General features: G+C 46.1%; 1 protein-coding gene and 1 non-coding gene across 2 annotated transcripts; one reads left to right on the top strand and one right to left on the bottom strand.

Moving 5' to 3' along the window:
- Positions 1 to 17,977: 17,977 nt before the first annotated feature.
- Positions 17,978 to 83,317, top strand: LOC134966335 (taste receptor type 1 member 2-like). The gene is made up of 5 exons (XM_063943005.1): positions 17,978 to 18,269; positions 19,624 to 20,376; positions 50,971 to 51,177; positions 53,601 to 53,721; positions 82,243 to 83,317. The coding sequence occupies exons 1-5, from the start codon at positions 18,012 to 18,014 to the stop codon at positions 83,169 to 83,171; spliced, it is 2,268 nt and encodes a 755-aa protein (XP_063799075.1). The 5' UTR covers positions 17,978 to 18,011; the 3' UTR covers positions 83,172 to 83,317.
- A 40,767-nt stretch (positions 83,318 to 124,084) lies between these two features.
- LOC134967984 (U8 small nucleolar RNA) lies at positions 124,085 to 124,218 on the bottom strand. The gene has a single exon (XR_010189292.1). It is a non-coding gene; the product is annotated as a U8 small nucleolar RNA (small nucleolar RNA).
- Between the last annotated feature and the right edge of the window lie 19,961 nt (positions 124,219 to 144,179).

Below are 144,179 nucleotides of genomic sequence, written 5' to 3' on the forward strand. Positions count from 1 at the left end.
TTGTGTTTTTTTCAGAAATCATCCAGATCCAAACCCAAAACCAAAACCCAAAAGGGAGGTTTTGGCAAAACCAATCCAGATCCAAAACACGAGCGAGGATCCAGATCCAAAATCAAAACACGAAAAGTTCCCGCCGCACATCTCTACTTAAAAGGTACTATGGGTGTCATTCCGACCCGTACGCATGCAGCGGTTTGTTGCCGCGGTGCGAACGGGTCCAGAATGCACATGCGCGGCAGTTGCACTGCGCATGCACGACATTGCCCGGTGACAGGGGTCGCCGGGTTACATTGCGTCCTACGAAGAAAGCGGTCGCAGAGCCGACCGCAAGAAGATGACAGAAAGAAGGCGTTCCTGGTTGGATCCGGACCGTTGGCTGCCGTTTTCGGGGAGTGGTAAGGAAAATGCAGGCGTGTCCAGGAGAACGGAGGGCGGATGTCTGATGTCAAAGCCGGCCCCAGCATCGCAGAGATCATCGCACAGGGTAAGTATGTCCAGGGCTAGTCATGTTTTGCTTGAAATTTTTTTAGCTTACCAGGGCTGCACAAGCGTTCGCAGCCCTACTAAGCTAAAATACACTCCCCCATAGGCGTGTACTAGTTGATCGCAGCAGCAGCAAAAAGTTGCTGGCTGCGATATACTCGGAATGACCACCTATAACTCTTACATACTAGTATTAACCTGATCCCCCCATATGTGGAGTTGCAGCCCATGTCAGTCACTGCTGATTACACCATTGAATTTCTGTGAAATGCACTAACCTCTCATGTAAAGAGAGTAAGATCTTTCTTTACAGGGACTGGCTTGTGAACCACACCCAACTGGACCTTTTGTAGCCTTAATTGAAAGCAGCCATGATAGCAATAGGCAAAATTTTAAAACAAAACAGATAAGATGTATGCTCGTACTCGGTTTTCCCTATATTGTTCATGCAGTGCCGTTTCTAGCGGCGGGGGCGAGCCGTGCAACCGCACGGGGCGCCCGCCGCGGCACTTTGTGTGTCCCTATCTCCTCTCCTCCCTCTTCCCAAGCGCTCCTGCTCGGGGGGCGGAGTTTCACGGAATGATGCGTTTGCGTCGTGACATCACGACGCAAACGCATCATACCGCAAAGCCCCGCCCCCCGAGCAGGAGCGCTCGGGGAAAGGGAGGAGAGAAGATAAGCCTGGAAGGAGGAGGCGGCCGGCGTGAGGGATGTGAGTCGGCGGGACCCGAAGAGCGGGAAGATGTAAGTATTATTTCTCTCTCCCCCTTCCTTCCCCCCCACTTGACACCTGCCTGCCGCACTGTGTAAAATGGGGGCACCTGCCTGCGTACTGTGTAAAATGGGGATATCTGCCTGCCGCACTGTGTAAATTGGGGGCACCTGCCTGCGTACTGTGTAAAATGGGGATATCTGCCTGCCGTACTGTGTATAATGGGGATACCTGCCTGCCGCACTGTGTAAAATGGGGGCACGTGCCTGCCGCGCTGTGTAAAATGGGGATACCTGCCTGCCGCACTGTGTAAAATGGGGACACCTGCCTGCCGCGCTGTGTAAAATGGGGGCACCTGCCTGCGTACTGTGTAAAATGGGGATATCTGCCTGCCGCACTGTGTAAAATGGGGGCACCTGCCTGCGTACTGTGTAAAATGGGGATATCTGCCTGCTGTACTGTGTAAAATGGGGACACCTGCCTGCCGCACTGTGTAAAATGGGGATATCTGCCTGCGTACTGTGTAAAATGGGGATATCTGCCTGCCGTACTGTGTAAAATGGGGGCACGTGCCTGCCGCGCTGTGTAAAATGGGGATACCTGCCTGCCGCACTGTGTAAAATGGGGATACCTGCCTGCCGCACTTTGTAAAATGGGTGCACCTGCCTGCGTACTGTGTAAAATGGGGATATCTGCCTGCCGCACTGTGTAAAATGGGGATACCTGCCTGCCGCACTGTGTAAAATGGGGATATCTGCCTGCCGCACTTTGTAAAATGGGTACACCTGCCTGCCGTGTTGTGTAAAATGGGGGCACGTGCCTGCCGCGCTGTGTAAAATGGGGATATCTGCCTGCCGTACTGTGTAAAATGGGGATACCTGCCTGCCGCACTTTGTAAAATGGGGGCACCTGCCTGCGTACTTTGTAAAATGGGGACACCTGCCTGCCGCGCTGTGTAAAATGGGGACACCTGCCTGCCGCGCTGTGTAAAATGGGGACACCTACCTGCCGCGCTGTGTAATATGGGGACACTTGCCTGCTGTAATGTGTAAAATGGGGACTTTTTTTATTATTACCCCCCCCCATCAGATGAGGCCACGCCCACTTTAATGAGACCACGCCCATTTTAATCAGGCCACACACCCTTGTCGGGAGCTTTTTCTTTTTATAGCTATATGGGGGGGGGGGGGGGACGCAATTTTTTTTATAGCAATGGGGGGGGGGGGGGCGCATTTTGAAATCTCGCACTGGGAGCCAAATTGTCTAGAAACGGTCCTGTGTACATGGTACCAGCTGTGTGGCAGTATTAATGCAAGAAAGAGCTTGTAACTTAACTTTGCACCTTGGTATAACCATGTAGCACTGCTGATGGGGGAGATTTAAAAGATGCACAGAGATTTAGATTTGGGAGGGGGATGTGTCCAAACTCAAATCTAAATCACTCTGCAAGACATTTTCTATAAACTACAGTATAGAGCAGAATGATCATGCAAAGTCCTACCTTTTACTCTGCTACAGTAGCTTAAAGCACATCCTGGCCTGATTCAGATGTAGTTGTTGTTGCGATTGCTGTTGCAATTTTTTGCCGTTCTGAATTGCGGGTATATGATAATATGCCCTGAAGCTTCCCTGAGCATGGGGACGCTCAATGCTGCCTCTTCATATTCGTCCAGCGGCGTACAATTGCTGATACATGGGCATCTGCTTATTAGTGATGTGCACCGTAAATTTTTCGGGTTTTGTGTTTTGGTTTTGGGTTCGGTTCCGCGGCCGTGTTTTGGGTTCGAACGCGTTTTGGCAAAACCTCACCAAATTTTTTTTTGTCGGATTCGGGTGTTTTTTTCAAAAAACTCTAAAAAACAGCTTAAATCATAGAATTTGGGGGTCATTTTGATCCCATAGTATTATTAACCTCAATAACCATAATTTCCACTCATTTCCAGTCTATTCTGAACACCTCACACCTCACAATATTATTTTTAGTCCTACAATTTGCACCGAGGTCGCTGGATGGCTAAGCTAAGCGACACAAGTGGCCGACACAAACACCTGGCCCATCTAGGAGTGGCACTGCAGTGTCAGGCAGGGTGGCCCTTCAAAAAAATACTCCCCAAACAGCACATGACGCAAAAAAAAAAGAGGCGCAATGAGGTAGCTGTGTGACTAAGCTCAGCGACCCAAGTGGCCGACACAAACACCTGGCCCATCTAGGAGTGGCACTACAGTGTCAGACAGGATGGCCCTTCAAAAATTACTCCCCAAACAGCACATGATGCAAAGAAAAAAAGAGGCGCAATGAGGTAGCTGTGTGACTAAGCTAAGCGACCCTAGTGGCCGACACAAACACCTGGCCCATCTAGGAGTGGCACTGCAGTGTCACGCAGGATGGCCCTTCAAAAAAATACTCCCCAAACAGCACATGACGCAAAGAAAAAAAGAGGCGCAATGAGGTAGCTGTGTGACTAAGCTAAGCGACCCTAGTGGCCGACACAAACACCTGGCCCATCTAGGAGTGGCACTGCAGTGTCACGCAGGATGGCCCTTCAAAAAAATACTCCCCAAACAGCACATGACGCAAAGAAAAAAAGAGGCGCAATGAGGTAGCTGTGTGACTAAGCTAAGCGACCCTAGTGGCCGACACAAACACCTGGCCCATCTAGGAGTGGCACTGCAGTGTCACGCAGGATGGCCCTTCAAAAAAATACTCCCCAAACAGCACATGACGCAAAGAAAAAAAGAGGTGCAATGAGGTAGCTGTGTGACTAAGCTAAGCGACCCTAGTGGCCGACACAAACACCTGGCCCATCTAGGAGTGGAACTGCAGTGTCACGCAGGATGGCCCTTCCAAAAAATACTCCCCAAACAGCACATGACGCAAAGAAAAAAAGAGGCGCAATGAGGTAGCTGTGTGACTAAGCTAAGCGACCCTAGTGGCCGACACAAACACCTGGCCCATCTAGGAGTGGCACTGCAGTGTCACGCAGGATGGCCCTTCAAAAAAATACTCCCCAAACAGCACATGACGCAAAGAAAAAAAGAGGCGCAATGAGGTAGCTGTGTGACTAAGCTCAGCGACCCAAGTGGCCGACACAAACACCTGGCCCATCTAGGAGTGGCACTGCAGTGTCAGACAGGATGGCCCTTCAAAAAAATACTCCCCGAACAGCACATGACGCAATGAAAAATGAAAGAAAAAAGAGGTGCAAGATGGAATTGTCCTTGGGCCCTCCCACCAACCCTTATGTTGTATAAACAGGACATGCACACTTTAACGAACCCATCATTTCAGCCACAGGGTCTGCCACACGACTGTGACTGAAATGACTGGTTGGTTTGGGCCCCCACCAAAAAAGAAGCAATCAATCTCTCCTTGCACAAACTGGCTCTACAGAGGCAAGATGTCCACCTCATCATCATCGTCCGATTCATCACCCCTTTCACTGTGTATATCCCCCTCCTCACAGATTATTAATTCGTCCCCACTGGAATCCACCATCTCAGGTCCCCGTGTACTTTCTGGAGGCAATTGCTGCTGGTGAATGTCTCCATGGAGGAATTGATTATAATTCATTTTAATGAACATCATCTTCTCCACATTTTCTGGAAGTAACCTCGTACGCCGATTGCTGACAAGGTGAGCGGCGGCACTAAACACTCTTTCGGAGTACACACTGGAGGGAGGGCAACTTAGGTAGAATAAAGCCAGTTTGTGCAAGGGCCTCCAAATTGCCTCTTTTTCCTGCCAGTATACGTACGGACTGTCTGACGTGCCTACTTGGATGCGGTCACTCATATAATCCTCCACCATTTTTTCAATGGTGAGAGAATCATATGCAGTGACAGTAGACGACATGTCAGTAATCGTTGGCAGGTCCTTCAGTCCGGACCAGATGTCATCATCAGCAGTCGCTCCAGACTGCCCTGCATCACCACCAGCAGGTGGGCTCGGAATTCGTAGCCTTTTCCTCGCACCCCCAGTTGCGGGAGAATGTGAAGGAGGAGATGTTGACGGGTCGCGTTCCGCTTGACTTGACAATTTTCTCACCAGCAGGTCTTTGAACCTCTGCAGACTTGTGTCTGCGGCTGGCAGTGTCTGAACTGACTTCACGTGTGGCAAGTTCAAAAGGTTGCAGAACCTTGCACAACGTTGAAATCATTCTCCACTGCGCTTGAGACAGGTGCATTCCACCTCCTTTGCCTATATCGTGGGCAGATGTATAGGCTTGAATGGCCTTTTGCTGCTCCTCCATCCTCTGAAGCATATAGAGGGTTGAATTCCACCTCGTTACCACCTCTTGCTTCAGATGATGGCAGGGCGGGTTCAGGTGTTTTTGGTGGTGCTCCAGTCTTCTGTACGCGGTGCCTGTACGACGAAAGTGGCCCGCAATTCTTCTGGCCACCGGCAGCATCTCTTGCACGCCCCTGTCGTTTTTTAAATAATTCTGCACCACCAAATTCAAGGTATGTGCAAAACATGGGACGTGCTGGAATTTGCCCAGATGTAATGCACGCACAATATTGCTGGCGTTGTCCGATGCCACAAATCCCCAGGAGAGTCCAATTGGGGTAAGCCATTCTGCGATGATCTTCCTCAGTTGCCGTAAGAGGTTTTCAGCTGTGTGCGTATTCTGGAAAGCGGTGATACAAAGCGTAGCCTGCCTAGGAACGAGTTGGCATTTGCGAGATGCTGCTACTGGTGCCGCTGCTGCTGTTCTTGCAGCGGGAGGCAATACATCTACCCAGTGGGCTGTCACAGTCATATAGTCCTGAGTCTGCCCTGCTCCACTTGTCCACATGTCCGTGGTTAAGTGGACATTGGGTACAACTGCATTTTTTAGGACACCGGCGAGTCTTTTTCTGACGTCCGTGTACATTCTCGGTATCGCCTGCCTAGAGAAGTGGAACCTAGATGGTATTTGGTAACGGGGGCACACTACCTCAAGCAATTCTCTAGTTCCCCGTGAACTAACGGTGGATACTGGACGCACGTCTAACACCAACATAGTTGTCAAGGCCTGAGTTATCCGCTTTGCAACAGGATGACTGCTGTGATATTTCATCTTCCTCGCAAAGGACTGTTGGACAGTCAATTGCTTACTGGAAGTAGTACAAGTGGTCTTCCGACTTCCCCTCTGGGATGATGATCGACTCCCAGCAGCAACAACAGCAGCGCCAGCAGCAGTAGGCGTTACACTCAAGGATGCATCGGAGGAATCCCAGGCAGGAGAGGACTCGTCAGACTTGCCAGTGACATGGCCTGCAGGACTATTGGCTTTCCTGGGTAAGGAGGAAATTGACACTGAGGGAGTTGGTGGTGTGGTTTGCGGGAACTTGGTTACAAGAGGAAGGGATTTACTGGTCAGTGGACTGCTTCCACTGTCGCCCAAAGTTTTTGAACTTGTCACTGACTTATTATGAATGCGCTGCAGGTGACGTATAAGGGAGGATGTTCCGAGGTGGTTAACGTCCTTACCCCTACTTATTACAGCTTGACAAAGGCAACACACGGCTTGACACCTGTTGTCCGCATTTCTGTTGAAATAATTCCACACTGAAGAGCTGATTTTTTTGGTATTTTCACCAGGCATGTCAATGGCCATATTCCTCCCACGGACAACAGGTGTCTCCCCGGGTGCCTGACTTAAACAAACCACCTCACCATCAGAATCCTCCTTGTCAATTTCCTCCCCAGCGCCAGCAACACCCATATCCTCATCCTGGTGTACTTCAACACTGACATCTTCAATTTGACTATCAGGAACTGGACTGCGGGTGCTCCTTCCAGCACTTGCAGGGGGCGTGCAAATGGTGGAAGGCGCAAGGTCTTCCCGTCCAGTGTTGGGAAGGTCAGGCATCGCAACCGACACAATTGGACTCTCCTTGGGGATTTGTGATTTCGAAGAACGCACAGTTCTTTGCTGTGCTTTTGCCAGCTTAAGTCTTTTCTTTTTTATAGCGAGAGGATGAGTGCTTCCATCCTCATGTGAAGCTGAACCACTAGCCATGAACATAGGCCAGGGCCTCAGCCGTTCCTTGCCACTCCGTGTCGTAAATGGCATATTGGCAAGTTTACGCTTCTCCTCAGACGCTTTTAATTTTGATTTTTGGGTCATTTTACTGATCTTTTGTGTTTTGGATTTTACATGCTCTGTACTATGACATTGGGCATCAGCCTTGGCAGACGACGTTGATGGCATTTCATCGTCTCGGCCATGACTAGTGGCAGCAGCTTCAGCACGAGGTGGAAGTGGATCTTGATTTTTCCCTATTTTTTTTACCTCCACATTTTTGTTCTCCATATTTTAATGCGCACAACTAAAAGCCACCACAGGTATACAATGTAGATGGATGGATAGTATAGTATTATATTACTTATGGACGACGAGTGCACTGACGACACAGAGGTAGGTACAGCCGTGGCCTACCGTACTGCTATATATATATATATATATATATATATATATAAATATACTGTATAATAATAATAACGGACCTGGTGGACACTGTCAGCAGACTGCTAAACTAGTATGAAGAAAAAAAAAGCCACCATAGGTATACAATGTAGATGGATGGATAGTATAGTATTATATTACTTATGGACGACGAGTGCACTGACGAAACAGAGGTAGGTACAGCCGTGGCCTACCGTACTGCTATATATATATATATATATATATATATAATATACTGTATAATAATAATAACGGACCTGGTGGACACTGTCAGCAGACTGCTAAACTAGTATGAAGAAAAAAAAAACCCACCAAAGGTATACAATGTAGATGGATGGATAGTATAGTATTATATTACTTATGGACGACGAGTGCACTGACGACACAGAGGTAGGTACAGCCGTGGCCTACCGTACTGCTATATATATATATATATATATAATATACTGTATAATAATAATAACGGACCTGGTGGACACTGTCAGCAGACTGCTAAACTAGTATGAAGAAAAAAAAAGCCACCACAGGTATACAATGTAGATGGATGGATACTATAGTATAGTATTATATTACTTATGGACGACGAGTGCACTGACGACACAGAGGTAGGTACAGCCGTGGCCTACCGTACTGCTATATATATATATATATATATATATATATAATATACTGTATAATAATAATAACGGACCTGGTGGACACTGTCAGCAGACTACTAAACTAGTATGAAGAAAAAAAAACCCACCACAGGTATACAATGTACATGGATGGATAGTATAGTATTATATTACTTATGGACGACGAGTGCACTGACGACACAGAGGTAGGTACAGCCGTGGCCTACCGTACTGCTATATATATATATATATATATATATATATATATATATAATATACTGTATAATAATAATAACGGACCTGGTGGACACTGTCAGCAGACTGCTAAACTAGTATGAAGAAAAAATAAACCACCACAGGTATACAATGTAGATGGATGGATAGTATAGTATTATATTACTTATGGACGACGAGTGCACTGATGACACAGAGGTAGGTACAGCCGTGGCCTACCGTACTGCTATATATTTATATAATATACTGTATAATAATAATAACGGACCTGGTGGACACTGTCAGCAGACTGCTAAACTAGTATGAAGAAAAAAAAAAGCCACCACAGGTATACAATGTAGATGGATGGATACTATAGTATAGTATTATATTACTTATGGACGACGAGTGCACTGACGACACAGAGGTAGGTACAGCCGTGGCCTACCGTACTGCTATATATATATATATATATATATATATATATATAATATACTGTATAATAGTAATAATGGACCTGGTGGACACTGTCAGCAGACTGCTAAACTAGTATGAAGAAAAAAAACCCCACCACAGGTATACAATGTAGATGGATGGATAGTATAGTATTATATTACTTACGGACGACGAGTGCACTGACGACACAGAGGTAGGTACAGCCGTGGCCTACCGTACTGCTATATATATATATATATATATATATATATATATATAATATACTGTATAATAATAATAACGGACCTGGTGGACACTGTCAGCAGACTGCTAAACTAGTATGAAGAAAAAAAAAAGCCACCACAGGTATACAATGTAGATGGATGGATACTATAGTATAGTATTATATTACTTATGGACGACGAGTGCACTGACGACACAGAGGTAGGTACAGCCGTGGCCTACCGTACTGCTATATATATATACATATATATAATATACTGTATAATAATAATAACGGACCTGGTGGACACTGTCAGCAGACTGCTAAACTAGTATGAAGAAGAAAAAAAACACCACAGGTATACAATGTAGATGGATGGATAGTATAGTATTATATTACTTATGGACGACGAGTGCACTGACGACACAGAGGTAGGTACAGCCGTGGCCTACCGTACTGCTATATATATATATATATATATATATATATATAATATACTGTATAATAATAATAACGGACCTGGTGGACACTGTCAGCAGACTGCTAAACTAGTATGAAGAAAAAAAAAGCCACCACAGGTATACAATGTAGATGGATGGATACTATAGTATAGTATTATATTACTTATGGACGACGAGTGCACTGACGACACGGAGGTAGGTACAGCCGTGGCCTACCGTACTGCTATATATATATATATATATATATATATATATATATATAATATACTGTATAATAATAATAACGGACCTGGTGGACACTGTCAGCAGACTGCTAAACTAGTATGAAGAAAAAAAAAACACCACAGGTATACAATGTAGATGGATGGATAGTATAGTATTATATTACTTATGGACGACGAGTGCACTGACGACACAGAGGTAGGTACAGCCGTGGCCTACCATACTGCTATATATATATATATATATATATATATATATAATATACTGTATAATAATAATAACGGACCTGGTGGACACTGTCAGCAGACTGCTAAACTAGTATGAAGAAAAAAAACCCCACCACAGGTATACAATGTAGATGGATGGATAATATAGTATTATATTACTTATGGACGACGAGTGCACTGACGACACAGAGGTAGGTACAGCCGTGGCCTACCGTACTGCTATATATATATATATATATATATATATATATATAATATACTGTATAATAATAACAGACCTGGTGGACACTGTCAGCAGACTGCTAAACTAGTATGAAGAAAAAAAAAGCCACCACAGGAGTGTTTTTCAGGCAGACAAACGTATACTGGACTGGTGGTCACTGTCAGCAAAACTGTGCACTGTACTCCTGCTATAACTGCTCCCCAGTCCCCACAATTAGGCAGTGTGAGCAGTGCACTCAGCACAGATATATCATGCAGCAGTGCAGCACACTGAGTGAGCACAGATATGGTGGAGCGTTTTTTTTCAGGCAGAGAAACAACGGATTAAACTCACTGGTGGTATAATCAAAACCCTGCATTGTACTCCCTAACAGCTGCTCCCCGTCCCCAATCCTCCCCACAATTAATTATAAGTCACTCAGTCTTTTCTACTATAACGGAGAGGACGCCAGCCACGTCCTCTCCCTATCAATCTCAATGCACGTGTGAAAATGGCGGCGACGCGCGGCTCCTTATATAGAATCCAAATCTCGTGAGAATCCGACAGCGGGATGATGACGTTCGGGCGCGCTCGGGTTAACCGAGCAAGGCGGGAGGATCCGAGTCGCTCGGACCCGTGAAAAAAAAGGTGAAGTTCGGGCGGGTTCGGATCCCGAGGATCCGAACCCGCTCATCACTACTGCTTATGATATTTTATTAGCGCTGTTTGTTTGTTTTTGTAAAAGTATTTCGTTTGGATTGACTATCCAATTTATTACAGCTGCTTAGAGAGATCACTCTCATTAAGCGCGTGGTAACCCACTTTTTAGGTGAGGTTAGTTCCCATTCTGCTGCCCCCAGGACACTGCATTCTGTGCGATGGCACCACGCATACACCTCTAGGTATGGCCCTGTGTCCTACTAAGTCCTTTATGTTACATGTACCAGAAACAGATGTGTGTGGCATTACAGGGGTATTTTTATGGGATAGCTGTGGTGGCCCAAGGCTTCAGATGTGCTGGGCACAACTCCCAAGGATGTTTCCTGCCCAAAATGTGATGTGACCATGCTCCATGATATCAACACATCACTTCTCGACCATGGTTTTCATTCAAAAATGTTGGAAGATATGCATATTTGGGGAAGGACCTAAGCACTGCTCTTACACACAGTCCTTAATTTATAAAACATCTCTGACGCTAAATGCCTATTTAAAAATGTCTGTCTTCTCATTCTAAAAAATGTCACATGGATCTTCTAAAGTGTTCACAGGTTGACCTTGTTTCTCCTCTGATTAGGTCGCACTTTATAGGTGCCCAAATTGGATGAGGTCTAACCATCTCACCCAACTGTCCAATCACTTCCAGGTGCAATTTTTTGACTACATTTTAGTACATTTTCAGTCAAGATCATGGCTGGGATGTAATGAAGTCAGAGTTCAGTGGCCGTGCGGGATGCCAGCCGAACTTGGACATTTTTTTAAAGGGGCAATCATTTACAGGGCATGATTTAGCCTTGTAAGTGATTGCCTCTTTAAAAAAAAATTCACGTTCGTCCGGCATCCCCTCACGGCCGCTGAACTCAGACTTCATTACATCCCGCCCCATGTTTGGCCAACACAGGCGGCAATATTGTACGAATTGTCTTACATATGCACCTATATCACAGGGTGTAAGCACACACCATTATTCAGTAGCAAGTGGATCCCCTTTTAGTAGCAAAAATTTGAAATCTGGACCTATCCATGATTCAAAATATTGATATTACTGCTATTCATGAAGCAGTGGTGATGCACTAGAGGCCTGCAAGAGAAGTTTGAAACAAAAATATTATATTTGTGGACCGCCGCAGTTATTTGCCAAGCTGCCGGTGGGAGTTTCAATACAAATCCAGGTGGCAGCAACATCTGCATACAAATTGGCAACTGCAAATGTATTTGGGTATATCACTGAAACAGACCATCTGTGCCCATTCTGCAAAAATAACATTTACATGTGTAGGACATTTACCACCTCCATCCCCATAGACAGGGAAGGGTATGTGCGCGACCGGCGGTCAGGAGACCAACGCCTGGATCCCCGCATCAAGATGCCCGGCAGGAGAAGGGGGGGCAAGCTCAATAAGCCCATTGCGGGCTCGGTGGCGAGCTGTGCTTGGCACAGGTTCTATCCCCACTCTATGGGTGTCTTGAACACCCACGAGTGGGAATAGTCCCTGCTAGTTGGCATTCTGACTGTCGGGATTGTAAGTCTGTGGGATGTAGGGGGAGGTATTGCGTCCGCCGGTCACATAACTACATCCCTTCCCAACACATTGTAATAAAAAGACTTCTCCGATTTGACAGACAACAGACTCTTTCTAAATACATTATTGCTGTCTGACCCAATAATTCTTGCAATGCCTCTCAATAGGACATCAGTAATGTTAACAGAACGATAAGAAGTATCTGCGACTTATAAGCTTTACTCTGTCCAGGTGCTTGGCTGCATGCAAATAATATTTGCCATAAACAAAAAGAATTTCCCTAACCAATAACCTGCATGGATTTAAATTCAGTGGAGGTGAAATTAAACATCATGTATGTAACATGCAAACAAGCAGAGGCTTATTCAGGGTACATGACACATCTAATACTTTGGAACATTTTCACGCTACATCATTACTGCTGAGGATAGGTTCCAGGTTAATATAGACAATCAAAGCAGGCTGAAGAGAAAGATGATGAACCAGAACATTATTACTCTGGGAATAGTTCTAACTGTCACCTATGCTGTGTCTGGTTGTGAAGATGAAGCATTTGAATCTGATTTGTATTTCAAAGGAGATTACACCCTTGGGGGACTGTTTAGCCTGCATGACCCCATGGCAGACAAGGTTTCCTATGATACACCTGTTGTAGAGCGCTGTTCCAGGTAAGGCAATGTATCTATTTTGCAGTATGCCTGGATTAATATTGTATTTCTACAGGTTATTTAGATTAGGGTTTCCCAACCTTTGTTATCATTGTGTTCCAGGGGTAAGATTAGGGTTTAGTTCTGATTTGCATGCAAGTGCAAATGGATCCAGCAAAGTTTCAGCAAGCTGTTCATGTGTTGCGGTCTGCATGTGCATCTTAAAATAAAGCAATTCTGAATCCTGTGCATCTGGGTCGCAGTTCACTTGTGGCTGGATGGATACTAATGATTGGTAATGGGGTGTTCAAACGCAGAATAAATATACAGTAGGCATGTTGGATTGTTAAGAGCTGACAAGGGCCTAGGTGCTGGAGGTGTGGCCACTGGCCATGCCCCCTCCTGAAAAAATAAAATAAAAAATACTATGCACGCCTGACTCTGCACATGGAAACAATAGACCCCCTTGGTGGAACTACAAAGGGGAACAATGTATCCAACAGCAGCTGACTCTGCCCCCCCACCCCCCCAACAAGCTTTGGCCCAGGTAATCAGTTCCCACCACCCTCTCAGTCAGCACCCTTATTGTAGGTATGTACACAGAGTGGCAACTTATTGATTTGTGTGTATGCAGAGAATCGTCCAATGGCCCTCATTCCGAGTTGATCGCTCGCTAGCTACTTTTAGCAGCCGTTCAAATTCATAGTTGCCACCCATGGGGGAGTGTATTTTTGCTTTGCAAGTGTGCAGCCGAGCGGTACAAAAACATTTTGTGCAGAACAAGACCAGCCCTGTAGTTACTTATCCTATGCCATGAATCCAGCAACAGAGGCCCCGGAATTGATGTCAGAAACCCGCCTTGCAAAGCTTGGACACGTCTGCGTTTCCCCAACCACTCCTGAAAAACGGTCAGTTGACACCCATGAACGCCCTCTTCCTGTCAATCTCCTTGCGATCGGCTGTGCGAATGGATTCTTCGCTAGAACCATTGCACAGCAATGATGCTCTTTGTACCCATACGATGTGCGTGCGCATTGCGGTGCATACACATGCGCAGTTTTGCCATTTTATTACCTGATCGCTGCGCTGCGAAAATCGGCAGCGAGCGATCAACTCGGAAAACCCCCAATGTTTTTCAGATCTCCTGCACGAAGAATGGGGCAGGTAAAAAGGATGATGAAAGTGATACCGATCTGCCTTCAGAAGTGGAGTGCTGGGGGCAGTGCGGTCACATAGATGCATACCAGCTGATGTTTGCATGGGACTTCAGTCACAGAAAGTGGGCAGAATTGTGGCTGCATTACATGCAATTCAAAATCAGGCCTGAAATTAGGCTTGCCTACCCTCCCGCATTTGGCGGGAGGCTCCCGTTTTTCAATGAGCCTCCCGCTACCCCGCAAACCTCACCAGACCTGCCGGTTTTATGTGTCTCTCCCTCGAAAATCCAGATTGCGCATGCGTGGGTCCTTACTGTACATGTCGGGGGGCGGAGCCTGTACCGGAGACCTAATGATGCCTGGTGTCAAATCCTTAAAGGCCGGCCACTGCTTCACACAAGCTGTGGCCGGCAGCCCGGCACTCAGAGCACATGTGAGCAGCAATGGCAGGATGGGCTCCAGGGCCACCCGCGGGAGGCACACAAGGAGGAAGGCATAGAGTAGAGGCGAATCCCCGGGTGAAAAGTTGCAGCAGTGACTCATCCCCCGGCAGCATCAGGAACTGCTGATGAGTCATGCTGCCTGTCAGAGAGGAGCCGATACTGCAGAGGGAGGAGAGAAAGGAGGCGTTCCAACTATGGTGAGTAACTACTGGGGGCACTAACAGGAAGATTAGGGGAATGGAAGCCCTGTTAGGAACATACAGGTCAGGAGGAGGAGGCTCAGTAGGCATAATAAAGACGAGGGGGGGAGGGAGGGCACTATAGGACAAAAGCAAGCAAGGGGGGAAACTATAGACAAAATACAGCTAAGGGGGTCACTATGGGGAATATGCTGGCAGGGGGGTCTCTATGCTGAGAAGGGGGTCACTATGGGGAATATGCTGGCAGGAGGTCTCTATGCTGAGAAGTGGGTCACTATGGGGAATATGCTGGCAGGGGGTCTCTATGCTGAGAAGGGGGTCACTATGGGGAATATGCTGGCAGGGGGGTCTCTATGCTGAGAAGGGGGTCACTATGGAGAATATGCTGGCAGGGGGGTCTCTATGCTGAGAAGGGGGTCACTATGGGGAATATGCTGGCAGGGGGGTCTCTATGCTGAGAAGGGGGGTCACTATGGGGGATATGCTGGCAGGGGGGTCTGTATGCTGAGAAGGGGGTCACTATGGGGAATATGCTGGCAGGGGGGTCTCTATGCTGAGAAGGGGATCACTATGGGGAATATGCTGACAAGGGGGTCATTATGGGGAATATGCTGACAAGGGGGTCATTATGGGGAATATGCTGACAAGGGGGGCATTATGGGGAATATGCTGGCAGGGTGGGTCTTTGTGCTGACAAAGGGGTCACTATGAGGATATGGAGAATATGTGTTATACAGAAAATGCAAGGGGGACCAGAACACAAGACATCTTTTCAAGGGGCAACATTATTTTATTTGCCCTTGGCGCAATTGACCCGTTACGCTTCTGGGTAGCAGTATAGGAATCTTAGTTTGAATCTTCTCTAAGATGAATCTTGTCATACCACATACTTGTTGTATGACCAGCACAATTAGGGCACTGATATGTGAATGCGGGATTGATACCTTCCGCTTTATATAAATAGCACCTCTGGCGTATTCATGCAGTTAAAATACTCAGATACTTAGGAATTTATCTCTTCTGCAGCCTTATAGCAGACAATACGACGAATATACCTGTATGTGAAAGCAGTGTTGAATATCCTGCTATTCAAAGTTTTGTGACAACTTTATTGCACTGGACATATAGGGGGGATTTCAAATGTTTGAAAAGTGGGTTGGGTGTCTGTTTTTTCCAGGGACGTGCAGTCAGGGGAGGCAGGGGAGGCAGTGCCTCCCCTGTCATAATGATTAAGATAATACAAAGAAGATGCATATGACACATATTCTGTGCCATATGTATCTTCTTAATATTATTCTTAGCGTTGCTGTTTTGTATATGTGTTTGGGAGGCACCGATCGTGGTGCCTCCCGTTGTCACTGGGGAAAGTATGGGGAGCGTGGGGCGGGCACGGGCGGGGACTAGCCATGGGCTGTAAAAGCCCATTGAAAATATATGGGAAAGCGGCACCATTAGTGGTGCCGCTTTCATACAGGGACGTGCTTTCAACCTATGAAAGCACGTCCCTGTCAGTGAGGCCACAGTGATTGGCCAGCGGATCCGTCACTGGATCCGCTGTCAATCACTGTGTGGGCGACGCTGGCGGAGGAGGTGCGGGGGGCTGGATGCGGCGATGGTGCGGGCGGCGGGATGCGGCGGTGGAGCGGGCGGCGGCGGTGCGGGTTGCGGCGGCGGAAATTACCTTTATCCTGCAGAGTTTGGCAGTGGAGCGGTTCCAGTTTCAAAAATGGCGCCTCAGCGTCATTTTTTAAATTCAAGATGGCCGCCGCGAGCCAATCACGGCTCGCCGCGTCATCGCCCTGCCCCCTCCGGCTGACTTATATAAGTCAGTGCGAGGCGGAGGAGAGTCAGTCCGACGGCGGAGGAGGAGCTGTGAAGAGCTCCTGAAGAATGAAGACGCCGGAAGTCCTGGCTGGGCGGCGGCTATGCAAAAGAGCTTAGCAGCCGCCGCCCACCAGGTGAAGACGCTGGAAGCCCTGGGAAGGTGGCGCCCCCCCAGGTGAAGACGCTGGAAGCCCTGGGAAGGCGGCGGCCACGCAAAAGAGCTTAAAGGCCGCCGCCCCCAGGTGAAGACCCAGTTTAATAAAGCTTATTTTCAAGACTGTGTGGTGTTTTTATTTTAATATTTTCTTTACAGGTGGACTACAGGTGCCAGCGGGCACTTTATGTCCAGGCATGCTGGCACTTGTGGTTCTCCAAGTGCCAGCATGCTGGGGCAGGCTTGCTGGGACCTGTAGGCTACCTGTAAAGATCAATATTACTATTCTTTGCAGGTGGACTACAGGTGCCAGCAGGGTTTTTGTGTCCGGGCATGCTGGCACTTGTGGTTCTCCAAGTGCCAGCATGCTGGGGCAGGCTTGCTGGGACCTGTAGGCCTCCTGTAAAGAACAATATTAACACACAATGAACCCCGCACCCACCGCCACCAGGGGTGCGGGGCATAGCACTGGGCTATCAGCCCAGTGCTGGTTATTGCTCGGGAGGGGGGACCCCATTTTTATTTTTTGGGGTTCCCACTTTCCGAGGAATTCCAACCCTGGGCTGACTGGCTGGGGGGCAGATTAATGTCATGGCAGGGGGACCCCACACTGAGTGTCTCCCCTGCTATGGCATTACTCCCCCTGGCTGGTTCTGCCTAGTGCTGGTTTTACTGGTGTGTTGGGGGACCACACTTTTTTTTTTTTTCAGGGGGGGGGGGGGGGCTTGTTAGCTGCCAGTGCCTCCCCAACCAGTGACCTCACCGCACGTCACTGGTTTTTTCCTGTCTATTTGATAGGGGGAAAAAGACACCCAACTGACTTTTCAAACAATTGAATATCCCCCATTATATCATCAGTGTGTTTGTATGTAAAGGTGGAACTAGAGACGCCCTTTGGGTGGAACATGACACGCCCCCTCATTGGCGCATTCTGTGCGGCGTGTTCTGCTGATTCCTACAATCTCCCTGAAACAATTTTTCAAAAGTAGGCAAGTATGCCTAAAATACATCTGTGAGTGTTTCTAATACGAGATTTCACTTTTCTCCTTTCAATAGATTTAAAGTCAATCTTGCAGGATATCGTTGCTTTCAGGTGATGAGATTCGCACTGGATGAGATCAACAATAGTAGCTCACTTCTGCCAAACATTACCTTGGGATACAGTGTTTTTGACACTTGTTACATGTATAACACCATCCAGCCGGCTTTGACATTCATGTCACAGAATTCTGTCATTTATACCGAAAATAGCTATATAAATTACATTCCCAACGTGATCTCTGTGATTGGCCCAGATAACAGTGATGCTGTGGAGACAACCGCGGACTTCTTCAGTCTGATGCTTCTTCCTCAGGTACATCTATTTCATCAATGTCAGTAACAACCCAACCCTTAAAAATTACAAAACAGATTTTGATTCATATGACCAATGGTAAGCTGCTCCACATTCACTATAGAAAAATGGAGACACCTGCTGGCTATAAAGTAGAAAACCATTCTCGGTACATCTTTATCTCTAGAATGATGAATCATATGCGATGGTAGATGCTCTGAGGAAACAGACAGTGCAGATAGAGTCACTGGACAGAATTTAAGTGTAGATCTAAAGAGCACTGGATCATCCAGTGCTCTTTAGATCTACACTTAAATTCAGTCCAGTTCTACAGCTGTAAGCAGGGCGTGATGCAGTGATGGACAGGGAATATCTGGTCACCCCAACTCGTCCTAACCTACTATAGAGACCTCCCCTCTGCATCTCCAGGAGGGCGGATCCCTAACGCCTTGGAAAGTCATGCACTTGCACTGGTGTATGTGGCCACATCAATAACTGCTTGCAGCATATCAAGATCTGGTCATAGTCTAACATAGCACTTTGAGTTGCAGGTATGTAACAGTGACGTGCGGTGGGGTGAGGCAGAGCCTTTCCTGTCATACTAACGTTTGTGCCAGAGTTTTTACTGTATAAAGTATATGAAAAATACAAAGAATATGTTTGAAATATCTTCTTTGCATTATTCTAATCATTTTTATAGCCAAAACTGTGGAGTAAAATGTCTATCTTTTCTGCACATCTCTGATCAAAACTCACCAAATTTCCCAAAGTATATACTGCTGCACCTGTGTATAATGCCCAGATGTACCTTTTGGCTCATATATTGCATGTAAATCTGGCTCTGGTGCTAGCCAGTGCCACCTGAGCCATTTAGCTCACCGCACGTCCCTGGTATCTAAATATGTGAAACTCAAATTAACAAATCACTGTGGCCTGCATTTTATGTGTACTTGTGGGACACAGACATGCCCTGAGATCTAGAGGCCCAGAATGTATACTTTTCTGTGCAATTAACTCATGCTTTTCAAATATTTTATGTGTTATTTGCCTTTAACTCTTGGTATAAGAGAACTAGGGGTTTGCTATTGTAAGATGTGCTTGGTTACCAATATAATTATCGGCACGTACATTCACCTGTGTCTTTACACAAATAGAAAAAAACTTTTTTTTTCCTAAAACAACTTTTATAATTTCCCATCAAAAAGGCATCACCACAAAAATAATATCAGATCATGGACACCAGACTTCCGCCCATCTGGGTTTTGGAGGTCACCAGAGCGTTTAATGTCCATTGGCTGCTGACAATATTTGAAAGGACACAGTACTTTGAGATATTTAAATATAACTTTTTATTTTTATTCTCTTTTATTTTTAGATCAACATATTTGCTACATGTAGAAGGAAGAGCCTGCCTTCCTTTTTCCAGACTGTCCCTAGCAGGATTGTGCAGCAGCAAGCAATTCTAGACATTATCAGCTATTTTAATTGGACTTGGATTGCGGTCCTGGGAAGCTCTGATGAATACGGGATCCAAGGGGTGCACCATTTCCTAAACTTCATAACAGATAAGAATATCTGTGTTGCATATAAGAGCTTCTTACCAAATAAAGCATTGGATACGGACACAGAATGGAAAGACACCATACATCACATTGTTACAAACATAACCCTTACTAATGTCAATGTCATCCTGGTATTTTCTACAGACACTTTCCTTCTTAATTTCTTTAAAGACGCAGTAGATCTGAATCTGCCATCTAAAATCTGGCTTGCCACTGAAACGTGGTCATTGTCTCAGGACATTTACGATTTACCAAATATTGAGCAGTTAGGGGTAGTATTTGGCATTGCTCTACACTATGTGAAGATCCCAAACTTTGATGAATATCTGATGAATGTGTATTATCAAAATAGAAGCAATTCTGGGAAGTCAGGACTAGAAACCAACTGCAACCAGAACTGTGATGACTGTCTTAATTCATCTCTGATCGACTTTCTTGGCTATTCTGAGACAAGAGTCAGTTTCAGCACCTACGCAGCAGTGTACGCTGTGGCACATGCTCTACATAATGTGCTTGGTTGTGATGAAACATTAAATTGCAACAAAACAGACATCTATCCATGGCAAGTAGGTGTTACTTTCTGATATTGTAGTGATAGTTTGTGAATCTTTGCATTGCGCATATGTCATTGTTCGCTATAAAAAACAACAACCCTGATGTTTAATAAGGTGGCACTGTATTATACTTTGTGGGTATATAGCTACATTACTAGGTTTCACCATAAAAAGTCTCAGTTGACATATTAAATGAAACCGAATATAAGCCACAATAATATATGTACTGTAGCATTAGTTTATTAACTGTTACCCAGGCAATGGGCCCAGAGGTGAAGGGGGCCTGGTGATGCTTGTCACCTGCAGCCTAAACAGCTGATCTCTGTTGAGCCCAGTAAAGACCTGTTTTGAAGTTTAAGTTTTGGATCTGAAAGCTAAAACTATTACTTGCACCCATTACAGGAGGTGTCTTGGAGGATAGACTGGAAACACTACCCTCTACCCACCATCACAATGTTGGTATGGGCCTTGAGATGTAATATTATGCTCCTGCTGCACACACTTAAGGGTGAACATGTTGAAAACTTAAAATTACATTTCATCATGAGATTAAAAATTATGTAAAATTAAATACGAGTATTACTAGCTCTTTTAGCCACAAATATTAAGTATCCTCTGAAAGTATGTAGGAGTGACCCTCCATTCCTGCCAGCAGCTAAATTCCCCATAGGTTTATATGGGGGACACGTTGCAGCCAGATTTATCAATATACGCAATGCGAAGAATTCCTGATATTAGCTGCCACCATCTTCAGATGGCAGTAGCCCATTGTAGCCTATGGGCTACAGATCGGGGGTGTAGTTTCGGCAGGGTTCCCCAGCAGGGCCGGATCTAGAACTTGTGGCGCCGTGGGTGAAAAAATAGGGACGTGGTTTCATGGAGAAGGGGCGTCGTCAGTTATGCCCCCTGTAGCTGTGCCCTCAGTAGTTGTGCCCCAAGTACTGTGCCCCCTGTAGCCATGCCCACAATAGTATTGCTCCCAGTACTGTGCCCCCTGTAGAGTTGTGCCCCCTGTAGAGTTGTGCCCCCAGTAGTATTGCCCCCAGTACTGTGCCCCCTGTAGAGTTGTGCCCCCTGTAGAGTTGTGCACTCTAGTTGCGCCGCTTACAAAAAAATAAAAAATTAAAATGAATACTCACAATCCCCGCTCCTGCTTCCCAACCACTGCTGCCCTCCATCTCCGGCTGCTGGCGCCGCTCCTCGGATCTATGGGAGAAACGTCATGACGTCTCTCCCATAGCACCGCATAGACACTAGAGGTCACTTATGACCTCTAGCGTCTATGTACCGCTCCCACAATGCCGTGCGCGATGACTTCATCACGCACAGCACAGCATCTACACAGCAGCGGGCGGCACCAGTAGCGGATCTTGCCACGGCGGCGGCGGCGCCCTCCAGAAGGTGGCGCCCCGGGCAAATATCCTGCTTGCCTGTAGCAAGATCCTCTACTGTTCCCCAAGAACCTACTGCCGAGTGATACATTCACCCGATATGATCACATTTTGCAGTGCGATCCTGGGCGCTAATATCGCTTTCCAGAGATTGACCCCCGCAGCTACCGCCATCTTCAGATGGTGGTAGCCCATTGTAGCTCATGGGCTACTCATCACATTCTTGGCTGGCAGATGGTTCCCCTGGAACCCTCGCATATTTGTAATACAATCCTGGGTGCTAATATCACTCCCAGATTGCAATGCATACGAAATCAATGATAAATGGGACCCTATATTTCTTATTTCTGTCACCTCCCCTCTCATATCTCTCTCATCTCGGTCCCCCTCCTGTCTCTTTCATCTCCATCCCTCTCCCGGCTCTAACTTCTGATGCTGTCCTGTTTCTCTCACCTCTGTCTTTTCTCCACCCGTATCTCTATCCCAACTTGTCCTTTTAACGCCACCTACCTACTTAGGGTCACAAAGAGGGGGGTGAGTCAGTCAGAGGGATAGCTAAGAGGCAAAGGGGCCATTTATCATTGATTGCAATTGCAATGCAAACTGGGTGCGATATTAGCACCCAAGATCACATTGCAGAATGTATATAATATACAGTTTATTTGTTTGCATAGATTACAGTAGGTTTCTTTGAAGTGGAGGCTATGCACAATATTTAGCTAATATTTATACTTTAGCTAATGGAATAAATATAAACAAAATCCGATACATACAGTATCTCATTGCCATATAATGTAATATAGTAGAGTTAATTGTACAATTCTGATTTGGTTCGGTATGTGTGACCGGCAGACAAGATGCTGGCAATCACAATACCAATGCCGGCATCCTGATCTTAAAAATCCCAACAAGGGCAAAGTAAGTATGGTATCCCCTCTCCACTACCCCCTAACCGTCCCTTCCCTCAGCCTGACCCTAACCTCCACCCAGTGGTGCCTAAACGGTTTAAACCTATCCCCCCACCCCTCCCCGCAGCCTAACCCTAACCTCCCCCCCAGTGGTGCCTAAACTTACCACCCCCATCCCCGCAGCCTAACCCTAACCTCCCCTCAGTGGTGCCTAAACCTACCCCCCCCCCCCTCCCCGCAGCCTAACCCTAACCTCCCCTCGGTGCCTAAACCTACCCCCCCCCTCCCCGCAGCCTAACCCTAACCTCCCCTCAGGGGTGCCTAAACCCCCCCCCCCTCCCCGCATCCTAACCCTAACCTCTCTCCAGTGGTGCCTAAACCTACCCCCCCCCTCCCCGCAGCCTAACCCTAATCTCCCCTCAGTGGTGCCTAAACCTACCCCCCCTCCCCGCAGCCTAACCCTAACCTCCCCTCAGTGGTGCCTAAACCTACCCCCCCCTCCCCGCATCCTAACCCTAACCTCCCCTCAGTGGTGCCTAAACCTAACCTCCTCCCTGTGGTGCCTAACCCTAACCCCGCAGCCTAACTCTAACCTCCCCCCAGTGGTGCCTAAACCTTCCACCCCCATCCCCGCAGCCTAACCCTAACCTCCCCCCAGTGGTGCCTAAACCTACCCCCCCACCTCCCCGCAGCCTAACCCCAACCTCCCCTCAGTGGTGCCTAAACCTACCCCCCCACCTCCCCGCAGCCTAACCCCAACCTCCCCTCAGTGGTGCCTAAACCTACCACCCCCATCCCCGCAGCCTAACCCCAACCTCCCCTCAGTGGTGCCTAAACCTACCCCCCCACCTCCCCGCAGCCTAACCCCAACCTCCCCTCAGTGGTGCCTAAACCTACCCCCCCACCTCCCCGCAGCCTAGCCCTAACCTTCCCCCCTTAGTGCCTAAACCTAACCTCCACCCAGTGGTGCCTAAACGGTTTAGACCTAACCCCCCAACTCTCCTCGCAGCCTAACCCTAACCTCCCCCCCAGTGGTGCCTAAACCTACTACCCCCATCCCCGCAGCCTAACCCTAACCTCCGCCCCAGTGGTGCCTAAACCTACAACCCCCATCCCTGCAGCCTAACCCTAGCCTCCCCTTAGTGGTGCCTAAACCTACCCCACTCCCCCTTCCCCATAGCCTAACCCCAACCTTCCCCCCTTAGTGCCTAAACCTAGCCTCCTCCCTGTCGTGCCTAACCCCCCCACCCTGCAGCCTAACCCTAAACCCCCTGCTGACAGGGGTAGTTAGAAGATGAGCCAAAATTATTGGTGTATATGTACAAAAAATAGAATTTCAAATTTGTAATAACTTATATTGTTTTATTATGCTATAAATTGTATTATACAATTAAATGTGGGGGTGGGAGGTGGGTAGGTGTGAATTGATTTGCATGCAGCATCACTTTTATTGGCAAACCTGCCTAGTGCTGCCTCATGTTATGTCTGCAGCGCAGGCATAGCAAGAGAGAACGCTGAACACACAAACTGAAGACTCACTGACTCTGTCTTCCCAGCGCTGCCGCTGCAGCTTTCCTCACATACAGTAAGCTGGTCAATAGGGGTGGATGCAGACGGTGCACCCACAGGACAAATTCGCTGTGGGCAACGCACCATCTTCCCATACCTAGTTACGGCCCTGCATTTAATATACATTGGTGTTAAACACTTTATAATGTGTTTTTTCTCCCAAAAAGGAGGCAGGTTTTAGAATAAGTTTCATCGTGATCGGTTGTCAGGTTGCTGTGGAAAGGGCCCTGTGGGGAGGGATACCCTCCACTGCTTTCAGCAAGTCGGCAGCGACAGGCGTAAGCGACTCAGTAATAGTGGCGTACGTACAGTTGTCAGGGGACTGTGGTCGGGGCTCCATGTGGAGGGCTTCCCTTCACTGCTCTCAGAAAGTTGCCAAGTCAGCAGCAACAGGTGTACGCACCTCAATAGCAACCGATTGGTCATCAGGGGGCTGTGGTGAGGCTCCACGGTAAGGTCTCCCCTGCAGTGCTCTTGGCAACTCGTCAGCAACAGGCATACGTGCCCCGTTAGTGACCAATCAGAACATCGCGGCACATGTTTGCTTTTTACTGTCATAGACTTATTCGTAGGTGAGCATCAATAATTAGTACTTTTTGGACTAACATCTATGAATGTAGGTCAAATAGCTCTAAATTATTTTCTCATACGTCCTAGAGGATGCTGGGGACGCTTCAAGAACCATGGGGTATAGACGGGATCCGCAGGAAACATGGGCACTTTAAAACTTTGAATGGGTGTGAACTGGCTCCTCCCTCTATGCCCCTCCTTCAGACTCCAGTTAGATTCTGTGCCTAGAGAGACTGGTCACACACAGGGGAGCTCTACTGAGTTTCTCGGAAAATACATTATGTTAGGTTTATTATTTTCAGGGAGCACTGCTGGCAACAGGCTCCCTGCATCGTGGGACTGAGGGGAGAGAAGCAGACCTACTTCTGTGAGTTTAAAGGCTCTGCTTCTTAGGCTACTGGACACCATTAGCTCCAGAGGGTCTGATCACTTGGTACGCCTAGCTGCTCGTTCCTGGAGCCGCGCCGTCACCCTCCTCACAGAGCCAGAAGAAAGCCGGGTGAGTAAAAGAAGAACAGAAGACTTCAGTGACGGCAGAAGACTTCAGTGTCTCTGACATAGGCGTGCGCAGCACATTTTATTAGGGGGTGCACTGTTGGAGGGGTGTGTCTAGCACCACCTTTTGGGCGTGTCTAGCACCATCTATTGACGGTCAGCGTAATATAAAATAACCACCCTTGTACCAATCCTAATAAAGCAGTAACATTGTCAGATGTTGTGGTGTGCACCAAACAAACACTCCTGATGGCACTCACTGCAATTACACTGCTCCTCCTCAGCCTGGTCTGGTCCCCCCTCTCTTTCCCCTGCAAGCTGCAGTCACTCACTGACACTGACAGTCACATACTAGTTACTGCTACTGCTGGAAAAACGTGTTACGTGTCAATGCTGCTGCCGACCACCTGCCAGTATTGAATGTGTCCTCCTAAGAGGAATACTGGCTGCATGCTGCTCCTCATCAGTGGCTGGCGTTGGCTAGAATAGAAGGAAAGAGGTGGGCGTGTGATGGGTGGGCGTGTGAGCAGCATGATGTCATCACGTCACATCACGCAGTTTTTGTACATGGAGGTGGAGCCGGGAGTTTGAAAGCCGGTAGCAGTGGCACCCTTGATTAACCCAGGCGTCCAGTCAGTAATGCAGTCCTGACAGGGTGCAACACAGAGGGGACAGTAATCAGCCTGCTCGGCGATCGCTGCATCAGGCATGTGAGATCGGATTGTCGGACATTAGGGGGTGCCTGTGCGCACCAGGCACCCCCCCTGCGCACGCCTATGGTCTCTGAGGTACCTCGCAGCGGTTGCGCTGCACGCCATTGCTCCCACACACAAGCGGCACTACAAGGGTGCAGGGCGCAGGGGGGGGGGGGCGCCCTGGGCAGCAATATACCTCATATATTAGCATGGCAAAGAGGTATACAGTGCATAGGCACTGTATACAGCCCCCCGCCAGTATAAAAATATGAAAAAGTAGCGGGACTGAAGCGCGCCGTTAAGGGGGCGTGGCTTAGCTCTCACAGCTCTATCCAGCGCCATTTTCTCCTCACAGAGACGCTGGCCCTGCCAAAGCACTGATTAACAGCTCACAGTGAAAAACGGGGGGGGGGGGGGGGGGGGCACAGTTGTTTAGTGCAATATATGTTAAAAATAAAGCACTATATATAATGAGCGTGGTGTAAAAGAGCTGGTAAACGTTTTCTGTGTTTTCCCTGTCAGAAAGTACTGGGGTCTATCCCTTATAGTCAGTGTAATGTCGGTGGGTGTTTAGTATACGTGTGTCGGCATGTCTGAGTGCTCTGCCACAAACGGCTATGGGAATCCCTCTGTCGGCACCGCCGACTCCTGATGGTACTTGAGTCATGAAAATAAGTGTCAACATGTCAGTAGTTGTATGCTTTTCCAAAAGAGAAAACTATATGGGAGACACAGGCATGTGTGGGTGACCCTGTCAGCACCAACTAATCTGACTGTGTAAAAATTAACATGATTATGTGATGCATTTCAGAAAACTATACCTGTATATATATATATATATATATATATATATAGTACGGTTGCATTGATCTGTGGCTCGAACACAGACGTAGTAATTTTTGTGGAGGGCGTAATATTAATAATATATATATTTCCCTCAGACCCCTCGGGGTCGCAAAAAATGTATTTTGCCCAGTTACTACTCCCTGTTATCGACACGAATACTATTTCTTATGTCGACCATAATGTTTCCTGATTAGATCCACAACATCGGCATTCAGTACATGTTTCATACACATTAAGAACGTATTAACGTCACTAGGGACCCTGCTGTTCCTGACAAAATATATATATGATATATATATATAGATATAGATATATGTGTGTATATGTGTATTTAAATGTGTATATTTATACAAAAAAATTATAATGAATGCTGAAGTAAACTTTTCCTTCTCATGTGCTGGTCGCTCTGTTGAATAACTCTAGGTCAGCCGGGACAAGATGGTTTCAAATCATCACGAGGAGTCCGAGTGTTTATTCTTTTCCCGCCATAGATAGAATAGTGAGAGTCAACCCCTGTTCTGCACGGGGCCCTGTCACAAAGGATCGTTTACAGGAAGCTAAGTGATATTTTAATTATATGCTTTGATTATACTTGCATTGCATGCCCATGGGGGAGTGCTTGTATTCAGAAATGGTCGGTTACTTTGTCATACGATATAATTACCCTGGGGAGAGATGAGATACTCCTTAAGTTGGGTCATATCTAGAACATTGCAGCATACTACCGTGCGACTACAAGGGATGTGGGACTCTTGGGTGCGCGGGCCACTTCCATGGCGGTCTCGGCTAGGAGGGCGTTGTGGATTCACCAAAGGTATGCTAATGCTGACTCTGAAAAGAAGTGGAGCCTCTTCCCCATGAAAGTGAAGCCTGGTTTGGTGATGGCCTTGTTAATATGCTCTCGGCAGGTTCCACGGGTAAGTATACCTTCTTGCCCTTTGTTCCCTCACAACGGTTGGTGACGCATTGTTGTAGGATGCAGTCATTTCGACCGAATAGATAAGGATTCCCCTTTCTTTGCAGGTAAAGGAAGGTAAAAAAGGTAAGAGGTCAGCTGCCTTTTTCAAGTTCACAGGAGCAGAAATCATCCGTTGTTTTCTGCCGCGCCCACCGCAGGATGTTGGGTCTATCTTGCGGGTGCCCATAACGGTGGGACCACGTCTAAAACTCTTCAGTCAGTCCTGGAAAGGACATGGACCAGTGAGTTAAGGATAGAGTCCCTAGGGGGACATACGGGAGTTTCCAGACGTTTCCCCTCACCGATTTTTTCAAATCGACCTTACGGATCCTCCTCAAGACAAGACAAGAGGTAGTATGTGACGCAATACAAGAGTTGTGTCAGGATCAGGTCATTGTCCTGCTGTTCCGCTCACAAAAAAAAAAAAGGAAAGCTTTGAGAATTCAGAGTCTGGCAGACCTGCAACGGTGTCAATCCATCAATACATTCAGTTGCTGAAAAAGATGGTTGCGGCCTACGAGGCCATTCAGTGGGCAGGTTGCATGCCAGAGTGTTTAGCGGGACCTGTTGGACAAGTGGTCCGGTTCCCACCTGGATAATCATGGTTTCAAGACCAGTATCTCACTCTTGTGGTAGCGGCGCAATTCTCACCGAGGACAAGTGTCATGTTAGGATACTTGTCGCCACATTAACGGTCTAGAGTTAAGGACCGTTTATAACGTTTTTTTACAAACAAAAACCGGAGAAGAAATGGCAGAAGCCAGAAAGATTTTCCGCTGGGCGATGAAAACATTTACGCGCTCTAGCAGCGATGTTCGTTCCAAGAGTGGACAACTGGGAAGCAGACTCTCGGCGGACACGTTCTCCATCCAGGAGGGTGGAGTCTACATCACGCGGTTTTCACAGAAGTGACCAGTCTTTGGAGTATTCCGCAAATAGACAAGATGGCGTCTCACCTCGACAAGAAACTTCAGAGATATTGTTCCAGGTTTAGGGTCCCTCAAGCGATAGCGGTGGACGCCCTAGTGACACCGTGGGTGTTTCGGTCGGTCTATGTGTTCCCTCCAATTCCACTCTTTCCAAAGATGTTAAAGATTATAAGAAGAACAAAGGTTCAGGTGATCCTTATTGTTCCAGACTGGTCAAGGAGGGCTGGTATCCGGATCTTCAGCAATTACTCATAGGAGATCCCTGACCTCTTCCTCTGCGAGAGGATCTATTATAGCAGGGTCCGTGTGTTCCAAGACTTACCGCGGTTTCCATTGATGACTTGGAGATTGAACGTCAGATCCCAGCCCGAAAGGGTATTCCCAGTGAAGTCATCCCTACTCTTCTTCAGGCAGAAAAGAAGTAACGTCAAAACATTACCACCATATTTGGAGGAAATTATGTGTCTTGGTGTGAATCCAAGAAAGTTCCTACGGAAGAATTCCAATTGGGTCGTTTTCTCCATTCTTTTCTTACAAGATTGTGTGGATGCGATCTTAAGTTGGGCTCGATTAAGGTTCAGATTTCAGCCTTATCGTTTTTCTTCCAAAAACAATTGGCCTCCTTTCCAGAATTCCAAACTTTTGTAAAAGGAGTCTTACACATCCATCCTCCCTTTGTGCATCTGTGGCACCATGGGATCTTTAAGTGGTGTTGCAGTTCCTGCAATTTCTTTGGTTGAACCTTTCAGTAAGGTTGAGTTGAAATTCCTCACTTGGAAAGTGGTCATGCGGTTGACCTTGGCATTCGCAAGGCGGGTGTCTGAGTTGGCGGCTTGGTCTCACAAGAGCCCCTATTTAATCTTCCATGAAGATGGAGCGGAGTTGAGAACTCGGCAGCAATTTCTGCCAAAAGTGGTTTCATCGTTTTAACTTGAACCAACCTATTGTGGTGCCGGTGGCTACTGATGCCTGGGCGACATCGAAGTATCTCTATGTGGTCTGAATTTTGAAAATTTATGTTGCCAGATTGGCTCAGATTAGGTAAACGGAGGATCTGTTTATCCTGTATGCTCCTAACAAGATTGTGGTTCCTGCTTCCAAGCAGACTGTTGCACGCTGGATCTGTAATACGATTAAGCTTGCTCTTTTTTTACGGCTGGATTGCCGTTACCGAAATCGGTGAGGCCCATTCTACCAAGAAGGTGGGCTCATCCTGGGTGGCTGCCCGAGGGGTCTCGGTTTTACAGCCTTGCAGAGCAGCTACTTAGTCGGGTTCAAACATTTTTGCAATTATTCTACAAGTCTGGCCGATGAGGACCTCTTGTTTGGGCAATCGGTGCTGCAGAGTCATCCGCACTCTCCCGCCCGTTCTAGAGCTTTGGTATAAACCCCATGGTTCTTGAAGCGTCCCCAGCATCCTCTAGGACGTATGAGAAAATAGGATTTTAATACCTACCGGTAAATCCTTTTCTCTTAGTCCGTAGAGGATGCTGGGCGCCCGTCCCAGTGCGTACTGTATCTGCAGTTATTGGTTATGGTTACACTCATGTTGTGTTTCTTTTCAGTCAGCCTGTTGCTGACGTTGTTCATGCCATGCGGTATGCTATTATTGGTTGTGTTTACACACAGGTTGTATTACGTTTTCTGTCAGCATATTGCTGAATATTTTTCATGCCGTAGGCTGGTGTTCTATTGAATGCCACGTTCTGCTGCATGTTTGAGGTGTGAGCTGGTATGACGCTCACCGCGTTTAAACAATAAATTCTTTAATCGAAATGTCCGTCTCCCTGGGCACAGTTCTGTAACTGGAGTCTGGAGGAGGGACATAGAGGGAGGAGCCAGTTCACACCCATTTAAAGTCTTAAAGTGCCCATGTCTCCTGCAGATCCCGTCTATATCCCATGGTTCTTGAAGCGTCCCCAGCATCCTCTACGGACTAAGAGAAAAGGATTTACCGATAGGTATTAAAATACTATTTTTTTAACCTGTTTGTTTTTGTGGAGATTTCACACTGCCTAGGAGAAAATCTTCACTTGGTTGTGACAGTGCTATGGGTAATGTATTTTGGACTTACTGTAATTGTAAACCTTTTTACCTACTTTCTACTGCAGAGGCTCTCGTGGCTGATGCTATGAAAGAAAAATCGCAAAAATATGTGCAATCAATACCGTTTCACGTATAATACATATGCCCAACACCCTCCACCCCACTCTATATATTAATAAGAACCAAAAACCCTAGGTAAGCGACTTCCACCTCATCAGTGCCGGGTACTGCAGCTAGTATATATATATACGGCTCTGATGGCTGATTCCTGACTATTAGAGGAATGTGTTTATAAGCTGTGTTTATAAGGGGCTGTACATTCCTTGGTGGGCACCACAGCTTGACAGTTTACTGATATTACTGTTTGCTGTGAGTGTCGACACTGTTTTTTATATATATACTTCATATGTATTATTTCCAACGGGTTCGGATTGAAATGCCAGCGTTTGGGATGGGAATACTGTACATATGAAATCCCGGGACACAGGATGCCGAGTGTCAGTATACCGACAGTGGCATTTCGTCATCCAGAATACCGACAGCAAGGCAGCGAGTCTCCTCCCGGGCTCGCTGTGCTTGCCACGTGTAGAACCTGGTGGTGAGCTGAGTGGGAATACCAGGCATCGGTCAGGATTCTGACTGCTGGCATTCCACTGCTGTCAGGATTCCGGCTTCAGTATCCTGAACGCTGGATCCCATCAGCCAGTATATTAACCGCATCCCACAAGGATGACGGTGGTCAGAATACCGACCGCGGCATCCCAATGACCAGAACTCCAAGAGGAGAAGGTAAGTATACTTACTATCCCCCACTGGCCCCCTAACCCACCCTTCTAGCAGACTAAACCTAATCCTCCCATCCCCACAACCTAACCCAAACCTCTCCGGGCCGCAGCCTATACCGTCTCCCTTTGGCTTACCTCTCCGGCAGATGCTAGTTCGGGATCTGGCGTTTGGGATTCTTGCGCCAGTCTGGTGACCCTAATCAGGATATAGGGTAGGGATTCCGGCATCGGTATTCTGACTGCTGGGATCCCATTTCCTACATTAGAATGGTAATAATATCGTAGAAGACCAACACACCACATATTTCATCGTTCTAAATATGTACTTATTTCCACATTGTGTGCATTTGGCTTAAATGTGTTGCATTTGTTGCCTTGGTAAAGGATGTCCTATGTGCCGCATGGAATATGTTCTGCAGCATTTGCATTAACTTTTTCTGATCACAGGCTGCACCGTTTTATTCCCAGAAAAGTTGCAGCTGCATAAAGTATGTAAGTACTGACCTGCCAGCTGGGTAGACCCAGGGAGGAGGGTTGTGGGGGGGGGGGGGGGGTCCACTGCTGTACCATCTTACTACATTCCATCCCAGCTGGGCAGCAGAAGGGTAGTGGAGGGGTTGGGTGGGTGACTGCGACTGCACCATCTTCCCACAGATCTGTCGATGGCCCAACTTGGACCTGCCAGGTGCTAAGCAGCCGCTTGGGTTGCTTTGCACTATTTCATCTACTGCTTGCATTGTCCATCTCTTTTTCCCTGCATATACCGTAGATTGTATGCAAGCATAAACTCCATCACTGTTTGTATAGGGTAGAGGCCTCAGAAATATGGTGTTTATGAATTACACCAAAGGGACATAACTGTGCAAATGTAGAAAGCAAAACATGGCAGCTTGGCAGCCATTTGCACTTGTACAGTATATGTGGAGGATATGAGGAACTCTTGGGTAACCATAATGGACCAAGGACAGTGTCGGACTGGAGCATGAAGGGCCCACCGGGGGAATGCTGTTGTAAGGGCCCATGCTAAAGGATGTGGGCAGGCTCTGGTAGCGGCGTGACCAACCACCACAGAGGTTTGGCTAACCATTACAGAGTACATGTTCTGTGCCCCTTAGAAAATATATAATAAACCATAATCTTGTGAAGTGTAACGTAACATATTCAAGTGCACTAGGATAGAGTTTAGAACCTGATCCCTAGAGGAGGTGGAGGAGGGCCCACAGCCAGTGGGGTCCACCGGGGGTTTCCTCTGTTCCACCTGTGGGCCAGTCCGACCCTGACCAAGGAATAGGTACACTGAAGGTGCCACAGATTGCACAGTGGTGCAGAAACAAGATTTCAGTGTGAGGCTTGCAATAATTATGAGATAAAGCAATATAATGGCCATTTCTACTCTGCAAAGTAATGCGGATTTGTAGTGCAGTTGTGCTGACACAAAACTGGTCTCATATTATTAATAAGATCTGTTTTGTATCCTTAGCCAGCACTTTCAAAAAGAGGCGCATTTCTTGAAAAATATCATAAAAAGCTCCACACACACAAAATTACCACCTGTAATACACTCACCTCCCTTTTTGGGGCAGATGTAGTAATCCTGGAGAAGTGATGAAGCAGTGATTAATGCAAGGTGATAACGCACCAGCCAATTAGCTCCAATATGTAAATTGACAATTAGGAGCTGACTGGGTGGTGCGTTATCACCTTGCACGTATTACTGCTTTATGTCACGAACCTCGGGCAGCGGCGACCGCGCTTGTCCCTGCGGGTGGCCTGGTCTGCCCGGCGCCTCTCTTCCCCTGTCAGTCTCCGGCTTCAGCGGCGGGTCGGCGCTGCTCTCCGGCGGCTTCCCGGAAGCAAGGGCGCCGCCATCACAAGCGAGGGCAAGGAGGCGGAGCAGGTCTGACGTCACCTGCCTGCTCCGCCAATCAGGCTAGGGCGGGGAATTTAAAATCAGATACCAGGCAGAGATCCGATGCCTGAGTATCTTCGTTTCTCCTGTGGAAGCTATGATCCAGAGCTCCCTCGTCCCTGCAAGCATCCTGTGCTTCCAAGCATCCTGTCCCTGCAAGCATCCTGTGCTTCCAAGCATCCTGTGCCTACAAGCAACCTGTGCTTCCAAGCATCCTGTGCCTACAAGCAACCTGTGCTTCCAAGCATCCTGTGCCTACAAGCACCTCCGTGCCTCCAGTTACCTCCGTGCCTCCAAGCACCTCCGTGCCTCCAAGCACCTCCGTGCCTCCAAGCACCTCCGTGCCTCCAAGCACCTCCGTGCCTCCAAGCACCTCGTGCCTCCAAGCACCTCGTGCCTCCAAGCACCTCCGCGCCTCAAAGCACCTCCGTGCCTCCAGTTACCTCCGTGTCTCCAAGCACCTCGTGCCTCCAAGCACCTCCGTGCCTCCAAGCACCTCCGTGTCTCCAAGCACCTCGTGCCTCCAAGCACCTCGTCCCTCCAAACACCTCGGTGTCTCCAAACACCTCCGTGCCTCCAAGCACCTCCGTGCCTCCAAACACCTCCGTGCCTCCAAGGGTCTCCCAGCACTCCCTGTACTCCCAGTACCTCAGTGCCTCCAATACCACAGTGTCTCCAATATCTCAGTACCCCAGCCTTCATTATTTCTACAAGTCTTGTCTTACAGGAGACCTACAAGAATTCCTCTGGGCCTCCCGCCTGCCGTCTTAGTTCTGCATGAGGAAGACCTACATCCGGCCATCTCTACTACGACCCAGTGGCGGTTCCTCTTCCCGGTCATCGGAAGAAGCCCCGAGTCCACAACACTCCCAAACCAGGTCAGTGATAGTATACTCAGGCCTCATGGACTCGGGGGATCGGAACACGGACTCTAGTGCCATCCAGAACCTGGCTTCTCGAGTGCAAAATCAGGAAGCAGCACAAGGTCAGGTGATGCAGTACCTCCAGCAGTTGTCCGGGCGTCTGGATCAGATTCAGGCGTCTCTGGCCTCAGTAATTCCGGCTCCTGTTCCAGCAGTCGCACCAGTTGCCGTTGCCAGCAATGTTCAACCATCGGCCGGTGTCACTCCACGCCTTCAGTTGCCTACTCCGTCCCGCTATAATGGGAATCCCAAAAATTGTCGTGGTTTCTTGAACCAGTGCGAGGTACATTTCGAGCTACTTGCACACAACTTTCCTACAGACCGGTCCAAGGTAGCATATATTATTTCTCTGTTGGAAGGTTCTGCTTTGGATTGGGTGTCTCCATTATGGGAACGATCTGATCCCATGGTTTCCAACTACACCAACTTCATCTCGTCCTTTCGAAGGATTTTCGACGAGCCCGGCAGAATGACCACTGCTTCTTCCGATTTGCTCCGTGTTCGGCAGGGCGCCCGTTCCGTGGGCCAGTACGTGGTTCATTTCCAGACCATTGCTTCCGAACTACGCTGGAATAATGATGCCCTGAGAGCTGCCTTCTGGAACGGTCTTTCCGACCGGCTGAAAGACGAGCTGGTTACTAGAGATCTGCCGGATCCATTAGAAGATTTGATTTCCCTTTGCGTCAAGGTGGATCTTCGGATGCAGGAGCGTGGAAGAGAACGTAACCGTTCGGATCGTTCCAGGTTCCGGAATCCTACTCCTAGGCCGGTGGCCTCACCTAGCTCAGATGAGCCCATGCAAATTAACCGCTCCCGACTGTCTCCGGAAGAACGACAGCGTCGTCGTGAGGGTAAACTCTGCCTTTACTGTGGAGCCGCAGATCATTTTCTTAAATCTTGTAAAGTCCGTCCGGGAAACGGGCAGACCTAGCTTGTTCCGGAGGAGTCAAGCTGGGAGTTACGACAAAAGCTTCTCCAACTTCGGACTGCTTGCTTCCAGTAACTCTAGTCTCCAATTCAGTCTCCAGGTCTTGTGAAGCCCTATTGGATTCCGGAGCTGCAGGGAACTTCGTTTCTTCCTTCTGTGCCCAAAGTTTGGGTTTAAAGTTACGGCCTATCGAGCGGCCAATTTCACTGACGGCTATCAACGGGACTAGAATTTCCAAAGGTCTCATAATGTGGCGCACGGGGCCAGTTAAGCTGCGGGTCGGGGCTCTACATCAGGAAGATTTGGAACTCTTGGTAATCCCAGAAATGCCCCATGATCTGGTTCTTGGAATGCCTTGGCTGAAAAGTCATAACCCCCACATCGATTGGAAGTCGTCACAAATTCTGTCCTGGAGTTCCTTTTGTCACACTAATTGTCTTACTCCTGTTTGTCCGCTCCGTGTTACCTCCAAAACGGATGAAGAGCACATTCCGGAGGCATATCAAGGGTACAAGGACGTATTTTCGGAACAAGCTGCTGACCTGTTACCACCTCACAGGCCTTGGGACTGCCCTATTGACCTTGTCCCAGGGAAGACGCCACCTCGTGGTCGCACATATCCTCTGTCTCTTCCCGAGACTCAAGCCATGTCGGAGTATATTAAGTCCAATATGCTCAAGGGATTCATTCGCCCCTCTTCCTCCCCTGCTGGTGCAGGCTTCTTTTTCGTGAAGAAAAAGGACGGGGGGTTGAGACCATGCATCGACTACCGCGGCCTAAACGACATTACTATTAAGAATAAATACCCCTTGCCACTAATCACAGAGTTATTTGATAGGGTTCGTGGTGCCCGCATTTTTTCAAAACTCGACTTGAGAGGAGCTTATAATCTTATACGCATCCGAGAGGGGGATGAATGGAAGACTGCCTTTAATACCCGAGATGGGCATTACGAATACTTGGTGATGCCGTTTGGTCTTAGTAATGCTCCCGCGGTTTTCCAGGGATTCGTCAACGAAATCTTTCGTGATATGCTGTATCAGAGCGTTGTGGTATATCTGGACGACATACTGATTTTTTCCAAGAATCTTGTCGAACACAGGACTCAAGTCAAAGAGGTGCTACACCGTTTACAAGAGAATCATCTCTACGCCAAGCTTTCCAAATGTACCTTTGAAGTAACATCTATTCCGTTCCTCGGTTATGTCATCTCGGGGACGGAGCTTCGCATGGATCCGGAAAAGTTGTCGGCCATTCGTGATTGGACTCAGCCTCTTTCCCTGAAAGCAATACAAAGGTTCCTGGGCTTTGCGAACTACTACAGGAAATTCATTAAAGGTTTCTCCACCATTGTTGCACCCATTACTGCCCTGACGAGAAAGGGTTCTAATCCTAGTTTGTGGCCTCCGGAAGCCATTGTAGCTTTTTCTCGCTTAAAGTTAGCTTTCACGACGGCTCCAGTTCTCCAACAACCAAATTTCGAGGAACCCTTCTTCTTAGAAGTTGATGCATCTTCAGTCGGGGTGGGGGCTGTCCTCTCCCAGCATTCCTCTGATAAGAAATTACATCCGTGTGGCTTCCACTCTCGTAAATTCTCTCCAGCCGAACGAAATTACTCTATTGGAGACCAGGAACTCTTGGCAATCAAATCTGCCTTGGAAGAATGGAGATATCTTCTAGAAGGGGCTAAACATGTGTTTACCATCTACACGGATCACAAGAATTTACTGTACATCAAATCCGCACAATGTTTGAATCCTCGCCAGGCGAGATGGGCACTTTTCTTTTCCCGATTCTCGTTCATTATCAAGTACCGTGCCGGGACTCTCAATATTAAAGCAGATGCGCTTTCCCGTTCACAGGTTCCCACAGACGAGGATGAACCTCCGGAGCGGGGTTTAATTCTGAATCCAGTTTCTGTCTCTGCTGCTTTAACTACTCCAGCTCCTCCTCCTGGAAGAATGTCCGTACCAGCTAGATTCCGCCCAGGAATACTACGGTGGGTCCATAACTCCAAGTTTTCCGGTCATCCCGGCGCTCAGAAGATGTACAAGTTTCTGCAAAGGTCTTACTGGTGGAACACCATGAGGAAGGATGTACAAGATTGCGTTAATTCGTGTCCCCAATGTACACAACATAAATCTCCTCGTCTGCCTCCTGCAGGGTTACTTCGTCCTCTGCCTATCCCTGTGAGACCCTGGACTCACATTTCCATGGACTTCATCACTGACTTGCCCTGTTCCAAGGGTTGCAACACCGTTTGGGTTATCGTTGACCGTTTTTCGAAGATGGCACACTTTGTGCCCTTGACTGGTCTTCCGACAGCACCGAAACTGGCTCTATTGTTTATCCGAGAACATTTTCGTTTGCATGGGTTGCCACAAGAGATTGTTTCTGACCGTGGAGTACAGTTCACCGCCAGGTTTTGGAAAGCCCTTTGTTCAACTCTACACATTAAACTTAAGTTTTCGTCGGCTTATCATCCCCAAACAAATGGACAAACGGAACGAGTCAATCAAGATCTAGAGACTTTTCTTCGGTTGTATCTCTCTCCTTCACAGGACAACTGGGTGGAGTTGTTGCCTTGGGCGGAGTTTGCCCATAACCATTTGTTTCATTCTTCCACTGGGGAATCACCATTTTTCGTCAACTACGGGTTCCATCCCCGTGTTCCGGAATTTCCAAGCCTTCCGATAATAGAGGTTCCTGCTGTAGCGTCCACTCTACGACACTTTGGACAAATTTGGAGAAAGGTTCATGCTAATCTTAAGCAGGTTTCTGTTCGGTACAAGTTCTTTGCAGATAAGAAACGGCAAGCCGCACCTCAATATAAAGTTGGGGACAGGGTATGGCTGTCCACACGGAATCTCCGGTTGAAGGTGCCCACCATGAAATTCGCTCCAAGGTTCATCGGTCCTTACCCTGTGCTACAAGTCTTAAATCCTGTGGTCTGTAAACTGGGTTTGCCTGCCCATCTTCGCATACCTAACGCCTTCCATGTTTCTCTACTCCGTCCCCTCATACTGAATCGATTCCACTCAGCACTCCCAAGGCCAACGTCCGTAGTGGCAGAAGCTGGAGCGGAGTTTGAAATCAAAGCTATTCTGGACTCTCGTTATCTTCATAAAAAATTACAGTACTTGGTGGACTGGAAGGGTTATGGACCTGAGGAGAGAAGTTGGATTGGGGCTACTGAAGTAACGGCTCCTCGTCTGATTCGGATCTTCCACTCCTGACATCCGACTAAGCCCGGGAAGTGTCCAGGGGCCACTCCTGGAGGAGGGGGTACTGTCACGAACCTCGGGCAGCGGCGACCGCGCTTGTCCCTGCGGGTGGCCTGGTCTGCCCGGCGCCTCTCTTCCCCTGTCAGTCTCCGGCTTCAGCGGCGGGTCGGCGCTGCTCTCCGGCGGCTTCCCGGAAGCAAGGGCGCCGCCATCACAAGCGAGGGCAAGGAGGCGGAGCAGGTCTGACGTCACCTGCCTGCTCCGCCAATCAGGCTAGGGCGGGGAATTTAAAATCAGATACCAGGCAGAGATCCGATGCCTGAGTATCTTCGTTTCTCCTGTGGAAGCTATGATCCAGAGCTCCCTCGTCCCTGCAAGCATCCTGTGCTTCCAAGCATCCTGTCCCTGCAAGCATCCTGTGCTTCCAAGCATCCTGTGCCTACAAGCAACCTGTGCTTCCAAGCATCCTGTGCCTACAAGCAACCTGTGCTTCCAAGCATCCTGTGCCTACAAGCACCTCCGTGCCTCCAGTTACCTCCGTGCCTCCAAGCACCTCCGTGCCTCCAAGCACCTCCGTGCCTCCAAGCACCTCCGTGCCTCCAAGCACCTCCGTGCCTCCAAGCACCTCGTGCCTCCAAGCACCTCCGCGCCTCAAAGCACCTCCGTGCCTCCAGTTACCTCCGTGTCTCCAAGCACCTCGTGCCTCCAAGCACCTCCGTGCCTCCAAGCACCTCCGTGTCTCCAAGCACCTCGTGCCTCCAAGCACCTCGTCCCTCCAAACACCTCGGTGTCTCCAAACACCTCCGTGCCTCCAAGCACCTCCGTGCCTCCAAACACCTCCGTGCCTCCAAGGGTCTCCCAGCACTCCCTGTACTCCCAGTACCTCAGTGCCTCCAATACCACAGTGTCTCCAATATCTCAGTACCCCAGCCTTCATTATTTCTACAAGTCTTGTCTTACAGGAGACCTACAAGAATTCCTCTGGGCCTCCCGCCTGCCGTCTTAGTTCTGCATGAGGAAGACCTACATCCGGCCATCTCTACTATGACCCAGTGGCGGTTCCTCTTCCCGGTCATCGGAAGAAGCCCCGAGTCCACAACACTCCCAAACCAGGTCAGTGATACTTTATCACTGCTTTATCACTTCTCCAGGCTTAATACATCTGCCCCTTTATTACCAGATTGTGTGCCTTGAAAGATTATTCCAGCTCTGTTCACATCAAAATTAAATTCTACTTTGTGGAAGTGGCCGAGGGCCGGCAACAGAAATCTTGGGGACTGGTACACTAATATCTCTGTTTCCCTCCACGCTTGACTCCACAACAAAACACATCCCTCCCCTGCATGTGCCAATAAACGTACTGCCAAATATAAGATACTGTAATACCATACATTGAAAGGACCAGATCTACAAAAAATATATTTTAAAAGTCACATCCACATAAAATACATTGAAAAAAGACGGATCCACATAAAATACAGTAGTGCCCATTATGCATAATCCCCACAGCAGTAGTGTCACTTATATGCATAATGCTCACATAAGTTCCGCCTATACACATAATGCCGATAGTAGCAGTGCCATTTATACACATAATGCCCATAGTAGCAGCGCCGCTTATACACATAATGCCCATAGTAGTAGTGCCACTTATACACATAATGCTGATAGTAGTAGTACCTCTTACACAGAAAGCCCATATTATTAGTGCCGCTTATACACATATTACTGATAGTAGTAGTGCCACTTATACACATAATGCTGATAGTAGTACTGCTGCTTATACACATAATACCAATAGTAGTATTGCCACTTATACACATAATGCCTATAGTAGTAGTGCCCCTTACACATAATGCCCATAGTTGTAGTGCCACTTATACACATAATGCCACAGTAGTAGTGCCCCTTACACATAATGCCCATAATAGTAGTGCCACTTATACACATAATGCCGATAGTAGTATTACCGCTTATACACATAATGCCGATAATAGTAGTGGGTCATTCCATTGTAACAAACATTACATTTTTTCTAAACAGATCATGTGAAATATATTTGATCATGTGTTTTGATTATTTTGTGCAAAGTAAATGTTGTTTGTTTGGTACAGGATATGCTTTCATTTTGATGCAAAGCTTGGCATCTTGTCATTGTTAGATGCTTTGAGAGAGAGAGGATTGAAAAGTGGTAACAAACGTTACATGTCCCTGTTTTCATGGACTGACCTTAGTGCCGCTTATACACATAAAGCTGATAGTAGTAGTGCCGATTATACACATAGGGGAATATTCAATTGTTTGAAAAGTTAGTTGGGTGTCTGTTTTTTCCTATCTAATAGACAGGAAAAAACAGACACCTAGCTGACTTTTGAAACATTTGAATTCCCCCCATAATGTCGATAGTAGTATTGCCACTTATACACATGGGGGCTAATTCAGTAAGGATCGTAAAAAGTACAAATTTGCAAAAACTGCGACCAATCGCAAAATTCAAAAGCACGCCCAAACGCAAAATCTGCAACACTAATTTAATGTTACAAAAAAAAGGTGGACTTGTCACATTTGCTAATTTTATGATTAGATTTAAAAATCTGCATTTTTTTTTGCGAAAAAACTTACACTAAGGGGGTAATTCCAAATTGATCGCAGCAGGAATTTTGTTAGCAGTTGGGCAAAACCATGTGCACTGCAGGGGAGGCACATATAACATTTGCAGAGAGAGTTAGATTTGGGTGGGTTATTTTGTTTCTGTGCAGGGTAAATACTGGCTGCTTTATTTTTACACTGCAAATTAGATTGCAGATTGAACACACCACACCCAAGTCTAACTCTCTCTGCACATGTTAAATCTGCCTCACCTGCAGTGCACATGGTTTTGCCCAACTGCTAACAAAGGCCCTCATTCCGAGTTGTTCGCTCGCAAGCTGCTTTTAGCAGATTTACTCACGCTAAGCCGCCGCCTACTGGGAGTGAATCTTAGCTTCTTAAAATTGCGAACGACATATTCGCAATATTGCGATTACACCTCTCTTAGCAGTTTCTGAGTAGCTCCAGACTTACTCGGCATCTGCGATCAGTTCAGTGCTTGTCGTTCCTGGTTTGACGTCACAAACACACCCAGCGTTCGCCCAGACACTCCTCCGTTTCTCCAGCCACTCCCGCGTTTTTCCCAGAAACGGTAGCGTTTTTACGCACACACCCATAAAACGGCCAGTTTCCGCCCAGTAACACCCACTTCCTGTCAATCACACTACGATCACCAGAACGATGAAAAAGCCGTGAGTAAAATTCCTAACTGCATAGCAAATTTACTTGGCGCAGTCGCACTGCGGACATTGCGCATGCGCACTAAGCGGAAAATCGCTGCGATGCGAAAAAAAATACAGAGCGAACAACTCGGAATGACCCCCATAATTCCTGCTGTGATCAACTTGGAATTGCCCCCTTAGTTGCATTTTTTGCTTAAAGGTTTCTGATGTCACAATTTAACATCAGCCACACATAACATTGAGCCAACCATGCCTGCTGGCAGGATGCGTTGAACAACAAGACAAGCTACTTCCGCTGGTTAATCCACAAACGCAGGCGGAAAAAGGAAAAAATATATTTATTTATTTAATGGTGAAAGTTTACATACATGACATATTAATGTTTCTTTGTTATTATCAACATTCCTTATGTTATTGTTTAATGTGAAAATATAAAAAAAAATCACAATTATTGTGGTGATGTTATTGAACATATGTTTCTTTGTAGAAAGAAAATGCCTGATGGCGCAAGGTGATGTATATATAAAGTCTTTAACTAAAATCCTGTCATCTCATAACCATTTAAGAATGCTAAATGGTTCTGTTTCGTCTGACCCCAGAAGCCTTTCTGCAGTGGCTTCAAAAGAAAACAGATTGCAATGGATTTGTAAGGGGTCGCGCTATAGAACCAATTAAATGTATTCAACACCGGTCTGATTAAAAATGTTTATTATTTCACATAAAACAAAATAAACACAACATTTAGCATGTAGCAAAAAAAATAGGATTTTAATACCTACTGGTAAATCCTTTTCTCTTAGTCCATAGAGGATGCTGGGGATGCTTCAAGAACCATGGGGTATAGACAGGATCCGCAGGAGACATGGGCACTTTAAGACTTTAAATGGGTGTGAACTGGCTCCTCCCTCTATGCCCCTCCTCCAGACTCCAGTTATAGGAACTGTGCCCAGGGAGACGGACATTTCGAGGAAAAGGATTTATTGTTAAACTAAGGGTGAGATACACACCAGCTCACACCACAAACACGCCGTACAACATGGCATTAGCAAAAAGTCCAGTCAACAGCATGAACAAAACCAGCAACAGGCTGACCATAACTGAAACACAACCTTTGTGTAACACAAGCAATAAATATTAAACAAGTACTGCAGATAGTGTCCGCAAAGGGACGGGCGCCCAGCATCCTCTACGGACTAAGAGAAAAGGATTTACCGGTAGGTATTAAAATCCTATTTTCTCATACGTTCTAGAGGATGCTGGGGATGCTTCAAGAACCATGGGGTTTATACCAAAGCTCTAGAACGGGCGGGAGAGTGCGGTTGACTCTGCAGCACCGATTGCCCAAACAAGAGGTCCTCCTCAGCCAGGGTATCAAACTTGTAAAACTTCGCAAAGGTGTTTGATCCCGACCAAGTAGCAGCTCGGCAAAGCTGTAATGCCGAGACCCCTCGGGCAGCCGCCCAGGATGAGCCCACCTTTCTGGTAGTCTGGGCCTTCACCGATTTCGTTAATGGCAATCCTGCCGTAGAATGAGCCTGCTGAATCGTATTACAGATCCAGCGTGCAATAGTCTGCTTGGAAGCAGGAGCCCCAATCTTGTTGGGAGCCCACAGGACAAACAGAGCCTCTGTTTTCCTAATCTGAGCCTTTCTGGCGACATAGATTTTCAAAGCTCTGACCACATCGAGAGACTTCGATTCCGCCAAGGCGTCAGTAGCCACTGGCACCACAATAGGCTGGTTTACATGAAAGGATGAAACCACTTTTGGCAGAAATTGCTGACGAGTTCTCAACTCCTTTCTATCTGCATGGAAGATCAAATAGGGGCTTTTGTGAGACAAAGCCGCCAATTCAGACACCCGCCTTGCGGATGCCAAGGCCAACAGCATGACTACTTTCCAAGTAAGGAATTTCAACTCAACCTTACGCAAAGGTTCAAACCAATGAGATTGCAGGAACTGCAACACCACATTAAGATCCCATGGTGCCACTGGGGGCACAAAGGGAGGTTGGTTGTGCAGCACGCCCTTCACGAAGGTCTGAACTTCTGGAAGGGAGGCCAATTCTTTCTGAAAGAAAATAGATAAGGCCGAAATTTGTACTTTAATGGAGCCTAACTTTAGGCCCGCATCCACACCTGCTTGCAAAAAATGGAGTAAACGCCCCATCTGAAATTCTTCCGTAGGAGCCTTCTTGGATTCACACCAAGACACATATTTTCTCCAAATACGGTGGTAATGCTTCGCCGTTACTTCTTTTCTAGCCTGAAGAAGTGTGGGAATGACTTCACCGGGAATACCCTTTCGGGCTAGGATTTGGCGTTCAACCGCCATGCCGTCAAACTCAGCCACAGTAAGTCTTGATATATGCACGGTCCTTGCTGTAACAGGTCCTCTTGTAGAGGAAGAGGCCAGGGATCTTCTATGAGTAATTATTGAAGATCTGGATACCAAGCCCTCCTTGGCCAGTCCGGAACAATGAGGATCGCCTGAACCTTTGTTCTTCTTATGATCTTTATCACCTTCGGAATGAGCGGAAGTGGAGGGAACACATAGACCCACGGTGTCACAAGGGCGTCCACCGCTATTGCTTTAGGGTCCCTCGACCAGGAACAATATCTCTGAAGTTTCTTGTTGAGGGGAGATGCCATCATGTCTATTTGAGGAATTCCCCAATGACTTGTCACTTCTGCAAATACCTCTTGATGAAGACCCCACTCTCCTGGATGGAGATCGTGTCTGCTGAGGAAGTCTGCTTCCCAGTTGTCCTGGAATGAAGACTGCTGACAGAGCGCTTGCATGTTTCTCCGCCCAGCAAAGAACTTTTGTGGCCTCCGCCATCACCGCTCTGCTCTTTGTTCCACCCTGGCGGTTTATGTATGCCACTGCTGTTATGTTATCTGACTGAATCAAGATGGGCAGACCACGTAGAAGATGTTCCGCTTGCCGAAGGCCGTTGTAAATGACCCTTAATTCCAGAATGTTTATGTGCAGACAAGCTTCCTGGCTTGACTATTTTACCTGGAAATTTTTCCTGGCTTGACTATTTTACCTGGAAAATTGGATCTCGCCTTTATCAGGAGATCATCCAAGTACGGGATAATTGGGATTCCCTGCTTGCGCAGGAGAACCATAATTTCCGCCATAACCTTGGTGAAAATCCTCGGAGCCGTGGACAGGCCAAACGGCAACGTCTGAAATTGGTAATGACAATCCTGAACAGCAAACCTCAGGTAAGCCTGATGTGGAGGATATATGGGAACGTGTAAGTAAGCATCCTTTATGTCGACCGACACCATAAAATCCCCCTCCTCCAGACTGGAGATCACTGCTCGGAGAGATTCCATCGTGAATTTGAATTTTTTTAGATAGAAATTGAGGGATTTTAGGTTCAAAATCGGTCTGACGGAGCCATCCGGCTTCGGGACCACGAACAAGCTTGAATAAAAGCCTTCCCCCTGTTGTGACGGGGGTACCGTGACAATGACATGATTTTGACACAGCTTTAGTATTGCAGCGCATACTACCTTCCTTTTTGGAAGAGAAGCTGGCAAGGCCGATTTGAAAAATCGGTGAGGGGGCACGTCTTGAAACTCCAATTTGTACCCTTGGGCTACTATTTCTAATACCCAAGGATCCAGGGCCGAGCGAACCCAGACCTGACTGAAGAGTTGGAGACGTGCCCCCACCGGTGCGGACTCCCGCAGAGGAGCCCCAGCGTCATGCGGTGGATTTGGTAGAAGCCGGGGAGGACTTCTGCTCTTGGGAACTTGCCACAGCCTGTGACCTTTTCCCCTTTCCTCTTCCTCTCGTAGCAAGGAAGGAAGACCCTCGTCCTTTTTTGTATTTATTGGGCCGAAAGGACTGCATCTGAAAGTGGGGCGTTTTCTTTTGTTGTGCAGGCACATAAGGTAGGAACGATGACTTATCTGCGGTAGCCGTAGATACCAGGTCAGTGAGGCCGTCACCAAACAAGACACTACCGTTAAACGGCAGAGACTCCATAGTCTTCTCAGAGTCAGCATCAGCATTCCATTGATGAATCCTCAATGCCTTCCTAGCCGAGACAGCCATGGCATTGGCCCTTGACCCCAAAAGGCCAATATCCCTCGCAGCTTCCTTTAGATAGGCTGCAGCGTCCCTGATATGACCCAGTGTCAAGAGGACGCTATTCCTGTCCAGGGAATCTATCTCAGATGACAAGTTATCTGCCCACTTTTCAATAGCGCTACTCACCCATGCCCGATGCAACGGCAGGTCTGAGCAGCATACCTGTAGTGACATAAATGGATTTTAGTGTATTTTCCTGCTTATGATCCGCAGGATCCTTTAGGGCTGCCGTGTCAGGAGACGGAAGAGACACCTTTTTGGACAGCCTTGATAGAGCTTTGTGCACCGTGGGGGTCGACTCCCACTTATCCCTGTCCCCAGAGGGGAACGGATATGCCACCGGAATTCTCTTGGGAACTTGTACTTTCTTATCAGGATTTTCCCAAACTTTTTCAAAAAGCGCGTTCAGTTTATGAGAGGGAGGAAATGTTACCTCAGGTTTCTTTCCCTTAAACATGCAGACCCTAGTATCAGGAACAGCAGGGTCTTCCGTAATATGTAATACATCTTTTATCGCCACAATCATGTACTGAATGCTTTTAGCCAGTTTAGGATTCAATCTGGTATCACTATAGTCGACACTGGAATCAGAGTCCGTGTCGGTATCTGTATCCGCTATCTGGGTAAATGAACACTTCTGTGTCCCCAAGGGGGTCTGTACTTGTGATAATGCATCCTCCATGGATTTCCTCCATGTCTGGTTCTGAGACTCAGATTTATTTAATCTCTTATTCAAGTGAGTCACGTTTGCATTCAAAACACTCAATATATTTACCCAATCAGCCGTTGGCGGTGCCGACACGGTCACTCCCACAGTCTTTGTGGTCACCCCTCCAGCTCCTCCTGGGAAGAGCACTCAGCCTCAGACATGTCGACAAACACGTACCGAAACCCACAACCACACTGGGGCTGTAGGGGACAGACCCACAGCAAAGCCTGTTAGAGAAACACAGAAGGAGTTTTGCCAGCTCACAACCCAGTGCCTATCTCGGTACTGAAAGTATTAAACAATGCCTCAGACCTGTTTGCGCTTAAATATATATATATATATATATATATATATAAATCAGCACCAAAATACTGTGTCGTCCCCCCCCCCCCTGTTTTGCACCCTGTTACTTGCACAGCAGTGTAGGAGGTCAGGACCAGCGTCTCTGCAGCTCTGTGAAGAGAAAATGGCGCTGATTAGAGCTGTGAGGGCTAAGCCACGACCCCTCGATGGTGCGCTTCAGCCCCACTATTTTTCAAATTTTTTATACTGGTAGGGGTATGGTTTTTAGTGCCCAGGCACTGTAAGCCTCTTTTGCCAGATTATTATTGAGGATTCCTGCTGCCCAGGGCACCCCCCCTGCGCCCTGCACCCTGTAGTGCCGCTGTGTGTGTGGGAGCATGGCGCGCAGTGCGGCCGCTGTGCGGTACCTCAAAGCCATCACCGAAGTCTTCTGATCTTCTTCTACTCACCCGTCTTCTGACTTCTGGCTCTGCAAGGGGGGTGATGGCGCGGCTCCGGGAACGAGCATCTAGGCGTACCTAGCGATCAGACCCTCTGGAGCTAATGGTGTCCAGTAGCCTAAGAAGCAGAGCCCTGAAACTCACAGACGAAAGCTGTCAGCCGCATTAAGGAAATCGTTCCGGCCCGCAGGTAACAAGCATTACCGTCTGCAAGCTGTGTGTACCTGGGGAGGCTCGGGCTACACAGAATCTCCTCACACCTGCCAACAGGTCCCTGATACGAGCACATATGGGACAGAGTGAGTACAACCATTTGTGGCCGGCCAAAAATTGTTATATATGCGGCTACCAGGATAATATACCAGCGTTATTTAAAACAATTTAGCCGGGCAATCTCAGGTTATATGGGAACCCCAGCTCACCTATAAAATTCATTGGATCAACTTTTGTCAATTGGGACGGTTTTAATAAATATTTATAATTCCAATGCAACTAAGTTAGCTATTGAAACTCAGTTGCAATTAATTGTTTCATTTTTATCAACTTTGTTTCTATATAAACTTGTTATCCATCAGAGGGTGTTTATTCCACACCTGTTTTTTTGCTACATGCTAAATGTTGCGTTTATTTTGTTTTATGTGTAATTAATAAACATTTTTAATCAGACGGGTGTTGAATACATTTAATTGGTTCTATAGCGCAACCCCTTACAAATCCATTGCAATCTGTTTCTTTGTCAAGGGGAAAAAAAATAAAAATCCTTACACATGTATGCGGGTATGATTTTTGAAGATAATAATTGTTTGTTGCTTTAAATCATAAAAAAACTCAGCTTTTAAACAAAAAGCCATTTACCAAACAAAAAATAAATAAATCCTGCTTGTAAATGTTATTGTACATGTTTGTAGGAAAACAAGTGTGTTCTTGACAAACCTGCATTGTTATTAACTTAAATAATTATTAGGTTACTACTAACATATATTTTAGAGTAATAAATGTGTTAAACATACTTGCCTACCTGACCCTCTCCATGAGGGAGAAAATGCTCTGTTCCTGGACTTTCCTGGTAATGTATGATTGCCATCACCTGTGGTGAAACGGGTGGTCTTCAGTATGCCGACTGACGGGATCCCGGCGCACAGTATACCGGTGCCGGAATCCCGACAGCCGGCATACTGACACTTATTCTCCCTTGTGGGGGTCCACGACCCCACTGGAGGGAGAATAAAATAGCGTGGCGAGCGCAGCGAGCCCACAAGGGGCTCATTTGCGCTCGCCACACTGTCGGTAAGCCGGCGGTCGGGCTCCCGGCGCCGGTATGCTGGTCGCCGGGAGCCCGACCGCCGGCATACCATACTGAACCCGGTGAAACACCTTTCTTATCAATTAGCTCACCACAGGTGATGGCAATCATACATTACCAGGAAAGTCCAGGAACAGAGCATTTTCTCCCTCATGGAGAGGGTCAGGTAGGCAAGTATGGTGTTAAATAGTTTAAAGCTCCCTTACATGTTGCTAATTTCAATGCAGCTGAATAAACTGAATTGTGGTCAGCAGCGTTAGCTGCTTCAGTTGGGTGTAATGAAGCAATGATTGCAGTATACATCGAACATTCTAAAACTGAGGTCACCTTGTGCAGATTTTAAGGTTGACCTGTAGTCACTCAGAAACTGCACACCATAAATGTGCGTTCAGTTGCAAAAAATGTGTATGCTCCGTCTATCTAAATTCTGCATATGTCCACAACACGCCCCTGCTCGTAGTTTTTGCGAGTCCAGCCCTTTAGTACGCCCCCTTCATGCTTAGTTTTCATAGTGCATACGCAGTTTTTGCTATGTCTCAGAAATTGTATTTTTTGGTCTCAGAAATTTTATTTTTTGTCTCATATTTTACGTATTTTTGCAATTTTTGCAGTTTTGTGTTCCTTGTTGAATTAGCCCCATAATGCCGATAGTAGAAGTGCCACTTATACACATAATGACCACAGTTCTGCCGCCTATACACATAATGCCCACAGTATTGCTGCTTATACACATAATGGCCATAGTAGTATTGCCACTTACACATATAATGCATACTTGCCTACCTGACCCTCTCCATGAGGGAGAAAATGCTCTGTTCCTGGACTTTCCTGGTAATGTTTGATTGCCATCACCTATGGTGAGCTAGTTAATTGATAAGAAAAGTGTTTCATCACAGGTGATGGCAATCATACATTACCAGGAAAGTCCAGGAACAGAGCATTTTCTCCCTCATGGAGAGGGTCAGGTAGGAAAGTATGACAAATTGCCCACAGTATTTCTGCTTATACACATAATGCCTACAGTATCGCTGCTCATACAGATACTGCCTACAGTATTGCCACTCATACAGATAATGCCCACAGTGGTGCCACTTATACACATTATGCCTACAGTAGTAGTGTCTTTTAGTAGTAGTGTCTATGCCCACACATTAGTAGCCCCCTGTACAAATAACTTTATACAGCCGCCTCCACCTCCATACATAATAAAAAATATACACATATCTGTGTCTTGGAAGCATCCCCTAAGCACAGTACACTTACCCGCTGTGTCTGTCCGCAGGGATCCTTACTCGCGGCACTCAGCAGCTAGACAGTAAGTGCGGGAGCTGGGGGAGGAGGAGCAAGGTCAGAACAGCAGCGCAGCTCTGGCATCTTGAGTGAGCTTCTGCACATGTGCAGAAGCTCTGGTCGTGGCAACTTCAGCTTTATATATATCAGCCTGGCAGTGGGGGCAGGGGAGAACAGCCACTAAGGGGAGCACCGGGCCCGACATGGCATCCCAATCCACCCCTGATTTGAAGTGACTTCCTTTTGGCGCAACAACTAAATAAATAAATTCCTAGTGGCGCCACACTGCTGCTGCTGCCACATCCATGCTGACTGCCCCTCCAAATCTTTGGGCCCCTCACAACATTGGGGCCAGGTACGGGTATCCCCTTAGACCACCTGTCACCAGACCTGAAGCGGCCACAATACATATGTGCCAGTAAACATCTTTGCCCGTGATAAAGATTGCCATGTTGTGGAGTATGCCATGGCATTCGCGCATGTCAGGCAGAGAGACACTGTGGGGATGGGTAGCGGGAGAATATGCTCCCACTACCCGAAGCTATAATGCCTGTTTTGTGTGCAATCGTGGCGCGTGTTCGTATGCACACGCCTGCGATCATTTGCATATGAAAGCAACCATGGCGATGCGCATTCCTGCAATGCATTTGATTTGCAAAAACACCACACCATGGCTGTAAAAATAAGATGTGTGAGGACACATCTGTATGTGCAGTAGCTTGAAAATAACATGCATTGACATGTGTGAGTGGATCATTTAGGGGATCTTGTGTTGAATTACGGGAGTTTGGGAGCACTTTGTAAATAGCTTCTGGTTTTTATGTTTTTTTTTTTTTATCTCTGCCAGAGAAAATGCTGAGTAGATTGTAACTCTATAATACAGAATGCTTTGTATATAGGTGTAGTTTGCCCTTTAGAAGTTATCTCCCAGAAAATCATCCAAGGAAAACTCCTGACTTTTTATTTAAATGTTCTCACAAATATATATTTTTCTTCCATGTTAGATCACAGAAGCTCTCAGGGAAGTGAATTTTTCATTTCTGAACAATAACATAAACTTTGATCAGAATGGCGATTCTCCTGCTAAATATGACATTGTCTACTGGAAATGGTCGGGTGGGACGCCAATTGAGAATGTTGGGTCTTACAATGGATTAGGAAACCTTGACATCAACCCAGGCAAAATTGATTGGAAAACAACAAATAATGTGGTTAGTTATTGTGATTTACATTTAATGTTCAATTATAATATAGATACGGTGATGTAAATTGTTAGATAAAGCACTATGCAATGTAAAACACATACAGTAGGTGATTATATACCTATCCTACTGGCAAATCGAGTTGGGACCTCTTGTCATGAGCCACCACTGTGGTTCATTCCTGCTTATGTTTTTATGTTGTGAGACTGTTGTATTCCGTTAGCATTCCAGGTTTTCTTATGTACTTGTTTGGGGTACTGTTGCGGGCCGCCTTTGGTGAGTCTGTGTAAATGCAGCCTGTCTCCTGCATGTGTGGTCTGTGCAGTCTCACCTGTAAGATAATTAGGCCATTACCTTGTGTCTGGTTTATTGCAGCCTGTCTCCTGTATGGGTGGCCTGTGCATTCTCACCTGTCAGATAATTAGGCCATTACCTTGTGTCAGGCTTCCAGCCATCCTGATTTGGGCTTGATTCCTTTATTACCTAGCCTGACCCTCATCTGAGGCCCATTATAGCTTGAAGATCAAAGTTCCTGTTGGTACCTGTGTCCATTCCCTGTCCTGTGGTGGTTTCTGGTACCTGTGCAGTTGGTGCTATTACATTACTTGTGATACCCAGTCCAGTTAGAATCCTGTGTAGCCTGTCCTGCCAGAATTCTGAGTTTATTACCTGTCACCTGAGGTCCTGATTGTACATGTGAGACCTAGCCTGGAAGTACAGCTCCAGCCTTACCGTGCCTTGTCTTTCTTTGTCCAACCTTGCCTGGAATCCAGGGGTCTCCTGCAGCTAAGTATTCTTGTTATCTGTACCATGCCTTGCTCTGCCAAGCTCCTTTTGGAACTCACTGCTAAATTATTTATTATTCATACCATCCTGTGCATTGTTGCATGTATATACGGTCTTGTTGCTAATAACACCCTGTGCATTGTACATGTATATACAGTCTTGTTGCTAATAACATCCTGTGCATTGTAGTATATATAGTACATATTGATTTTGTTAAGATTATATTCCAACCTGTGCATTGTGGCACTCATGTGCATTTGGTTATTTCTCTCTGTCTGCGTGTAGTGTAGTGGTATCTAGATATCTAGGTCTCTAGATTCAGTGTATGTCTCACCATACTGCAACCAACTCTTGCCCAGCCTCCAATAGCCGCTTTGCCTTTACATAAACCTGGGGGCATCTGAGTACGGGGTGGACCTAATCTGCCCTGGAAAGGCGTCTGCTATAGGCGAAGTCTTTGGCTGCAGGAGGCTAAAAAACTGCTGGGCAAGTGTCATTGCATGAGCGTTACCAACCATCAGATAGCCCATAGCACACTGTAGTCTGCATAACACCTCTAATCAGAATTATTTAGTATATTTTCTACTAAGATTTCTACATTGCTGTGTCACAGCGAATACAGTGAAACAAATTTTAAGCCATCCACCTAACAAACAAGTAAAGCTGTGTGGCCGCGCAGAGCATTTCTGTCTGTGTACCTCTCTAAGGTGCACGATAGCAGACAAGTGGATTTCTACGGGCTTTCCTTGATTTGCACTGCCCCTTTAAGGCCATACTTGCTTGCTTTTCCGGAATGTCTGTGAAACTCATGGATTTTCTTCAGGGAGTTATTCTGAACTCCATGGAGATTAGACCAGCCTACTGGATCCTGACCACTTCCCCAGTGAAGTGAATGGTCTGGGACTAGACCATCAGATCCAATTTTCAGTCCTAGGGTGTATACAATTACCTGAGAAGAAATTTAAATTTTTTGCGATCTTTCCCAATGTTTCACTGATTTTTTTTTTACAGGCTATCCAATTTGGTCGCCTGTAAAAAATAAAATTTTCTCACAAAACACACAGGTTCAGTGAAACCTGTGTGTTTTCCGTAGAAACAGGCCCGTTTTTGGGGCTATTTCCAGGGATTTGTTTTCACCTGCCTGAGGCAGGTGAAACAAAATCCCTAATAAGCCACGGCTCACGCCGGCTTATCGGGCTGATAGGATAGCCCCGGTGAGACAATTAGCCATGGTAATTAACCATGGATAATTGGATCCCCCCTAGGGGGAGATGTATCAAGTTCTGGAGAGAGATAAAGTGCAGAAGTTGGCCAAAGCAACCAATCAACGTCTACCTGTCAGTCAAAGATTGTGCTAGATAAATGATAGAACTTGGTTACTTTTGGCAACTTCTTCATTTTATCTCTCTCCAAGGCTCCCCCTATATCTGATAAAACTGGATCTTATTTTATCTACACAGTACATTTGTTGGTCAATTTAATGGGGTAAAAATAAAGATTGATCATCCAAATCCATCCACACATGGCCTGCTTATTATCAACCCTGACATGTCTAGAGACTGAGAAACAAAAACATAAATAATTAATTTTCCGGGGGCTATGATTCACAGCCTTGTTGTTTTGACTGTCCTTCTTTTGGATATTAGGTTCCTTCATCTGTGTGCTCTGCTGAATGTTTACCAGGGCAAGAAAAGCAGCAAAACGGACAGTACAAATGCTGTTTCATCTGCGTCAATTGTGCTGCAGGGACCTACCTCAACGAGAATGGTTTGTAAATCACGTGCCAACATTTGAATATGAAAATTGGGAAATTTTCGGCCACATCCTAAATGGCTCACACTACGCTCCAACCAGGGCTGTTTCTAGCCAATTTGGCTCCCAGTGCGAGATTTAAAAATGCGCCCCCCCATGACATAAAAAAATGTGGCCCCCCCCCACACACCTAGATAAAAAAAAAATGTGCTCGCGCACGCGGCAAGGGGGCGTGGCCTCATCTAAATGAGTGTGGTCTCATTTAAATGGGCATGGCCTCATCTGAAAAGACTACCTCACAATCCAGTTTTTGACCCTGCTCCAACAGATCACGACCACCACAGGAAAAAAAAAATTCTACCATATTAAGCCCCACACAGTAATGCCCCCTGCTCCATATTATGCCACACACCGCAATGCCCTTGATACATTAAATCCCCACACTACGGCAGGCAAGAGTCCCCATTTCACACATTACGGCAGGTATCCCCATTTTACACATTGAGAGAGAGAGAGAGAGACAAAGAATACTTACAGAGGCGATTACCGCTCTTCGGCCCGCCTCACCAGTCGCTCCTCGCGCCGGCCTTTCCCTCTTCCTAACTTGGATCCCCCTCTGTACTCCGCTCGGGGGGGGGGAGTTTCGTATCGTGACGGGGTTGCAACGTCATTCCGCGAAACTCCGTCCCCCGAGCGGGTTACTTGGGGAGGAATAGGAGGGTGAAACAGGGAGCCACAGTTAGTGCCGCGGCGGGCACCCAATGCGGTTGCACTACTCACCTGCCCAAAGAAATGGCCCTGGCTCCAACCATACTACTCTGACAAATGTGGGACTCCTAAAATGCAAATCCCTGCCATACTTCACTGTCTTTATGTTTTGCTTATTTGTTTACTCTGTAATTGGGCGCTGCGGATCTCATGTGGCGCTATATAAGTAAAAAAAATAAAATTAAATAATTATAATACTTGGACACAGAAATCAGGACTGTTAGTGGGTGTGAATTCATACAACAATAATACAGATATATGAGCTGACAACATACTGTGTATGTCATAGTTGCCTACTTTCTGGGAATGTCCAGAAGACTCACCAGACTCCTAGGGAAGAAAACATTTCTCACTTATAGCAGCTAACCAGCCTACCAAGCCTACAGTGGCTCAGTTCACTTAATGTCAAAGCTGCATAGTTTTTTCTTCGAAACTCAGATTTCTGCATGCCCACATGAAATTAGCTGTCTTTCCTGACAGGTATAAATGTTCATAGACACATAAGGGAGATGTACTAAGCCTTGAAGAGAGATTATGGGGTAGATGTATTAATTATCATTATCGGAGGAGGGAGGTCAGGGCCAGATTAACAATGGGGCGGATGGAGCTCCAGCTCCAGGCCCCAGATAAAAATAGGCCCATCATCATGACAGCATGATTATGATTACCGACCCAGCTGGTCAAATGGTTGCCATAAATGATAAGAATTAACATGATATTTTTAACTCCTCAGAAAGTGATGCTGTTTTTCTACTTTTACGGTTTTTGGGAAACATTAGGGCTTAAAATGTAGGGCGTGTACACGCCCATATATCACTGGCCACACCCACACAACATTAGCCACACCTCCTCAATTTCTCATAATAGGCCCTTGATCATTTTCAGCCCCAGGCCCATGTGGGCCTTAATCCGGCCCTGGGGGAGGTAGTGGTATCAGTGCATGTTATGTGCACTGATACCGCTTCCCCCATGTAGGATAGTGGCGGTGTGTGCCTAGTGACAGGGGCGCTATGCTCTCCTGTCATTATTGGCGCTGCTATCTTTTTGTTAGCACGCCAATATGCAGGGCAATGTAAGAACAGACAGTGGGGGTCATTCTGAGTTGAACGCTCGCTGCTGTTTTTTGCAGCACAGTGATCAGGGCTCTACTGCGCATGTGTTTGCACCACAATGTGCATGCGCGTCATACAGGTACAAAGCGTATCGTTGCTGAGCGATGGATTTAACGAAGAATCCATTCACACGGGTGATCGCAAGGAGATTGACAGGAAGAGGGCGTTTATGGGTGTCAACTGACCGTTTTCTGGGAGTGTTTGGAAAAATGCAGGCGTGTCCAAGCGTTTGCAGGGCGGGTGTCTGACGTCAATTGCACTGAACAAAAAGACTGAAGTGATCACAAGGGCTGAGTAAGTTCAGACCTACTCAGAAACTGCACAAAATATTTTTGCAGAGCTCGGCTGCAAAGGTGTTCGCACACTTGCAAAGCGAAAATACACTCCCCTGTGGGCGGTGACTATGCGTTTGCATGGCCGCTAAAAGTAGCTAGCGAGCAATCAACTCGGAATGAGGGCCAGTGGCACTGACTGTTACGATACCTGCAGCTATCAATTTCGACAGCTGCAGGTGTCGATGCCCTATCTCCACGGCTGTGGCAGTTCCCGGCTCCAGGCTGCATGTGGGATCTCACGTGAGTAGCGAGATCTCACACATGCGCACTGAGGACCTAATTCTGAGTTGATCGCAGCAGCAAATTTGTTAGCAGTTGGGCAAAACCGTGTGCACTGCAGGGGGGACAAATATAACATGTGCAGAGAGAGTTAGATTTGGGTGGGGTGTATTCAAACTGAAATCTAAATTGCAGTGTAAAAATAAAGCAGCCAGTATTTACCCTGCACAGAAACAATATAACCCACCCAAATCTAACTCTCTCTGCACATGTTATATCTGCCCCACCTGTGCAGAGTCCCCTTTTTACACAGTGCCAGATACACAATTGCCCCACAGTGTCAGATCCACAGTGACAAATACAGCGCCCCCACAGTGCCAGATACAATGCCCCACAGTGCCAAATACAATGCCCCAAAGTGCCAGTTACATGCCCCACAGTGCCAGTTACACGCCCCACAGTGCCAGATACATGCCCACAGTGCCAGATACATGCCCCACAGTGCCAGTTACATGCCCTACAGTGCCAGATACATGCCCCACAGTGCCAGTTACATTGCCCCACAGTGCCAGTTACAATGCCCCACAGCGCCAGATACATGCCCCACAGTGCCATACATGCCCCACAGTGCCAGATACATGCCCCACAGTGCCAGATACATGCCCCACAGTGCCAGATACATGCCCCACAGTGCCAGTTACATGCCCCACAGTGCCATACATGCCCTACAGTGTCAGATACATGCCCCACAGTGCCAGTTACATGCCCCACTGTGCCAGTTACATGCCCCACAGTGCCATACATGCCCCACAGTGCCAGAAACATGCCCCACAGTGCCATACATGCCCCACAGTGCCAGATACATGTCCCACAGTACCAGATATAAGACCCCCCATCACATACCGCTTCCTAGCCTCTGCTATGTGAGGGGAGGAGAGCGCAGCTCAGCTCCTCTCCTGACCCTCAACGCTCCAGGTCTCCGGCGGCGGCTATGTGGCACCGGTTCGTTAGCCAATCAGTGCCAGATACATGCCCCACAGTGCCAGTTACATGCCCTACAGTGCCAGATACATGCCCCACAGTGCCAGTTACATTGCCCCACAGTGCCAGTTACAATGCCCCACAGCGCCAGATACATGCCCCACAGTGCCATACATGCCCCACAGTGCCAGATACATGCCCCACAGTGCCAGATACATGCCCCACAGTGCCAGTTACATGCCCCACAGTGCCATACATGCCCCACAGTGTCAGATACATGCCCCACAGTGCCAGTTACATGCCCCACTGTGCCAGTTACATGCCCCACAGTGCCATACATGCCCCACAGTGCCAGATACATGCCCCACAGTGCCATACATGCCCCACAGTGCCAGATACATGTCCCACAGTACCAGATATAAGACCCCCCATCACTCACCGCTTCCTAGCCTCTGCTATGTGAGGGGAGGAGAGCGCAGCTCAGCTCCTCTCCTGACCCTCAACGCTCCAGGTCTCCGGCGGCGGCTATGTGGCACCGGTTCGTTAGCCAATCAGAGCTCGCGGACAGGCAGCCAATCAGGAGCTGGTCCGCAAGCTCTGATTGGCTAACGCGGCCGGAGACTGGACACACGCAGCGCTGCTGGCAGCGCCGTGCGGCAGTGAGGACATTGAGGGGCAGGAAAGATGCTGCGCTCTCCTCCCCTCACATTGCAGCGTGACGGGGGCGAGTGGGGCATGATGCCCTGGCCGCTGGCGGTGCCCCCCTCTGCTGGGCCTGCCAAGGCACCCAGGGCACGTGTCCCACTCACCCTGCCCTAGTTACGCCTCTGCCAGGGGATGGCAAGCAGTGCGGCCCAGGGACTTGGTGGGGTCTGGAACCAGTATATAAAATTTCTCAGATTTGCATGCTAAGCAATTTGGTCTGATCTATTGCCCAGTCTGAATTGTGTGACATTTCATTTTCAGTTAGAGAAGTGTGTAGTGGATGTTATAATGGTAAGGGGGCTGTCACAATCCTGACTCATGGGGGTATATTTACAAAGATTCGTGTTTTTGCCGTTTTTAAGGGTGTTTGAACTCGAATGGTATCGGGTGCATTTTACTGCAACTTTTTGAATCCTGATATGATCATTCACTAAGCTGGCGATTTTTCCAAATTCGTATTTTCGATGTCGATGTGATTCGTAATCAGGCAGTGTTTTACGGGAGTGATGAGGAAAACACTGCCTGACAAAACACAAGGAATCCCGGCTGGATCTGTGAGATCCGTGCAGGGCTTCATTGTGTACCTTAAGAAGGTGTTTAAAGTGTTAAAAATTCAGAAAAAAATTGCGTGGGGTCCCCCTCCTAAGCACAACCAGCCTCGGGCTCTTTGAGCCGGTCCTGGTTGACAAAATATGGAAAAAAAAATGACAGGGATTCCCCCATATTTCATCAACCAGCACCGGGCTCTGCGCCTGGTCCCGGTTCAAAAAATACGTGGGACAAAAAGCGTAAGGGTCCCCCGTATTTCTTAAACCAGCACCGGGCTCCACTAGCCAGGTACATAATGCCACAGCCGGGGGACACTTTTATTGTGGTCCCGGCGGCCCTGGCATTACATACCCAACTAGTCACCCCTGGCAGGGGAACCCTGGAGGAGTGGGAACCCCTTAAATCAAGGGGTCCCCCCCTCCAGTCACCCAAGGGCCAGGGGTGAAGCCCGAGGCTGTCCCCCCCATCCAAGGGCGGCGGATGGGGGGCTGATAGCCAAGTGTAAAAAAATCAGAATATTGTTTTTAGTAGCAGTACTACAAGTCCCAGCAAGCCTCCCCCGCAAGCTGGAACCACAAGTACCAGCATGCGGTGGAAAACCGGGCCCACTGGTACCTGTAGTACTACTAATAAAAAAATACCCAACAAAAAACAGGACACACACACCGTGACAGTATAAGTTTATTACATGCATGCACACCTCCAAACATACATACTTACCGATGTTCACACGAGGCTCGGTCCTCTTCTCCATGTAGAATCCTCGGGGTACCTGTGAAAAAAATTATACTCACATAATCCAGTGTTGCTTGTCTTCTTTGTATAATCCACGTACTTGGCAAAACAAAAAAACGGAAACCCGACCACACACTGAAAGGGGTCCCATGTTTACACATGGGACCCCTTTCCCCGACTGCCAGGACCCCCCCTGACTCCTGTCAAAGAGGGTCCCTTCAGCCAATCAGGGAGCGCCACGTCATGGCACTCTCCTGATTGGATGTGTGCTCCTGTAGTGTCTGTGAGGATGCACACGGCAGAGATACAATGTAGCGCCTATGCGCTCCATTGTATCCAATGGTGGGAACTTTGCGGTCAGCGGAGAGGTTACTTTCGGTCAACCGCTGACCGCAAAGTTCCCACCATTGGATACAATGGAGCGCATAGGCGCTACATTGTATCTCTGCCGTGTGCATCCTCACAGACACTACAGGAGCACACATCCAATCAGGAGAGTGCCACGACGTGGCGCTCCCTGATTGGCTGAAGGGACCCTCTTTGACAGGAGTCAGGGGGGGTCCTGGCAGTCGGGGAAAGGGGTCCCATGTGTAAACATGGGACCCCTTTCAGTGCGTGGTCGGTTTTCCATTTTTTTGTTTTGCCAAGTACGTGGATTATACAAAGAAGACAAGCAACACTGGATTATGTGAGTATAATTTTTTTCACAGGTACCCCGAGGATTCTACATGGAGAAGAGGACCGAGCCTCGTGTGAACATAGGTAAGTATGTATGTTTGGAGGTGTGCATGTATGTAATAAACTTATACTGTCACGGTGTGTGTGTGTCCTGTTTTTTGTTGGGTATTTTTTTAAGTAGTAGTACTACAGGTACCAGCGGGCCCGGTTTTCCACCGCATGCTGGTACTTCTGGTTCTCCAAGTACCAGCTTGCGGGGGAGGCTTGCTGGGACTTGTAGTACTGCTACTAAAAACAATATTCTGATTTTTTACACTTGGCTATCAGCCCCCATCCGCCGCCCTTGGATGGGGGGGACAGCCTCGGGCTTCACCCCTGGCCCTTGGGTGACTGGAGGGGGGGACCCCTTGATTTAATTGGTTTCCACTCCTCCAGGGTACCCCGGCCAGGGGTGACTAGTTGGGTATGTAATGCCAGGGCCGCCGGGACCACAATTAAAGTGTCCCCCGGCTGTGGCATTATGTACCTGGCTAGTGGAGCCCGGTGCTGGTTTAAAAAATACGGGGGACCCCTACGCTTTTTGTCCCCCGTATTTTTTGAACCGGGACCAGGCGCAGAGCCCGGTGCTGGTTGATGAAATATGGGGGAACCCCTGTCATTTTTTTTTCCATATTTTGTCAACCAGGACCGGCTCAAAGAGCCCGAGGCTGGTTATGCTTAGGAGGGGGGACCCCACGCATTTTTTTTTCTGTTTTTACACTAAACACACCCTTTCCCATAGATAACCATGCACAAATCTCACTGATCCGTGCATGGTTATCCAAACTCGACTGGAAAAAGCAGGTCTATTTTTTTGCTGCTTTTTTTAACGATTCGCAAAAAAATAGACCCGCACTTGAGCACTCAGAGACTAACACACAAATATGAATGAATAGTGAATACCCGTATTGTATGAAATAACAGACGCGTTTGACCGATGGTCTATTCATTCGTATTTCAGAACTTTGCCATTAAATCCATTACGAATAGACCAGACACTGCCGAGATTTGTGCTTAGTGAATTCCCGGATTGGGACTTTGAAAAAAAAAAACACAAATCGGACAAACTCGATTTTTTAGTAAATACTGGCCATGGTTTCTGCCTTCACTCCTGCAATTCAGCATACAAGCTACAGTTTGAATTACTCCTAATTAATTCACCTGTGTGTGAATTCCTCTGTGAGAGTATCTGTAGTATTCAGTGATCAGCAGATGTTCTCTCCTGGCTCATTGTGCAGCTTGTCAGTGAAGTCTGTTCATGTTGTCTTGTACAGCACTCTCAGTATCCAGTGTATTATCCTCAGAGAGAGACTCCATAGTGCACTGTTTCCTGGTGTTTGGGCCTAAACCAAGTTCCCTCTTGTGTGAGTTTTGATCTGTTAACCCCAGGAGGGGTGCTAGAAACACCCACCCTAAGAGAGGTGTCTGATTCGTCAATCCGAGGAGGGGTCACCAGAGTTCCAGCCCCAAGTGAAGTATCCAGAGCCATGTTCCCAGGTGATTTTTTTTTTGCTACAGATGCAGTTACGAACTCGTGTTTGACATCTTCCCGGGAGCATTATCATGTTGGCATCCAGCATGATTCAGGTCCAGGATGGGCCATCTAAACACTTGGACTCTATTCCTCCAGTTCAAGACAATCCAGCAATACTCCAGGTGCAACCTGGTCAGTCCATCCTGTTTCCAGCTGGTCCAGTTATACTCCAGGTCAGTCCATCCCAGTACCAGCCAGTCCAGCAATACTCCAGGTCCAGCCTGGTCAGTCTGTCCCAGTTCCGGCCGAATCCAAAACCTCAGGACACAATCCGGTTCCAATTGTAGGTCCTAAAACTCCACTATTCCCAGACTGTTTAAGTTCGTCCAGAATCAATCCAGTCTCGTCCATTTGTCTGGACCAGCCTCCTTCAGTTCCAGCTGATTCAACTGTCTCCATCTGTGGGTCCATGGATTCCTCCAGTACCAGCCAGTTCAAACTCATCTGGACTCAAACCGGTTCTATCCATTGGTCCGAGTAAAGAACTTTTGTCAGTTTGTCCCAGTAAAGGACTTCCACCACCTAGTTCTAAAAATTGACTTCGGTCTGCCTCTGTTTCTTCACCTTCAAGTTCAGAGTCCACAGCCTCTGCAGATTACACTGGTACCTCTACTCATCGATGTCAAGATAACTCTGTTGTAGTGTCAAAAGTCAAGAAAAATACTAAAACTGTTAATCCAAAGTCAGCATATGTACCCAAGTCAAAGGTTGCCTCAATGGCATTGGTTCTATTTGGTCCTACTCTGTCTTCTGAGACTTCAATTGACAACCAGTCTTCAAATCAATTATTTGATACTCCAGCATCTCCTTATTTTGACAGAGATTTATCTCAGCACAGTTCTATAGCTCGCCAGTACCTCACTAATATTGACTCAGAAATTTCAATGAGTATTACTCCTGCTAATGTAGTAAAGTATTTTCTTCCAGCCTTTAAATGTAAAGCCATGGATTAGGCCAACTCTCTTATTGAATCCAAAGATCCAGTATTGAATCACCTTTCTGCTTTCTTTGAAGCGGTTTTACAGGAATTTTCTCCAAAGACTGCATGAGATCATCTGAGTTTTCTTTACAGTCAGCCAAATAGTCGCTCGTTGGGGACTCCCCCACAGTATTACTGCCTGAGCAAAACCAGATCATCAAAGACTTCAAGTGGTTGAAACCACTGACTTGAGGCTTGCTTTTACTTCATTGTCTTCCATCGGAGATTCCAAAAGCTTTAGTCCTCCAATTTCATTTTCTACTCAGTCTTCAGAACATCCATTCGGTGCTCTGTTTTTTGACCCATCGCTTTATGAGCAAGATAATGCCTTGACGAACCAATACATTAGGAACTTTAAGAATGCCAAGAATTGGAAAACATCAGAGACAGCAGACTGTTGATTTAAGAATTGGTTAGATTTCCTTTTATTCCAGTCCATGTTTCTTGCGTTGTTCTAAACTTGATAAAGCACCATACAACACAGATGTAGTTACTCCTAAAGAAGACTGGTATCTTCCATTAGACTTGGACTCAGACTCTTAATTTGATATAGTTTATGATGCTACTCCTCACCTGGGAGGTCCCATGTTTCCTGAAAACGTTCTTCCTTCATATGAAATTCCGCTCTCTCCGATCAAGTCCAGATGTTCCCGTAAGAAGAAAAGGCATTGATGTAGGTAAGTTCTTCTCCAGTTCTTATGTATGAAGTTCTTCAGAGTTCCTCTGAGATTCAAGATGGGTGTCCAGAGTCCACCCCTGAATTTCACTCCTGAAATTCAGTATACAAGCTACAGTTTGCGTTACTCCTAATTAAGTCACCTGTGTGTCAATTTCTCTGTGAGAGTATCTGTAGTATTCAATGATCAGCAGCTGTACTCTCCTGGCTCATTATGCAGCTTGTCAGTGAATTCTGTTCATGCTGTCTTGTACAGCACTCTCAGTATCCAGTATCCTCAGAGAGACTCCATAGTGCACTGTTTCATGATGTTTAGGCTTAAACCAATTTCCCTCCAAGGCCAGACTTGGATGTCGCCATCCTTCCTCTGGTCAGGTGACAAGATTCAGTCCAATCCCAGCCAGGCTCAGTCTCAGCTGACTCCTCCAGCCAATCCACTGACACTCCAGGGTATAAAGCTGGTGAGTTGGAGCTGCAACAGTGTCAGTGCTTTGTTGTCTTTCCAGGTCTACAGTTTTCTCTACTAAGGGAATACTCAGCTGACATCTGCTAAGAAGCTCTGGCATCCCCAGTACATTTGCATCACCTGACCATCCAGCTCTCCTGGCCTGCTGTGCAGCTGAGGCTATCCGGTTGTCCTGGCCTGCTGTGCATCTAAGGCTATCCGGTTCTCCTGACCTTCTGTTTCTGTGCATCCGAGGCTATCCAGCTCTCCTGGTCTGCTCTGCATTCAAAGCCACCTAGCTATCCTGGTCTGCTATTCATCCAATGCTATTGAGATATCCAGGTCTGTTGTTTATCCAAAAGCTACCCAGCTATACTGGTCTGCTAGTCATCTAAGGCTATCCAGATATCCAGGTCTGTTGTGTATCCAAAGCTGTTTAATTAAATCTATCTTGCTGTGCATCAGTGACTGTTTAGTTTGTTATCCTGTGATGTCTCTTGGATCCAGCACCAAGCCATGTGCCAGCTTTTGAACTGTGTCTATGAACTTCTCCTGCCATCTGGGATTAGGCAAGTCTGCCTATCACCTCAAGTCTGAGGTTTCTCCATAGTTAATTCAAGTTAGGAAGTTATTCTTGTTTCATTGTTTCCTGTATGCAGAGAAGTTATATAAAACTGCCTTGCTTAAATCCTAAGTCTTTGTGTCCAATTCCTGGTGCTAACCCTAGTTTGGGTCCAACAAAAACTCAGTCTGAGAGAGGCACTGTAATGTTACAAAATCTGAACGGGAAGTCACTGTAATGTGGCACAATATGAACTGAAGGGCACTGTAATATGTCATAATCTGATTTGCTCATTGTAACGTGGAGGGCACTATAATGTTACATAATAAGAACTATATTAAATGCAAGCACTATAGTGTGGAATAATATGAACTGAGGCACTGTAACATGGCATCATTTGAACTGGAGGGCACTCTAATGTGGCACAGTATGAACAGGGTCACTGTATGTCATATTGTAAATTGGTGATACTGTGTAGCATAATTTGTACTGGCAGACCTACAATGCAACATCATTTAGGGGTCTATTTATTAACATTATTTTTACTAAAATAATGTGAAAAAGGATGTTTTCATACCACATTATTTTAGTATCACCTGAATAAATTAAAGGGCATTTGGAGCAGTTTTCACGAAAAAACTGATCCAAACCCTTTAGTTCACTTTTTTTTTTTTAGTAAGCCACATCGCATTCCCCATACTTATAAGGGGAAATGTGATGTGGCCAAATTGACTAAAATAAAAATGTGAAAAAACACAGCAGTGTGCCCTGTGATAATCTTAACAGCTCAGGCTGGCGAGTTCACAGGGCAGCACTGCGATATGCACCCTTTTGCCCAGCTTTCTCTGCTGACCGGGGACCTGGCAGAGTGATCAGCTATGTGTGTCTGATGGACACACAAGCTGATCACAGTGTAAAAATAAAAAATAAAAAGCAAAAAAAAAAAAAAACCCCCAAAGCATGCTCACCTGTCCGGGGAGCCGGTGTCCGCTGCTTCGGTGAGCTCTGCCGGCCGCCGGGTCCCCCATATGCTGCGCTGTGACCCCGGTGCAGTAAAGTGATGCTGCAAAATGGCAGCGCACTTTACAGCACCGGGGGTCACAGCGCAGGAGAAGGACCCGGCGCCCGGCAGCCTCCTGAAGCAGCGCAGACCGGCTCCCTGGACAGGTGAGTATATTGATCTTCTGGGGGGAATCCAGGTGTGCGGGGGTAGTCACAATGGGGGGTCGACCGGGCAGCGGTGGTAGCGGCGATGTCGGCAGGGGCAGCACATGCGCAGCAGGACATCGGGGTATTTTTTACGAAAAATACCCTGATGATGCTGCGAAGAGGCATCGCAGGGACAGAGCTTGACCCGCAAGCTCTGTTCCGGCATGCGATAATTGATACATCCCTGCGATGTTATCAATTATCGCAGTGCGAGTTGGGGCGATTTTATCACCTGTCATCCGCATCCTGGATGCAGATGGTGATAAATAGGCCCCATAAACTGAGCAACTACAATGGTTCAGAAAATAAACTAGGACACTACTATGGGGCATAATAGTAACTATGGTTCAGAAAATGAACTAGGGATACTATTCAGTAAGGATTGTAAATTCTGCTAAACAGCAGAATTTACAATCCTTTTGCTTGCATGCTGGATGTCACATCCTGGGTCCCTGTGTACTCAGCTGGTGATTCCTGAGATGAGGTTACTGGATCAGAATGCCACAATAAACAAGGAGGATGAATATAGGACTTCCTCATATACCGCTAGAACCAAGTGTTGGCAAGACCTGCCCAGAGGGGCAGAGTCTAACCCACCAGAAGGTTTTCATCACTGACCCCCCCTCCTTTGGAGATTAGGGTTTCACTGCTTTTTACAGGCAGGTACCCTGGACAGGTACCCAGAAATAGCTGAGGAACCCTACAAAGATATAACTAGTGGTAGACTGATAATGAGAGAGTCTTTGATGAAGCTAACTCGCTGAGAAGATCTTGAAGGTAAATTAAATAGAAGTACTCCAATGACTGAATGGAGATTGAAGATACTGCAGACACAGAAGGAACTAGAAGAATAACTCAATATAATCGATAGCACTCAATACTTGAAGAAACAAAAAGTAATACACATGTAGGAATGCTCTGGGAAAGCACGTGCATGCCCTGGAGAAATATGTTTTACAGGCCCCTTCCTGTTCCCAGGAGACCTGCTTTATACCATTAGGTAGTATGCCACTGGAGGAAGGAGCCAGCTGAGGATACTAGCACTCCTAATGGTACACAGTCCGGTCAGCTGGCCAGGTAACATGGCTGCTGGATACAATGCACAGAGAAACCTAAATGCTGTACATAGGATCTTGCCAGCTACTCACACAAAGGAATTCCCACACAGGTGGTTTAATCAGAAGTGAGCAAAACAACACATGCTATAGCTGAAAGTTGAGAACTGCATGGCACTTTGCTGGACTGAGAGGCACTTTGCTGGACTGAGAGGTGGTCAGGTGGTAAGTTCCATAGAACACTTGTACAAGCATGAAATAGTCCAGGATCCTAACACTGGGGGCCGCCCATTGCAGGGCAAGGCCCCCAGTATGCAGCCCAGCGCCCCCACCCACTGTGATGGCGCTGAAATTGTGATCGCACTGCAACTTCAGCATGATCACTGAAATTCAGCATGGCTCCTGCCGACGCAGTCTGGATGCGATGGCAGGAGGCCTGCCACCATCTTTTTGATCAGAGCGGCTGCATGTGATGTCACGTAGCCACCCCAGTCACACCAATGCCATGCCCCCCTGTTCGGAAGCCACCACCCCATTTCCCTGCCGCCTCTGAATGAGCTGGCATTTGTGAGATGCTGGTGCTGCAGTTGGTGCTCCTGAAAGCAATGCATCTACCAAGTGGGCTGTCACAGTCATGCAGTCTTTAGTTTGCCCTGTTCCGCTTGTCCACATATCCGTCGTTAAGTGGACAGTGTGTTGTTTTGGATCTGTATTGGTTTTGCCAAAACCGCCCTTGTGGCTTTTTGTTTTTGTTTTTCTTTTTAATCATAAAAACAGCTAATATTACAGAATGTTGGCCTGTTTTGTTTCTACAGTATTATTAACATCAACATTCATTTCCACTCATTTGCGGTAAATTTTGACCACCTCACAGCTCACAATATTGTTTTCATCCACTTTAGGCCTAAAGTTTGCACCGAGGTAGCTGGATGACTAAGCTAGATGAAGGCAGTGGGGGTCACAAACATGTGGCACTTAAACTTCCAACATGGCACATGTTAGAGTGGCAGTGGCAGACAGGAAGGCAGATTAATAAACTATGCAAAAAAAAATCCAGTCAGCAATGCTTCAAACAGCACATAACATAAAGAAAACAGGTGCAAGATGGAATTGTCCTTGTCCCATCCACCCTCATGTTGTATATATTAAATAGGACATGCAAAGTTTAACAAACCAATAATTTCGGTGACAGGGACTGTCACTTGTGGCTGAAATTATTGGTTTGTTTGGGCCCCCACAAAACAAGCTGGCAAAGTGGTAATGGGCAGTGCACAAACTGGCTCTATATAGGCAAGATGTCATCAGCATCCGATTCCTCATACCCATCAGTGCTATCACTGAACTAATCATCAACCATTCTTTGCATGCTGACCGTATCATATGCAGTCACGGTAGACATGTCACTAAGTGTAGGCAGCTCCTTCAGTCCAGGCCAGATGTCAAAAGTTGTTCCTGACTGATGTGCATCATCACCAGTGGGCCTCTTAGGAATTTTTTTTTTTTCTGGCAGCTGCAGTTTGCTGGAGAAACTTAAAGAGGATACGTTCTGTGTTACATGCCACTTGAGCTGGCAATTTTCTCACAAACAGCTCTTTGCATCTCCTCAGATTTGGGTCCATCGGAAAGAAAGATACAACATTGGACTTAAACCTAGGATCAAGTATGGTCGCCAAAATATAGTGATCTGATTTCAAGAGACTGATGACCCTTGAATCCTGGCGAAACCAATGAAGGGCTTGATCTACAAGTCCTATATGCTTCGTGGAATTGCTTCCTTTTCAGCTCCTCCTTCAATTTGTCCATCTTTTTTTCTAAGAGTCTAATAAAAGGAATGACATGGCAGTGTCTGAACTAACTTCACATGTGACAACTTTGAAGGGTTTGAGAACCTTGCACAGCACGGAAATTATTCTCCACTGAGCTTGACTAAGGTGCATTCCTGCTCCTTTTCCTATGGTATAGGTCTATGTGTTGCTTTGGATGGCTTTTTGCTGCTTCTCCATCTGTTGTAGCATATAGAGGGTTGAATTCCACCTCGTTGCTACCTCCTTGCTTTGGCTGATGGCAGGGCAAATTCAACAGTTCTTGCAAGTGCTGCAATTTTCTACATGCACTTGCAGAATTGCGAAAATGTCCCGAAATTTTCCGGGGCCACGGGCAGCATCCACTGCACACCCCTGTCATTTAAAAAAATAAATACATTTGCACCACCAAGTTGATTGTGTGAGTAAAACATGGGAAGTATTGGAATTTACCCAGATGTAATGCTCTCACAATATTGGTGGCATTTTCAGATATCACAAATCCCGAGGAGAGTCCAAGTGCGGTAAGTGAGTTTCCCCAAGAGGTTGTCAGCTGTATGCCTCTTAATGAAACTGGTAAAACACAGAATAGCCTACCTCTGAATGAGCTGGCATTTGTGAGATGCTGCCGCTGCTGCTGTTGGTGCTGCTGAAGGCAATGTATTTACCCAGTGGGCTGTCACAGTCATGTAGTCTTTAGTTTGTTCTTTTCCGCTTGTCCACATATCTGTGGTTAAGTGGACAGTGGGTACAATGGCATTTCTGAGAACCCTAATAACATATTTTTATGTCCTTGCTTTTCTAGTGAAGTGAAATCTAGATAGGATTTGGTACTGGGGACACAGTACCTCCAATCAGTTGTCTAAATCCCACTGCACTAATGACAGATACGGGACGCACCTCAAATACCAGCATATTTGTTATAGCATCAGTTATCCACTGTGCAACTGGGTGACTGCTGTCATACTGGCTCCTCCTTGCAAAGGATTGTTTGACAGTCAATTGGTTTGTTAAACTACTACTACAAGTAGTCTTCCCGGTCCCGTTCTGGGATGAAGAGCACCTCACAGCAGCAGTAACAGCAGCAGTATGTGTAGTACTCAAGGATCTTTCGGAGGATTCCCGGATAGTGGAGTCAGTCATGCTTATGAAATTGGATGCAGAACTACTTCCGATCATGACTGAGGAAATTGAGGGTGACAAATATCCTTGTGTACTTCTACAGTGACAGCCTCAATTTCAATGTCAGCTTGTCGACTTGTGCTGCTCCTCCCAACACTTGTAGAGGGTGCGCAAATGGTGGAAGGAAAAGTCAGGCTCACACATGACACCCGGGAACACATTTGGACTCTCCTCAGGCATTGGTGGTATTTCTGAGCACAGAGTTGGCTACTGTGCCTTAACAAGTTTATTTTTTTTAACTATTCTACAGGGAGAAGGACTTACATCATCATTATGAGACCCAGAGCCTCCCATCATAAAACAAAGGCCTTTCCTTGCCACATGTGTAGTGAATTGTCATGAGCAGGGGTCCGAGGCTTGGCCATCCGGCTGCTGCCAGTGCCGCACGGCTGTGGAGGGACGCAGCGGGGCTGGCGGCGGTGATGGTGTGGCTTCTGGGGAACAGGAGATGTGGGACCTAGTGGGTAAAAGGGTGTGCTCCCATGTGTCTGCAGCACTTGAAGCCACTATCTGAGAGATCAAGGTTTCCTGTGACCAATGGCTGGGCTCTGTGGAACGCTCAGTCCAATGGGGGGCAGCATCATCTTACAAAAGGGTCAGCCCACTCTTACCTGCTGCCCATGCTTTATGGTGCTGTGCAGAGGCCCTGTGCAGAGGCTTTAGCTCTGAGCTCCCTCAGGAAATTCCCTGCTTTGTAGCATTCTCGCCACCTCCCACCACCCTTCGCCGGCGGCTTCTCGGTTCCATGGCTATAGCTGTCCGTCCTCTCGGCGGCCTCCATGGGTGCCCTGTGACTGTTGAGCGGCCTCTCGGACATCCGCAGTGTTCTTCAGCTCCAGCACTCATTCCTCAGTGTTCTCCAGCCTTGTCGTCCAAGTATACATTCTTTAGTCCACAAGTCTTTACTCTTCAGTGTCTTTCAGCCTCGTCTGCCAGGTATACATTCTTCAGTCCGCAAGTCTTTATTCTTCGGTGTCCTTCAGCCTCGTCTACCAAGTAAAAATTCTTCAATCTGCAAGTTTTCATTCTTCAGTCCTCCTCAGCCTTGCTTTCCAAGTCTTCATTCTTCCCTGACGGTGCTTCAACAGCACGGTTGGATCATAAACCTTCCAAAATCACAATTGGAACCCACAATGAGGTTTTCATTTCTGGGAATGATATTGGACACGGAAGCACAGAAAGTATTTCTACCGGTGGAAAAGGCTCTGGAGATCCAGAAGATGGTCAAACAAGTTTTGAAACCAGCACGCATATCGATTCATCAGTGCATCCGCCTGCTGGGGAAGATGGTAGCGGCCTACGAGGCTCTACAATTTGGCCGATTCCACGCCAGGGTGTTCCAATGGGACCTACTGGACAAGTGGTCAGGATCGTACCTACACATGCGCCGGAGGATAATCCTGTCAACAAAAGCCAGAATTTCACTCTTGTGGTGGCTTCAAAGTTCTCACCTCCTGGAGGGACGCAGGTTCGGGATTCAGACTTGGATCCTGGTAACCACAGATGCAAGCCTCCGAGGTTGGGGAGCAGTCACGCAAGGGGAAAGCTTCCAAGGAAGATGGTCAAGTCAAGAAGTACTCCTTCACATAAACATTCTGGAATTGAGAGCTGTGTACAACAGCCTTCATCAAGCGGCACACCTTCTTCAAGGTCGTCCCATACAGATCCAGTCAGACAATGTAACGGCAGACGCTTACGTAACCTGTCAGGGCGGAACAAAAAGCAGAGCGGCAATGGCAGAGGTGACAAAAAAAAATTCTCCTCTGGGCAGAAAGACATGCAAAAGCTCTGTCCGTAATTTTCATTCCGGGAGTGGACAACTGGGAAGCAGACTTCCTCAGCAGACACGATCTCCATCCAGGAGAATGGGGCCTCCACCCAGAAGTCTTTGCAGAGGTAGCAGGTTGTTGGGGCATTCCTCAAGTAGATATGATGGCATCACGTCTCAACAAGAAGCTTCAGAAATATTGTTCCAGTTCGAGAGACCCACTAGCAATAGCAGTAGATGCACTGGTGACCCAGTGGGTGTCTCAGTCGGTGTATCTGTTCCCTCCACTTCCACTAATACCAAAAGTTCTCAAGATCATCAGAAGAACAAGGGTTCGAGCAATTCTCATTGCTCCGGACTGGCCAAGGAGGGCTTGGTATCCAGATCTTCAGGAGTTACTACTGGAGGATCTTCGGCCTCTACCTCTTCGCGAGGACCTGCTTCAGCAGGGGCCGATGGTTCATCAAGACTTACCGCAGCTACGTTTGACGGCATGGCTGTTGAGCGCCAGATCCTAGCCCATAAGGGTATTCCCAATGAAGTAATTCCCACTCTTATTCTGGCCAGGAAGGAGGTAACGTCTAAACACTACCATCGTATTTGGAGAAAATATGTATCTTGGTGTGAATCCAAGAAGTCTCCTGTAGTGGAGTTTCAATTAGGACGTCTTCTCCTGTTTCTACAGGCGGGTGTGGATGCTGGCTTGAGATTAGGGTCTATCAGGGTCCAAATTTTCGGCCTTGTCCATTTTCTTTCAGAAACAGTTGGCTTCCCTTCCTGAGGTCCAACGTTCGTGAGGGGGGTTCTGCGCATCGAACCTCCCTTTGTGCCTCCTGCGGCGCCATGGGATCTTAATGTGGTGTTGCAGTTCCTTAAATCGGACTGGTTTGAGCCTCTGCAAGAGGTGGAGTTGAAGTTTCTCACTTGGAAAGTCGTCATGCTGGTGGCCTTGGCCTCAGGCAGATGAGTGTCTGAATTAGAGGCTCTGTCACACAAGAGTCCTTATTTGATTTTTCATTAAGATAGATCTGAACTGCGGATGCGTCAGCATTTTCTTCCAAAGGTTGTGTCTTCTTTCCATATTAACCAACCTGTGGTGGTGCCAGTGGCTTCTGACACCTCAGCCGTTTCAAAGTCCTTGGATGTCGTCAGAGCGTTGAGGACTTATGTTGCAAGAACGGCTCGGATAAGGAAAACAGAATCTTTGTTTGTCCTCTATGACCCCAACAAGATTGGGGGTCCTGCTTCTAAGCAGACTATTGCGCGCTGGATCAGAGGTACCATTCAGCACGCTTATTCCACGGCAGGATTGCCATTAATCTAGTTCGGTAAAGGCCCACTCTACAAGGAAAGTGGGTTCTTGGTGGACGTCTGCCCGGGGTGTCTCGGCGTTGCAAATTTGCCGAGCAGCTACTTGCTAAGTTTCACAGGTTTGACACCTTGGCTGCTGACGACCTTCAGTTTGGTCAGTCAGTTCTGCAGGAACATTAGCACTTTCCCGCCTGTACTGGGAGCTTTGGTACATCCCCATGGTACTAAAATGGACCCAGCATCCTCTAGGATGTAAGAGAAAATAGGATTTTAATTACCTACCGATAAATCCTTTTCTCGTAGTTTGTAGAGGATGCTGGGCGCCCGCCCGGTGCTCATTTTTCCTGCAGAATTACGTTTTGTCTTTTACACAGGGTCTCATGTGTTAAGATGTTCACAGCTTTTGCTGTTGCGATATGCATGCACTTTGGCATGGGTTATGTTGAAGGCCATGTTAGGCGGTATGTTTTGTAAGGTGTGAGCTGGTGTGAATCTCGCCACTAGTTTAATGTAAATTCTTCTCTTGAAGTTGTCCGTCTCCTCGGGCACAGTTCCTATACCGAGGTCTGGAGGAGGGCATAGAGGTAGGAGCCAGTTCACACTGTTGAAAAGTCTTAAAGTGCCAAAGGCTCCTGTGGAACCGTCTATACCACATGGCACTAAAATGGACCCCAGCATCCTCTACGGACTACGAGAAAAGGATTTACCGGAAGGTAATTAAAATCCTATGTTTTGCAGGTACCCCTATTGGATTCTACATGGACAAGTGGATGTGACCGGCATGGGATGTAGGTAAGTATGTGTGAGTGTGTAAGTGTGTTTAAATAAATTTTTACTTTCACGGTGTGTGTTGTGTTTTTATTTTTTTGTTGTAGAACTACAGGTTCCAGTGGGCCCGTTATTTTCACGCATGCTGGTACTTGAGGTTCTCCAAGTACCAGCAAGCGGGGGAGGCTTGCTGGGCCTTGTAGTTTCACAACAAAAAACAGTATTCTTTTTTTTACACACTTATGGCTATCAGCCCGGCACCCACTGCCCAGGGGTGCTGGGGACAGCCTCGGGCTTCACCCCTGGCCCTTGGGCACCTGGAGGGGGGGACCCCTTGTTTTAAGGGGTCCCCACTCCTCCAGGGAACCCCGTCCAGGGTGACTAGTTGCGGGGGTAATGCCACGGCTGCAGGGACCTACATAAATGTGTCCCCCGGCTGTGGCATTATGTCCCTGGCTAGTGGAGCCCGGTGCTGGTTTTTAAAAATACGGGGTACCCCTACATCTTTTGTCCCGCGTATTTTTTAAACCAGGACCGGACTAAGAGCCTGGTGCTGGTTGTCTAAATACAGGGAACCCCTGTCCAATTTTTTCCCCAGTATTTAAACAACCAGGACTGGATGAAAGAGCCCGAGGCTGGTTATACTTAGGAGGGGGGACCTCGCTCTTTTTTTTTTTTTTTTTTTTACCCATTCAGACCCTTCTCCATTAAGTTAATGGAAGCCCTGTACAACAAAATAGCATTCATGTCTTCCTCCCACTCCCTTCCCAATCCCAAACACTAATTTTATTTTATTTTTCTATAAAAATGTACAATATATCACAAGTATGATGAGCAGGCAGGCAGCGGGCATTGGCGGCATTGGAATGAGATGCAAATTAGTGGCGGAGGGCTGGGTCAGTTGATGGTAGGCGAATTTGTAAACCATTGGCGGTGGCAGCGGCATCGGCTCAGAGGCAGTAGCGGGCACTGGCTTGGCTGCGGTAGGGGTCATTGGCAGGATTCGCCGGACATTATGGCTGTAGTGCCTCACCAGCCACTGACCTCACCGCACGCCACTGGTGTGTGGGTATATATATATATATATATATATATATATATATATATATATATTTTTTTTTTACAGGTACACTATGGATTCTACTGGAGAAGGGGATGTGAATGGCGACGTGGGATGTACAGTAGGTAAGTGTGTATGTATGTGAGTGTGCAAGTGTGATTTATTAAAGTTATACTGTCACGGTGTGTGTGTATTGTCTTTATTTGAACATTTATTTTGTTGTGGAACTACAGGTACCAGGGGTGAGGTTATATATATACGAAATCTCAACAGCGGCACACAGGACATGATCACAGCGTCATTTAGATGAATATCAACGTTTCAAACCTTTAATGGTTTTTCGTCAGGATACATAATAAAACAATCAGAAGTGACTTACCTAAGTACCCGCCACCATACACGTGAGGGACCCGCTCGCCGGCGCCGCACGCAGCTTCCGGAGTCGGGCGCCCCCCTATGACGTCATCGCACCTCCGTGCGTTTGTTGTCATAGCAACATACACCATTGTGACAATACACTGGAAAAAATATATTATAAACAGACTTTCAACAAGTTGTTCCTTGAAAAGTATCAAACGCCTTAGTCCTAAGTGTCAGTTTGCACTAGGCTGATATAAAAAGATACAATGTTAGTTAATCACTTGACATAAAAGGTTAAGGCGATTGCTCAAACTTATAATACAGCCATAGAGCAGAACATAATCATAATGCAATATATATACCACAATATAGCTGCTGCATTTAGAAGATGACTTAATAAGGATCCATTTATAGGGCTCTCATATTAAAATAAACAATACCTTAATAATTAATTAAAGCAAGATAACGGGAGCATTTTATTTAGGCCCCTTGGCGCTATTACATCTAGTTTATTGATCCAAAAAGATTCTTTCCTAAGGAGTAATTTACCCCGGTCGCCCCCTCTACGTAAGGGCGGGACATGTATATATATATATATATATACACATGTTGATATTGGGATCCCGGCGGTCAGGATGCAAAATACAGACAGCATTATCCTAATGTTTAAACTACTGACACCTGCTAATTTTAAAAGCTAACACTGATCCCAAAACACCCTAACCCTAATACACCTTTCCCGCAGCCTAAACTTACCCCCCTCCACTTACCCCCTGCAGCCTAATCCCAAACCCTCCCTGGTGGTGCGTAACCCTCCCCGCAGCCTAACCCTAACCTTTACTCCCCCACGGCCTAACCCTAACCCACCCTCGCGGCATATCCCTAACCTTCCCTCCCCTGCAACGTAACTCTAACCCTCCCTCCCCCGCAGCCTAACCCAAACCCTCCCTCCCCGCAGTCTAACCCTAACCTTCCCAGGGGTGCCTAACCCTATCCCTCCCTCCTCGCAATGTAACCATAACCCTCCACCTGTAGGGTAACCTAAAGTCACCCATCACCCCCCCAGCTTACCTTTATATAAATAGATATAGATAAAGGAGAAAAAAGGCACTGTACTCATATAAAAATTACACACAGAATGATAACAATGCACATATGCACAGAGCAGTACATACATTCCCATCAATGTAATGAGAGAGAGATCTAAGCCCACGCATTGCCTCACATTTGCCGGGTACCTACCCCCATCTTTCGCTGGCAGTGCTCTCTCTTGGTCTCTGTGTAGCCCCGCCTCTCTCTACATGCAGCGCTGCAGCAGTCCCCAACCATGAGATGTGAGGCAGAGCTGTTGCTGCCTCACGTCTCGTTTCTCCCTGCAGTTCCAGAGAGATCTGTGAAACTGGACAGTTTTAACTATATAAATTATTACGTTAGTACAAAGAAGATGTTTGTTATAGATATCTTCTTTGTATTATTCTAATCATTTTTATAGTTAAAACTCTGGAGTATTGACAGGGTGATGCCTCCCCTGACTGCACGTCCCTGGGTTTTCCAAGTACCAGCATGCGGGAGAGGCTTGCTAGGACTTGTATTTCTACAACAAAAGACAATATTAACTTCTGTTTTTTACACAAAAGCTATAAAGCCGCCACCCACAGCCCAGTGGTGGCGGCCATAGCCCTGGGCTTCAGCTCTGGCCCTTGGGTGCCTACAGGAGGGACCCCTTTATTGGGGGGGTCCCCAGTGCCCCCCGGTGAACCCTGGCCAGGGTTGACTAGTTGTGGGGGGAGATGATGCGGCCGCAGCAACCTGTATTTAAAGTGTCCCCTGGCTGCGGCATTACCTACCTGGCTAGTGGAGCCTGGTGCTGGTTCCAAAAATACAGAGGACCCATACGTCTCCCCCCCCCCCCCCATATTTTTGGAACCAGGACTGGTCCAAGAGCCCGGCGGTGGTTGTTAAAATACTGGGAATGCCTACACATTTTTTGCCCTGTATTTTAGCAACCAGTTCTGGTTCAAAGAGCCCAAGGCTGGTTATGCTTCTGGAGGGGACCTGCACTTTTTCTTCTTTTTTAACTATTTAAACACTTTACAGGCAAGCATGCACGGATCTCACTGATATTGGGTTAATTGAATAAACACTGGAGTAGAGCCACCTGGATGGATGGACAGCGCACCCCTGGACTGATACAGCAGACAGAGCACCCCTGGACTGATACACCAGCCCTACTTCAGCCATACAACACAGTACTGAGATGTACACATCACTCCCATCACTACTATGTCTCCTACTCCTGCTGCACTTTCAATTTGCTTCAGCAACAATTCCTCATCAGACACATTAATATTGACTTTTTTTCATTCCAGTACATGAAGGGACTCTTTGACATGCCTACTTTTACAGTTTCGTGAAAGTAATCCTCCATCAGTCTTTGGATGGTGACTGTAACATATGGAGTTACGATGGGTGGTATTCATGTGACCGCCGGTCAGCTGACCGACAGTCACATGACCTCCTCCGTGAGCCCGACGGCTCACTATCCCGATGGTCGGCATGCCGACCAACAGGGACTATTTCCACTCGTGGGTGTCCACGACACCCATAGAGGTGGAATAGAACCCGTGGCGACCGCAGGTCGCCACCGAGCCCGCAAGGGGCTTGCTGCACTCGCCCCTCCCCGCCGGGATCCCGGCGTCGGTATGCTGCCGGGATCCCGGTGTCGGTAAGGTGACCGCCGGTCACCAGTACTACACCCGTTACGATAGAGGTGTCACTAATACTGGGAAATTCATCTAGACCTGACCAGTTGTCAAAATGTTGTTTGGACTGTCCTGCTCCCCACTAGGTCTTTTGGGAAAATTTAGTTTTTTCCTGGCTATTTTGGAAGAAATTGAAGGAGGAGGTGTCACTTGAGCTGCCAACTTGCTCACCAGGAGCTCTTTACATCTCTTAAGATCTGTGTCAGTTGGAAAGAAAGACACAGCATACGACTTGAACCTAGGATCCAGCACGGTTACCAAAATGTAGTGATCTGATTTCAAGATATTGGTAACCCTTGGATCCAGGCGGAGCGAAAAAAGGACTTGATCTACAAGTATGGCATATTTTGTGGATTCACCTTGTTTTAGCTCCTCCTTCAATTTCTCCAGTTGTTTTTCTAAAAGCCTAATTAGAGGAACCATCTGGCTCAAGCTAGCTGTGTCAGAACTCACTTCACAGATGGCTACTTTGAAGGGTTTGAGCACCTTGCACAAGACAGAAAGTAATTTCCACAGTACTGGGTACATACCACCCCCATCCTCTCCCAAAGTCATGGCTTGTTGTATAGCTACTGTATGAATGGCTTTCTGCTGTTCCTCCATCCGCTGAAGCATATAAAGAGTGGAGTTCCACCTTGTCACCACCTCTTGCTTCAGAGGATGGAAGGGCAGATTAAACTCTTCTTGCAGGTGCTGCATCCTGTTTTGGAATACCGAAAATGCCCCGAAATCTTTCTGGCCACCGACAGCATCTCTTGCATGCCCCTGCCATTTAAAAAAAAAAACTCTGAACCACCAAGTAGCTTGTGTGAGCAAAACAGGGAATGTGTTGGAATTTACCCAGCTGTAATGCTTTCATGATATTTGTTTCATTATCCGAATTTACAAATCCTGAGAAGAGTCTAAGTGGTGTACGCCATGTCGGTATCACATCCCTTAGTTTTTCTAAGAGGTTGTCAGAGGTGTGCCTCTTCGTAAAGCCGGTGATACACAGAGTAGCCTGCCTCTGAATGAGATGGCAATGTTTCCTAGATAGTGTTGCTGCTGCTAAAGGTGATTCAACCACCCAGTAGGCTGTCACAGTCATACAATCTTTAGTTTGCCCACTCTCGCTTGTCCACATATATGTGGTTAAGTGGACACTGGCTACAATGGCATTTTTTAGGCCATGAATGAGGTTTTTCTTAACGTCCTGGTTTATCCAAAGTATGGCTTTTCTGGTAAAATGGAACCGAGATGGAATTTGGTACTGGGGACACGCGGCCTCAATTAACTGCGTAAAACCCACTGAATTGATGGCAGATATTGGATGCAGATCTAATACTATTCAAGCAGTCATGGCGTCAGTGATCCGCTGTGCGACTGGGTGAGAACTGACATACTTGTTTCTCCAAAAATGCTTGGCAAGAACAGTCAATTGTTTTTGGGTAATACTACTAGTACTAGCAATTTTCTTGGTCCACTTCTGGGATGATGAACTACCCCTAGCAGCAGCAGCAGCAGAACCAGCATCAGCAGGCCTTGTGCACAAGGATTCTTCTGTGGAATCCTGGAAAGGCAAGGATTCACCTAGTATTTAACAAATTGGTTTCAGGACCATCTCCGGTCATTACTGAGGATATTGAGGTTCAGGATTTGTTGGTGGTGGAGATCGTAGGTGCTGGGTTCTAGTGGAGAGAAGGGAGACATTTGCTGCCGGACTGCTTGTTGTTATTTTTTAGCACCAGTTTCTGACACCCTACACCTGCCATGAGCCCGCTGCAGATGATGTAATAGGGTGCAGGTTCCTAAATGCTTATCGTCCCTACCTCTACTTATTTTGTTTCCACAAAGGCTACAGATGGCTTAGCAAATGTTGTCAGGATTTGTGTGAAAATAATTCCACACATCATAGATGGATTTGTTGTTCCTATGCCCAGGCATGACAATGGCTGTCTGATCATGGCCAACAGATTCTTCCACTTGTGCCTGACTTATACACACAGCATCCTCATTCTCATCCTCAACATCCTCATTAGTGCCATCATCCCCCTCATCCTTTTGTAACTCCACTGTGGCATCTTCAATACCTAGGTCACCAGCAATACTTATGCTGCTCATCTCCACACATACAGAGGGAGCAGTAACGGAGGAAGGCAGCTTCTCTGAGAGGTTAGGCTCACACATAGGACTTGAGAACGCACTTGGACTCAGGGATTTGTGTAATTTCAGTTTCTGAACGCACAGTTTGTTTTGCTGCCTTAGTGGTTTTCAGTTTTTTTACACCTCTAAAGTATGAGTGACAAGGTCTTTCTTAGTCATGAGAGGCAGAAGATGCCTCACTAACAGTTGCAGAATCACCAGTCATAAATATAGGCCAAGCCTTGAGTCTTTCCTTGCCACTTCGTGATATGAATGGCATTTTGGCAAATTTAAGTTTTTCTGCAGAAACCAACTTTCTTTTTCTTACTGCTTGAGGTCTTTTTTTCTTTATCAGCTGTGTAAACGCTCTATGCCCTTGAGCATCAGGGTTAATACTAGATGACATTAAATTGGCATCATGACTGGTGGCAGCAGCTGGAGCGCTAGTATTTGGTTCTGTAAACTGAATGTTATCCATTTTTCAATTCACAGATCACAATTCACAAATCAAGTGTAAAAAGCAAAGAATGTTTCTAAATTTTTTGGCGACGCAGCTTGTCCCACACTGCGTGGAGGCAGACCGCTTTCACACACGGTACTATACAACTCTGGTGTACTGGGGTGCAGTGCACACAACAGACAATTTTTTTTTTTTGGGGGGGGGACGCAGCTCGTCCCACACTGCATGGAGTCAGACCTCTTTCACGCACGCACTGTGAACACAGAGGGTGGGGCCTGCGTAGTCACTGCAGTACAACTGTGATGGACTTAGGGGACTGGTCACTGGGCACAGTGACAGCACCACAGCCCCTTTCATAGACAGTGACAGCACCAAAAAACCCACTAGATGTGCTGAACATAATGACTGACAGCACCTTAGATGTACACTACTAACTGACAGCCTCTTATGTACACTACTACACTGACTGACACAGCCCCGGGCCTTTATACCACTGACTGACACAGCCCCGGGCCGTTACGTTATACCACTGACTGACACAGCCCCGGGCCTTTATACCACTGACTGACACAGCCCCGGGCCGTTACGTTGTACCACTGACTGACACAGCCCGGGCCGTTATACCACTGACTGACACAGCCCCACAGACAGCCCCTGATGGACACTCTGACAGCCCCACAGCACAGCCCCTGATGGACACTCTGAATGACAGGCCCACAGCACAGCCCCTGATGGACACTCTGAATTACAGGCCCACAGCACAGCCCCTGATGGACACTCTGACAGCCTGCCTTAAAAGGACAAAGACTGACAGCACACAACAGCAGAGCTCCCTGCAGCGTAGAAGCATGTAGGGAAATGGCACCGAGCCGCGGGACACCAAGCCTTTATAGCAGGGGTGGGGAACCTCCGGCCCGCGGCCCGTATACGGCCCACGAAGCCGTTTGGTCCGGCCCACCAGCTTGTGTCAGTGAGACACGCTGCCGCTCAGTCCAGCGGCATCGTGTCTCAGCTGTCAGAACAGGGAGACAGGGAGGAGAGCGCGGCTGTCGAGTGGGAGCGGTGGCGTGTAGTACTGCAATCCAGCCGCCGGTCCGTGAGCCAATCAGAGCTCGCGGACCGGCAGCCAATCAGGAGCCGCGGCTGCCGGTCCGCGAGCTCTGATTGGCTCTCGAACCGGCGGCTGTTTTGAAGTACTACACGCCGCCGCTCCCACCCGACAGCCGCGCTCTCCTCCGTGTCCCACGGTAAGCAGCACGGAGGGGAGAGGGAAGGGGGGAGGGCATCTGTATACCTGGCACTGTGGAGGCATCTGTATACCTGGCACTGTGGGGGGCATCTGTATACCTGGCACTGTGGGGGCATCTGTATACCTGGCACTGTGGGGGCATCTGTATACCTGGCACTGTGAGGGGCATTTGTATACCTGGCACTGTGAGGGTCATTTGTATACCTGGCACTGTGAGGGGCATTTGTATACCTGGCACTGTGGGGGCATCTGTATAACTGGCACTGTGAGGGGCATTTGTATACCTGGCACTGTGGGGGCATCTGTATACCTGGCACTGTGGGGACATCTGTATACCTGGCACTGTGGGGGCATCTGTATACCTGGCATTGTGGGGACATCTGTATACCTGGCACTGTGAGGGGCATTTGTATACCTGGCACTGTGGGGGCATCTGTATACCAGGCACTGTGGGGACATCTGTATACCTGGCACTGTGAGGGGCATTTGTATACCTGGCACTGTGAGGGGCATTTGTATACCTGGCACTGTGAGGGGCATTTGTATACCTGGCACTGTGGGGGCAATTGTGGATCTGGCACCGCACTATTGGGGGCATATGTGTATAACGTCCCATTTTAACTGGCCACACCCATTTTTTGGGCGCGTGCGCGCCTCCGTCGCGCACACACAGTACCTCTAAGGGGCAGACCTGCTGGGGGGCAGGGTCATTTTTTAAGTTGAGAATTTTTGTATGGCCCCCGAAGGATTTTCTAAATATCCAAATGGCCCTCGGTAGAAAAAAGGTTCCCCACCCCTGCTTTATAGACTCAAAGTCTTGCGAGAATCTGATGCGGGATAATGACGTTCAGCCTCTTCCGCGATTCCGAGCCTGGAGGGAACTTTGCAAGCCAGGCTCGCGAACGGCTCGGCGGGCTGTGTTCGGAACGGTTCGGATTCCTGGGAATCTGAACCGCTCATCTCTACTTTAATATGTAACTTACCACAACATTTACGTTTAGAATCTTATTGGTTGCACTGTTCATAATCTGCTTTACATAATGGCATATGTCGGAACAGTAACTGTATAGGAAATCAAATGAACAGCTGTAATGTAAATTCTTCTCTTTTAGGCACCTGTGAGAACTGCAGCACAGAGCAATGGTCCACAGAGGGAAGTACCTCCTGCTTTAATAAAGCCAAACGCTTTTTGACTTGGAAGGATAGTATGACCATACCTTTATTTGTGGTCACAATCTTGGGGATGCTGCTAAACATTGGGGTCATGGTGACTTTTACTGTACACTTATCAAGCCCTGTGGTAAAAGCTGCAGGTGGAAGAATGTGTTTCCTTATGCTGATATCACTGACTGTGGCCTATATCAGCATATTGGCCTACCTGGGAGAACCAAATATAATAAAATGTATAGTAAGGCTTCCTATATACAGTATCGCACTCACAATCTGCTTTGCATATATTTCAATACGTTCCTTTCAGATAGTCTGTATATTTAAGATGTCTTCAAAGCTGCCAGCCACCTACGATTACTGGGTGAAGCAGAATGGGCAGTATATATGTCTAGCAATCATTTCTGGTGTTCAGGTCCTTATCTCTTGTGTCTGGATCATCATTAACCCTCCTACAGCTACCACCAAAGAGCTGAGTTCAGAAGAAGTCCTTATGGAGTGCAGCCAGTTTGGATCAGTCTATAATATCTTACAGTATAGTTACAATGCCCTTCTCAGTCTTCTCTGTTTTACATTTGCATACATGGGCAAAGAGCTGCCCAAAAACTACAGTGAAGCTAAGTGCATCACATTTTCTATGTTGATTTATTTTGCTGTCTGCATCTCCTTCTTTACGGCTCAACTCATTGACATAGGGGAATATGTCACTCCAGTCTATGCAGGTCTGGCTCTGCTCAGCCTTATGGGAGTCACAGCAGGTTATTTCTTCCCAAAATGCTACATCATTTTTTGCCGTCCTCAGTTTAACACCACAAAGCACTTCCAAACAACAATCCAGTCCTACACCAAGAGAGGAAGTGGGAGCACAAGGTAATTCCAAGACAGTCACACTGTGGTGGCTATATTCCATTTCTACACAATTATTTGTTGCCTATGCTTAAAAATGTAGGAATATTGGAATAAAAATGTGGGTATTTTCAGAAGATAAAAAGTTTGTGTAGTTGTGATCTCTGTGATAAATTAGCCGTGGAAGTGAGAATTTCTAATGGTGGGAATCTGTCATAATAAAAGTCATAAAAAAGACCACCAAAATGTATGTACTGAAATCCACAGTTATGGTAATGGTGTTTAGCCAACTGCATATTACAATGAACTTCAGAAATCTCAATATTTGGTCTACTCATGAAAGATACATGAGCTTTACTTCAAGTAGAGCAGGACCAGTTTTAGACCAAGTATAACCCCGGATGAAAAAAGTCCCTTTATTGCCCCCTTAAGAATTTTTAAATCTATACTGTTTTTTGTATGTACAAAATAAAACTACACCTAACCCATGTTGTGGTTTCTCTGCAATGGGGAGCTTCTGAATACATTGATCTTCCCTGTGCAGACAGTGACTTCAGTTGGTATTCACTATTCATGTAGGAGATCACATGGTCTGGAGGATGCCTATCTATGTAGGAATAGAACCAATGTCATCATCATACAACAAATGTTCAGCCAGACTAATGTCCCCTGTGCAGAGCTGGATTAAGGGGGGGGGGGGAGGCCCTGGGGGTAAGTACCCCGGGCCCCCCTGTGTAAAAGGGCCCCAACCACAGACCGGATCCTTCTTACCAATCCGATTTGCGGCGCTGTGCTCTCGGCTACCCACTGCACTGGCGCCGGACGCGGCATAGCTGATGACACCGCAGGGCAGCTGAGCCGTTGTTGTACACTGCTAAGCACCGATGCCGCATAGCTGGTGGTACACGGCGCACACAGGGCAGCTGAGCAATGGCTCAGCTGTCCAATAATGTGTGAAAAAGCAGCCTGCGGCTCAGTCATTGGCTGGGCACACAGGCTGAAGGGAATATGGAGGAAGGATGCTTGAGTGGGGACTCTGGTCTCTGGAGCCAGCGCCCAGCGGAGCTTGCTTGTGTTTGCTGCTTGGACAAGAAACAGCAGTGTTACAACAGCCTGCCAGCCCAGTAAAAAAAGTAAGGCTGTCTGTATTTAAATTTTAAGTTCTGGGTCATCATATGTCATACTCTATCTATCTATCTATCTATCTAATTGCCCCGGTGCCCTTTGATATAGACGGATATGAAGGCAAAAAAGGCAGGCGGTGGCAATCAGAGACTTTTCAAGTGTCTATATATTAAGACATCAAATAGTGCAGCTGACGTTTCAGGGTTCACATGGCACTTTATCAAGGTAATAAAGTGCCATACGAGCCCCAAAATGACAGCTGCACTATTTGATGTTTTAATATATTGACACTTTGAAAAGTCTCCGAGTGCCACCACCTGCCTTTTTTGCCTATGTATATATATATATATATATATATATATATACATACATACATACATATACAGTATAAAGTATATATATATATATATACAGTATATATATATATATCTATATTTATATATATATATATATATATATATATATGTGTGTGTGTGTGTGTGAAGATATGTATGTATATATATATATAATATATATAATATGGTGTGGTCACCATGCCGACGCCGGAAACCCGACCAGTCACAATGCCACCCGACAGAATTCTGACACACAGGGTCTATTCCCACTCTAATCTATTGCCATCCCATTTTACTGCCAGGATCCCGCAGTCAATATGCTGACCACCGGGATACCAAATGACGGCAACGCATTACTAAAATGTGTGTATGTATATATGTGTGTATGTGTATATCTGTGCATATATGTGTAAAAAAAAAAATAATAAAAAAAAAAAAATATATATATATATATATATATATATAAATAAAACACTCACTTCTCCAGCGATGCAGAAAAAGTAGACAAGCCAGCACTCACATGTAGATGAAAGAAAAGCAGGATTTATTCCTTAACCAAACGGCATGGTGAAGTACAGCAAATACAGCAAACACAGCCCGACAGCTGTTTCAATCGACTGGTCTTCCTCAGGGGCTTGTCTACTTTTTCTGCATCGCTGGAGAAGTGAGTGTTTTATATTTCTTGCTGCCTTGCACCACCATTTTTTGCTTTATATACATAGGCTTTGAGTGCTGTCGTGATTTCATATATATATATATATATATATATATATATATATTTATTTGTGTTATGATTTTAATTTTATACCTTAGGGCCCCCCTGTCTTAAGTACCCTGGGCCCCCCAAAGCCTTAATCCAGCTCTGCCCCTCTGTCACCTCTAACCCTTGCAGCCTCCTACAGTACCTTCGGTTTCTCTCCAATCTCTTTCCCCCTGTGTCTCTTCAGCCTCCTGCCACATGTCTCTCCAGACTCCTGTCTTTCCAGCCGTCTGCCTCCTATCACTCAGCCCCTGTGTTTCCAGCCTACTGCCTCCTGTTACTTCAGTCTCCTGTCTTTCCAGCATCTTGCCTTTCCAGCATCCTGCCCTCTGTCGCTCAAGTCTCTGGCTTTTGCAGCCTCCTGCCCATTGTCACTCAAGCCCCCTGTTACTCTAGCCTACTGTGTCACTTTAAGAGACAACCCCCTCCCTGGCCCCCTTCAACATACCTTCTTCTTATTAGCCTGTATGCTCCTCTTGTACTCCTCTTCCTGCTCCTTCCCTTTCAGTGGTGCGGTGAAGAACCACACATGCCCAGAAAGTGCACGTTGGAGGTCGGGCCTCCATGGCGAGCCACTGGGTCCTACTGCCTGGTGGCTGTTGGCTGCCAGTTTACAGATTCAGCACCTCTAACAAATAGCAATGTCAGGGTGACCCAATGTCACAGCGACCCAGGTAAATGCCCTGTCCCTTAAGTTGCCCCTGATATAGAAGTACATTTGACACTTCAGTCTCCCCAAACTAGTTTCCCAAGAGCCCTATATCACTACACTGTGAAGTTTTTAATGTTCAAATGATTGGGTAGTTTACATGTTGGCCTAGGGCCTGCAACGTCACTCATGGCTACCCATGGACATACAGGAGGTTACTGAGATGAAATGCGCGGTGCTGCTAACATTCAGATGCTCTAATTGACTAGTTTGTTGAAGACTCCTTGATATCCTTCTCATTTGTAGATTTAAAGAATGGATGGAATAGTTGTTTTGACCTAACACGTGCCTAAAAATATAATAAATATAATAAAGTGCAAACTGTGCAAATAACAATGTATCAGTCAATGATTAGACATCTTGAGGAGAAGGCATTCAGCTATTCTTAAACTCTTTTGTTATCTATTTAATAGGATTTCCATTAATACATGCACCGCTAGATACTGGAGACATTGTTCTGTGACATTTTAAATTTAGTGGACACTTTTCCTTGCTGACATCACCTCCGTATACTCTGCATGTGACTAATACGAAATGTGCTACAATTGGGGAAACGTTAACATTAAAGGCCTAAATCAGACACAGCGATACTTGCCGGGGTACGCTTACCTGTGCTCCATATTATTATAATAGCTCCAAATAAAAGGGTTATTATTATCCAAATTATTTTTACAGGGTTTGCCCTGTGTAATGTAGGGGTACGCTCGCCTGTGCTGCATATTATTATAATATCTCCAAATAAAAGGGTTATTATTACACAAATAATTTTTACAGGGTTTGCCCTGTGTGGTGTAGGGGTACGCTCGCCTGTGCTGTATATTATTATAATAGCTCCAAATAAAGGGTTATTATTATCCAAATAATTTTTACAGGGTTTGCCCTGTGTGGTGTAGGGGTATGCTAGCCTCTGCTGCATATTATTATAATGCTCCAAAAAAAAGGGTTATAATGATCCCATTTTTTTTACAGGCTTTGCCCTGTGTGGTGCAGGGGTACGCACGCCTGTGCTGCATATTATTTTAATAACTCCAAATAAAAGGGTTATTATGCAAATTATTTTTACAGGCTTTGCCGTATATATGTGTGGTTTGGGGGTACGCTCTCCTTTGCCACCCATATTGTGCGTGTATTACATCTGGGCAAATTCCAGCATGTCCCATGTTTTGCACATACAATTAATTTGGTAATGCAGAATTTTTTGAGAAATGACGGGCATGCAGGAGATGCTGTCGGTGGTCCAAAATATTGCGGGCCCCTTTCGACATTCAGCCACTGTGTGCCACTCCTAGATGGGCCAGATGTTTGTGCCGCACACTTGTGTCGCTTAGCTTAGTCATACAGCTACCTCATTGCAGCTCTTTTTTTTCTTTGCATGATGTGTTGTTTGGAGCCTATTTTTTAAATCTGCCATCCTGTCTGCTACTACAGTGCCACTCCTAGATGGGGCAGGTGTTTGTGCCGCACACTTGTGTCTAGAGATGAGCGGGTTCGGTTCTCCGAGATCCGAACCCCCCCCCCGAACAGCACCCATTTTACACGGTTCCGAGGCAGCCGCGGACCTTCCCGCCTTGTTCGGTTAACCCGAACGCGCCCGAACGTCATCATACCGCTGTCGGATTCTCGCGAGATTCATATTCTATATAAAGAGCCGTGCGTCACCGCCATTTTCACTCGTGCATTGGAGATTGAACGGAGAGGACATGGCTGCATTCTCTCCCTGAAAAGCTCTCTAATTTGTGCTCAGTGTGATGAAAATATCTACGTTCTCTGCCTGAAAACGCTCCATATCTGTGCTCAGTGTGCTGCAAATATCTGTGCTCAGTTTGCTTTATTGTGGGGACTGGGGACCACCAGTATATAATTATACTTATAGTAGTACAGTACAGTAGGCCATTGCTGTATCTTGCAGCTCTGTGTCACTGCAAGTATCCATTCCATATCTGTGCAGCATTTTTGTGAGCAGTATATATATAGTATTACAGTGCAGCATTTTGGTGACCCAAAAGTATATAGTTGTGTACAGTAGGCCATTGCTGTATCTTGCAGCTCTGTGTCACTGCAAGTATCCATTCCATATCTGTGCAGCATTTTTGTGAGCAGTATATATAGTATTACAGTGCAGCATTTTGGTGACCCAACAGTATATAGTTGTGAACAGTAGGCCATTGCTGTATCTTGCAGCTCTGTGTCACTGCAAGTATCCATTCCATATCTGTGCTGCATTTTTGTGAGCAGTATATATAGTATTACAGTGCAGCATTTTGGTGACCCAACAGTATATAGTTGTGAACAGTAGGCCATTGCTGTATCTTGCAGCTCTGTGTCACTGCAAGTATCCATTCCATATCTGTGCTGCATTTTTGAGAGCAGTATATATAGTATTAAAGTGCAGCATTTTGGTGACCCAGCAGTATATAATTGTGTACAGTAGGACATTGTTGTATCTTGCAGCTCTGTGTCACTTCAAGTATCCATTCCATATCTGTGCAGCATTTTTGTGAGCAGTATATATAGTATTACAGTGCAGCATTTTGGTGAACCAACAGTATATAGTTGTGTACAGTAGGCCATTGCTGTATCTTGCAGCTCTGTGTCACTGCAAGAATCCATTCCATATCTGTGCTGCATTTTTGTGAGCAGTATATATAGTATTACAGTGCAGCATTTTAGTGACCCAACAGTATATAGTTGTGTACAGTAGGCCATTGCTGTATCTTGCAGCTCTGTGTCACTGCAAGCATCCATTCCATATCTGTGCAGCATTTTTGTGAGCAGTATATATAGTATTACAGTGCAGCATTTTGTTGACCCAACAGTATATAGTTGTGTACAGTAGGCCATTGCTGTATCTTGCAGCTCTGTGTCACTGCAAGTATCCATTCCATATCTATGCAGCATTTTTGTGAGCAGTATATATAGTATTACAGTGCAGCATTTTGGTGAACCAACAGTATATAGTTGTGTACAGTAGGCCATTGCTGTATCTTGCAGCTCTGTGTCACTGCAAGTATCCATTCCATATCTGTGCTGCATTTTTGTGAGCAGTATATATAGTATTACAGTGCAGCATTTTGGTGACTCAACAGTATATAGTTGTGTACAGTAGGCCATTGCTGTATCTTTGCAGCTCTGTGTCACTGCAAGTATCCATTCCATATCTGTGCTGCATTTTTGTGAGCAGTATATATAGTATTACAGTGCAGCATTTTGGTGACCCAACAGTATATAATTGTGTACAGTAGGACATTGTTGTATCTTGCAGCTCTGTGTCACTGCAAGTATCCATTCCATATCTGTGCTGCATTTTTGTGAGCAGTATATATAGTATTACAGTGCTGCATTTTAGTAACCCAACAGTATATAGTTGTGTACAGTAGGCCATTGCTGTATCTTGCAGCTCTGTGTCACTGCAAGTATCCATTCCATATCTGTGCAGCATTTTTGTGAGCAGTATATATATAGTATTACAGTGCAGCATTTTGGTGACCCAAAAGTATATAGTTGTGTACAGTAGGCCATTGCTATATCTTGCAGCTCTGTGTCACTGCAAGTATCCATTCCATATCTGTGCAGCATTTTTGTGAGCAGTATATATAGTATTACAGTGCAGCATTTTGGTGACCCAACAGTATATAGTTGTGAACCGTAGGCCATTGCTGTATCTTGCAGCTCTGTGTCACTGCAAGTATCCATTCCATATCTGTGCTGCATTTTTGTGAGCAGTATATATAGTATTACAGTGCAGCATTTTGGTGACCCAACAGTATACAGTTGTGTACAGTAGGCCATTGCTGTATCTTGCAGCTCTGTGTCACTGCAAGTATCCATTCCATATCTGTGCTGCATTTTTGTGAGCAGCATATATAGTATTACAGTGCAGCATTTTGGTGACCCAACAGTATATAATTGTGTACAGTAGGACATTGATGTATCTTGCTGCTCTGTGTCACTGCAAGTATCCATTCCATATCTGTGCAGCATTTTTGTGAGCAGTATATATAGTATTACAGTGCAGCATTTTGGTGACCCAACAGTATATAGTTGTGTACAGTAGGCCATTGCTGTATCTTGCAGCTCTGTGTCACAGCAAGTATCCATTCCATATCTGTGCAGCAGGTTTGTGAGCAGTATATATAGTATTACAGTGCAGCATTTTAGTGACCCAACAGTATATAGTTGTGCACAGTAGGCCATTGCTGTATCTTGCAGCTCTGTGTCACTGCAAGTATCCATTCCATATCTGTGCAGCATTTTTGTGAGCAGTATATATAGTATTACAGTGCAGCATATTGGTGACCCAACAGTATATAGTTGTGTACAGTAGGCCATTGCTGTATCTTGCAGCTCTGTGTCACTGCAAGTATCCATTCCATATCTGTGCAGCATTTTTGTGATCAGTATATATAGTATTACAGTGCAGCATTTTGGTGACCCAACAGTATATAGTTGTGTACAGTAGGCCATTGCTGTATCTTGCAGCTCTGTGTCACTGCAAGTATCCATTCCATATCTGTGCTGCATTTTTGTGAGCAGCATATATAGTATTACAGTGCAGCATTTTGGTGACACAACAGTATATAGTTGTGTACAGTAGGCCATTGCTGTATATTGCATCTCTGTGTCACTGCAAGTATCCATTCCATATCTGTGCTGCATTTTTGTGAGCAGTATATATAGTATTAGAGTGCAGCATTTTAGTGACCCAACAGTATATAGTTGTGTACAGTAGGCCATTGCTGTATCTTGCAGCTCTGTGTCACTGCAAGTATCCATTCCATATCTGTGCAGCATTTTTGTGAGCAGTATATATAGTATTACAGTGCAGCATATTGGTGACCCAAAAGTATATAGTTGTGTACAGTAGGCCATTGCTGTATGTTGCAGCTCTGTGTCACTGCAAGTATCCATTCCATATCTGTGCAGCATTTTTGTAAACAGTATATATAGTAATACAGTGCAGCATTTTGGTGAGCAGTATATATAGTATTACAGTGCAGCATATTGGTGACCCAAAAGTATATAGTTGTGTACAGTAGGCCATTGCTGTATCTTGCAGCTCTGTGTCACTGCAAGTATCCATTCCATATCTGTGCTGCATTTTTGTGAGCAGTATATATAGTATTACAGTGCAGCATTTTGGTGACCCAACAGTATATAGTTGTGTACAGTAGGCCATTGCTGTATCTTGCAGCTCTGGGTCACTGCAAGTATCCATTCCATATCTGTGCTGCATTTTTGTAAACAGTATATATAGTATTACAGTGCAGCATTTTGGTGACCCAACAGTATATAGTTGTGTACAGTAGGCCATTGCTGTTTCTTGCAGCTCTGTGTCACTGCAAGTATCCATTCCATATCTGTGCTGCATTTTTGTGAGCAGTATATATAGTATTACAGTGCAGCATATTGGTGACCCAAAAGTACATAGTTGTGTACAGTAGGCCATTGAGGTATCTTGCAGCTCTGTGTCACTGCAAGTATCCATTCCATATCTGTGCTGCATTTTTGTAAACAGTATATATAGTATTACAGTGCAGCATTTTGGTGACCCAACAGTATATAGTTGTGTACAGTAGGCCATTGCTGTATCTTGCAGCTATGTGCTACTGCAAGTATCCATTCCATATCTGTGCTGCATTTTTGTGAGCAGTATATATAGTATTACAGTGCAGCATTTTGGTGACCCAACAGTATATAGTTGTGTACAGTAGGCCATTGCTGTATCTTGCAGCTCTGTGTCACTGCAAGTATCCATTCCATATCTGTGCTGCATTTTTGTGAGCAGTTTATATAGTATTATAGTGCAGCATTTTGGTGACCAAACAGTATATAGTTGTGTACAGTAGGCCATTGCTGTATCTTGCAGCTCTGTGTCACTGCAAGTATCCATTCCATATCTGTGCTGCATTTTTGTGAGCAGTATATATAGTATTACAGTGCAGCATTTTGGTGACCCAACAGTATATAGTTGTGTACAGTAGGCCATTGCTGTATCTTGCAGCTCTGTGTCACTGCAAGTATCCATTCCATATCTGTGCAGCATTTTTGTGAGCAGTATATATAGTATTACAGTGCAGCATATTGGTGACCCAAAAGTATATAGTTGTGTACAGTAGGTCATTGCTGTATCTTGCAGCTCTGTGTCACTGCAAGTATCCATTCCATATCTGTGCAGCATTTTTGTGAGCAGTATATATAGTATTACAGTGCAGCATTTTGGTGAGCAATATATATAGTATTACAGTGCAGCATATTGGTGACCCAAAAGTATATTGTTGTGTACAGTAGGCCATTGCTGTATCTTGCAGCTCTGTGTCACTGCAAGTATCCATTCCATATCTGTGCAGCATTTTTGTGAGCAGTATATATAGTATTACAGTGCAGCATTTTGGTGAGCAATATATATAGTATTACAGTGCAGCATATTGGTGACCCAAAAGTATATTGTTGTGTACAGTAGGCCATTGCTGTATCTTGCAGCTCTGTGTCACTGCAAGTATCCATTCCATATCTGTGCTGCATTTTTGTGAGCAGTATATATAGTATTACAGTGCAGCATTTTGGTGACCCAACAGTATACATATATAGTACAGTACAGTGAGCCATTGCTATTGATATATTACTGGCATATAATTCCACACATTAAAAAATAGAGAACAAAAATATGGAGGGTAAAATAGGGAAAGATAAAGATCCACTTCAACCTCGTGCTGATGCTGCTGCCACTAGTCATGGCCGAGACGATGAAATGCCATCAACGTCGTCTGCCAAAGCCGATGCCCAATGTCATAGTAGAGAGCATGTAAAATCCCCAAAAAAAGTTCAGTTAAATGACCCAAAAATCTAAATTAAAAGCGTCTGAGGAGAAGCGTAAACTTGCCAATATGCCATTTACGACACGGAGTGGCAAGGAACGGCTGAGGCCCTGGCCTATGTTCATGGCTAGTGGTTCAGCTTCACATGAGGATGGAAGCACTCATCCTCCCGCTAGAAAACTGAAAAGAGTTAAGATGGCAAAAGCACAGCAAAGAACTGTGCGTTCTTCTAAATCACAAATCCCCAAGGAGAGTCCAATTGTGTCAGTTGCGATGCCTGACCTTCCCAACACTGGACGGGAAGAGGTGGCGCCTTCCACCATTTGCACACCCCCTGCAAGTGCTGGAAGGAGCACCCACAGTCCAATTCCTGATAGTCAAATTGAAGATGTCACTGTTGAACTACACCAGGATGTGGATATTGGTGTTGCTGGCGCTGAGGAGGAAATTGACAAGGAGGTTTCTGATGGTGAGGTGGTTTGTTTAAGTCAGGCACCCGGGGAGACACCTGTTGTCCGTGGGATGTATATGTCCATTGATATGCCTGGTCAAATTACAAAAAAATCACCTCTTCTGTGTGGAATTATTTTAACAGAAATGCGGACAACAGGTGTCAAGCCGTGTGTTGCCTTTGTCAAGCTGTAATAAGTAGGAGTAAGGACGTTAACCACCTAGGAACATCCTCCCTTATATGTCACCTGGAGCGCATTCATCAGAAGTCATTGACAAGTTCAAAAACTTTGGTTGACAGCGGAAGCAGTCCACTGACAACTAATTTCCTTCCTCTTGTACCCAAGCTCCTGCAAACCACACTACCAACTCCCTCAGTGTCAATTTCCTCCTTAGACAGGAAAGCCAATAGTCCTGCAGGCTATGTCACTGGCAAATCTGACGAGTCCTCTCCTAACTGGGATTCCTCTGATGGATCTTTGAGTGTAACGCCTACTGCTGCTGGCGCTGCTGTTGTTGCTACTGGGAGTCGATCGTCATCCCAGAGGGGAAGTCGGAAGACCACTTGTACTACTTCCAGTAAGCAATTGACTGTCCAACAGTCCTTTGCGAGGAAGATGAAATATCACAGCAGTCATCCTGCTGCAAAGCAGATAACTCAGGTCTTGGCAGCTGTGTTGGTGTTAAACGTGTGTCCGGTATCCACCGTTAATTCACAGGGAATTAGAGAATTGCTTGAGGTACTGTGTCCCCGGTACCAAATACCATCTAGGTTCCACTTCTCTAGGCAGGCGATACCGAGAATGTACACAGATGTCAGAAAAAGAGTCACCAGCATCCTAAAAAATGCAGTTGTACCCAATGTCCACTTAACCACAGACATGTGGACAAGTGGAGCAGGGCAGACTCAGGACTATATGACTGTGACAGCCCACTGGGTAGATGTATTGCCTCCCGAAGCAAGAAAAGCAGCGGCGGCACCAGTAGCAGCATCTCGCAAATGCCAACTCGTTCCTAGGCAGGCTACGCTTTGTATCACCGCTTTCCATAAGAGGCACACAGCTGACAACCTCTTACGGAAACTGAGGAACATAATTGCAGAATGGCTTACCCCAATTGGACTCTCCTGGGGATTTGTGACATCGGACAACGCCACCAATATTGTGCGTGCATTACATGTGGGCAAATTCCAGCATGTCCCATGTTTTGCACATACATTGAATTTGGTGGTGCAGAATTTAAAAAAAAACGTCAGGGGCGTGCAAGAGATGCTGTTGGTGGCCCGAAGAATTACGGGCCACTTTCGGCATTCAGCCACCGACTGGAGCACCAGCAAACACTACTGAACCTGCCCCGCCATCAACTGAAGCAAGAGGTGGTAACGAGGTGGAATTCAACCCTCTATATGCTTCAGAGGATGGAGTAGCAGCAAAAGACCATTCAAGCCTATACATCTGCCTACGATATAGGCAAAGGAGGGGGAATGCACCTGACTCAACGTTGTGCAAGGTTCTGCAACCCTTTGAACTTGCCACACGTGAAGTCAGTTCAGACACTGCCAGCCTGAGTCAGGTCATTCCCCTCATCAGGCTTTTGCAGAAGCAGCTGGAGAGATTGAAGGAGGAGCTAAAATGGAGTGATTCCGCTAGGCATGTGGGACTTGTGGATGGAGCCCTTAATTCGCTTAACCAGGATTCACGGGTGGTCAATCTGTTGAAATCAGAGCACTACATTTTGGCCACCGTGCTCGATCCTAGATTTAAAACCTACGTTGTATCTCTCTTTCCGGCAGACACAAGTCTGCACATGTTCAAAGACCTGCTGGTGAAACACTTGTCAACTCAAGCGGAACGTGACCCGTCAACAGCTCCTCCTTCACATTCTCCCGCAACTAGGGCTGCGAGGAAAAGGCTAAGAATTCCGAGCCCACCCACTGGCGGTGATGCAGGGCAGTCTGGAGCGAGTGCTGACATCTGGTCCGGACTGAAGGACCTGCCAACGATTACTGACATGTCGTCTACTGTCACTGCATATGATTCTGTCACCATTGAAAGAATGGTGGAGGATTATATGAGTGACCACTAGTGATGAGCGGGTTCGGTTCCTCGGGATCCAAACCCCCTCGAACTTCACCCTTGTTTGTACGGGACCGAGCAAACTTGGATCCTCCCGCCTTGCTCGGTTAACCCGAGCGCGCCCGAACGTCATCATCCCGCGGTCGGATTCTCGCGAGATTCGTATTCTATATAAGGAGGCGCGCGTCGCCGCCATTTTCACTCGTGCATTTGAGATGATCGTGAGAGGACGTGGCTGGCGTCCTCTCAGTTTCTATGTTCAGTGTGCTGCAAATATCTGTGCTCAGTGTGCTGCAAATATCTGTGCTCAGTGTGCTGCAAATATCTGTGCTCAGTGTGCTGCAAATATCTACGTTCTCTGCCTGAAAAACGCTCCATATCTGTGCTCAGTGTGCTGCAAATATCTGTGCTCAGTGTGCTAATTGCTTTATTGTGGGGACTGGGGACCAGCAGTATTATATAGTAGGAGGACAGTGCAGAGTTTTGCTGACCAGTGACCACCAGTATTATACGTTCTCTCCCTGAAAAACACTCCATATCTGTGCAGCATTGTAGTATATAGTAGGAGGACAGTGCAGAATTTTGCTGACCACCAGTATATATATAGCAGTACGGTACAGTAGTCCACTGCTCTACCTCTTTGTCGTCAAGTATACTATCCCATCCATACCTGTGGTGCATTTAAGTTTTGCACAGTATATATATAGTAGGAGGACAGTGCATAATTTTGCTGACCACCAGTATATAATATATATAGCAGTACGGTACAGTAGGCCACTGCTCTACCTACCCCTGTGTCGTAAAGTATACTATCCCATCCATACCTGTGGTGCATTTAAGTTTTGCACAGTATATATATAGTAGGAGGACAGTGCATAATTTTGCTGACCACCAGTATATAATATATAGCAGTACGGTACAGTAGGCCACTGCTCTACCTAACTCTGTGTCGTCAAGTATACTATCCATCCATACCTGTGGTGCATTTAAGTTCTGCACAGTATATATATAGTAGGAGGACAGTGAACAATTTTTCTGACCACCAGTATATAATATATAGTAGTACGGTACAGTAGTCCACTGCTCTACCTACCTATGTGTCGTCAAGTATACTATCCATCCATACCTGTGGTACATTTAAGTTTTGCACAGTATATATATAGTAGGAGGACAGTGCATAATTTTGCTGACCACCAGTATATAATATATAGCAGTACGGTACAGTAGGCCACTGCTCTACCTACCTCTGTGTCGTCAAGTATACTATCCCATCCATACCTGTGGTGCATTTAAGTTTTGCACAGTATATATATATAGTAGGAGGACAGTGCATAATTTTGCTGACCACCAGTATATAATATAAAGCAGTACGGTACAGTAGGCCACTGCTCTACTTACCTCTGTGTCATCAAGTATACTGTCCCATCCATACCTGTGGTGCATTTAAGTTTTGCACAGTATATATATATAGTAGGAGGACAGTGCATAATTTTGCTGACCACCAGTATATAATATATAGCAGTACGGTACAGTAGGCCACTGCTCTACCTACCTCTGTATCGTCAAGTATACTATCCATCCATACCTGTGGTGCATTTAAGTTTTGCACAATATATATATAGTAGGAGGACAGTGCATAATTTTGCTGACCACCAGTATATAATATATAGCAGTACGGTACAGTAGGCCACTGCTCTACCTACCTCTGTGTCGTCAAGTATACTATCCCATCCATACCTGTGGTGCATTTAAGTTTTGCACAGTATATATAGTAGGAGGACAGTGCATAATTTTGCTGACCACCAGTATATAATATATAGCAGTACGGTACAGTACGCCACTGCTCTACCTACCTCTGTGTCGTCAAGTATACTATCCCATCCATACCTGTGGTGCATTTAAGTTTTGCACAGTATTTATATAGTAGGAGGACAGTGCATAATTTTGCTGACCACCAGTATATAATATATAGCAGTACGGTACAGTAGGCCACTGCACTACCTACCCCTGTGTCGTCAAGTATACTATCCATCCATACCTGTGGTGCATTTAAGTTTTGCACAGTATATATATAGTAGGAGGACTGTGCATAATTTTGCTGACCACCAGTATATAATATATAGCAGTACGGTACAGTAGGCCACTGCTCTACCTACCTCTGTGTTGTCAAGTATACTATCCATCCATACCTGTGGTGCATTTAAGTTTTGCACAGTATATATATAGTAGGAGGACAGTGCATAATTTTGCTGACCACCAGTATATAATATATAGCAGTACGGTACAGTAGGCCACTGCTCTACCTACCTCTGTGTTGTCAAGTATACTATCCGTCCATACCTGTGGTGCATTTAAGTTTTGCACAGTATATATATAGTAGGAGGACAGTGCATAATTTTGCTGACCACCAGTATATAATATATAGCAGTACGGTACAGTACGCCACTGCTCTACCTACCTCTGTGTCGTCAAGTATACTATCCCATCCATACCTGTGGTGCATTTAAGTTTTGCACAGTATATATATAGTAGGAGGACAGTGCATAATTTTGCTGACCACCAGTATATAATATATAGCAGTACGGTACAGTAGGCCACTGCTCTACCTACCTCTGTGTCGTCAAGTATACTATCCCATCCATACTTGTGGTGCATTTAAGTTTTGCACAGTATATATATAGTAGGAGGACAGTGCATAATTTTGCTGACCACCAGTATATAATATATAGCAGTACGGTACAGTAGGCCACTGCTCTACCTACCTCTGTGTCGTGAAGTATACTATCCATCCATACCTGTGGTGCATTTAAGTTTTGCACAGTATATATATAGTAGGAGGACTGTGCATAATTTTGCTGACCACCAGTATATAATATATAGCAGTACGGTACAGTAGGCCACTGCTCTACCTACCTCTGTTTCGTCAAGTATACTATCCATCCATACCTGTGGTGCATTTAAGTTTTGCACAGTATATATATAGTAGGAGGACAGTGCATAATTTTGCTGACCACCAGTATATAATATATAGCAGTACGGTACAGTAGGCCACTGCTCTACCTACCTCTGTGTCGTCAAGTATACTATCCCATCCATACCTGTGGTGCATTTAAGTTTTGCACAGTATATATATAGTAGGAGGACAGTGCATAATTTTGCTGACCACCAGTATATAATATATAGCAGTACGGTACAGTAGGCAACTGCTCTACCTACCTCTGTGTCGTCAAGTATACTATCCATCCATACCTGTGGTGCATTTAAGTTTTGCACAGTATATATATAGTAGGAGGACTGTGCATAATTTTGCTGACCACCAGTATATAATATATAGCAGTACGGTACAGTAGGCCACTGCTCTACCTACCTCTGTGTCGTCAAGTATTCTATCCATCCATACCTGTGGTGCATTTAAGTTTTGCACAGTATATATATAGTAGGAGGACAGTGCATAATTTTGCTGACCACCAGTATATAATATATAGCAGTACGGTACAGTACGCCACTGCTCTACCTACCTCTGTGTCGTCAAGTATACTATCCCATCCATACCTGTGGTGCATTTAAGTTTTGCACAGTATATATATAGTAGGAGGACAGTGCATAATTTTGCTGACCACCAGTATATAATATATAGCAGTACGGTACAGTAGTCCACTGCTCTACCTACCTCTGTATCGTCAAGTATACTATCCATCCATACCTGTAGTGCATTTAAGTTTTGCACAGTATATATATAGTAGGAGGACAGTGCATAATTTTGCTGACCACCAGTTTATAATATATAGCAGTACGGTACAGTAGGCCACTGCTCTACCTACCTCTGTGTTATCAAGTATACTATCCCATCCATACCTGTGGTGCATTTAAGTTTTGCACAGTATATATATAGTAGGAGGACAGTGCATAATTTTGCTGACCACCAGTATATAATATATAGCAGTACGGTACAGTAGGCCACTGCTCTACCTACCTCTGTGTCGTCAAGTATACTATCCCATCCATACCTGTGGTGCATTTAAGTTTTGCACAGTATATATATAGTAGGAGGACAGTGCTTAATTTTGCTGACCACCAGTATATAATATATAGCAGTACGGTACAGTAGGCCACTGCTCTACCTACCTCTGTGTCGTCAAGTATACTATCCATCCATACCTGTGGTGCATTTAAGTTTTGCACAGTATATATATAGAAGGAGGACAGTGCATAATTTTGCTGACCACCAGTATATAATATATAGCAGTACGGTACAGTAGGCCACTGCTCTACCTACCTCTGTGTCGTCAAGTATACTATCCATCCATACCTGTGGTGCATTTAAGTTTTGCACAGTATATATATAGAAGGAGGACAGTGCATAATTTTGCTGACCACCAGTATATAATATATACCAGTACGGTACAGTAGGCCACTGCTCTACCTACCTCTGTGTTGTCAAGTATACTATCCCATCCATACCTGTGGTGCATTTAAGTTTTGCACAGTATATATATAGTAGGAGGACAGTGCATAATTTTGCTGACCACCAGTATATAATATATAGCAGTACGGTACAGTAGGCCACTGCTCTACCTACCTCTGTGTCGTCAAGTATACTATCACATCCATACCTGTGGTGCATTTAAGTTTTGCACAGTATATATATATAGTAGGAGGACAGTGCATAATTTTGCTGACCACCAGTATATAATATATAGCAGTACGGTACAGTAGGCCACTGCTCTACCTACCTCTGTGTCGTGAAGTATACTATCCATCCATACCTGTGGTGCATTTAAGTTTTGCACAGTATATATATAATGTAGAGGGAGAAAGGGGATATGGGAAACTTGAGCACAGGTGGTGAAATATGATATGACACTGAATGAATTGGAAAAAACCACAGCAGTTTAGAATTTAATCCTTCATTGAAGGATACTATAGCAGTAACTCATGTGGAGGTGCACCCCTGAGAGTGAACACTAGTATACCAAAAAAGAAGAGGAAAAGACTCTCGTTTTTTTGGGGGGCACTCATTGAAAAATATTGCATAAAATCTAACTTTTATTAATTATCATTAAAAGCTGTTGCCACCAACCAGGACTGGGACAAAAACATACACACATAAATACAAAAATGACAAAACAATAGAAAACAACAAAAAAAATGACAAAAAAACACACACCTAGGTTTGCGTGTATTATGAACACGCCATGGGGAGATATGCCTGACGCAGTCAGGGCCAATATGATAAATACTGACACTAGTTCCTGCAACAGTTAGCCTTAACAGTCCCCTAACAGAAGGAGACAAATAGTGGGCTGGTATAGTCGGCTAACACAGGAAACAGAAAAACTGTAGATAGATTTACCAACAATACTTCAGTCTCTTGTAATAAATGCTACTGGCGTAGAGTAAATAAGTAACAATGATGGTTTAGTGTGTGTTCAAACTTCATAGTAAGTGCAGTCTCCCCATAGATTGCATGTCATTGGTTCCTATAAAGAGGTAGTAGCGAAATAATCATAGTATTTATTCATGATCTAGGATATAAATATCCATAATATAAACAAAAAATAATAATAATAATAATAATAATAATAATAATAATAATCTTGTAAATGTTACAGTGCAAATAATGTTAATTTTCTCAGTGCAGTAAACCGGTAAGCCTTATATTAGTAAATAATTTCTTGGTATCGAGTATCCACTATAAAAAACACCCTGATCCGTATCTCAGGTACAGGCAGGCTATTACTAATTGAAGTTGTCTGGGCAGACGTATCTAGTATGCCTCAAAAACAAGCTGTAGCAAAAAATATATATATATATATATCACTGTTGCTCTTCATATATATCCATAATTTCAATATGCAGGAATCAATGTAACCAGGGTAAATATCCAATCTATCCTCTGACACATGTGTCATATTGGTGAATTAGAGAGGTGAAGAGCAAATGAGCTGCTGCAGATTGCAGAAAAGGGGAAGAAAAAGGCACTCCTATCATAGATGTAGTGGGGTGGCTACTGTTCACTGTGTGACATGCATTAATACAGTGAATGAGCGTGTCCCATCTGCACCTAAGGGTTAGAAACAGGTAGAAAGCTTCTGCTTTTGAAAAGATCACCCACGGGCACCCTGATGTAACAGCGCAGGATGTCCTCTGAGTTCTCCTTGTGACAATGAGAGAGCATTGAAAAAAGGGAGATTTAAAGATACATGTTATCAGTAAGATGAAATAAAGAGCACCAATCCCCTTATGAGTGTATGCTGCTTCCTTGCATGTGTAAATACATTGATGCAAGGTGAGCGGTACCTCTTTTTTGCCTATAGTGCCTGGAAGAAAGTAGTTTGGTAACAGTGCTGGGACCCTAATGGTAGTAACGGTCCTGATGCCGCAGGGTATTGCAGGATCCGTTACCCACCATGTGGACCCGCCGGCTGTCACTCGAATGGAAAGGTACCTAAGATTGCGCGTGGATATCAGGGTGTGTGGTTCCGGCTCTGGCTGCACTGCACTGAGTCTCCTCAGACAGCTGTTTCGCTTTCTGGCTTCCTCAGTGAGACACAGTATATATATATATAGTAGGAGGACTGTGCATAATTTTGCTGACCACCAGTATATAATATATAGCAGTACGGTACAGTAGGCCACTGCTCTACCTACCTCTGTGTCGTCAAGTATACTATCCCATCCATACCTGTGGTGCATTTAAGTTTTGCACAGTATATATATAGTAGGAGGACAGTGCATAATTTTGCTGACCACCAGTATATAATATATAGCAGTACGGTACAGTAGGCAACTGCTCTACCTACCTCTGTGTCGTCAAGTATACTATCCATCCATACCTGTGGTGCATTTAAGTTTTGCACAGTATATATATAGTAGGAGGACAGTGCATAATTTTGCTGACCACCAGTATATAATATATAGCAGTACGGTACAGTAGGCCACTGCTCTACCTACCTCTGTGTCGTCAAGTATACTATCCCATCCATACCTGTGGTGCATTTAAGTTTTGCACAGTATATATATAGTAGGAGGACAGTGCATAATTTTTCTGACCACCAGTATATACTATATAGCAGTACGGTACAGTAGGCCACTGCTCTACCTACCTCTGTGTCGTCAAGTATACTATCCCATCCATACCTGTGGTGCATTTAAGTTTTGCACAGTATATATAAAGTAGGAGGACAGTGCATAATTTTGCTGACCACCAGTATATAATATATAGCAGTACGGTACAGTAGGCCACTGCTCTACCTACCTCTGTGTCGTCAAGTATACTATCCCATCCATACCTGTGGTGCATTTAAGTTTTGCACAGTATATATATAGTAGGAGGACAGTGCATAATTTTGCTGACCACCAGTATATAATATATAGCAGTACGGTACAGTAGGCCACTGCTCTACCTACCTCTGTGTCGTCAAGTATACTATCCATCCATACCTGTGGTGCATTTAAGTTTTGCACAGTATATATATAGTAGGAGGACTGTGCATAATTTTGCTGACCTCCAGTATATAATATATAGCAGTACGGTACAGTAGGCCACTGCTCTACCTACCTCTGTGTCGTCAAGTATTCTATCCATCCATACCTGTGGTGCATTTAAGTTTTGCACAGTATATATATAGAAGGAGGACAGTGCATAATTTTGCTGACCACCAGTATATAATATATAGCAGTACGGTACAGTAGGCCACTGCTCTACCTACCTCTGTGTCGTCAAGTATACTATCCATCCAAACCTGTGGTGCATTTAAGTTTTGCACAGTATATATATAGTAGGAGGACAGTGCATAATTTTGCTGACCACCAGTATATAATATATAGCAGTACGGTACAGTAGGCCACTGGTCTACCTACCTCTGTGTCGTCAAGTATACTATCCATCCATACCTGTGGTGCATTTAAGTTTTGCACAGTATATATATAGTAGGAGGACAGTGCATAATTTTGCTGACCACCAGTATATAATATATAACAGTACGGTACGGTAGGCCACTGCTCTACCTACCTCTGTGTCGTCAAGTATACTATCCATCCATACCTGTGGTGTATTTCAGTTTTGCACAGTATATATATAGTAGGAGGACAGTGCATAATTATCCTGACCACCAGTATATAATATATAGCAGTACGGTACAGTAGTCCACTGCTCTACCTACCTCTGTGTCGTCAAGTATACTATCCATCCATACCTGTGGTGCATTTAAGTTTTGCACAGTATATATATAGCAGGACAGTGCATAATTTTGCTGACCACCAGTATATAATATATAGCAGTACGGTACAGTAGGCCACTGCTCTACCTACCTCTGTGTCGTCAAGTATACTATCCCATCCATACCTGTGGTGCATTTAAGTTTTGCACAGTATATATATAGTAGGAGGACAGTGCATAATTTTGCTGACCACCAGTATATAATATATAGCAGTACGGTACAGTACGCCACTGCTCTACCTACCTCTGTGTCGTCAAGTATACTATCCCATCCATACCTGTGGTGCATTTAAGTTTTGCACAGTATATATATAGTAGGAGGACAGTGCATAATTTTGCTGACCACCAGTATATAATATATAGCAGTACGGTACAGTAGTCCACTGCTCTACGTACCTCTGTGTCGCCAAGTATACTATCCATCCATACCTGTGGTGCATTTAAGTTTTGCACAGTATATATATAGTAGGAGGACAGTGCATAATTTTGCTGACCACCAGTTTATAATATATAGCAGTACGGTACAGTAGGCCACTGCTCTACCTACCTCTGTGTCGTCAAGTATACTATCCCATCCATACCTGTGGTGTATTTAAGTTTTGCACAGTATATATATAGTAGGAGGACAGTGCATAATTTTGCTGACCACCAGTATATAATATATAGCAGTACGGTACAGTAGGCCACTGCTCTACCTACCTCTGTGTCGTCAAGTATACTATCCCATCCATACCTGTGGTGCATTTAAGTTTTGCACAGTATATATATTGTAGGAGGACAGTGCATAATTTTGCTGACCACCAGTATATAATATATAGCAGTACGGTACAGTAGGCCACTGCTCTACCTACCTCTGTGTCGTCAAGTATACTATCCATCCATACCTGTGGTGCATTTAAGTTTTGCACAGTATATATATAGAAGGAGGACAGTGCATAATTTTGCTGACCACCAGTATATAATATATAGCAGTACGGTACAGTAGGCCACTGCTCTACCTACCTCTGTGTCGTCAAGTATACTATCCCATCCATACCTGTGGTGCATTTAAGTTTTGCACAGTATATATATAGCAGGACAGTGCATAATTTTGCTGACCACCAGTATATAATATATAGCAGTACGGTACAGTAGGCCACTACTCTACCTACCTCTGTGTCGTCAAGTATACTATCCCATCCATACCTGTGGTGCATTTAAGTTTTGCACAGTATATATATAGTAGGAGGACAGTGCATAATTTTGCTGACCACCAGTATATAATATATAGCAGTACGGTACAGTAGGCCACTGCTCTACCTACCTCTGTGTCGTCAAGTATACTATCCATCCAAACCTGTGGTGCATTTAAGTTTTGCACAGTATATATATAGTAGGAGGACAGTGCATAATTTTGCTGACCACCAGTATATAATATATAGCAGTACGGTACAGTAGGCCACTGGTCTACCTACCTCTGTGTCGTCAAGTATACTATCCATCCATACCTGTGGTGCATTTAAGTTTTGCACAGTATATATATAGTAGGAGGACAGTGCATAATTTTGCTGACCACCAGTATATAATATATAACAGTACGGTACGGTAGGCCACTGCTCTACCTACCTCTGTGTCGTCAAGTATACTATCCATCCATACCTGTGTTGTATTTCAGTTTTGCACAGTATATATATAGTAGGAGGACAGTGCATAATTATGCTGACCACCAGTATATAATATATAGCAGTACGGTACAGTAGTCCACTGCTCTACCTACCTCTGTGTCGTCAAGTATACTATCCATCCATACCTGTGGTGCATTTAAGTTTTGCACAGTATATATATAGCAGGACAGTGCATAATTTTGCTGACCACCAGTATATAATATATAGCAGTACGGTACAGTAGGCCACTGCTCTACCTACCTCTGTGTCGTCAAGTATACTATCCCATCCATACCTGTGGTGCATTTAAGTTTTGCACAGTATATATATAGTAGGAGGACAGTGCATAATTTTGCTGACCACCAGTATATAATATATAGCAGTACGGTACAGTACGCCACTGCTCTACCTACCTCTGTGTCGTCAAGTATACTATCCCATCCATACCTGTGGTGCATTTAAGTTTTGCACAGTATATATATAGTAGGAGGACAGTGCATAATTTTGCTGACCACCAGTATATAATATATAGCAGTACGGTACAGTAGTCCACTGCTCTACCTACCTCTGTGTCGCCAAGTATACTATCCATCCATACCTGTGGTGCATTTAAGTTTTGCACAGTATATATATATAGTAGGAGGACAGTGCATAATTTTGCTGACCACCAGTTTATAATATATAGCAGTACGGTACAGTAGGCCACTGCTCTACCTACCTCTGTGTCGTCAAGTATACTATCCCATCCATACCTGTGGTGTATTTAAGTTTTGCACAGTATATATATAGTAGGAGGACAGTGCATACTTTTGCTGACCACCAGTATATAATATATAGCAGTACGGTACAGTAGGCCACTGCTCTACCTACCTCTGTGTCGTCAAGTATACTATCCCATCCATACCTGTGGTGCATTTAAGTTTTGCACAGTATATATATTGTAGGAGGACAGTGCATAATTTTGCTGACCACCAGTATATAATATATAGCAGTACGGTACAGTAGGCCACTGCTCTACCTACCTCTGTGTCGTCAAGTATACTATCCATCCATACCTGTGGTGCATTTAAGTTTTGCACAGTATATATATAGAAGGAGGACAGTGCATAATTTTGCTGACCACCAGTATATAATATATAGCAGTACGGTACAGTAGGCCACTGCTCTACCTACCTCTGTGTCGTCAAGTATACTATCCCATCCATACCTGTGGTGCATTTAAGTTTTGCACAGTATATATATAGCAGGACAGTGCATAATTTTGCTGACCACCAGTATATAATATATAGTAGTACGGTACAGTAGGCCACTGCTCTACCTACCTCTGTGTCGTCAAGTATACTATCCCATCCATACCTGTGGTGCATTTAAGTTTTGCACAGTATATATATAGTAGGAGGACAGTGCATAATTTTGCTGACCACCAGTATATAATATATAGGAGTACGGTACAGTAGGCCACTGCTCTACCTACCTCTGTGTCATCAAGTATACTATCCCATCCATACCTGTGGTGCATTTAAGTTTAGCACAGTATATATATAGTAGGAGGATAGTGCATAATTTTGCTGACCACCAGTATATAATATATAGCAGTACGGTACAGTAGGCCACTGCTCTACCTACCTCTGTGTCGTCAAGTATACTATCCATCCATACCTGTGGTGCATTTAAGTTTTGCACAGTATATATATAGTAGGAGGACAGTGCATAATTTTGCTGACCACCAGTATATAATATATAGCAGTACGGTACAGTAGGCCACTGCTCTACCTACCTCTGTGTCGTCAAGTATACTATCCATCCATACCTGTGGTGTATTTCAGTTTTGCACAGTATATATATAGTAGGAGGACAGTGCATAATTATGCTGACCACCAGTATATAATATATAGCAGTACGGTACAGTAGTCCACTGCTCTACCTACCTCTGTGTCGTCAAGTATACTATCCATCCATACCTGTGGTGCATTTAAGTTTTGCACAGTATATATATAGTAGGAGGACAGTGCATAATTTTGCTGACCACCAGTATATAATATATAGCAGTACGGTACAGTAGGCCACTGCTCTACCTACCTCTGTGTCGTCAAGTATACTATCCCATCCATACCTGTGGTGCATTTCAGTTTTGCACAGTATATATATATATATAGTAGGACAGTGCATAATTTTGCTGACCACCAGTATATAATATATAGCAGTACGGTACAGTAGGCCACTGCTCTACCTACCTCTGTGTCGTCAAGTATACTATCCCATCCATACCTGTGGTGCATTTAAGTTTTGCACAGTATGTATATAGTAGGAGGACTGTGCATAATTTTGCTGACCACCAGTATATAATATATAGCAGTACGGTACAGTAGGCCACTGCTCTCCCTACCTCTGTGTCATCAAGTATACTATCCCATCCATACCTGTGGTGCATTTAAGTTTTGCACAGTATATATGTAGTAGGAGGACAGTGCATAATTTTGCTGACCACCAGTTTATAATATATAGCAGTACGGTACAGTAGGCCACTGCTCTACCTACCTCTGTGTCGTCAAGTATACTATCCCATCCATACCTGTGGTGCATTTAGGTTTTGCACAGTATATATATAGTAGGAGGACAGTGCATAATTTTGCTGACCACCAGTATATAATATATAGCAGTACGGTACAGTACGCCACTGCTCTACCTACCTCTGTGTCGTCAAGTATACTATCCCATCCATACCTGTGGTGCACTTAAGTTTTGCACAGTATATATATAGTAGGAGGACAGTGCATAATTTTGCTGACCACCAGTATATAATATATAGCAGTACGGTACAGTAGGCCACTGCTCTACCTACCTCTGTGTCGTCAAGTATACTATCCATCCAAACCTGTGGTGCATTTAAGTTTTGCACAGTATATATATAGTAGGAGGACAGTGCATAATTTTGCTGACCACCAGTATATAATATATAGCAGTACGGTACAGTAGGCCACTGGTCTACCTACCTCTGTGTCGTCAAGTATACTATCCATCCATACCTGTGGTGCATTTAAGTTTTGCACAGTATATATATAGTAGGAGGACAGTGCATAATTTTGCTGACCACCAGTATATAATATATAACAGTACGGTACGGTAGGCCACTGCTCTACCTACCTCTGTGTCGTCAAGTATACTATCCATCCATACCTGTGTTGTATTTCAGTTTTGCACAGTATATATATAGTAGGAGGACAGTGCATAATTATGCTGACCACCAGTATATAATATATAGCAGTACGGTACAGTAGTCCACTGCTCTACCTACCTCTGTGTCGTCAAGTATACTATCCATCCATACCTGTGGTGCATTTAAGTTTTGCACAGTATATATATAGCAGGACAGTGCATAATTTTGCTGACCACCAGTATATAATATATAGCAGTACGGTACAGTAGGCCACTGCTCTACCTACCTCTGTGTCGTCAAGTATACTATCCCATCCATACCTGTGGTGCATTTAAGTTTTGCACAGTATATATATAGTAGGAGGACAGTGCATAATTTTGCTGACCACCAGTATATAATATATAGCAGTACGGTACAGTACGCCACTGCTCTACCTACCTCTGTGTCGTCAAGTATACTATCCCATCCATACCTGTGGTGCATTTAAGTTTTGCACAGTATATATATAGTAGGAGGACAGTGCATAATTTTGCTGACCACCAGTATATAATATATAGCAGTACGGTACAGTAGTCCACTGCTCTACCTACCTCTGTGTCGCCAAGTATACTATCCATCCATACCTGTGGTGCATTTAAGTTTTGCACAGTATATATATATAGTAGGAGGACAGTGCATAATTTTGCTGACCACCAGTTTATAATATATAGCAGTACGGTACAGTAGGCCACTGCTCTACCTACCTCTGTGTCGTCAAGTATACTATCCCATCCATACCTGTGGTGTATTTAAGTTTTGCACAGTATATATATAGTAGGAGGACAGTGCATACTTTTGCTGACCACCAGTATATAATATATAGCAGTACGGTACAGTAGGCCACTGCTCTACCTACCTCTGTGTCGTCAAGTATACTATCCATCCATACCTGTGGTGCATTTAAGTTTTGCACAGTATATATATAGAAGGAGGACAGTGCATAATTTTGCTGACCACCAGTATATAATATATAGCAGTACGGTACAGTAGGCCACTGCTCTACCTACCTCTGTGTCGTCAAGTATACTATCCCATCCATACCTGTGGTGCATTTAAGTTTTGCACAGTATATATATAGCAGGACAGTGCATAATTTTGCTGACCACCAGTATATAATATATAGTAGTACGGTACAGTAGGCCACTACTCTACCTACCTCTGTGTCGTCAAGTATACTATCCCATCCATACCTGTGGTGCATTTAAGTTTTGCACAGTATATATATAGTAGGAGGACAGTGCATAATTTTGCTGACCACCAGTATATAATATATAGCAGTACGGTACAGTAGGCCACTGCTCTACCTACCTCTGTGTCGTCAAGTATACTATCCCATCCATACCTGTGGTGCATTTAAGTTTTGCACAGTATATATATAGTAGGAGGACAGTGCATAATTTTGCTGACCACCAGTATATAATATATAGGAGTACGGTACAGTAGGCCACTGCTCTACCTACCTCTGTGTCATCAAGTATACTATCCCATCCATACCTGTGGTGCATTTAAGTTTAGCACAGTATATATATAGTAGGAGGATAGTGCATAATTTTGCTGACCACCAGTATATAATATATAGCAGTACGGTACAGTAGGCCACTGCTCTACCTACCTCTGTGTCGTCAAGTATACTATCCATCCATACCTGTGGTGCATTTAAGTTTTGCACAGTATATATATAGTAGGAGGACAGTGCATAATTTTGCTGACCACCAGTATATAATATATAGCAGTACGGTACAGTAGGCCACTGCTCTACCTACCTCTGTGTCGTCAAGTATACTATCCATCCATACCTGTGGTGTATTTCAGTTTTGCACAGTATATATATAGTAGGAGGACAGTGCATAATTATGCTGACCACCAGTATATAATATATAGCAGTACGGTACAGTAGTCCACTGCTCTACCTACCTCTGTGTCGTCAAGTATACTATCCATCCATACCTGTGGTGCATTTAAGTTTTGCACAGTATATATATAGTAGGAGGACAGTGCATAATTTTGCTGACCACCAGTATATAATATATAGCAGTACGGTACAGTAGGCCACTGCTCTACCTACCTCTGTGTCGTCAAGTATACTATCCCATCCATACCTGTGGTGCATTTCAGTTTTGCACAGTATATATATATATATAGTAGGACAGTGCATAATTTTGCTGACCACCAGTATATAATATATAGCAGTACGGTACAGTAGGCCACTGCTCTACCTACCTCTGTGTCGTCAAGTATACTATCCCATCCATACCTGTGGTGCATTTAAGTTTTGCACAGTATGTATATAGTAGGAGGACTGTGCATAATTTTGCTGACCACCAGTATATAATATATAGCAGTACGGTACAGTAGGCCACTGCTCTCCCTACCTCTGTGTCATCAAGTATACTATCCCATCCATACCTGTGGTGCATTTAAGTTTTGCACAGTATATATGTAGTAGGAGGACAGTGCATAATTTTGCTGACCACCAGTTTATAATATATAGCAGTACGGTACAGTAGGCCACTGCTCTACCTACCTCTGTGTCGTCAAGTATACTATCCCATCCATACCTGTGGTGCATTTAGGTTTTGCACAGTATATATATAGTAGGAGGACAGTGCATAATTTTGCTGACCACCAGTATATAATATATAGCAGTACGGTACAGTACGCCACTGCTCTACCTACCTCTGTGTCGTCAAGTACTACTATCCCATCCATACCTGTGGTGCACTTAAGTTTTGCACAGTATATATATAGTAGGAGGACAGTGCATAATTTTGCTGACCACCAGTATATAATATATAGCAGTACGGTACAGTAGTCCACTGCTCTACCTACCTCTGTGTCGTCAAGTATACTATCCATCCATACCTGTGGTGCATTTAAGTTTTGCACAGTATATATATATAGTAGGAGGACAGTGCATAATTTTGCTGACCACCAGTTTATAATATATAGCAGTACGGTACAGTAGGCAACTGCTCTACCTACCTCTGTGTTGTCAAGTATACTATCCCATCCATACCTGTGGTGCATTTAAGTTTTGCACAGTATATATATAGTAGGAGGACAGTGCATAATTTTGCTGACCACCAGTATATAATATATAGCAGTACGGTACAGTAGGCCACTGCTCTACCTACCTCTGTGTTGTCAAGTATACTATCCCATCCATACCTGTGGTGCATTTAAGTTTTGCACAGTATATATATAGTAGGAGGACAGTGCATAATTTTGCTGATCACCAGTTTATAATATATAGCAGTACGGTACAGTAGGCCACTGCTCTACCTACCTCTGTGTCGTGAAGTATACTATCCATCCATACCTGTGGTGCATTTAAGTTTTGCACAGTATATATATAGTAGGAGGACAGTGCATAATTTTGCTGACCACCAGTATATAATATATAGCAGTACGGTACAGTAGGCCACTGCTCTACCTACCTCTGTGTCGTCAAGTATACTATCCCATCCATACCTGTGGTGCATTTAAGTTTTGCACAGTATATATATAGTAGGAGGACAGTGCATAATTTTACTGACCACCAGTATATAATATATAGCAGTACGTTACGGTAGGCCACTGCTCTACCTACCTCTGTATCGTCAAGTATACTATCCATCCATACCTGTGGTGCAATTCAGTTGTGCGCAGTATATATAGTAGTAGGCCATTGCTATTGCTATATTACTGGCATATAATTCCACACATTATAAAATGGAGAACAAAAATGTGGAGGGTAAAATAGGGAAAGATCAAGATCCACTTCCACCGCATGCTGAAGCTGCTGCCACTAGTCATGGCCGAGACGATGAAATGCCATCAACGTCGTCTGCCAAGGCTGATGCCCAATGTCATAGCAGAGAGCATGTAAAATCCAAAAGAAGACCCAAAAATCTAAATCAAAATCGTCTGAGGAGAATCGTAAACTTGCCAATGTGCCATTTACGACACGGAGTGGCAAGGAACGGCTGAGGGCCTGCCCTATGTTCATGGCTAGTGGTACAGCTTCACATGAGGATGGAAGCACTCATCCTCCTGCTAGAAAATTTAAAAGAGTTAAGATGGCAAAAGCACAGCAAAGAACTGTGCGTTCTTCTAAATCACAAATCCCCAAGGAGAGTCCAATTGTGTCAGTTGCGATGCCTGACCTTCCCAACACTGGACGTGAAGAGGTGGCGCCTTCCACCATTTGCACGCCCCCCGCAAGTGCTGGAAGGAGCACCCACAGTCCAGTTCCTGATAGTCAAATTGAAGATGTCACTGTTGAAGTACACCAGGATGAGGATATGGGTGTTGCTGGTGCTGGGGAGGAAATTGACAAGGAGGATTCTGATGGTGAGGTGGTTTGTTTAAGTCAGGCACCCGGGGAGACACCTGTTGTCCGTGGGCCGAATATGGCCATTGACATGCCTGGTCAAAATACAAAAAAAAATCACCTCTTCGGTGTGGAATTATTTCAACAGAAATGCGGACAACTGGTGTCAAGCCGTGTGTTGCCTTTATCAAGCTGTAATAAGTAGGGGTAAGGACGTTAACCACCTAGGAACATCCTCCCTTATACGTCACCTGGAGCGCATTCATCAGAAGTCATTGACAAGTTCAAAAACTTTGGGTGACAGCGGAAGCAGTCCACTGACAACTAAATCCCTTCCTCTTGTAACCAAGCTCCTGCAAACCACACCACCAACTCCCTCAGTGTCAATTTCCTCCTTAGACAGGAAAGCCAATAGTCCTGCAGGCCATGTCACTGTCAATAAAACAAATTTAACTGTTGTGAAAAGCGCCTCAATATAAAGTGTGTGTATATATCAAAGAATTTCTGAATTGCTGCGCAGCCTGAAACTATATGTGTAATAGTAGGAAAAGATGAACTAAAGAAAGGGGAACCGGCTGCGCTGGATTTCAGAAAGATTAAATAATAATGGAGAGAGCCAATATGTCAATATAAAAAGACAACCAGATTTAATAAAACATAATAGACATTATGAATATTGAAAATAATTAAAACAACCAATGTTGCATAAATAGTGTCACAGTCCGGTATCTCACAGTATCAGCAATATGTGGACTTGTACAGAATTGCAGCTGTATTATATAGTGCTGAAGTCCATATTCCGTAACAGGATTTATGTGCCGTTCGTAATGCTCAATAATGATACGTGAAAATACAATGTGTGGAGTTCCAATATTGGATCACGTAAAAGAGCCAGTGAGTCCATTAATGGTGAATGATTACCTCTCCAGTGGGTTGGTCCATCTACCGGGCGTCCCCGGACAGGAATCCTGCGTTACCCACACACAGCAATGTAGCGGAGAGGAGAGAGAGTACTATTCGGGAATCAACTGGCTTGAGCAGCGTGGTTGGCAGCGGCCGTTTGAGAGTCTCGAAGCCGCCCTGGAATAAAACGTCTGAAGGCGCTGAGCTGGTATCACATGTGAGACACCTGAGCAAGGTGTACGGGAGGCGGGTCCTAACGCGTTTCGTCACGCTCCACGTGACTTTTTCAAAGGTGATTTCCTGCCTCCAGGTTCCCCAGTATTTAACCGTAGTTGGTCCAGAGGAGACAGCTGTCTTCACTTAATCTCCAATTAAAAACAAAAACTAATTGTAACCATATGGCTCTCTCCTAACAATACGAACATGTATCTAATGCGGACTTGACTTGCCGAATACATAAAGAAAAATATATATAACAAAATAACAAGTAAAAAATAATAACGATAATTGATGAGTTATATGTAAGGTGACTAATAGCATAGTGAAAAGATAATAGGGTGCCGGGCCACAGATGATAATAGACCAGGCATGAGTCACTTCAATCTCCCAGAGGTACAGACTGAAGCATTTAACCCCTTGTGTGGGGCTTGAGACACTGCCAGAGGAAATATTGTATAACTTGCGTATTATATCTCGAATAAATATAAGTCTCTAAATCCATATATCTAACCTCTAAAAGAGGTACATAGATGCCCCCTAAAAAAAGTTTAAAAAGGGGAGACATTTATCTATATAGGTAACGTGTAAAATACGGGATCCTGTATTCAAAATAACTGTTATCAGCTAAGGGACTAGAGTCGGGATTGAACTCGGTATCATGCGTTCTCACAGTGAAGGAACATCGCTCAACCCTATGCGCCACTGAGTGCGCACAATATGTGTTGAGATGTTGGATGGTATCTATCATCTCTGTGTCTAAAAACTAATACAGTCCATATACGGAAAGTATGTAGATATACGTTTATCACTTAGGTATGATATGTCGTTACATAGAGTATCACCCACTTGAAGTGATATGTTTTAATGGTTTAGATGTATACTAAGCATGAATAAAGATTGGAAACAGTGCAGCTTTTGTCACCAATGTTTATCATGGTCAAACAGTATCAATATACTGAGTCAAATTTTTTCACATGTAAAACAATGGAAAACTGTAACAAGATGCATATCACCTGAGGTTACACACAGCCAGAATGTTTATTTTTATTTGACCGGAGTATAATCCTAATACCTAAACATTAAGATGTTAAGTCGAAGTGACAATAATGGAAAGAGCAGTAACAAGTTAGATATAATGTGATTACTAGGGGACAGATGGTGAAATTATTAAACCCAAGTGGTAACGGAATGGGTTAGTCAAAAAGGAGGAAAAAGACAAAATGATTTATAGCCAAAGCTATGTCTAATTTATGTGAGATCAAATTCGATAGCTTCATTCAATCCATCAGGGGTGAGTGTTCTCAATCTATGGATCCAGTAGTTCTCCCTAAGGCATAATTTTCTGTATCTGTCTCCACCCCTTACTGTCGGTTTGATATATTCAATGCCTATGAGTTGAATACCTTCTGGGTTTTTTTGATGTTTATCTGAAAAGTGTCGAGAGACACTATGGAACACAAAGCCCTTCTGGATATTGCGTCTATGCTCAAGAAATCTAATCCTTAGTTTACGTGTTGTCCTACCAACATAAATTAAATTGCATTTACAAATAAGTATATATATTACAAAGGAACTGTTACAATTAATGTGTGAACAGATATCAAATTGACATGAATCTGAGGATAAAAAGATCTTAGAATTATTCTGAATATAGGAGCATGTGAGGCATTGGCTTGCGCCACATTTGAAGCAACCTACTACTCTGGGTAACCATTGGGTATTGTTCACAGAAGTTTTGGAATCCCCCAAGTTTCTTTTATCTACGAATAAGCTGGGGGCAAGGGATTGTTGAAGATTGGTAGATTTCTTAAATATAACTGACGGTATATCTTTCAACTCAGATCTAAGTACCTGATCTGTAAGGAGAATGGGATAATTTTTGCGAATAATGTTCCTGATTTTTGATGAGGAACAGTTGAATTGTGATAGAAAGTGGGGTTGATCTGATTGGAACTTAGGAGAATGGTGTCTAGATAACAGTAGATCTTTTCTGTCTAGAACATCAACTCTTTCACGTGCGGTTCTGATGATCCCCGCTGGGTAGCCCCGATTCAAGAGTGAAGAGGAGAGTTCATCCGCTTGTGAGTGATAATCTACATCCTCACTGCAATTACGTTTCATACGTCTCAGTTGTCCAAATGGAATGTTATTAAGCCATGGTTTATAATGTGCACTGTTGTAATGTATATAGTTGAGAGTATCAACTTCCTTACGGAACGTTTTTGTTAAGATTCTCCCATCTACTATATTAAGTGAGATATCAAGAAAGGAGATAGACGATTGGTGTGCAGTGCCAGTGAACCGTAAATTGAACTCATTATCATTTAATAGGTCAAGAAAATGAGAAGAAAGGGAAATATCACCATCGAAAATAAAAAATAAATCATCTATGTACCGGCCATAGTAGACGAGGTCCGCGCCAAAGCTCTGCCCCCAAACATGGATGAGCTCAAAGGCCCCCATGTATAGGTTGGCGAAGCTAGGCGCGAACCTCGTCCCCATGGCCGTCCCGAGTTTTTGTAAATAGTAAGATTTATTGAAAATAAAATAATTGTGTGAAAGTATAAAAGCTATTGCATCCAGTATAAATTTCTGTAATTCATGGTCAATCGAATGTGTTTTCAAAAGAAAATCAGCAATCACAGATATACCTTTATGATGTGGGATGTTGGAATAAAGTGCCTGTACATCACAGGTCATAAAGAAAAATGTATTTTTCCAATTAATATTAGTCATGGCGTTCAGAAAAAAAGTGGTGTCTTTAATATGTGAATGTAAAGAAGTGGCAAGTGGCTGTAAAAAATAATCAACAAAATGTGATAAATTAGAAGTGAGGGAACCCACACCAGAAATGATAGGACGACCAGGGGGTGCCGTGAGTGACTTATGGATCTTAGGTAAGTGATAATAAGTGGGAGTGATAGGGTGAGAAGGAACTAAATACCTAAGTTCCTCCTTCGTGATGGTGCCCTTATCTAGGGCCTCCCTGACCATATTAGTTAATAGTCTGTGAAAATCCTGTGTGGGATTATCAGGTTACTTTACATAAGTGGCCCCATCATTCAACTGGCGGTAAGCTTCAGTTAGATAATCTTCGGTGTTCTGGATGACAATACCCCCCCCCTTGTCTGCGGGCTTAATGACAAGGGAGGGGTCACCGGCAAGTTTCTGCAAGGCTGTTCTCTCCTGGACAGAAAGATTATGTCTGTATTTAAGTTAAAAGAAACTTAAATACAGACATAATCTTTCTGTCCAGGAGAGAACAGCCTTGCAGAAACTTGCCGGTGAACCATCTAGGTTCCATTTCTCTAGGCAGGCGATACCGAAAATGTACACAGACGTCAGAAAAAGAGTCACCAGTGTCCTAAAAAATGCAGTTGTACCCAATGTCCACTTAACCACGGACATGTGGACAAGTGGACCAGGGCAGACTAAGGACTATATGACTGTGACAGCCCACTGGGTAGATGTATTGCCTCCCGCAGCAAGAACAGCAGCGGCAGCACCAGTAGCAGCATCTTGCAAACGCCAACTCTGCGGGCCACTTTCGGCATTCAGCCACCGCGTGCCGAAAACTGGAGCACCAGCAAACACTCCTGAACCTCCCCTGCCATCAACTGAAGCAAGAGGTGGTAACGAGGTGGAATTCAACCCTCTATATGCTTCAGAGGATGGAGGAGCAGCAAAAGGCCATTCAAGCCTATACAGCTACCTACGATATAGGAAAAGGAGGGGGAATGCACCTGACTCAAGCGCAGTGGAGAATGATTTCAACGTTGTGCAAGGTTCTGCAACCCTTTGAACTTGCCACACGTGAAGTCAGTTCAGACACTGCCAGCCTGAGTCAGGTCATTCCCCACATTAGGCTTTTGCAGAAGAATCTGGAGAGATTGAAGGAGGAGCTAAAACAGAACGATTCCGCTAGGCATGTGGGACTTGTGGATGGAGCCCTTAATTCGCTTAACCAAGATTCACGGGTGGTCAATCTGTTGAAATCAGAGCACTACATTTTGGCCACCGTGCTCGATCCTAGATTTAAAACCTACGTTGTATCTCTCTTTCCGGCAAACACAAGTCTGCACATGTTCAAAGACCTGCTGGTGAAACACTTGTCAACTCAAGCGGAACGTGACCCGTCAACAGCTCCTCCTTCACATTCTCCCGCAACTGGGGCTGCGAGGAAAAGGCTAAGAATTCCGAGAACACCCGCTGGCGGTGATGCAGGGCAGTCTGGAGCGAGTGCTGACATCTGGTCCGGACTGAAGGACCTGCCAACGATTACCGACTTGTCGTCTACTGTCACTGCATATGATTCTGTCACCATTGAAAGAATGGTGGAGGATTATATGAGTGACCGCATCCATGTAGGCACGTCAGACAGTCCGTACGAATACTGGCAGGAAAAAGAGGCAATTTGGAGGCCCTTGCACAAGCTTTATTTTACCTAAATTGCCCCCCCTCCAGTGTGTACACCGAAAGAGTGTTTAGTGCAGCCAGTCACCTTGTCAGCAATCGGCGTACAAGGTTACTTCCAGAAAATGTGGAGAAGATGATGTTCATCAAAATGAATTATAATCAATTCCTCTGTGGAGACATTCACCAGCAATTGCCTCCAGAAAGTACACAGGGACCTGAGATGGTGGATTCCAGTGGGGACGAATTAATAATACTCTGTGAGGAGGGGGATGTACACAGTGAAATGGGTGATGAGGAGGAGGTGGACATCTTGCCTCTGTAGAGCCAGTTTGTGCAAGGAGAAATTGATTGCTTCTTTTTTGGTGGGGGCCCAAACCAACCAGTCATTTCAGCCACAGTCGTGTGGCAGACCCTGTGGCTGAAATGATGGGTTTGTTAAAGTGTGCATGTCCTGTTTATACAACAAGGGTGGGTGGGAGGGCCCAAGGACAATTCCATCTTGCACCTCTTTTTTTAAAATTTATCTCTGCATTATGTGATGTTTAGGGCTAATTTTTTAAGTGCCATCCTGTCTGACACTGCAGTGCCACTCCTAGATGGGCCAGGCGTTTGTGTCGGCCACTTGGGTTGCTTAGCTTAGTCACACAGCTACCTCATTGCACCTCTTTTTTTCTTTGCATCATGTGCTGTTTGGGGACTATTTTTTAAATCTGCCATCCTGTCTGACACTGCAGTGCCACTCCTAGATGGGCCAGGTGTTTGTGTCGGTCACTTGGGTCACTTAGCTTAGCCATCCAGCGACCTTGGTGCACCTCTTTTTTTCTTTGCATCATGTGCTGTTTGGGGACTATTTTTTAAATCTGCCATCCTGTCTGACACTGCAGTGCCACTCCTAGATGGGCCAGGTGTTTGTGTCGGCCACTTGGGTCGCTTAGCTTAGCCATCCAGTGACCTCGGTGCAAATTTTAGGACTAAAAATAATATTGTGAGGTGTGAGGTGTTCAGAATAAACTGGAAATGAGTGGAAATTATTGTTATTGAGGTTAATAATACTATGGGATCAAAATGACCCCCAAATTTTATGATTTAAGCTGTTTTTGAGGGTTTTTTTGTAAAAAAAACACCCGAATCCAAAACACACCCGAATCCGACAAAAAATTTTCAGAGAGGTTTTGCCAAAACGCGTCCGAATCCAAAACACGGCCGCGGAACCAAATCCAAAACCAAAACCCGAAAAATTTCCGGTGCACATCACTAGTGACCACATCCAAGTAGGCACGTCAGACAGTCCGTACGTATACTGGCAGGAAAAAGAGGCAATTTGGAGGCCCTTGTACAAACTTGCTTTATTTTACCTAAGTTGCCCCCCCTCCAGTGTGTACTCCGAAAGAGTGTTTAGTGCAGCCAGTCACCTTGTCAGCAATCGGTGTACAAGGTTACTTCCAGAAAATGTGGAGAAGATGATGTTCATCAAAATAAATCCTCCTCTGTGGAGACATTCACCAGCAATTGCCTCCAGAAAGTACACAGGGACCTGAGATGGTGGATTCCAGTGGAGATGAATTAATAATACTCTGTGAGGAGGGGGATGTACACAGTGAAAGGGGTGATGAATCGGACAATGAGGAGGAGGAGTGGCCCCTGTGGAATCGGAGAAAGGGATTTATCGGTAAGTACCAAAATCCTGATTTCTCCTTCATCCACTATGGGCCACTGGAGCGTAGTTACAATGGGGACGTCCCAGAGCTCCCAAATCGGGTGGGAGAGCGCTGAGAGTCCTGTAAAACCGCTCGGCCAAACTGTGATGCAGAGGCCGCAAAATTGTCAAACTTGTAGAATTTGACAAAACGAATGTCGGTCCGACCAAGTAGCCGTGCGACATAAAGTATTCATGGAGACCCCACGGGCAGCTGCCCCCGAAGGTCCCACCACGCTCGTAAAGTGCGCTGAAATGGTCAGATGTATGCAACAGCCCAACATAAGCTGGGACCCCGGCTACTTAGTACGGAAGCATCGTACAGAACAAAGAAGAAAAACACTTCGTTGAATAGCCTAAGACCTCTGTAAAGAGAGTCAGCGAGCCCTGACAACATTCTAAGAGGACTGAAAAACACTAGTGTCAGATTTATATGAAAAAATGGACATCCCCTTTGGAAGAAACGACCGCTGAGGCCGAAGCTCAGCCGGGGGAGTAGCTAATAGAGTACTCCCTGAAAGAGAGCCCGAACTTACGGCCGCCAGGCTAATTTCTTTTGGAAGAAAACCGAAAAAGGCAGAGACCTAAAATTCAGGTCAATGTGGTTTGAAGCGCAGCGGAGCAAAACCTCCCAGAGAAACCAAAGATGACGGCTGAATGGTAACTGAAAGAAGGGGAAAACCCCCTTTTTTCCTTATCATGTCCAATACAGTTTTCCAAAAGTGGCAAAAGCGAGAAGAGGTGACAGACTTCTGAAATCGGGGCCTAGCAGGCCTAACCGAACTAGGGAACTCCTCCCTTCTGAGGTCTCGTGAACAGACACACGGTTAAATGAAACCGGTGTAAGATTGAACAAAGAAAAGGACCCTGTTGAAGTAGACAGTCCAGTCTAGGTAGGAGCCAAGGCTCCTCTACTGACAACAGGTGTAGCTGTATCTTCAAGTCATGGGTGGCCCAACCAGAGCCACCGAGAGGACTAGCACGCATATTCCCCTCCTGTGTTACCGAAAGTGAGGTAGAAATAGAAAAGGAGGCAGGATAGAATAACCAGAAATTCCCAGGAGCCCTGAGGGCATCCTCGGCTACTGCCACCAGAGCTCACGTCCGTGAGTAGTAAAGAGTTAAAGAGTCAGTCAGAACGCCCTGAGGTAGATTCGAAATCTCCGCCCACAGCAGACCAGCTGACAAAACTCCGGGGAATGTTCCCTCGCCCAGGAGTCCGACCTGGTGGCCTGACCTGGGAAGAAGATTGTTGTCTCCCGCTCAGAGGGGAATGTAGGCGACCACTCATTGCGTCGCAACTTGTGTTGAGAAAACGTCTACGAGGAGCATAAATTGGATCTGAGTCGAACCAGAAGCTCCTGGATCCTCTGGATCTTCAGAAGACACCTAATGTACAGAGTGGGATAGTAGCAGTAGATTGCCCCATTAGGGAACCAACGTCACCCCCCTGAAAAAGAGTTATTCTGTGATCTTCCTGAACCCTGTGGGAGCGGAAGAGAGACCGAAAGGAAAGGACTTACAGTGAAAATGAGAATCCTGTAATGCGACTCTGAGTAAAGCCCGATGAGGAAACCCAAGGGAAATCAGTAAACAGGCATCCCTGAAGACAAGGGACGCGTAAAACTCCCTTTCTTGTTTAAACTAGCAATCACAGACTGAAAGGATTCTAAGGCCAGAATAGGCCTGGCCGAGCCAACTGGCTTCGGAACGTGAAAAAACCAAAAGCCGGAGAACTGTCTCGATTCAAATGATATGTAAAAAACAGGGATCAACACCCTTTGCGGTTAGAAGCATATGGAGCGCCGCCTGCAGTCTGACTCTCTTGTCATCGTAAATCGGCCGACCCCTGCCGAGGGACTCCCGAGACGGTTGTACTCCAAAATCTAGTCTGTAACCGCCCAAGCCTTCTTCCACCGACCTGCGCCCACCCTGGGACCCTCCAGGTGGGAGGAAAGTCTGACCTGTAGAGTGTGTATAGGATGATGTAAAATCAGACTGGACCGAGGTTGTTGAACCTTCAGTTTTTTTTGTTTTGTTTTGTTTTTTAGATCCCCTGGCGACGGAGATATCGCCCGTGTGGAGTCGAAAGCTTGAAAGGGCACGGTAAAACTCTAAAGGAAAGACCGGTAAAGGTCTGTCTTGGAGCTGGGGCAGAAGTAGGAGAAAGCAAAGTGGACTTACCTCCAATGGTTCAAGAAATCCTGCAGAAAGTTCCTTCCCCTGAACCATCTGCCCCGTAGGATTTCATGTTCACCTGTCACTGTCGCAGCCCCAGAGGTCGTCGGGTTAAGACAGCCCAAGCGAAAATGCAGGTTCCGAGTCTGTAGACGTGGAGACCTCCAAAGAACATAAAGCAGAATCGTGATTCTGACCGTACCAAAGTATCAATTGATCCTGATGCGAAACATCCTGTAACCTAGAGGACAATTGTTCCACAACCTACCTGCTCTGGACAAGGTAGAACCCCGCTGCTTTATATGTCTTCGATGGATCCCTGAGCAAGGTTGCCTCAGGAAAATGGCAGCTTGTTGGACCGGCGATACATCGAGGGATATACCCTGGAGAGGTACTGATACCATTTCCTGCCGTCTGCGGGGAAAGGATAGGAAAACAAACATTGTTTGATACCTGAAATTGTGTATTCGGGTGTCTGCCGGCTGTCTACCGGAGCCTGGCCAGCTCATCCGAAACTGGACCAGTCGCTGTCATTTCGTCATTGGCGTCGAACCCTGATGGACTTGACGTGTCCGCCTCCTTTACCTGCAGTCTCAGACGAACTGCTGTATAATGCACCTGGATATTCTGAGACACTGTTTCAGACTCCACAGAAAACAGACATCATCAGTATTGTAACATGGAAGGTTAGCAAGGTTCCTTTAGAAACCTGGAGAGGTGAAATGACGTACAAGGTCTCTGGTTACCAGTGACATTACCTGCATAATCTGAGCTGTTCAAACAGGGGTGTCCTGCAGGTGCGTGGAGGGCTCTGCAGATGGCTCCACTGCATACTTCACACCTAAGAGGGAATTCTTTGACTATCCCAGGTGAGACAAACGAAAGGAGAAAAGGTGGGTTAAACAAACACAGCCCTATGTAAGGTCTGCGCTATAATGTGTGACCGACACGATTCAAATAAACTTTCTGGAGCAGCGGAGACCTGAACCAGTAGCGCTGCGCTGTGGGACAGGAGTCTTAGCCCTAGGCTATAGGAGCTCTCCTTAAAGTTTTGTTTGGATTCAAACCCCTGTTCAGATACCCGCTACTAGCGTACTGAGCCACAGCGCTATTTGTCTGATGCCACACACATTCCCCAATTATAACTAGCATTAGTAACTAGTGACTCCAAGGAATAATAAAGGGAGGACAACACCCCGCCCTGTATGTAGTGTACCGCTAATTAAGGTGCACCAGATGGCAAGGTGGGGTATCTTGTTATTAGAAAACATTGCGGAAGTGTCTGTTTTATCCCCTATATATGGTATTGTATGGATATATCTATATACATACCCACACACACTTAAATATATATATATATATATATATATATATATATATATATACAAACATATCTATATATATCTATATATATCTCACACCACAGTGAACCCAACCGGGTAGATAATTACTGTGCACCTAATAGGGTAGAAAAATACTGTGTATTTGTAGGGTAAAGAAATACTGCACAGTAGATTTTTAATTATTAATGAGCTGAGTCCCAGCTCCTGTAATAGAGCAGGTTTCCTGATCTAAATGTCTGAAATGCCGGGCAGAGGACATGCAGGACCTGCAGGGAGGAATGTAGCCAAAGCAAGATGTAACAATATTTCTGCAGCACACTGCACAGAAAAGCTAAAACCCCAGAGACAGGTGTGTTGCCTAGAGACAATGAGAGCTGGGAGCTGCCGCCGGGGGGAATAAGCTTCACCCCCCTTCCCCCCTCATACCTTATACATGTTAAGCAAATTAAGAATCCTCCCTGCGCAGCCAGGAGAGGAAAGAAGCTTTCAGCGGGCCGGGGAGCGGGGGACTGTGGTGTTTTTAGTGATCATCAGTGAGCGATGGTATCAGAATGACACACACCCCGGTTGTCGGTCAGGGTGGTGCAGGGGAACTGTATAATCACATACTCAGCCTCCCCCATTCATCATGTCTGTTTCCCCATAAGGAGGAACAGGTAAGGATCAACTTCACTGATGATCTCGTCATGCAGCGGCCGGGGAGCGGAGAAAGCCCGCCGAACAGAGCGGGAGTTAGCTCCGCCCTCCTAGATCTTGGTGGCCGCTGCTGTCTCAGTGCATCCCCCGGCCGCCTGTATGCTGCGGCTGGGGAGCGGTGTGCGGCCGGGGAGCGGAGAGCCTGAGCCCGCCGAAAAGAGCGGGAGTTAGCTCCGCCCCCTCGTTCTTGATGGCCGCTGCTGTGCTTTCTCCCTGCATCCCCCGGCCGCCTGTATGCTGCGGCCGGGGAGCGGTTTCACTTATCAAATTAAAAACCACATTATCCCCCGGCTGCCTGTAAGTGTGTATGCTGCAGCTGGGGAGTGTAAATGTATCACCCGGCTGCCTGTATGCTGCAGCCGGGGAGTGAAGAGCGTTGAGCCCGCTTACAGAGCGGGCTGAAGCTCCGCCCCCCACATAATGGCGCCAATTTCAAATCAGTAAGTGCGCCTTTTATGCACTCCAGGCTGGCTATGACTGGAGAGTATAGGAGAGCCTTGTATTAAAACACTGAAAAATGTAAAAACATACATCAGTCTGGGGAGATTGTACTCACCGCTTCCTTCTGTCAGGTGTTTCGACCCAGCGGCCCCAACACGCGCCGCACGCAGCGGTGTCCGGCCGGAATCTTCTGTGGTGGAGCGGCCCCGACACGCGCCGCACGCAGCGGTGTCCGACCACGTATACTCACCGCTGCCATGCTGCCGGAATCTTCTGCTGGATGGAGTGGCCCCGACACGCGCCGCACGCAGCGGTGTCCGGCCAACTCAGGAGAGCTCAGTGTCTCCCTCAGCCGGGGCCCATCCCGAGCCGCACGCAGCTGCGATGGGACCCCGCCGGCAGCTCCCGCGGTGCAGACTGGCAGTGGCAGAGCTGCCAGTCTGTGCGTGTGTGAAAGAAAAATAAAATAATAAAGAAAAAGGTAAAAATTCTTCAGCTAAACCCAAGTGAACCAGCTCACCTCGGGCACTAAACTAAGACTGGCTTGGAGGAGAGATAGTAGGGGAGGAGCTAGCCACAGTGTGAGAATTTTAAAGTGCCAGCTCCCAATTACTGCCTACTATTTCCCCATTGTAACTACGCTCCAGTGGCCCCTAGTGGATGAAGGAGAAATATCGTATATATGAATCATAGTCCAGGACTGTGTTGATTACAAGTGGGACAGTGTAGAATGACAAGGAACCTATATATTCAGCACCAGTCACCCTAAACAAGTTCTTACATACTGATATTCAATTATATTCATTCATTGAGTCCTTCTGGAGAGTATGGAGATAAAATATCCAATATCCAATATATCTCTTGACAGCATAGTTGTCTGAAACAATCTCCTCCCCTGGGTGTAGTGGGAATAAATTCAATCTTCATAATTTCCAAGGACTTGGGATTGCTCTTGTGGACCAGTAGATGGCACCCAACAGAGCTATTCAATTGTAGCTCTGATTGGGCATGATGGCTGCCGGCGTCTGCATTTCTACTGCGGGATACACTGGGCTCCACAGGGAATGACATTGCGGTGTAGAGTAGGATCTTGATCCGAGGCACCAACAGGTTCAAAGCTTTGACCTTCTTCCCAGAATGCCTAACGCCGCCTCCTCTATAACCCCGCCTCAGTGCACAGGAGCTCAGTTTTGTAGTTGGTGCCATGCAGTAAGCAGGCATACAACAGGGGGGCTGCTCCAGCAGCCCTGAGAAGAAGCTTTTTGAGAAAAATAAAGACTTCAAGGGCTGCAGCAGAGGCACTGTCTCTGTTAGATAGATGTCAGTTAGACATCTCCTGCTGCAGCTCCATCACCTCTCTCAGCGGCGCTCTATACTCCCGCGCCCTGGTTGCCGGGTACTTACAGCGGAGGCTCCGGTTTAGTCACACACACATTGCCGCTGTTTAGGGAAGAGGTAAGTGGGTCCCTTTCGCGGGACCCGCTTTAAATCGAGATCCCACGTGGCCGGTGGGAGGCGGGCCACGCGCGCTGGCGTGGACACTGTGGCAGTACAGGGACCCCACTAGAACACCAGGGCAAGGGCACAGGTCGGTTTCTCCTAAAAATAAGATTTTTCTCCTAGTCCGTAGAGGACGCTGGGGACTCTGTAAGGACCATGCGTATAGACGGGCTCCGCAGGAGACATGGGCACTTTAAAGACTTTAGAATGGGTGTGCACTGGCTCCTCCCTCTATGCCCCTCCTCCAGACCTCAGTTAGAGAAACTGTGCCCAGAGGAGACGGACAGTACGAGGAAAGGATTTTTGTTAATCTAAGGGCAAGATTCATACCAGCCCACACCAACCACACCGTATAACCTGGAATATACGCAACCAGTTAACAGTATGAACAAAACAGTATCAGCCAACGACTGATCTTAACTGTAACATAACCCTTATGCAAGCAACAACTATATACAAGCCTTGCAGAAAAATGTCTGCACTGGGACGGGCGCCCAGCATCCTCTACGGAGTAGGAGAAAAAGATTTACCGGTAGGTTTAAAATCTTATTTTCTCTTACGTCCTAGAGGATGCTGGGGACTCCGTAAGGACCATGGGGATTATACCAAAGCTCCAAACCAGGCGGGAGAGTGCGGAGGACTCTGCAGCACCGATTGAGCAAACATGAGGTCCTCATCAGCCAGGGTATCAAACATCAGCACTCCCTTTACAAAAGTCTGGACTTCTGGGAGAGAAGCCAATTCCTTCTGAAAGAATAAAGATAGGGCCGAAATTTGTACCTTAATGGAGCCTAACTTCTGGCCCATATCCACTCCTGTATGTAGAAAGTGGAGAAAACGGCCCAAGTGGAAATCTTCCATAAGAGCATTCTTGGCTTCACACCAAGATACATACTTCCTCCAGATACGGTGATAATGTTTCGCCGTCACCTCCTTTCTAGCCTTTATCAGAGTAGGGATGACTTCCTCCGGAATACCTTTCCCAGCTAGGATTCGGTGTTCAACCGCCATGCCGTCAAACGTAACCGCGGCAAGTCTTGGATTACGCAGGGCCCCTGCTGCAACAGGTCCTCCCTGAGAGGAAGAGGCCATGGATCTTCTGTGAGCATCTCCTGAAGATCTGAATACCAGGCCCTTCGAGGTCAATCTGGAACAATGGCCCTCATTCCAAGTTGTTCGCTCGCAAGCTGCTTTTAGCAGCATTGCACACGCTAAGCCGCCGCCTACTGGGAGTGAATCTTAGCTTATCAAAATTGTGAACGAAAGATTCGCAATATTGCGAAAAGACTTCTCTGTGCAGTTTCTGAGTAGCTCGAGACTTACTCTTCCAGTGCGATCAGTTCAGTGCTTGTCGTTCCTGGTTTGACGTCACAAACACACCCAGTGTTCGCCCAGACACTCCCCCGTTTCTCCAGCCACTTCCGCGTTTCCCCCAGAAACGGTAGCGTTTTTTCACACACACCCATAAAACGGACAGTTTCCGCCCAGAAACACCCACTTCCTGTCAATCACACTACGATCTCCAGAACGAAGAAAAAACCTCGTAATGCCGTGAGTAAAATACCAATCTTCATAGCAAATTTACTTGGCGCAGTCGCAGTGTGAACATTGCGCATGCGCAGTTTGCGGAAAATCGCTGCGATGCGAAGAAAATTACCGAGCGAACAACTCGGAAAGACCACCAATGAGTATTGTCCAAACTCTTTTTAGTCTTATGATTCTCAATATTTTTGAGATGAGAGGAAGAGGAGGGAACACATAGACCGACTGAAACACCCACGGTGTCACCAGTGCATCTACCGCTACTGCCTGAGGGTCCCTTGACCTGGCACAATATCTCCGAAGCTTCTTTTAGAGGCGTGACGTCATCATGTCTATTTGAGGAAGTCCCCAACGACTTGTTATTTCTGCAAAAACTTCCTGATGAGAAGCCCAAACGGCAACGTCTGAAACTGGTAATGACAGCCCTGTACAGCGAATCTCAGGTACGCCTGATGAGGGGGATATATGGGGACATGAAGGTATGCATCCTTTATGTCCAGTGACACCATAAAATCCCCCCCTCCCAGGCTGGAGATAACTGCCCGGAGCGATTCCATCTTGAATTTGAACTTTTGCAAGTACAGGTTTAGGGATTTTAGATTTAGAATGGGTCTGACTGAGCCATCCGGTTTCGGAACCACAAACAGGGTTGAATAGTACCCCTTCCCCTGTTGAACTAGGGGCAGGGCCGGCGCCACCACTAGGCAGCTTTAGGCATTTGCCTATGGGCGCTGGCCACTGGGGGGCGGCGGTGCACACTGCTGATGAAAGTGCGTCTTTCATATCCTTAGCTCAGCTGAGCTCTTCGTTTAGAGAGAGACTGAGGAGAAGGGATGCCGTGGCCACCCAGCTGTTATCAGCCGCCACGGCACTGATGTCAGTCAGTGTAACACCTAACATGGGTAAGTGTAACATGGGTAGCACTGTCTGACTGCTCTTGTCTGCAATCCCCTCTCCCCTCCCTCTGCAATAGAACACAGCATTTTCCCACCCCGCATCACAACAGCACCCTGTTAATGTGGAAACCCTCATGTCACCTGGCGTCACTCCTCCCGCGATTGCATCTAGCATTTTACCCGCCCCTGCCTCCCGTGATTGCATGCTGAATATTACGCCCCCTCCCCTCCCCTCCCGTGAGTGTCTGCCGCATATTAATCACACACAATCCCCCCGATTGTCTCCTGCATGTTATGCGACCCCCCCCCCCCCCCGGAATTCCCTCCGGCATAGTACGCCCCACCCCCGATTGTCTCCTGAGTCTCGCATGACCCGCTCCCTCTCTCGCAGTTGCCTCCTGCATATTACCCGCCCCCCCTCCTGCAAATGCCTCCCCCAAATGCTTCCCCCTCCCGCAAATGCCTCCCCTCCTGCAAATGCATCCCCCAAATGCCTCCCCCTCCCGCAAATGCCTCCCCTCCCGCAAATGCCTCCCACGAATGCCTCTCACGATTGGCTTCGGCATATTACCCACACCCCCTCCAATGCATCCCATATATATATAAAACCCCCATGATTGCCATATCATCCTGCATTTTAGACCGCCTCCCCTCGCGATTACACCCCCACCCTGCGATCACATACCCCACATATATTCTCCCCCCCCCCCCATGCTACATTCAAAAAACGTCTCCTTTCAAATGTCTTCATATTCCAGTCACACCAACTATCATTAGAATTGGGCAAAAAGTTAACTGTATTTAGATGCAGGATACATAACTGTAACAACTGACAGTACTATTAAGCCACATGGGAGGTACTTTAACCCCCAAAAAATGTCCGCATGCACATTTCCTAAAACAGTTTGACAATATTGATTTTTTTTTATTTTTTATAAAAAATAGCTCCAAACAAATATTACTGGATAAGTATGCTACCCCTAATCCCTTACCTTCCTAACCCTCCTTACCTGCAGCCTGACCCTACACAGCCTAAGCCTAACCCACCCTCCCTACAGCTTAGCCCTGTCTATCCCCCGCTCCCTAACTCTCCCCAGTGGTGCCTAACCCTCCCTCCCCGAAGTCTAACCCTAACACTCCCCAGTGGTGCCTAACCCCCCCTCCGCACAGCCTAAACCTAACCCTCTTTCTCCTGCAGCCTATCCCTAACCCTCCCCCTGCACCCCCTCCCTATCCCTAATCCCTCCCAGAAACCTTTAAGCACAAAAATAGGTCTATTTTTTTAGCATCACCTATCTTATAGTACAGACATAGGGGGTAATTCAGACCTGATTGCTAGGCTGCGTTTTCTCACAGCCTGCGATCAGGTCTAAACTGCGCATCCGTATGCACCACAATGCGCAGGCACGTCGCATGGGTACAAAGCGGATCGCCGCTCAGTGATGTGTTTGTGCAAAGGAGTCATTCACACAGGCGATCGCAGGGAGATTGACAGGAAGAGGGCGTTTGTGGGTGGCAACTGACCGTTTTCTGGGAGTGGTTAGAAAAACGCAGGCGTGTCCAAGCGTTTGCAGGGTGGGTGTCTGACGTCAATTCCAGGCCCGACCAGTCTATCCTACTCCTACTATAAAGCAAGATGCAATGCTCTCTCTCCCCCCCCCCCCCACCCCGCTCCACCTCCTTCCCTCATAGAGGGCGGAGTGTACTAATTTCCGCATGCTGCTTGCAATATTTTCACATTATTAGTGCTGCAGTGTTCTAAAGCTGGGCATACACTATACAATCATCTGGCAGATAATCTATGGTTGGAATGAAAACCCTGCAATGAATGAGAGCAACAGACAATCGGCCATTTGCTTTCAAACACTGGAAAATGGACGATAACTGAGTTTATGCAAATTGGTTAAATCATGGACAGGTTTTGTCCATTTTCCGGTGTTTGGTAGCAAATGGTCGATTATTAGTTGCTCTCATCCATTACCAGATTTTCATTCCAACCACAGATAATCTGACAGATAATTGTATAGTGTATGCCTAGTTTAACTCACCGGCTTCCTTATCGCCGGTATGTACTAAGATTTGTCTGCCTGCGCTTCCATTGCAGTCATTGACTTCTTTGCAGTTTGAACACTCTGCTAGTATCTTAAGCAGTTTGTGGATTAGGATAATAATGTATCATTCCAATGTTGCTATCATGCTGCCAGTACTGTGGTTAAAATCAATTAAAGGTTTGTTACTTTGTTATAACTCAAGAGCCATTAGACTGATACATTAGTATTCTAATCCACAAACTGGTTCAGCATACGTGTTCTTTTGATGCATGTAACTGTTTCTGAATTGAGTGCCAATATAGCAATTCATAAATACAGCACTGTCCTGATACTATACCCTTTAACTGCCCTGGTGCCCTCCAAGATATTTTCACACCACATACAAGCTTTCCAAAGACGGCGGCACTCTCTGGACTATATGGGGGAGATTCAAATGTTTGAAAAGTCGGTTGGTTGTCTGTTTTTTCCTGTCTATTAGATAGGAAAATACAGATTCCCAACTGACTTTTCAAACATTTGAATCTCCCCCATAGTGAAAGTCAAAGACACTAAGGTCTGTTCACCATTTCGGTCCACTGGACCTTCATCAAGAACCCGATTTCTTGATTAAGGTCCAGCAGACCTTAGTGTCTTTGACTTTCATTTATACAGTCCCAAGAGTGCTGCCGTCTTTGGAAAGCTTATATATATATATATATATATATATATATATATATATATAGAGAGAGAGAGAGATGTAGCCATGCTCATCTATGTCACGATGCGTGCTATACTGCGACTGGCTGCAGCAGTGTGGTGCAGTCACAAGTGTGGCGCGTTTGCATTATGCCGCGATGCATGCGTACGCATCGCGGCATAGATGAGCATCGCTACATCAGTATATGAGCAGCTGGGGGGAGAGTATCGGGGGAGGCAGGGGCAGTATTGTGTAGCTTTGCCTAGGGTGCCTAGAAACCTTGCACCGGCCCTGACTAGGTGAACCTTGACAATCACTTGCTGTTGACACAGCTTTTGAATTGCAGCTAAAACTATCTCCCTTTCTGGGGGAGAGGCTGGTAAAGCCGATTTTAAAAATCGGTGAGGAGGCACCTCTTCGAATTCCAGCTTGTAGCCCTGGGATACAATTTCCATCACCCAAGGATCCACGTCTGACTGAACCCAGACGTGGCTGAAGAGTCGAAGACGTGCCCCCACCAGCGCGGACTCCCTCAGTGGAGCCCCAGCGTCATGCTCCTGGGAACTAGCCGTGGCAGACATTCTTTTCCCTTTACCCTTACCTCTGGCGAGGAAGGAAGAGCCCCGACCTCTTCTGGATTTATGCGACCGAAAGGACTGCATCTGATATTGTGGTGTTTTCTTTTGCTGTGGGGGAACATAAGGCAAAAAGGTAGATTTACCCGCGGTAGCTGTGGAAACCAGGTCCACCGTACCCTGTCCTGTGCAGGGAAAGGATACGCCATAAGAATCTGCAGTTTTTTGTTTGGAGTTTCCCAAGCCTTTTCAAATAACGCGTTCAGCTCATGAGATGGGGGAAAGGTTACCTTAGGTTTCTTTTCCTTAAACATGCATACCCTCGTGTCAGGGACAGAGGGGTCATCTGTGATATGTAAAACATCTTTTATAATGAATACTTTTGGCCACCCTTGGGTGTAACCTCGCATCATCGTAGTCGACACTGGAGTCAGAATCCGTGTCGGTATCAGTGTCTGCAACTTGGGACAGGGGACGTTTTTGAGACCCTGAAGGGCCCTGTGACACAGTGAAAGCCATTGATTGACTCCCTGTTTTATCCCTGGACTCTGCTTTGTCCAATCTCTTATGTAATAAAGCCACATTTGCATTTAAAACATTCCACATATCTAACCAATCAGGTGTCGGCGTTGCCGACGGAGACACCACAATTATCTACTCCACCTCCTCCTTAGATGAGCCTTCCGCTTCAGACATGCCGACACACACGTACCGACACTCCCACACACTCAGGGATATATCTATATGGAGACAGTCCCCCAATAAGGCCCTTTGGAGAGACAGAGAGAGAGTATGCCAGCACACACCCAGCGCCACCTGACACTGGAATAAAATCCCAGTTAGTACAGCGCTTTTATATAAATATATAAATACACTCACTGCGCCAATAAAATGTGCCCCCCCCTCTTTTTTGCCCTCTGTAACCTTGCTCAGCAGGGGAGAGTCCGGGGAGCCAGCTTCTCTGCAGTGTGCTGTGGAGAAAATGGTGCTGGTTAGTGCTGGAGGACCAAGACCCGCCCCCTCACTGGCGGGCTTCGGTCCCGCTCAAATTATTTATACTGGCGTGGGTTTATTAATATACTGCCTCCGCAGTATCTACTTTATATGCCAGTGTCCCTAGAGGTTTTTATTGCTGCCCAGGGCGCCCCCCCTGCGCCCTGCACCCTTACAGTGCCCGCTGTGTGTGTCTGTGTGGGAGCAATGGCGCGCAGCGTTACCTCAGTGAAGATCTGAAGTCTTCTGCCGCCTGTGAAGTCTTCTTTTCTTCTTAATACTCACCCGGCTTCTATCTTCCGGCTCTGTGAGGAGGAAGGCGGCGCGGCTCCGGGACGAACGGCGAGGGTGAGACCTGCGTTCTGACCCTCTGGAGCTAATGGTATCCAGTAGCCTAAGAAGCAGAGCCTATCATTCAAGTAGGTCTGCTTCTCTCCCCTCAGTCCCACGATGCAGGGAGCCTGTTGCCAGCAGTGCTCCCTGAAAATAAAAAACCTAACAAAAAGTATTTTTCAGAGAAACTCAGGAGAGCTCCCCTGCAGTGCACCCAGTCTCCTCTGGGCACAGGATCTAACTGAGGTCTGTAGGAGGGGCATAGAGAGAGGAGCCAGTGCACATCCATCCTAAAGTCTTTAGAGTGACCATGTCTCCTGCGGAGCCCGTCTATACCCATGGTCCTTACGGAGTCCCCAGCATCCTCTATGACGTAAGAGAAAAAAGTTTATTCTAAGCCCATAGTACCCGGTGGTGAAGTCCATTAGGGGGATAAGGCTTTGACCTGTAGCCCCAGCCCCAGGGCGCCATTAAGAGTAAATGTTCCCGCCCTGGAGCTGCATATCTCTCTCTCCCTCACTCCCTGTCAGCGTTTGGATACCATTAGGACAAGCTGAGCCGATTCTGGGACTGCTTGTGCAAATCCTCCTCTGTAAAGCCGCCTGCATGTCAGCGCTGTGCATTTTACAGGACACTTAAGTATTCTACATGTCTGCTGACAGTGTTAGTTAAGAAAGAGTGCATTTAGTCAGGGTTATATAGTACAAGTACCCTGTGATATACACATAGGTGTGCGCAGGGGGGGTGCCTGGTGCGCACAGGCACCCCCTAATGTCTGGCACCCCGATCTCACATGCCTGATGCAGTGATCGCCTAGCAGGCTGATTAGTGTCCCCTCTGTCTACCCTGTCAGGACTGCATTACTGACCGGACGCCTGGGTTAAGCGAGGATGCCACCGCCCACCCGCCACATGCCCACCTCTCTCCTTCTATGCTATGCCAACGCCAGACACTGATGAGGAGCAGCATGTAGCCAGCATTCCTCTTAGGAAGACAAATTCAAAACTGGCAGGTGGCCGGCAGCAGCATTGACACGTCACTCGTTTTTCCAGCAGCAGCAGTACTAGTCTGCGACTGTCAGTGTCAGTGAGTGACTGACTTGTAAGTAAGCTGCTGCATCTTGCAAGGGAAAGAGAGGGGGAGCCAGACCAGGCTGAGGAGGAGAAGTGTAATTGCAGTGAGTGCCATCAGGGGTGTTTGTTTGGTGCACACCACAACATCTGACAATGTATCTGCTTTATTAGGATTGGCACAAGGGTGGATATTTTATATTGCGTTGACGTCAATAGATGGTGCTAACACGCCCAAAAGGTGATGCTAGACACACCCCTCCGACGGTGCACCCCCTAATAAAATGTGCTGCGCACGCCTATTGATATACATCCAGTCTTTACTGTGCATTGTTATAGCTATTGACTGTATAGCTATACTTAGTATTACTCTGTATTGCTAGTCCAGTGCAGTTTTATTTCATGTCATAATTTCTGCATTGTAAACTGTGACAAAGGCGCCCTACACATTAGGCGATGTGCCCGACGGCCGATACGGCCGACGGGCGACCCGGTGGCGGGGGGGGCAGTGACGGGGGGAGTGAAGTTTCTTCACTCCCCCCGTCACCCGGCTCCATAGACGTGCAGGCAAATATGGATGATCTCGTCCATATTGGCCTGCATGCACAGCCGACATGTCACCAGCGATGAACGAGCGCGGGGCCGCGCATCGTTCATCGCTGGTGACTCCACACTGCACGATATGAACGTTATCTCGTTCATTAATGAACGAGATCGTTCATATCGTGCAGTGATATCGGCATGTGTGTAGGGCCTATAAGTGTGTGTGCATCTAGGTGCTGTGTGACCTCCATTTCGTGTCTCTTACTCAGATAGCTATCCCTATATTCTTTAACCTGAGGGGGCTAAGGGTGTCAGGTTTATTCTATAATTTGGTGTTTCACAATATATACTTATTGGGTATTTTTCTCTGTGAATTTCGGTCACATATACCTCTTGAATTCCCTGTTTGTGCTAATTCACTGCACAGGGGGTTCTTGTCAGGTACTGTGCTGCTGATATTGTACTTGGTCGCCCTGTATTGAGCTTTCAGATATGTCAGCTACAAAGGGCGACGGAGCTGGGGCTGATCCCACATTGCATGGTGGTGACGCTGTAGACACATTTGAGGAAAACATAGCAGCTGAGGGTTCTCGCTTATGGTCTCTGCAGTTAACCCGCCATGGGCAGATCAGCTGTCCGCTCAGTTACAGCAATTGAACCAATCATTGACTACACAGAAGTCTAACCCTTGCCCACCTAAGCCCAAGAGGTCCTGTAAGCGGGCCATTACTTCCTCACAATCCACCAATGTCCCAGACACCTCGTCTGATGAGGATGGAGTATATACTGACCCCACAGATTCTGACCCTGATGCTTCTGATGGGGAGTCTGTCTCACAGGTGGATGTCCCTGACTTGCTGGAGGCTATCAGGCTAATTCTCCAAATTACTGATGAACCTGATGTTGCCCCTAAGAAACCAGACAGGTTTAAACGTCAAAAAGTGGTTAAACAGGTTTTACCTCATTCTGACCATTTAGTTGACATACATCAGGAATCCTGGGAAAATCCAGGAAAGAAATTTATGCCTCATAAGAAATTGCTGGCTCGCTACCCCCTTGCGGCGGAGATAAGTAAAAATTGGGAGACACCCCCGCCAGTGGATTTGCAAGTGGCACGGTTGGTAGTATTCTCAGCTCTGCCGGTCACTACCGTCACCTCACTGAAGGAACTGACGGACAAGCATGTGGGTTGTTTAAAAGCGATTTACACCCTAACCGGTGCAGTGCATAGGCCCACCATTGCAGCGACATGGGCTGCAGAAGCTGTTGAAGCGTGGGCTCAGGAACTGGAGGTGGAGCTGCTTTCCTTTCTGATCATGCCAGACAATGTCTGTCGTATATTTGCAATACCCTCAGATTAGCCCCTTATGGCAATGTTCTTACCAGAACTCAGGTACACGATGATACTCCTATTCTCTTCACGGAGAGGTCTGAAGGTATGAGTAACACACTTTTGAATATGAAAAAACAACGTTCATTAATAATGCAGGTTTATTTATTTCGAGAACCATTGCCTGTAATACCGTCTGTACACTATCACAGTAGTAACTCATTATAGTACATGGGATCACAATAATGACAACTTTAGTCACAAACTTTGCATATGATTACCTGTTGCCTGATAGTTTCTTTCTTTCAACGTAGTGGCAACTTCTATTTCTCTTACATCCTAGAGGATGCTGGGGACTCCGTAAGGACCATGGGGATAGACGGGCTCCGCAGGAGACATGGGCACTTTAAGAAAGACTTTAGGTATGGGTATGCACTGGCTCCTCCCTCTATGCCCCTCCTCCAGACCTCAGTTTGATACTGTGCCCAGAGGAGGCTGGGTGCATTACAGGGAGCTCTACTGAGTTTCCTGTCAGAAATTATTTTAGTTAGGTTTTTTATTTTCAGGGAGCCTGCTGGCAACAGACTCCCTGCATTGAGGGACTGAGGAGAGAGAAATAGACCTACTTCTGTGAGTTTCAAGGCTCTGTTTCTTAGGCTACTGGACACCATTAGCTCCAGAGGGTCTCACCCTCGCCGTCCGTCCCAGAGCCGCGTCGCCGTCCTCCTCGCAGAGCCGGAAGATAGAAGCCGGGTGACTATGAGAAGAAAAGAATGGTACGCGTGTGTCGACATGTCTGAGGTACAAGGCTCGCCTAGGGAGGAGGGGGAGCGTATGAATGTGAGGTCTCCGTCGGCAGCTGAAGCTAGGGAACAGTCATGGAGTCAACCCATGTCTGTACTTATGTCGACGGGACCTTCAGGGTCTCAAAAGCGCCCACTATCCCAAATAGGAGACACAGATACCGACACGGATTCTGACTCCAGTGTCGACTACGATGATGCAGTTACAGCCAAAAGTGGCTAAATGTATTCGTTATATGATTATTGCAATAAAAGAGGTTTTTCATATCACAGAGGAACCCCCTGTCCCTGACACGAGGGTACACATGTATAAGGGAAAGAAACCTGAGGTAACTTTTCCCTCCTCACATGAGTTGAACAAATTATGTGAAAAAGCTCGGGAATCTCCAGACAAAAAACTGCAGATTCCCAAAAGGATTCTTATGGCGTATCCTTTCCTGCCAATGGACAGGATACGGTGGGAATCCTCCCCTAGGGTAGACAAAGCATTGACACGCTTATCAAAAAAGATAGCGCTGCCATCCCAAGATACGGCTACCCTCAAGGATCCTGCTGACCGCAAGCAGGAGGTTACCTTGAAGTCCATTTACACACATTCTGGTACGTTACTCAGACCAGCAATTGCGTCGGCCTGGGTTTGTAGCACTGTAGCAGCATGGACAGATTCCTTATCAGCGGAAATTGAGACCCTAGATAAGGATACCATTTTATTGACCCTAGGGCATATAAAAGATGCTGTCTTATATATGAGAGATGCTCAAAGAGACATTAGTCTACTGGGTTCCAGAATAAACGCTATGTCTTTTTCTGCTAGGCGAGTCTTATGGACCCGGCAGTGGACAGGTGATGCCGACTCAAAGAGGCATATGGAGGTTTTGCCTTACAAGGGTGAGGAATTGTTTGGGGAAGGTCTCTCGGACCTCATGTCCACAGCTACGGCAGGTAAATCGAATTTTTTGCCTTATGTTCCCTCACAGCCTAAGAAAGCGCCACATTATTAAATGCAGTCCTTTCGGTCAAATAAAAGCAAAAGAGTACATGGATCGTCCTTTCTTGCAAGAGGTAAGGGCAGAGGAAAAAAGCTGCAAAACACAGCTAGTTCCCAGGAACAGAAGTCCTCCCCGGCCTCGGCAAAATCTACCGCATAACGCTGGGGCTCCACTGAGGGAGTCCGCCTCAGTGGGGGCACGTCTTCGACTTTTCAGCCACATCTGGGTTCACTCACAGGTGGATCCCTGGGCAATGGAAATTGTTTCTCAGGGATACAAGATGGAATTCGAAGAGGTGCCTCCTCGCCGGTTTTTCAAATCTGCGCTACCGACTTCTTCCCTAGAAAGGGAGATAGTGTTAAATGCTAGTCACAAATTGTGTCTTCAACAAGTGGTGGTCGAGGTTCCCCTGCTTCAAAGAGGGAAGGGATACTACTCAACTCTGTTTGTAGTCCCGAAACCAGACGGTACGGTCAGACCCATTTTGAATTTAAAATCCCTGAACCTATACTTAAAACGGTTCTAGTTCAAGATGGAATCGCTCAGAGCAGTCATCGCCAGCCTGGAAGGGGGGGATTTTATGGTATCTCTGGACATAAAGGATGCATACCTTCATGTTCCCATTTATGCACCTCACCAGGCGTACCTGAGATTTGCGGTACAGGATTGTCATTACCAATTTCAGACGTTGCCGCTTGGGCTTTCCACGGCCCCGAGGATTTTCACCAAGGTAATGGCGGAAATGATGGTGCTCCAGCGCAAGCAGGGTGTCAAAATTATCCCATACTTGGACGATCTCCTCATAAAAGCGAGATCACGAGAGAAGTTACTGAACAGCGTGTCACTTTCACTGAAGGTGTTACAGCAACATGGCTGGATTCTCAATATCCCGAAGTCGCAGCTGGTTCCTACGACTCGTCTGACCTTCTTGGGCATGATTCTGGACACAGACCAGAAAAGGGGTTTTCTTCTGATAGAAAAAGCTCAGGAAGTCATGACTCTAGTCAAGAACCTATTGAAGCCAAAACAAGTGTCAGTACATCATTGCACTCAAGTCCTGGGAAGGATGGTGGCAACATACGAAGCCATTCCCTTCGGCAGGTTCCATGCAAGGACTTCCAATGGGACCTATTGGACAAGTGGTCTGGGTCACATCTACAAATTCATCAGCTGATCACCCCAGAGCCAGGGTATCTCTCCTGTAGTGGCTGCAGAGTGCTCACCTTTTAGAAGGCCGCAGGTTCGGCATTCAGGACTGGATCCTGGTGACCACGGACGCGAGCCTCAGAGGGTGGGGAGCAGTCACACAGGGAAGAAACTTCCAAGGACTTTGGACAAGTCAAGAGACTTGTCTTCACATCAACATCCTGGAACTGAGGGCCATATACAACGCCCTACGTCAAGCGGAGAACTTACTTTGCGACCAACCAGTTCTGATCCAGTCAGACAACATCACCGCAGTGGCTCATGTAAACTGCCAAGGTGGCACAAAGACCAGAGTGGCAATGGCGGAAGCCACCAGGATTCTTCGCTGGGCGGAAAATCATGTAAGCTCACTGTCAGCAGTGTTCATTCCGGGAGTGGACAAGTCGGAAGCAGACTTCCTCAGCAGACACGACCTCCATCCAGGAGAGTGGGGACTTCATCAGGAAGTCTTCGCACAGATTGCAAGTCAGTGGGGACTGCCCCAGATAGACATGGTGGCATCCCGCCTCAACAAAAAGCTACAGAGGTATTGCGCCAGATCAAAAGACCCTCAGGCGTTAGCAGTAGACACCCTAGGTGTTGAGAATAATAAGAAAAAGAGGAGTGAGAACAATTCTCATTGTTCCAGATTGGCCACGAAGGGCCTGGTATCCGGATCTGCTGGAAATGCTCACGGGAGATCTGTGGCCAAGACTTACCGCGGCTGCGTTTGACGGCATGTTGGTTGAACGCCGGATCCTAGCTGAAAAGGGCATTCCGGATGAGGTCATTCCCACTCTGATAAAGGCTAGGAAAGACGTGACAGCGAAACAGTATCACCGGATATGGCGAAAATATGTTTCTTGGTGTGAGGCCAGGAATGCTCCTACGGAAGAATTCCATCTGGGCCGTTTCCTTCACTTCCTACAGACTGGAGTGAATTTGGGCCTAAAATTAGGTTCCATTAAGGTTCAGATTTCGGCCTTATCCATTTTCTTTCAAAAAGAATTGGCTTCTCTCCCAGAAGTACAGACTTTTGTGAAGGGAGTACTGCATATTCAGCCTCCCTTTATACCTCCGGTGGCGCCTTGGGACCTTAACGTTGTGTTGAGTTTCCTTCAGTCGCACTGGTTTGAACCACTTCAAACGGTGGAGTTAAAATATCTCACTTGGAAGGTGGTCATGTTATTAGCCTTGGCTTCGGCTAGGCGAGTGTCGGAATTGGCGGCTTTGTCTCATAAAAGCCTCTATCTGGTTTTCCATATGGATAGGGCGGAATTGCGGACTCGTCCTCAGTTCTTGCCTAAGGTGGTGTCATCTTTTCATATGAACCAACCTATTGTGGTGCCTGTGGCTACGCGAGACTTGGAGGATTCCGAGTCCCTTGATGTAGTCAGGGCTTTGAAAATTTACGTGGCCAGAACGGCTAGAGTCAGAAAAACAGAAGCAGTGTTTGTCCTATATGCAGCCAACAAGGTTGGCGCCCCTGCTTCAAAGCAGACTATTGCTCGCTGGATCTGTAACACGATTCAGCAGGTGCATTCTACGGCAGGATTGCCGTTACCAAAATCGGTCAAGGCCCATTCCACTAGGAAGGTGGGCTCGTCTTGGGCGGCTGCCCGAGGGGTCTCGGCACTACAACTGTGCCGAGCTGCTACTTGGTCAGGTTCAAACACCTTTGCAAAGTTCTATAAGTTTGATACCCTGGCTAAGGAGGACCTCATGTTTGCTCAATCGGTGCTGCGGAGTCATCCGCACTCTCCCGCCCGTTTGGGAGCTTTGGTATAATCCCCATGGTCCTTACGGAGTCCCCAGCATCCTCTAGGACGTAAGAGAAAATAAGATTTTGAACCTACCGGTAAATCTTTTTCTCGTAGTTCGTAGAGGATGCTGGGCGCCCGTCCCAAGTGCGGACTACTTCTGCAAGGCCTGTCTATGGTTTTGCTTACATAAGGGTTATGTTATAGTTTCATCAGTTTTGGACTGATGCTAAGTTGTTTTTTCATACTGTTAACTGTTTAATGGATACACAAGTTATACGGTGTGATTGGTGTGGCTGGTATGAATCTAGCCCTTGGATTAACAAAAATCCTTTCCTCGTACTGTCCGTCTCCTCTGGGCACAGTTTCTCTAACTGAGGTCTGGAGGAGGGGCATAGAGGGAGGAGCCAGTGCACACCCATACCTAAAGTCTTTCTTAAAGTGCCCATGTCTCCTGCGGAGCCCGTCTATCCCCATGGTCCTTACGGAGTCCCCAGCATCCTCTACGGACTACGAGAAAAAGATTTACCGGTAGGTTTAAAATCTTATTATAACTTGCTAACCGTTATCTGCATAAATCAGTAATTGGCACAGCCACTCTAGGGTTATTACATGAGTGACTCAAACTATTGGACCCTTTAGGCAGGGCCCAACTGTGACTTTTTATTAAGCCTGTTAGGTCATTTTAACTAGAGATGTGCACTTGAAATTTTTCGGGTTTTGTGTTTTGGTTTTGGGTTTGGTTCCGCGGCCGTGTTTTGGGTTCGACCGCGTTTTGGCAAAACCTCACCGAATTTTTTTTGTCGGATTCGGGTGTGTTTTGGATTCGGGTGTTTTTTTCAAAAAACACTAAAAAACAGCTTAAATCATAGAATTTGGGGGTCATTTTGATCCCAAAGTATTATTAACCTCAAAAACCATAATTTCCACTCATTTTCAGTCTATTCTGAATACCTCACAACTCACAATATTATTTTTAGTCCTAAAATTTGCACCGAGGTCGCTGGATGACTAAGCTAAGCGACCCTAGTGGCCGACACAAACACCGGGCCCATCTAGGAGTGGCACTGCAGTGTCACGCAGGATGGCCCTTCCAAAAAACACTCCCCAAACAGCACATGACGCAAAGAAAAAAAGAGGCGCAATGAGGTAGCTGTGTGAGTAAGATAAGCGACCCTAGTGGCCGACACAAACACCGGGCCCATCTAGGAGTGGCACTGCAGTGTCACGCAGGATGGCCCTTCCAAAAAACACTCCCCAAACAGCACATGACGCAAAGAAAAATTAAAGTAAAAAGAGGTGCAAGATGGAATTGTCCTTGGGCCCTCCCACCCACCCTTATGTTGTATAAACAGGACATGCACACTTTAACCAACCCATCATTTCAGTGACAGGGTCTGCCACACGACTGTGACTGAAATGACGGGTTGGTTTGGACCCCCACCAAAAAAGAAGCAATTAATCTCTCCTTGCACAAACTGGCTCTACAGAGGCAAGATGTCCACCTCATCATCATCCTCCGATATATCACCGTGTACATCCCCCTCCTCACAGATTATCAATTCGTCCCCACTGGAATCCACCATCTCAGCTCCCTGTGTACTTTGTGGAGGCAATTGCTGCTGGTCAATGTCTCCACGGAGGAATTGATTATAATTCATTTTAATGAACATCATCTTCTCCACATTTTCTGGAAGTAACCTCGTACGCCGATTGCTGACAAGGTGAGCGGCGGCACTAAACACTCTTTCGGAGTACACACTTGTGGGAGGGCAACTTAGGTAGAATAAAGCCAGTTTGTGCAAGGGCCTCCAAATTGCCTCTTTTTCCTGCCAGTATAAGTACGGACTGTGTGACGTGCCTACTTGGATGCGGTCACTCATATAATCCTCCACCATTCTTTCAATGGGGAGAGAATCATATGCAGTGACAGTAGACGACATGTCCGTAATCGTTGACAGGTCCTTCAGTCCGGACCAGATGTCAGCATCAGCAGTCGCTCCAGACTGCCCTGCATCACCGCCAGCGGGTGGGCTCGGTATTCTGAGCCTTTTCCTCGCACCCCCAGTTGCGGGAGAATGTGAAGGAGGAGATGTTGACAGGTCGCGTTCCGCTTGACTTGACAATTTTCTCACCAGCAGGTCTTTGAACCCCAGCAGACTTGTGTCTGCCGGAAAGAGAGATCCAAGGTAGGTTTTAAATTTAGGATCGAGCACGGTGGCCAAAATGTAGTGCTCTGATTTCAACAGATTGACCACCCGTGAATCCTTGTTAAGCGAATTAAGGGCTCCATCCACAAGTCCCACATGCCTAGCGGAATCGCTCCGTGTTAGCTCCTCCTTCAATGTCTCCAGCTTCTTCTGCAAAAGCCTGATGAGGGGAATGACCTGACTCAGGCTGGCAGTGTCTGAACTGACTTCACGTGTGGCAAGTTCAAAGGGCAGCAGAACCTTGCACAACGTTGAAATCATTCTCCACTGCGCTTGAGACAGGTGCATTCCACCTCCTATATCGTGCTGAATTGTATAGGCTTGAATGGCCTTTTGCTGCTCCTCCAACCTCTGAAGCATATATAGGGTTGAATTCCACCTCGTTACCACTTCTTGCTTCAGATGATGGCAGGGCAGGTTCAGGCGTTTTTGGTGTTGCTCCAGTCTTCTGTACGTGGTGCCTGTACGCCGAAAGTGTCCCGCAATTCTTCTGGCCACCGACAGCATCTCTTGCACGCCCCTGTCGTTTTTTTTAAAATTCTGCACCACCAAATTCAAGGTATGTGCAAAACATGGGACGTGCTGGAATTTGCCCAGATTTAATGCACACACAATATTGCTGGCGTTGTCCGATGCCACAAATCCACAGGAGAGTCCAATTGGGGTAAGCCATTCCGCAATGATCTTCCTCAGTTGCCGTAAGAGGTTTTCAGCTGTGTGCGTATTCTGGAAACCGGTGATACAAAGCGTAGCCTGCCTAGGAAAGAGTTGGCGTTTGCGAGATGCTGCTACTGGTGCCGCCGCTGCTGTTCTTGCGGCGGGAGTCCATACATCTACCCAGTGGGCTGTCACAGTCATATAGTCCTGACCCTGCCCTGCTCCACTTGTCCACATGTCCGTGGTTAAGTGGACATTGGGTACAGCTGCATTTTTTAGGACACTGGTGACTCTTTTTCTGAGGTCTGTGTACATTTTCGGTATCGCCTGCCTAGAGAAATGGAACCTAGATGGTATTTGGTACCGGGGACACAGTACCTCCAACAAGTC

This window comes from Pseudophryne corroboree, chromosome 10 (genome assembly GCF_028390025.1).
Source record: "Pseudophryne corroboree isolate aPseCor3 chromosome 10, aPseCor3.hap2, whole genome shotgun sequence".
Classification (NCBI taxonomy): domain Eukaryota; kingdom Metazoa; phylum Chordata; class Amphibia; order Anura; family Myobatrachidae; genus Pseudophryne; species Pseudophryne corroboree.

Excerpts from the sequence above, each read along its gene's own strand:
- LOC134966335 (XM_063943005.1), top strand. The coding sequence starts at position 18,012 with ATGAGATTCGCACTGGATGAGATCAACAATAGTAGCTCACTTCTGCCA. Across the intron at positions 51,178-53,600 it reads GGAAAACAACAAATAATGTG|GTTCCTTCATCTGTGTGCTC; the intron begins GTTAGTTATTGT and ends TTTGGATATTAG. Across the intron at positions 53,722-82,242 it reads GACCTACCTCAACGAGAATG|GCACCTGTGAGAACTGCAGC; the intron begins GTTTGTAAATCA and ends CTTCTCTTTTAG.